Source organism: Talpa occidentalis, unplaced genomic scaffold (genome assembly GCF_014898055.3).
Source record: "Talpa occidentalis isolate TD23 unplaced genomic scaffold, MPIMG_talOcc4v2.1 talOcc4.10, whole genome shotgun sequence".
In the NCBI taxonomy this organism is placed as follows: domain Eukaryota; kingdom Metazoa; phylum Chordata; class Mammalia; order Eulipotyphla; family Talpidae; genus Talpa; species Talpa occidentalis.
Genome location: NW_023600993.1, coordinates 31,484,642 through 31,606,537, shown reverse-complemented (window position 1 = coordinate 31,606,537; position 121,896 = coordinate 31,484,642). Strand labels below are relative to the sequence as shown.

Here is a 121,896-nt window from a genome sequence, read left to right as displayed (position 1 = left end):
AACTCATGTAAATGAGCATTTCCAAGCATCCAGAGCCTAACTGTCATGCCATCTTTGTCTCCGGAGGCAACACCACACACAGTCCATACACAGTATCCCCAATTTGTTCCTAGCTTTTCAGAGATCCTTCTAGGCACAACTCTCCCTCAGCAGGTTTCAAAATCCCACTTCCCCTGCTTTAAGGATCAGCTCAAATGCCACTTTCTTCATACTCCACCCTCTCCTGCCTCTCCTAATTATTCTAGATTGTCTGGCCCCAGCATGTTCTACCTTATGTTGGCTTTACCCCCACTGCAGGATTCCTTGAGAAGGACCTCACTCACTGATTCTTCAGCACACCCACCATGGTGCTTTCTACACAAAAGGCAGTAAGCTGTAAAATGAATGGATGCTGACTACAAAAAGAACTCTGAGCAGTCACCTGCTGCAGGGACCCTAGTCTGAGATGAACAAACTGGATTTCTCTAGCTGCCCCCTATGTGATCAATCTCCTTTTCTTCCCTTCCTATCCATATACTGAGTCACCCCCAGCATCGTTCTCCCCACACCTCCCGGTGCTTTCTGCCAAAGGCTCCACAGCTCCTGACATGTCATATGTCAGAGTGAAAGGAGTGCTCAAAGTGCCTGTGTCTAATTCCTGCATCAGAGCACCATGGAAAATGAGGCGTAGGCCTTCAGGGGCTCACCAGAGTCACACTGGTGCAAGAAGCCAATTCCTGTGGGCACAGCCTCAGCCTTGGTATGCAGACTCCATGCCCCAGGGCTTTTGACCTCAGTCTTCCTATTTTCCCCTGTGCATCTGGGGCCTGCCACTCCCAGTGATTCCACATCCACCCTCACAGGACCACTTAGACTCATTCTTAGGCTTTTGCTGAAGGTCCCCTCCTCCCTATAACGCAGTACCAGTCCATGAGGCCTCAACGTGTTCCTCTCTTTATGGATCTTGCTTTCTCTGTACACAGCTCAGCATTTTATCATAGCTTGTCTTCCAGGGTCCTTCAGTCATTCCTGTGTGCATATATGTGTGTGCATCTTATCTCCAGAGACACTGGAGGCTCTCATGGGAACCTGCCTGGGCTGTTTGGAAATACCAACACAGACCAAGATTGATGACAAGGCCTGGCTTCCTCTTAGTTGGATCCAGTGTTGGAGCTGAAAACTTGACCCTCATCAACACTGGGCTCTGACTAGAGAGGCAGGCTGAGGTTTCTCTGAGGCATGAATGGTCTGGTGGAAGATGAGGTGGGAGCTCTGGCTAAAGGCTTTCCTGCACTGGGCAGTGATAAGGCTTCTCGCCCCTGTGGGTGCGCTGGTGCACCAGGAGGCGAGAGCTGCGGCTGAAGGTCTTGCTACACTCGGAGCACATATATGGCTTTGGCCCCGTGCACACACCTTGGTGCATGACGAGGATTGAGCCCTGGATGAAGGCCCTGCCACACGTGCTGCAGACACAGGGCTTCTCCCGCGTGTGTGCACCCTCTGGTGCTGGATGAGGTGGGAATTATGCATGGAGGGTTTCCTACACTTCCCACACCTGTACTCCCTTGTGTGGATTCTCTGGTGCACAATGAGGGTGAGCTATGGCCGAAGGCCTTGCCACACTCAGTACATGCATAAAGGGTTTTTTTTTTTTTTTTGGCTCTTTTTTTTTTTTTTTATAGAGGCATGTTTTTTATTTATTTATTTGTTTGTTTGTTCGTTCGTTTTTGTTTATACATGCACTGGGTACAGTCAGAAGCGCGGGAGGGTGAGAGAATTCACCAGAGCCAGAGCGGGGAGCAGAGCAGGCAGACAAACGAAGCACACTGCTGAGGAGAGCAGCGGGCGGCAGGAGAGGTCTGCGCGCCATGTGGGACCCTCCTCTGGTGACCGGGGAGCAGCCGGGGATCGAACCAGCGCCGCAGAGGTCGCCGGCAGCTTCGCAACCCAGCGCTCAACCACTGCGCCACTGGGGAGGCCCACATGCATAAAGGTTTTTGCTGGGACCTCAGGCTGGCACCTTGGGAGGTACCTCCCTTTAGTTCCATTAAGTTCTGACCTCTCTCACCTGGAAATTGTTTTTCTGGCTGGTGCTTGGCTTGTCTCTCCTCATGGAATTGTCTCCAGGCTGCTCAGAAGGCTCTACTCTCCTGCTCCCCTGTTCTGTGGCTTCCCCAAAGCATAGACTTCTGGAATTCCCCTCTGGAGTCGTCCAGAGAACTCTCCTCTCACATTTGCTGGCTCCAGAATAAAATTCTCCTTTTCAACTATGGACTCAATTTTATCTGAGCAAGACATAGAAGATAAAAGCATATAATATATAATAAAAACAAATAATATATAGCAAAAACAAATGGAAAGAGTCAGTTATGTTCTAGGTGAGAAAGACTTAGGGATTTGAGGAAGCCCAGTGAACAATACCCCTAAGTTGGCATCATTCACTGGGGCCAGAGTGTGGCCTTTGGGACCAGAGTGTTTGAGGTCAAAGCCCACCTCTGCCATGAGCAGCCACTTGACCTCTCTGTGCCTGTTTTCTTATCTGTAGAATGGGATGACAGTACCAATTTCATGGTGATGTCCTAATAATTAAATATATTAATATGCATGAAATGCTTAGCAAGGTAAATGTCAATTCTCTGCTCCACTGGTAATGGTGACTGTGGTTTACAGCTGAAGGGAAGTGGGGTTAGACAGCATGAAGCACCCAAAGTTTTGGGTTCACATAGTATGGTTTGAAGGACAGTAAATACTGTTCACCAGAGGCTGGTCCATTAGGAGGGTCATCAGATCCTGAAAGAGGCAGGGTCAACCTTGGGACCTGTCCCCCTGGAAACACAGCTCAAGAGTCTGTGCCTGGTGTTCCAAAAGCCCAGCACTGAGCAGTAGGATGGAAGGAAAGGTGCTTGTCCCCACAGCTGTTCGGGACCAGGTACAAACCCACCCTGCTCCCACTTCAAGCCCAGACCTTGCCCGAGGCCCTTACTTCCTGTTAGGTATCCTCTGGATCCCTCGGCTCCCTGCACGCTAGTCTAAATAGTCTATTTTTTGAGACCTGAGTTTTGACCTCACATTTCTCCTTCCTCCTCCACCTGTTTCCTGTCCCATCATCAGTCAAGGCCTCTTCTTAATACTTAAGGGTTCCAGCATATTTGGTGTAGCTCTCCCCTTAACAGTGATGCAGAATCCAGCCCAGCTCCAGGGCTAGACCTGAACTTGACTGAACCCTATGCTGCCTCCTCCCATTTGCCCAGTCCAGGCCTCACCACTACCAGGGGATGAAAAGCATCAATACCCATGAGTAAATCAGTCAGTAGGAACAGAGCCCTATGTAGAACTGCTAAAGTAAAAGCTTTTCCATTCATGAATAATTCCTTCTTTAATCCACACCTATCCTTTCTTCCTGCAGGAGTGTGAAAGGTGTGTGTATTAAAAGGTGGCCATTTCAAATCCCTGACTCGGTCCAGGCTTCACTTACAGGCCTGGGTGGAGGCAGGACGGGAAGGCTAATGTTTCCAGCACAGGGGTTTGTTCAGGATTGAAGGTGTGGGGCAGGGCCCATCAACAATGTACTCTTCCTCACCACCAGGTTTGAGAGGCCAGACTAGTCCCCAACAGCACATCCTGGCTCATGGCCAGCCCACCTATGGTAGCGAACACCTGGGTAGGATGGGGGCCCCAAGGTCTTGAAGGAAGAGCCACCTCTGTCCCAGTCTGAGCTCCACCTTTTCTACCCACACCGGTCCCCTCCCACCTCCACCCCAGTTGTTCCCTTTCCACCACCTCCCAGTCTTGGCTCTTCCCCATGCCCGACACTTCCACACTTCCCCGGGCAGCCCTGGCCCCATCCCCAACACTCCCACCTCCATCGCTGCCTACCTCTTCCCCCAGCTGACCTGAGGGAGCAGCTTCCCTCTCCCTCCCAGTGCAGGCTGCAGGACTGCAGGTGCAGGCTGCTCCTCCTCCCTCACCGGACTGGGTCTCCCTCCTTCATCCCCTGCACACGCAGCCTACCTGCTTCCTCCAGCTCTGCCTTCAGCTCTCTCCCTCGTTGCAGCTGCTGACCTCTGAACTGCAACCCCACCCCGCTCACCCAAAGTTGAGAGGTGGCCCTGGCGACCCTCGACCTTCTGCTCGCTAATGCGCGCCCGCTCACCACTCAACGAACCCAACCCCGGGAAGAAGTCAGCTGCAGGCACTTGCTTGGCAGCTCTAGGTAGCCCGGAGGTGTCTCTTTGTAGCTCTTCTGCTGGGTTGATCTTTCTGGACCCCAGAGAGAAAGGGCCGGGTCAGGGTCAGAATTCATCTCCGCCTTTATTGTGAGATGAATTTCAAATGGACTTATCTCAAAGGACTAGAGGCAATCATGGGTGAGTCTTGAAAGCAAATCTTTGATTTGACATTATTACATCTTAAATATCTTAACAGCAAAAATTAATGGACTAACTATAAACTGGGAAAAATGTTTAAAACATACGGCAGATAAGAAGGGTAGTTTCTTTACTACAGAGTTTGTACAAATCAATTTTTAAAAGGATCAATGACCCAACAGGTGGAAAAGAATGGCTTACGAACATGAACAAGAGATTCGCAGAATACAATGGCTTTTAAACATTGAACACAATATCCAGTTTCACTCGAAAACATCGAACGCAAATTAAAACAGCGTTTTTCACTTTATCAGGACATAAATGACCAAACAATTGCTTTATGGAGGAGTCAGGTAAATGGGCATTTTTCACATACATACAGGGAACCACATTTGCAATTTCTATCAAAATATCAAATGCACTTACCCTTTATCAATTAAACTGCTGGCAAAGTAGCACACACACCAGGGATGGCGTGCACCAGGGATATTCAACACGGCATGGCTTGTAATAGCAAAAGATAGAAAAGAACCTAGAAGTCTACACAGGGCACCGGCCAGATGAACTGTGATAAATCCAAAGGATGGAACTACTGCCCAGCAGTGAAAAAAAAAAAAAAAAAAAAAAGAATGAGGTAGATCTTATAGACTGATAATAGGACCATCTCTAAAACAAGCTAAGGAAAAAAAACAAGGTGTAGACAGTGTGTAAGATTCTAAGTTCCTGTTTTAAGAGGGATACCTAAGACTGTAAATGGATGAACCCTCTCTGGAAAGCCTTGAGAAACTTACAATGGTTTTCTCTAAATACTGCTGCCTGGGCTACCCTGGGCCGCCTTATTTTTTAGTGTATTTTTGCACCTTAGAACTTTTTGCTACCTGTAAGAATTGTTCTTTCAATTTAACAAATAACCTTTAGAGATGAAGAGGGGCACTTGAGGAGTGTGGGGTGGGGAAGCAGGGGAGAGTACCTTGGGAGAAAGCAGCACAGGCTCTGGCTTCATAATCTCACAATCTCTTTTGGACTCTGTGTGATCTCCAGAATGCCTTTCTCCCCTCCCCAGCCTCCACACTCCTGCTCCATGACAGGCAATATGTCGAAAATAGTGGGACTGCATCTAGTCTTCGAAGGAACTACTTCACCTGGAATGAAGCCCTTGGTAACTGGGTATTTCCCCAGGCCATTATTCTGTTGCTCCCCATTGCTCATCCCATACCCACCAGTACATCTTACCACTCTCAACAAGCCATGGTCTTTCTCTTTTATTAACTTTCCCCTACTGGTCAGAAAATAATTCAGAACCATCATTGAAAATGCAGACACAGGAAAACCAAACCTCTATTAATCTACCAAAGCATTTGTTTCCTTCCACTTCCCCCCCCCACTTCCACTTTTTCTGTGCATGTACATTTTAGAAATCTGGGCTCTCCATACTCTATTTTGTATTGTTTGTTAATACTGTGAAAATTTTGTCACCACTAAATTTTCTTTAAATAATGATTTGTGTAGTTACATCGTATTTCATCATATCATAATTCAGTCATCCCTCTACTGCTAGTCACTTAGATTGTGTTGTCCATGTTTTGTAAAAATATTAAGTATATAAATTACTGCCAAAGTATTGCATTTTAGGATAGTTTTCTAAATGATATCAACATGCTTATAATAGCATTCAAATCTAGGCATAACATAAGAGGCATTTGTTGCTAAAGAAATATAAGGCCCAGGCAAAAGATCTCTGTGTTCTGGCATTCAGGTCTCCCTTCTACTCTAGTAGAAAGTTTTTTATTGGGTAAATTCCTTCTACATTCAAAGGTCTCAATTGGGCTTTTGATATGCACAGACATATATGTGTATTTGTGTAGTAGTAAGAATTATAACACGTTTGAGAAAGTCTCCAATGAGGGCAAACAGGGTAACAAAGAGAAAAAAGGATGCAGAGAACAGGGGGATGAGCTATTTCAGGGATGGGATATTTCAAGTAACAAAAGAAACTTAAGAAAACCTCTTAACTGGAATATTAAGATTTAAAAAGTAGCTCTAAAAAGAGATTATGTCACAAAAAGGGAAAAATAAGAAGAGGATTAGAAATTAAACTACTGTCAAAAAATATGTTAGAAAGGTCAAAAAATGTTAGAAAGGTCAAAAAATAATCAAGATACTTGCCCAGACAGAGGCATGAAACAAGGAAATGGAATAAAGTAGTTGAGAATCAGTCCCAAAGGTCCAACATTTGATTGACAAGAATTCTAGAAAGAGTAAAAAAAAGGAAAAATTGTCAAAAGCAGAAGTACCTGAGTCACTGAATTGAAAAATTCCACTGAGTACCTTAAGAAATGGAGCACACCAAAGATGAAGACGAGCCTTTTAAAAGCCCCCTGGCATGGAGGTGTGGGGACACATCATAGCAATGTAAATAGTATTTATTGACTGTCAGAGAAATAAAAATCAGACTCAGACATCTCATTAGCAATGGCGGATGCTATAAGACTGAAAGTTTCTGGAGTTAATTTTTAACCTAGAATTTCAGAGCCCAATTACCAATCAAGTGTGAAAGCAGAAAAAATTGTCTTAGTCATAAGTTCTCAACAATTTTTATGTCTACATACTCTTTCTTGACAGATGACGAAAATGATAGGCGGCAGACAAATGAGGGGGTAAATGAAGAAAGAAGAAGATACAATAGACACAATAGAGGACACAATAGAGCCAAGGATAACAAGAGACCAGTCAGCAGAAATAACACCAAGGACAGACTACAGCAGAAGGCAGGAGATACCTGGAAAGGAAATATATAAGGGAAAATCAGGACACTCAACAGATTATCTAATCAGATGGAGAATTTGAAAATAGTCAAGGATGTACTAAAAGTAGAGTATAAAGGGGAAAAGAAAGGCAGCTAGAAATTTCATTAAAAAAAAAAATGCTGTTCCAAAAATGAAATACAATTATAGCAGGCTTAGATCTGCTTAGCTTACTTAGATCTGCAGTGGACAATATTTAGATGGTCATAACATTCCTGCCATTTATTGCCAACTGTTAGAACAAATCATTAAGTATAAAAAACTATTGTTAAAGAAAAAAACTTTTAGTCATCCATAATTCCATTATCCCAGGACCTAAGTTTAAGCTCTGCAATTTACCAACTGTATAGCTATGAACAAGTCACTTAACTACTTTTCTTCCACTTCTGATTTACCTGTATGTTTTTAACAGTATATGCAAATACATTATATTGGAACTGTATTATATAGACAACTTTAAATCCAGATTTTTTTCACTTCAAAGCACAGTTAAACTCCTGATACCTAGTAAATCGTGCTTTGCTACACTTGTAAATATGTCCTTGGCCATAGGGCAGTCTGAGATTTCCCAGATAGGACTAGAAGCAAATCTTAAAAGAAACCTAAAGCTAGGCAAAGTAGCAGGGGTGAGTGGGAGAAGTGATGAGGAAAGTGTGAGCAGAGCAAAGGCATAGGGAAGAGCAAGTACATGCCTCCAGGCTGCAGGAAAGATACATGGAAGTAGAGAGATGAAGATGGAAGAGATTATGAAGAACTCAGGAAATCACATTAAGGAATCCAGACTTTTTTTCCCAAAAGAAACATGAGAAAAGGATTTGGTAGACCTTATTTGCTTTGGCACCCAGGATCTAACACTAGGCCTGCACAAAGAGGGTATAAAATAAACATTTTTGAAATGACTTAAGGATATACAGAAGGCAGAAAATTTCCTGGTTTTCCAGTCTCGGTGGTAGGAAGAATGCTGCCATTTGCTCAGGGAGAGAATCCAGAAAAAGCCAGATTTAAAAGACTAGGTTCCACAGTGTGACCCCACTTAACAAAGAGTCACTGGCAGTTATGCAGGTTTTAGAGGATCCAAGGATTGGCCTTAGGGAGCCTGCAAATGAGCACAAAACTGTTGCTTCAATCTGCATTTCTCTGGGAGACTTCCCAACCTCACCAGATTCTTAAAGTGGTTGTGACCCCAAAAAGGCTAGGCACATTGGATGGCAGAGCAACTGGAGAAGCAACAGGTATAGGGAGGGACAACTGCCTGTGCAAGGGAAGGGAGAGGACCCCAAGCACAGAAGGATTAGCTTTGCCCAGACACCCCTTTCTCCCTTCTTAAATCTGGAGAAATTCACGGTCAACTGTGTTAAGGGTGTATGTGACTGTGTGTGTATGTTGATGCAGTCTCTCTCCTGTGTGCCCAAATGATGATTTTACTATCATTTTTGCATCGCTGTGCAGCACTTAATACACATCTGCTGGTCTTATTTGACGGTAAGACTTCTTGGTTTTACAATTAGCGTCCATCACAAGGCCTGGTTCTTTCATACTAAAAGTTTGTTGTTTTTTTTTTAAGATTTATTTATTTATGTTTTATACAAGAGCTGGGGTACAGGCCAGAGGTGCAGGAGGGTGAGAGGATTCACCAGAGACAGCGGGGAGCAGAACAGGCAGATGGACCGAAGACGCTGCTGAGGGGAGCAGTGGGCAAGGCAGGAGAGCTCTGCTGCACCATCTGGGAATCTCCCTGGCCAGCCGGGAATCTAACCCACGCTGCAGAGGCTGCGGATAGTTTCACAGCGCTGTGCTCAACCTGCTGCACCACCGGGGAGGCCCTCATAATAAAAGTTTGATAGCTCTTGGCAACTGAGGAAAACGAGGCTTCAGACTTCCCATCCACTTCAAGACTAGCTAACAGAGAGGGGACTTACCCCAAGAAAAAGGATAACTTTAGCCAACTCTGACAAGTAGTCATTCCTCCTCTATCAAAAACTGTACAGAACAAGGTGGGTGGCAACTGACTTTGAGAGCTGGAATTCAATTGGGAGAGAGCGTTGTTACTAGCTGGAGAAGGATATGAACTGTCTAGGCTCACATGATTTGTGCAGGATAAGGATCCTGAACCTGGGTGCAAGTTTGTGGAAAACCTGGGGATGAAATACAAGTAAAAATGTCAAAAGTCAGTTTGTTGAATGAGGAATATAAAATCGTCTTATGTAAAATGTATGTATGTATATTGGTTTCCTCATAAATAAAATGTTTGGTACATCCACTTAAAATAGAAATGTTAGGTCATATAATTCTAACGGCCAAGGGTGGGCAGAGGCATGGAAGACAACTCAGCACAGTGTCGTCAAGTGTCCTGTTTTGCTGAAACCACAAGAACATTCTGCACACACAGAACACACCTTAAGCCGGAGCCCCTCACCTCTGACGAAAAATATAGGTGGTGTGACAGTTTGACTAGAGTGGCTCAATACCTTGGTTGCATCCTGGACTCACCTTCAGAATTTTAAATACTGTGGTCTGGGAATGCAACATTTCTAAAGTGCTCTGGGCAATTCCAACAATCAGCCAAAGTGGAAAAGCACTGTTTACTGCAATGTTGAGGTGATGGTTCCCAGACCTAACTTTATGTCACAATCACCTGGGTAGCTTTTCTGAATCATTTATGAAGGAAGTCTTAAGCCAAGAAAATACAGTCATCACTTAGGAGGACAAATACACAATATGAAACTCAGTTAAATTGTCTTGTTAGTCACAAATCCCAGCTGACCTCTTTCAGGAGTGTATGTTTGACCTCTTGGTGGGTCACTGTCACAGATTTATCCCAATCTTCAGACCTGATCTTCTTCTCTTCTGAGCCCTCTGAACATGCGGGTGAGGCTGGGGGGAACACACAGACCTAACTAGTTCCTAATCTCAGCAGAGGCACATGATTTATCTTTGGGTGTCTCCATTCCCAGACATGGGGACAAGAATAGTCACTGTCAGGGTCAGCCATGGCACATGCAATTTGATTTTTAAATTCTATTGAATTTAAAATTCTATTGAATTTAATTCTATTTGAATCTTATGATATGGAGTGACACTGGGCAAAACAATTGCATGTGCCTTCTTATAAACTATATTTGAAGGGTAAAGTGAAAGAAGAGAAAAATCACTGAACTTCTTACGAATGATTCTGTATGTAAAAGGGCTCTGTGAACTACCAAAAACTGTGTTGATTGGTATTTAGTCGTGTAGACCAAACACTGAACAAAAATGAACAATTTAAGAAAATAAAAATAAAAAAGATTTTAAAAATTTAATTTTGTATAAATGAGACAATAAAAGCACAGGGCTTCGTGTGAGAGTCACACTGTACTTCATTGATGATAATGCCATACATTTGCATGCTCAAAGTGGGGGTGGAGCAAGAGACCCCAAAACCAGTATACTCAAATTGCAGTCTTACATTTGCTGCTTGCTGGTCACGCTGCCTAAGGCACACCCCAAAATCTGTCACCTCAGCTTCGTCACCCGAAAATGAGACTACATACCCCTTTCTCAGGTTCTCCCACAGATCTAGGTGGGGACTACAGGTAGTTAGACAAGCAGCACAGAACAAAATGAACCTGGATTTTGGTCCCAGATTTGAGTACAGGCTATCATGTGTTGCTTGACCTAATGCTGTGTGACCACTCTCAGGTAAAAGGGGCAAACAACTCTCTCAGTGCTATGAGGGTTAAGGTCATGGTCTATGTGAAAGCAAGAGATAAGTGCTGGGTATCCTGATTCTATACGTGAAGGTCAACAAACAAAAAATAAAGATCTGTATAAATACAAGGCAATATTATTACATAACTATTGCATAGTTTTATAAATCATTTTACCAGGAATAAAGGCTCAATGGTAACAAAGGTATCTTACCTTAGCCAGTTTCTTCATCCTTCTAAGTTTTCACATTCCAATACCTCTGAACTTCTTAAGACAAATTAAGACCATGGGACTCCCAAGCTTGCCTCCTCCCTTCCCCTTCCTTTCTTTGATCTTCTCTGAATTAGAAGAGCTCTCCCATTTCCTCTAAAGACAATTCAGAAAGTGAGATTGAAACGCAAACTGAGCCTCTGGCTGGGTCTGAGTAGAATGAGAGCAAAGACAAGTGGGCATGCCTCTAGGCAAGCTTTATTCTTTGACTCTTCTAAGGAGGAGGCTGTTTGTAGAATCTCATTCAAATGGAATGTCATGGGAATTAGGGGTTATTTGGAGAATTGTTGATCTTAGCAAACTATACAGCCCAGAAGCATTGTGGCCCTAGAGTGCTACCTCCATCCATCCTCAAGTACTTGGCCATGCAGACTGGGGAAAGGCAGAAGAGACTCGTCAGAGGGCCCCCGAGCTTTAGCATACCAAGGTTCATGAGACAAGGAAAGAAAGGGCCGTTTCCTACCTCTATTTTAGGAATATTAGATAGTTCATTGGCTTTGTGTTTGTTTTGTTTAAAAAAAAAAAAATTACTGAGGGAATGGAAAGCTTACAAATGCTCAGAGGTGAATTGTTGGTGAATTGTTACCCCAAGTGGTTGTCTTAACTAGTCACTGCTTAGCCCAAAATACTAGCATACAAGGTTCAAAGCTCCAGAATTCCACCAGACAGACCTATACAGTAACCTGCCTGTTGCTCAAAAATTCCCTAGTTTTAAAAAACAAATTAAGTAAAAAATCTTTCCCCAAATGGGATCTTTATCACTTAGCTTTGTCTGACCCATTTCTAAGACAGCCACATTCCATTTCAGACATCATGACCACTGAGGGCACAGTTAAGAACAAAGGCTTTGCTTTTAGCACTTAGTTTTCATTTTCTTTAAATTAGCCTCTGAAAATGCCTGCTTTTGTTTTGTGCTGTACCCCTGAAAACTGTAGCTTTTAAAGACACAGCAGACCTCATTTCATAAAGGAGGAAGTAAACAGCAAAGAAGTATCTAATTTGGGGGCGGAAGGTTATGCTCAATGCCAAGGTCTTCCTCTTCCTTTACTCATCACTCAACAAGATGGGTTCTGTGGTGTCGCATGAGGTGAGAGTTGGAAATGAAAGCCGCACCACACTTCTCACATTCGTAGGGTTTCTCTCCGGTGTGGGTTCTCTGGTGCACGGTCAGGCTCGACCTCTGCCGGAAGGCCTTGCCACACTCATTGCACGTGTAAGGTTTTTCCCCATTGTGGATTCTCTGGTGAATAAGCAGGTATGAGCTACATGTGAAGGCCTTCCCACACTCATTACACACATAAGGGAGATCTCCACTGTGAATCCTCTGGTGCACAATAAGGCAGGAAAGCTGACTGAAGGCTTTTCCACACTCACTGCAGTCATACGGCTTCTCTGCAGTGTGGATTCTCTGGTGCACTATAAGGTGTGAAAAACAACTGAAGGCTTTTCCACACTCTTTACACTCATATGGCTTCTCACCAGTATGGCTTCGCTGATGCACAATAAGGTTTGCACTCTGGGTAAAGGCTTTGCCACAATCATTACAGGCAAAGGGCTTCTCCCCGGTGTGGATCCTCTGGTGAACAATGAGGTTTGAGCTCCGAGTAAATGTTTTCCCACACTCATTACATTCATAGCATTTTTCTGTAATGTGCACTTTCTGGTGCCGAGCAAGCTGCGAGCTGTAACTGAAGGCTTTCTCACATTCACTGCATTTAAAGGTTTTTTCTAAGGAATGGATTTTTTGATGGACAGTCAGATTTGAACTCTGAGTGAAGGCCTTCCCACACTTTGAACAAACATACGGCTTCTGTCCAGTGTGGATTCGCTGATGGACAACAAGGTTTGCACTCTGAATGAAGGCCTTCCCACACTCGTGACATTCAAAGGGTTTCTCCCCAGTGTGGATCCGCTGATGCACCACAAGGTTTGCACTCTGACTAAACCCTTTTCCACACACGCTACAGGTGAAAGGTTTCTGCCCAGGCTGGCTTTTCTGATTTTTAGCAGGACCAGAACTAAAGCTGTATCTTTCCCCGTATTTCTGACATTTCTGGTCTTCCTCTTCTTTGAAGTTTTCAGGTACGTGACAATCCTTCACTGCCACTTCTCTGAAATCTTTCTTTTCCCGCTTTACTCTCTGCCTTTTAAACATGTTTCCTTTTTCACAGGTTTCTCCTAACTCAGGTCCTTGAGGGTCATCTTTCTGCATTTGTTTTGATATTATGAAGGCTTTTTCTGCTTCATCACATATCTCAGTTTTTGGAACCAAGAACTGTGGGTTCTTGGTTTCAGCACCTGATAAAACAAGCAGAAAAATACAAATGTCAGCTTTATCTGGCCTAGAAAAAGACCACCAAGTCATAGTGACAGGAAGTGTGTAATTTCCAACTATGCAAAACAGCTTCATCAAAGATAGGAATTCCTTCACATTACCTTCCCACTGTAGGTTCTTCTGCCGGGGGTGTGCCCCCACCCCCCGCCCCCACACCTGGAGCAGAATCTCCTAACTCAGGGTGTTTCCAGCACTTCCACAATCCTTCATTAGACATTCAACCCACTGCTTCATGCCGAGGAAGCTGGGTCCAAACAGCTCTTCTCCCACTTGCCTGACATCTGATCTCACAGTTAAGCCTGGTTATGAAGGACGCCAGCTTCTCCCCAGGTTTGTCCTCTGCCATAGCTACCTAGTGTGGATTTTACTTACAACTTACCAGTTAAATCAGGAGATTCCCTAGCTGTGAACAAAGATCTAATCAACGTTGGCTTTTACATATGAGGATGCTAGATAGCAGAGAAAGGTAAGTATAGACAGAATGGCTCACACCGGTTGCCAAGAGTGCCACAGCAGCCAAAAGCATCTGGAACACTGACACTTGCAGCCTAAGGTTAAGATCAGCCGGACTGCCTGGTTTGAGATTCCTGCTCTGCCACTTACCAGTTGCATGATTTTGGACCACAACATAACTTCTCTGTGCTTCCATTTTATTATTTCTAAAATAGGGACAATGACAGTGTATGCACCCCATAAGGCAATGAGAGGAATGACTGAGTGACTTTGTGTCCATCGCTAAGAATAGCCTGGAGCACACCAGGTGCTCTGTGAGAGAGCAGTGACTTAAAAGATGAAGACCATGGGAACTACTGAACTACAATAATTAGAGCCACTAACACAAACCATTCCTCATATTTACATCATGCTTTATGTTAAAATTATTACAGAAGCACACAACTACAGAAGTGATGACTTAATCGTTGCAACACAGGGAAGAAGAGCTAGAGTCTTGGCAAGTGCCCAGGGTCTAAGAAAAGAGAATTAAGGCCCATTTTGTGTGCTGAAGCTCAAACCTCCTTGGGCAATTAATTAGCCAATAACCGAGAACCTGCAGCTTATTTGAGAGAGTATTTTTTATATTTTTAGATCTTATTGGATTACTGTAACCCTAGGAAAGTACAGGATAAGTATAGAAATAATGAAGAAATAAACTGAAATCTCATTTGTGCTTAGCTAGAATACAGAATAGCTAGAGTACAATAATAAATTTTGAGAACATATTTTTCTTTCAATTTTTAAAAAAGAGATTGCCACATTAGCTGGTGACTATTTTGAGCTATGAAAGGTAATTTGATTTACTAAATTTCTAAGTCCGATTCATTAGATTTACAAAAGCCGTGTATTATTAAGAATTTATATGTAAGATTTGTAAGTCTATCATGTAGGTTTTTATTTTCTATTTATTTATTTATTTGTTTATTTATTTTTTAAAGATTTATTTATTTATTTATACAAGCACTGGTTACAATCAGAAGCATGGGAGGGTGAGAGAATTCACCAGAGCCAGAGCGGGGAGCAGAGCAGGCAGAAGGACCGAAGTACACTGCTGAGGGGAGCAGCGGGCGGCAGGAGAGGTCTGCGCGCCATGTGGGACCCTCCTCTGGTGGCCGGGGAGCAGCCGGGGATCGAACAGGCGCTACAGAGGCTGCGGACACCTTTGCAACCCAGCGCTCAACCGCTGCGCCACCAGGGAGGCCCTCATGTAGGTTTTTAAAATGTTGTCAAGTATTTGATATATTAAATTTGAAATTTAATACAGTCTATCATATTTAATATATTTTATATATTCTTATTTAAGGAACTAAAAGTAGGGAAATTTTTATATAAGGAAACTGATATGTAGATGGAGTAAAATGTTCTAAAGAGTTTACAACATTTACTCTATAAAATTTTAAGTTTAAGAATTAAAGAAAGTACATATGTTTTCATTTTTATTAAAATATTTTTAGATGTATAAATAAAATAAGGCATAAAATAAGGCATAAAGGCATAAAAACTGTGTTTTGGGCCTCCCTGGTGGCACAAGGGGTTAAGCAACGCACTATGAAGCAATCCGCAGCCTCTGCAGCATGAGTTCAATCCCAACTAGGCAAGGAACAACCCACAGGGCACAGCAGACCTCTCCTGTCTCGCCCGCTGCTCTCCTCAGCAGTGTATTTCAGTCAGTCTGCCTGTTCTGTTCCCCATTCTATCTCTGTGAATCCTCTCACCCCTTGCATCTCTGGCCTGTATTCCAGTTCTTGTATGCATAAATAAATAAATCTTAAAAACAAAACAAAACAAAAACAAAAACTTAGTTTTAAATGTATAAACTTTAATAAACTCAACATTAATTAATATATAGGAAATGGTATATAAAACTCTCCCAGACATTAATAATCAAGTAAGATCAAAATTCCCAAAATACTTTATGTTTAATATTATTATTCAATTTTATCATCAAGATAAAACCACTCTCCCTATGTGGGAATTAAAGGCAGCCAAGACTGTGCCTCACAGCACAGCTCTTATCATATTGCCCAGGGCCCCCAACAAATCCTGTTTTTATTGAATCAATGTACCCCGGTTTACAGAATAGGAAATGTATGTCAAGAGAGAGAAGGGAGTTGCTCAAGGTCACAATTATTGAGTCTCTCATATTCCCACATTACTTGTGCTATGAAAATGGCTGGCAGCACAGAAAGGTAAGTATTGGCTGCAAACAGGGTCTTGGAGTAAAAGGCAGAGAAGGAAAAAGGAGGCCATTCCTGGTGGATGGGTATTAGACACCGAATAAAGCAAGGAAACAGAAGTGATAGAAAGAAGAGAACAGAAAGCACAAGTGGGGAAGCTGTTGAGAGTTTGGGGAATAATGAAAGAGACCAGACCCCTAAAACTTTGTTTTAAGCAAGTGACTTGTTTGCCTGAGGGACTGGCTAGGGAGCAGAGTGAGTTAGTACTATCCAGGCACAGCCCTGTACCTGGACTAAGAAAATGTGAGTGCCAGAGTGGTCTCAGCAGTCATCTTGAGATTGTTCCTATAAACCAGGACTCACGACTATCACATTTTTGACTCAATTACATGTCACTTGTCCACAGGCAGCCTTCCTCCACTGCTGATCAGACCTATCAACATCCTTTTCTTTCTTGAGTCCCAGCTTAGAGAGAACCAGGTGAGAAAGTCATCAGTACCTTCCCTGAAGACCTAGTTTTGAACATCATTATGGTTGACACAACTGCTCAAAATCCCCTAGAATCTGCACAACAATCTATGAAAACAGAACATCTCCAATATATTTCCTCAAGATCACCCTACAGCTGACCTTCCAACATTAGCTAGCTTCTCCTGGAGGCTCAACAACCTACAATGATCACAAAGCATATGAAGAAGGCTAGGTACGTGGATATGAAACGTGCCAAACAATAAATGTGATCAAAAGGTGAATTCAGAGTCTGCTTGTGTTTGGTTCTTGAGTGTGTAAGCAAAATAAGCCATTCCCCATGACAAATGCATAGGCATTTTCAGCATCCTTCTGTCCAGCTCTCCCTGAAACTTAAAACACCTCAATACTCTCTGCTGCTCAAGTTAGGAGACCAGACCATTGGTGTCTAAAAAGATTTTGAGAAATCCCAGTGGTCAGGCTCTGAATCAGGGGGTTGAACCTTACCTACAGAGGTCATGTTCCCATGAGTCTCCAGTATCTCTCTCTTCGCCAGAGTCTCTGGAAATGAGTAGCTGCCGAGGAGTGAAGAAGCAGGCGCCTCCTGTGTTGCTTTTAGGACCACTGCCATGTCCCAGAACATGTTCTGACCCTAGAGACAAGCACACACAGGTGGGCTTATGAGGGGATTGTTGGTGAAAGGTGGTGTGAATATAGTTTTGAGAATGAGGACATAAGTACTTATTCTGGAAGTCACAACACATTTTTTAAAAAAGTAGGTCCATTTTCCCTAGTCCCCAAAGTGAGTTAGGCAGAGAAGCAAGTCAGCACCTTCTTCTCCATCACTTTGATTTCACCTCAGTGACCCCTCCAGCATCCAAACTTAACTTGCCAGTGAGTGCATGACAGGAGAAGAGGGGATATGGGAAGTTTTTCCAGAGTAAGTTTGCTAAGATCTAAAAATCAAAGAAGACAGATTTTAATATCATTATTACTGAGAGGCTTTGGGGAACCCTGGTCTAGTGTTGAAAATGGGTATGTGTGAAAACATTCAAGACCACAGCACAGTGCAGGGCATGCATCACCACTCAAAGTGTGGTCCACAGATCAGAATCAGCAGCATCACCTTGGAGCCTATGAGAAATGCAGAATCTCAGACCAAACCCTACACCTTCCTGAATCAGAATCTGCATTTTTAACAAGAACCCCAGGTGGTTTCTATGTAGTTAAAGCTTGAGAAGCATTGGTGAGAGATCCTCTCCTAGAAACTGATTTATGGCACAGGCACAGGGACAGAGACTTCATAAAAAAGCTCCCCTGGTAAGTCTGTGTGGCTAGGTTTGAGAACCACTGGTTTAGAAAAAGGACTGAATGCCACATCAATCAGAAGAGAGCCTTTCTACATTTCAAAGGACTAAAGTCCCAAAAACAGGATTCGCGGTATGGACACAGAGGGACAGCTCCCTCTGAAACCATTTGAAGTCTTGCCATTCTCCTCCCTCCTTCCTTCCAAACCATTACTTACCTTTTCCTCCTGTTCTGATACATCAAGGCCTGTCTGAGGACCCTCCCCAGGAGCCCAGACTCTGATGTTCTCAGCGTGCACTTGTTGGCTGGATGCCTGAACCAGGAAGTTTCCCTCCTCTTCCTCCTCCTTTTTCACTGTCACTGGGCCCCAAGAGGCCAGAGACACAGCCTCTCTCAATTCTGCAGTCATCTTCTCTGCTCAGCAGGGGAACGCCTATAGCTGGGGACTGCCCAGCAGAGGTCAAGCCCCATCTAATCTTTATGTTTCAAAAGCTTCTTCTTGAGTTTCTTCCTGGGGCCAGGATGAGTATTACCTAGTGAGAAATCAGAAAGCGTTATTAGTAGCACAGAGTTTGTCTGGATGCCACCAAGTCCATTGCCCAAGTTCACCAGTACTTGGGGGTGGTCACTCTACACAGGGTCTGTGTACTCCTCCCTCACAGGATGGAGGGGCTACATCATCTGTTCCCACAATAATCACGTTAATAACATCAATTTATTTTTTTTGCTGATTATAAAGGTAATATATTTTTACTGTAAAAATTTGCAAAATACAGAAAATGATGAAGAAAAATCATCCCAGGTTTATCTCCAAAGAGATAACCATTACAATATCATAGAATTTAAGATATTCCTTCTAAGGGAAAACCTCCAATCACACTGACAACTAAGACTTCATAAACCTTTGTTTTTAACTATGGGAAGGCACAATTATCACAATTGGTTTTCTTAAAGGGATATTACAAATTTTTTGTTTGAGTGCCAACGATCCACAAAAGCATGAATAAAAGGATCTCAAGAAAAAGATTAGGCGTCTAGACACCAACACATTAGGAGTGGTTGTCTTGAGTGCTGTGATTACAGGGAATTTTGGAGTTCTTTTTGTTTGATTTTATTTTTTCCATTTCTTCCAAATGTCCTGAGACCAAACATTACCCTTAATTAAAGAAATTGTTTTTCACGTTGCCATTCCTCATGCTTATCGTTTTTAGTAACTACACACTAACCTCTGATGTTAACTGTCATTCTCTTTATTTATTTTTTTTTTTTTTAAAACAGTGAGTGCTTCTAGGGATTTTTTTTTTTTTAAGACTTTTTTTTTAAGATTTATTTTTATTTATTTATACAAGCACTGGATACAGTCAGAAGAGCGGGAGGGTGAGAGAAGCACACTGCTGAGGGGAGAAGCGGGCAGGAGAGGTCTTCGCGCCATGTGGGACCCTCCTCGGGTGGCCGGGGAGCAGGCGGGGATCGAACCGGCGCTACAGAGGGTGCGGGCAGCTTCGCAACCCAGCGCTCAACCGCTGCGCCACCAGGGAGGCCCAACTGTCATTCTCTTTAAAAAAGGATCAACACAGAAATATATAGAATGTTGCTCACACAGTAATTAGTTATCAGTCTAATTCTCAATCTCTTCTCTGCATTTCCATACATATAGTTAAACCTTCACATTCAGTTTATTTTCCTAACATACATTAGATCGTACTCGTACATTGTTAGCAACCTGCATTCTTTCTTAAATTAAATTTCTGTATGTCACAAGTCTCCGCTAGACCTTTCAATATAAATACCTAGAGCGATCTCATTTTGACACAGTATTCTGAATTATAGCTGTAATTCATTTAATCATCACTTACTTATGATTCACTGTTTTAGTCAAAGTTCTGATTTTTGCAGTTAATTTTTAAAAAAATAACTAATGCTAAAAAATGTCCTTTGCAAATAGTTCCTTCCCCCACCCTTTGCTGAATTATTCCTTTAGAATAAAGGGAGTCTTGATTGGTTTATGATTTCCTGGTAACTTAACGTATGCATCAAATTTCTTGCGTAACACAGTCCTTTCATTCCTGCAACAAATCTTCATTCTGGAGGATTCTTTCCACGACTAGCTCAATGAAGCAGGTAGGAAGGGCTCTGACACTCGTTTCACCTTGTGTGTAGGCGAGACTGCCAGTCTTCTGATCAAATCTCAGTCTGCATCCAGCCCCAGACTGCAGAGAATCCCCCATCAAGACTTGCCTTTCGAAGCCCCTTCCTAAGTGTTGCATCCCTACTTCCAACCCCCCCACCTCCAGGCCCCACGCAGCCCTGCTCCCGGGGAAGCCCGACCCCTGTGGCAGTCCGTGTCCAGTCCCCCCGGTCAGGCCCACGGTGGGCGGCAGCCGGGTTTCCGAAGTGCAGGGGTGCAAAGCCGCCCCTCGAACCGACTGGATGGGGTTCCCAAGAGAAGAACGCAGCGGGCTGTCTTTGGGAAAGGCCCTCCCGTGACCCCGACATCCGTGCCCACCCCTGCAAACCCCGCTTACCGAGCGCCGCGCGGAGACCGACCAGAGCTCGCGGGCTCTGGGGCAGGAGGCCGGCCGCCCCGAGCCCCCGCGCCCGCCGGTGCGAGAACAATGACCGGACAGGAAGTGCCTCGGGAGAAGCTTCCGCTCCCCCAGTCGCCTGGCCTGCCTCTCTAGGAATCTCGGAGGTACTTTCCTCTCGATGGGTGTCCATTAATGCTGCGGAGCTGGGATGGGAGCAGTGCTTGGAAGGCGGGTACGGAGGAAGTGAGGCCCGAGCTTGAGGGAGGGCATGCCCCAGGCTGGGCAGCGGCAGTTAACCAAGGCGCGCACCTTGGAGCCTGAAGCTGCAAAGCATTGTTCTGTAGGAAGCCCAGGTAATTTTGCCCCAAATGTTTTATTTTTAAAATATCAGTAGAAAATATTTCGGTAGATTTCATGCACTGTATTGGTTATGGCTCTTTAGTTTTTTGTTTTTTTGCTTTTTATACTGAATTTATATGGTCACAGGAAGTTACAAAGGTAATAATATCCTTCACTCAGTTCCTCCTACTGACACATCTTACCTTACATAACTATAGTTTAATATAAAAATCAGGAAATCAACACTGGTACAATATGTGTATAATTCTGTTATTTAGCCCATGTGTAGATATGTAAACATCACCACAATCAAGATACACAACTATTCCCTCTTGCTCTTCCCCTTCCCACCATCCCCACTCAGGTAACCACTAATGTTTTTCATCTCTATAGCTTATCAGCTTATCATTAGATTATACAAAGGGATCATACAGTATATAACCTTTCGAAATTGGGTTTTTTACCCTCAGCATATTTCTCTTGAAATTCTCTTGAATCTTTGGAGGAATCAGTAGATCATTCCATTTAATTGCAGGGTAGTATTTCAGGTACAGATAAGCCAGCTTATTTTAACAACCTGTTGAAGGATACTTGGGTTACTTACAGGTTTTGAGTATTATGAATAAAACTGCTATGAACCTTACATACAGGTTTTCGTATGGTAAGTGTTATGTCTGGTTTTATAAGAAACAGCCAAACTATTTTCCAGAGTGGCTATACAATTTTAATATTCCTGGCAACAAATGAGATCCAATTTCTCCATATCCTTGCCAGAATCTGATGTTAACAGTATATTTTAAAAGCTATTCCGACAGGTGTGCAGTGATTTTTAACTTGTATTTCCCTAATGGCTAATGATCTTGAACTTCTTTTTATGTATTCACCCTCAAAACTTTATTGAGGGGCCTCCCCGGTGACGCAGCGGTTGAGCGATGGGCTGCGAAGCTGCCCACAGCCTCTGCAGCGTCGGTTCGATCCCTAGCCGCCGGCGAGGGTCCCACATGGCGCGCAGACCTCTCCTGCCGCCCGCTGCTCCCCTCAGCAGTGTACTTTGTCAATCTCCCTGTTCTATTCTCCACTCTGGCTCTGGTGAATTCTCACAACCTCCCGCGCTTTTGACTGTACCCAGTGCTTGTATAAATAACCTTTAAAAAAAAAAACACAAAACTTTATTGAAATGTCTCATGTCTTGTGCCTTTTGTCTAACTGGATCTATTTATTACTGTTGAGTTTTGAGAATTCTTTATATAGTATAGATACAAACCTGTGTTGGGTATGACTTGCAAATATTTTCTTGCATCTGTAAGGTCTTTGCATCTTCTTTTAAACGTCTTTTGATGCGGTACAATATATCATTGCTTTTTTCTATGGAGCATGCAGTGCACTCAGCCCTAGTTCCTGGGGAGGAGAGGCTGGGGGAGTCTTGCCTATGGGTATCCAGTTGGTCCAGCAATATATGTTGAAAAGGTTAGAGCTCTAGTACTAATGCACCTTTGTTGCACCTTTGTCAAAATTCATTTGGGCATTTGTGTGAATTTATTTCTGGATCTCAGTATCTAGTGGCTCTTCAGTATCTTTTGAAAACCATCCCCCATCCTCTCACTCATAGCAGGAATTTAGAAAACCTAAATAAGGGACCAGGAAAAAGACTAATTAATACAAAGTAAAAATTAAAATCAACAAGCAGCTAAAAACTAGAGACACACTGGGGAGGGGCGAGGAAGGATTAGGGTCAAAATAAGGGAGGGGTGAAATTGTATGGGGAATATAACCAAAATGGAAATACATACATTGTGCAAAAATGAAAAATGATGTAAGAATTATATAAAAAATATTAAAAAAATATTTGCTAACTGCATTGAAAACGAGCTATATGCTTTTAATTATTTACAATAAAATAGTTTTTCTTTTGGTTCTGTGGATTTAAAAAAAATCCCCTATCCACTTTGTAACTTATGTAAACTTTCATACATATACAAAAGCAGAGAATCACACAGTGAACTCCCAGTACTCATCTAGCTTCAACAATTATCACCCTCCTCCTTTTTTTCTTTGTATCTTTTTGGAGAATCCAGTGCAATTTTCTTATACAATATCCCATGTTGAATGTTTCCCATGGTGTTAATTTATTAAATTGTATTTCCTTAAACTGGCAGTTAGGTCTTGGCTTGATATGATCAGGTTACGGCTTTGGCTTATTGCATCCCATGAGGAGGCGTATTACCTGGGTTATTTTGGGGTTTTTTTTAAGATTTTTTTTTAATTTATGCATACAAGAACTGGAGTATAGACCAGAGGTGTGGGGTGTAAAAGGATTCACCAGAGACAGAGTAGGGAGCAGAACAGGTGGATCTACTGAAATACACTGATAAGGGGAGCAGTGGGCAAGACAGCAGAGGTCTGCTATGTCGTATGTGGGTAAGCTCCCTTGCCAGGGATAAAACTGAACTCAACTTATGCCACAGTGGCTGGGGATAGCTTGATAGTGTTGAGACTTTAACACTTGCACAACCAGGGAGGCCTGGTTGTTTCACTGAAGTTACATTTTGGTAGATGGTTAAGAGGTAAATGCCAGGTTTGTTGCTTTCCTTTTGTAATTATTACATAATTTGGGGTGATTCTATAGCATGAATACAAACCATCTTCATATTTATTACCTCTAAATAATTTTGTGAAGTATGAATACAAACCATCTTCATATTTATTACCTCTAAATAATTTTGTGAAGTAGATATTCTTCCTCCAGTTTTCATTCTTGGGTACCTTTCTAACAATGAACCAGCCTTCAAAGGACTATGGGGTTGAATTAATAATATTCATTATAATCAACATATCGTTTCAGTGCTATCAGTATTAGAAAACACAATTCAGATACTAAGATAGTTATAGTATAGTTGCAGAATTGGAGTTTTCATAATTATAGCATACAACGATCAACTCAAGAATATAGAATAAGTTAAATTTACAAATACACAAAAGGGCACATACTGAATGATTAGTTCACAGAGACTAATGAGCCTAACCACCCAGAGGTGGATTCTGAATTGGTTTAATCAGACCTTCAAGGGCTTGGGTCTGTGAAAAACTTAGGTAGTTGATTTATGTGAACATTTTTGTGAATGTTGGTTCTTGTGAACAAGCTGTTCACAATATAAAATGTTTGTTAGCATTGATAAAATGATAAAATGTTTGATAAAATGTTTGTTAGCATTGAGAATGACAGTGGCGAGAAATCATCAGTTCAGGGGTTGGGGTTAAGGACTTTTCCTTATTTCCTATGATTAAGGAAAGCAATATAGAACTATTGTTCCATTTTGATATTATACAGAGTTGCTAGATTTCAGACTTGAAGACTAAAAAATAAACTGTTTTCCTTGACATAAATGCTAATGATTCAATATATTATTTTCCTCTAGTAATCCAGTATTTTCCCCTAAGAACTAGGCATATTATCTATTAACTCCCTTACATACTTTTAAAGTTATATTTTTTAAAGGTGTTCTGAAAGTACTAAATTCTAAAGTTAGCATCCACCCTACTTCCTCTTAGTATAAAAATGATTATCTTTTGGGCCTCCCAGTGGCACTGCGGGTTGAATGCTGCACTATGAAGCTGTCCGCAGCCTCTACAGTGCGGGTTCAATTCCTGGCCGGCCAGGGAGATATCCACATGGCTTGGCAGACCTCTCCTGTCTCGCTCGCTGCTCCCCTCAGCAGTGTTTTCGGTCCATCTGCCTGATCTGCTCTCCGCTCTATCTCTGGTGAATTCTCTCACCCTCCTGTGCTTCTGGCCTGTACCCCTGTTCTTATATAAATAAAAAGCAAATCTTTAAAAAAATGAGTATCTTTTGAGGTTCACTGAATGTTAATGTTGACTGAATGGACAAACATTATCTTCTAGATTGAACGTAGCTCTTTTATCCAACTTTATTGACAACTAAATTATTTCACAAAGTACTTTCACAAAGATCCTTTCATTTAATCCTCACAACAACCCTGTGAGGTAGGCATTATGTCAATGTTTGAATGGCAGAGAAACTTGTCTTACAGGTTGACTTAATACCATCACATATCTAGTAAGAGAAGCCAGCACAAAATCTAGGTGTTATGATTCTAAATCCAGTGCTATAATTATAATTTGTCTTAAAACAGCAGACTCTTGCCCACCCTACTGTCTGATATGTCTTGATCAGACTGTCTATACAGACTTTCTGTTGTAGTGGTGCTATCTTAAAATATACAATATACACAATTTCAAACAGTGTCCACTTTTTAATAACAAAGATATTTTTGCAATCATTTACAACTACATCAATGCATCTTATAAGACATAAAACCAGTTTCTTAAGCAATCCCAACTGCTCCAAAGTCCCTTTCTAGGGTCATAACAAATAAATCTAGAACAGCATATCCTTTAACTCAGCTTTAACTAAAATGTGGCTTATGTTTTTGTAGTCTTCAGAGTCTAGATTAACTTTTTTCCCACATGCAACTCACTTGTCTATAAAAAGGTCAATCATAATTTTTTTCCTTATAAGACCATATACTGCCATTCTCCAACAGTCACTCAAATAGGCAGGAATTCTATTCCATTTAACATGACACTAGGTTTTCTGAATCTCTATCTTGGACTCATTGGCATTTTGGAACCAAGAGAATTCTTCCACAGTATGGATTTTTTGTTGAAGGTGAAGGTTTGAAGCCTGAGAGAATTCTTTTTCAGATTCATTACAGTCACAGAGTTTTTCATCTGTATGTATTTTCTGATGTACAGTAAGGTTTTTTCTTTGCCTAAAAACTTTACTACAATCATTACACCCATATGGCTTCTCCCCTGTGTGGATTCTCTGGTGGCCAACTAAGTTCCTCTTAGAAGTAAAAGATTTTCTACACTTCTCACATTCGTATGGTTTTTCCCCAGTGTGCATTCTCTGATGTACAACAAGGTTTTTATTCTGACTGAAATCTTTTCCACACTCATTACATTTATACGGTTTCTCTCCAGTGTGGATTCTTTGATGTACCATAAGATTTCTACTAGAAGTAAGAACTTTTCTACATATATGACATTCATAGGTTTTTTCCCCACTGTGAATTCTTTGATGTTCAATAAGATTTCTGTTGTAAGTAAAGCCTTTCCCACACTCATTGCATGCATACGGCTTCTCACCAGTGTGGATTCTCTGATGAGCTATTAGGTTTGAGCGGTAACTGAAGACTTTCCCACAGTCATTGCATTTATATGATTTTTCCCTTGTGTGAATCCTCTGATGTCCAATGAGGCTCTTCTTCAGAATGAAACATTTCCCACATTCATTACACTCATAGGGTTTCTCACCGCTATGGATTCTCTTATGTTCAATGAGGTTTCTGTTAGAACTGAAAGCTCTTCCACACTCACTGCATTCAAAGGGCTTCTCCCCAGTATGGATTCTCCGATGCACAAGTAGGCTTGAATTGTAACTAAAAGCCTTCCCACAATCTTCACATTTGTAGGCTTTCTCCTGTGTATGGAGTTTCTGATGGACCATGAAACTTTTGCTCATAATGAAGGTTTTTCCACATTCTCGACATTCATAGGGCTTCTCCCCATTGTGGAGTCGCTCGTGGTCAATAAGATTTCTGTTGGAACCAAAGACCTTGCCACAGTCTTTACATTCGTAAAGATTCTCTCCAGTGTGAAACCTCTGATGTAAAATGAGGCTCTTCTTTAGAATGAAAACTTTGCCACATTCATTACATTCATAGGGCTTCTCTCCATTGTGGAGTCTCTGATGGTCGAAAAGGTAAGCACTCTGAGTAAAGGCTTTACCACATTCAGTACATTTATAAGGCTTCTCTCTGCTGTGCATCCTCTTATGGTCAATGAGATTTGACTTAGAATTGAAAATCTTCCCACATTTTTTACAACCAAAGGTTTTCTTTTCCGTGTGGACTCTCTGGTGTAAAAGGAGGCTTTTGCTTCGAATAAAAACCTTTCCACATTCTTTACATTTGTATGGGTTCTCTGCACTGTGGAGTCGTTGATGGTCAATAAGATAAGTGGTCTGAGCAAAGGTTTTTCCACATTCATCACATTTATAGGGTTTTTCCCCAGAGTGGATTCTCTGGTGTAGAATGAGGCTCTTCTTTAGAATGAAAGCTTTCTGACATTTGTTACATTTGTAAGGTTCTTCCCCTTTATGAAGCCTCTGATGGTCAATGAGGTAAGCGTTTTGAGAAAAAACTTTCCCACATTCATTACATTTATAAGGTCTCTCTCCAGAATGTCGCCTTAGATGTATAATAAGGCCAGAATGCCTATAGAAGCCCTTTCCACACTCTTTACATTTATAAGGTTTCTCCCCAGTGTGGATTCTCTGATGATTTAGAAGGTAAGCACTTTGAGAGAAGGCTTTCCCGCATTCGTTACATTTATAAGGTTTCTCCCCAGAATGGTTCCGTAAATGCATTAGAAGGCTTGAGCGCTGAATGAAGCCCTTTCCACACTCCTTGCATTTATGAGGTTTCTCCCCAGTATGGATCCGTCGATGGTTTATGAGGTGGGAGATTTTATTGAAATGTTTACAACACATATCACATTTATAAAACTTCTTTCCCTCAGTATCAATTACATTTTCAGAAAGAGCTGAACCAAAAGTCAAGCTTTCTCCAAATTCCTTCCACTTTTGGCCTCGTTTTTCTGATGGAGTCCTTTTCTTGTCGTGTTCACAAAGGGAACCTTTCTTCAGTGTATTTCTTTCCCCGTTTTCATGTCCCCATTCACTTGCCAAAACTTGCCATTCACAATCTTCCTCAAAATGTAGGATCTGGGGAATACTTCCTTGAAGTCTTTTTGATGTTGCTTTCTGAGAATCTGCTCTTTGAGAAATGCTAGGCTTTGATGTCATCTCCTCATTCTCAGTCATCGTCTCCCATTCTGGTAAAAGGAATTAAAAATGTAAATGTTATAATGTCCCTGTGTGAGTAAGAACAAGATCTTCAGATGACTTTAAAATAAGACAAGTATACATTTATATGACTATCAGAGGATTACAATTTTTCATTAAATGAAAATAACAAAGCAGAATGTTATGATGACAATATCATAAATGGACTAACAGAACCCACTCTGAGGTACTTCTAAGCTTTTTGTCTTCAGGGAGCAGATAGAAAAATATAAATGATACTGAAAAAATAGATGCATGGAATATTCAGAAAGAGAATATGGCTCAGACCTGAGGTTCAGGAAGTTGGAGGAAATAGGAAGAATCATTTGGTTTATAAAGATCTGTCTTTTTATTAAAAAGACAAAGACCATATGGTTTCATTCATATGTGAAATATTAAGAAAGCAAACAAACAAAATAAAAACAAACCCTTATGTTCTGACAACAGAATAGTGGTTACCAGAGGGGCAGAGGTTGGAGGATGGAAGAAAAAGAGAGGCAGCTAAGTGAATGGTGGTGAATAGTAACTAGACCGTTGGTAATGCGTATGGTGTGATATATACATTTGTTGAAGTGTTATGCTAACTCCTAAAACTTACAGTGTTGTAAATCAAAGTTATCTCATTTTTTTTTTAAAACTAAGACAAAACATACTTAAGAACTCTGAAAGGCAATCTTTAATTTTTGGACAGTCAAATATTTAAATACATTTTAATTAATTAAAATGTGTATTAAAAGCAACTCACCTACAGGAAATTGCATTAAAAAGCAACTTAATACTTAGAATTCATATATAATTCTTACTGTTCCTTTTAAAATTGAGAAATGGAGATGTTTTAATTTACTTCACAAAAATATCAGGTCTAGGTTAGATTCTCATTTAATTAGACATAAAAAAAGAAATACAACATGAAGAGAAAAAAATAAAGACAGATTAAAAAACATGAAACCATCTATGAAATGATGAGATTGACCAAGTAAACCTCCAAGGTCCCTTTCTACTCTAACATTCTCAAATATTTGAAAATCTGAGATTATTTTTTTGAAAATGCTTAGAAACTTACTTTCACCATCCAGATGTGAAAAAAATTATGAAGTAGTTTCCCAAACTATCTAATAAGTAAAATTATGTGAATGATAGTAACATTATCTTACAGATATAAAAAAAACTTTTTCTACATATGTAGAGAGAAAAGATATAGGGGAGGAGTGTAGCTGTTTTTTCATTATAAATTTCTCTAAGTTTGGGGTCTCCCTGCTGGCCCAGGGGTTAAGTCTCAGCGCTATCACTGCCACAGCCAGATTTCCATCCCTTGCCAGGGAGCTAACCCACATGATGCAGCAGACCTCTCCTGTCTTGCCCGCTGTTCCCCTTAGCAATGTATTTCAGTAAATCTACCTGTTCTGATCCCCATTCTGCCTCTGGTGAGTTCACTTACCCTCCACATCTCTGGCCTACACCCCAGTTCTTCTACACAAAAATTAAAAATGAAAGACACTGGAATTGTTTTAAATAAATAACTAAATTTCTTGAAGTTTATGAGTGAGAAAGGAAAATATCCAGTAAATATTCACTTGAACCATAATTGTAGGTCAGACCTTCGTAATTCATCTCAACTGCCCCACTTCCTGGGATTCAGGCAGAACTGCCAATTACACTACCCTACTTCTCCTGGCTGTGGGAATGGGCATGCTTCCTAGGCCTATTTAATATTGGTACATAAGCTTGCCCACAGTGGTTGGATTAAGGAGTAGCTTCATAATTTAAGCTGGGTGGTAATAGTAGAAAAGAAGGTTCTTATTCTTTAAGGAAGTAGACATGCTTTTATGAAGTAGAAGCGTTGCAAAATCAATATACAAAAATAAGTGATATTTTCTATACTGTAATACTGTACCATCCCCAAAGGAAATTAACAATAGCATCAAAAAGAATAAAAAACTTAGCAAATAAATTTCAAAAAAGATATATAAAATGTATACTCTGAAAAACTAAAAAATGTTGTTGAAAGAAACTAAGGACTAAATAAATGAAAAGATATAGCAAAGAGCTGGAATAAATAAGCAATAATTCTTCTTATTTTTTTTTAGTTTAACTCAGATGTATTTGAAATTTATTTTGGTTTATAGCGTGAGGTATGGATCCATGATAAGCATTTTCATAAGATATAACCAACTTACCCAAAAAGCATGTTTTAAATTTCTTAGAAAAGATTAATTACTGAGTGAATAGCACTAAAATTCCCAAAAATCACCTGGGCTAAAAAACAAACTGGATTCTTATTATTTGTATATCAAGATAAAATTAGGAGTAAAGTTTAAATTTAAAAGTGAAATAATAAAAGTATCTGAAGAAAATACAGGAGATTAAAAATAATTTTATGGAGAAGACCACAAAGATCATAAAGGTAAATACTGCTAAAGTTTAAAACTAACAAGTCATAAAAGGCAAAGATGTGGAAAAGTACATGAAACACTTGACAAGAGTTAGCAGTTCTAATAAAAGAACTATGTAGGGCCTCCCCAGTGGTGCAGCGGTTGAGCGCTGGGTTGCGAAGCTGTCCGAGCCTCCGCAGCGCCGGTTCGATCCCTGGCTGTTCCCCGGCCGCTGGGCGAGGGTCCCACAAGTCGTGCAGACCTCTCCTGCCGCCCGCTGCTCCCCTCAGCAGTGTACTTCAGTCCTTCTGCCTGCTCTGCTCCCCGCTCTGGCTCTGGTGAATTCTCTCACCCTCCCGCGCTTCTGACTGTACCCAGTGCTTGTATAAATAAATAAATGAATGAATGAATGAATGAATAAATAAATAAATCTTTAAAAAAAAAAAAGAACTATGTAGGAAGACTATGTATAGGAGGAAAATGACCACTAAAAAGATTTAGTGAAAAGATTTCAACCACATCAATAAAGAAATGAAAAACAAACAAAAAGATAGTACTCTTCATCTATCTAGTAAAGATTTAAAAAGCTGACCAAATCATAAATCCATACAGGACCTCTCTGGTGGCGCAGCGGGTTGAGCACAGCACTGTGAAGTTGTCAGTAGCCTCTGCAGCGTGGGTTCGATTCCCGCCCGGCCAGGGAGATACCCACATGGCCAGCAGACCTCTCCTGTCTCGCCTGCTGCTTCCCTCAACAGTGCTTTTGATCCGTCTGCCTGTTCCGCTCCCTGCTCTGTCTCAAGGTGAATCCTCTCACCCTCCCGCACCTCTGGCCTGTACCTCAGCTCTTGTATAAATAAAATAAATCTTTTAAAAAAAAAAAAAGAAAGAAAACATAAATTCGTACATGAGAAGTAGGTCTTCTTTTGCTTTTTTTAGTGGGAATGTAAATTGTCACATCACTGGTAGCTGTTTGGTAATGTATATCAAAATATAAAATCTACAAAATTATGAGATACTAAAAAATATTCTCAAAGTGTAAATATATACAATATAAATTACTATGGACAATAAAATATTTCAGTAAGTTTGCAACACACAAAAACATCACTATTTTCATATATGCAAACAACAGTCAATTAGAAAACCTGAGAAGGTTCCAATTCCAAAGAATCTGTATAACCTGAAATGCGCAAGATCTAGATGTAATTTTTAAACAGGCCTGAAACATAAACAAACAGTACAGATATCCCCTGCTTTTCAAAAATTCATGTTACACCACTTCATTTTTACTAAAGACCTACATTAATTCCTGCTTTCACTAACCAAAAGAAATCCAAAGAATATTTTCACTTTGTAAGACAAAAGGTAAAAAGTAAAAGTAGGGCCTCCCTGGTGACGCAAGGGGTTACGACGCAACCTATGAAGCTGTCCGCAGCCTCTGCAGCACAAGTTTGATGCCCTGGCCCACCAGGGAGCTACCCACACAGCGCAGCAGACCTCTCCTGACTCATCCACTGCTCCCCTCAGCAGTGTACTACAGTCAATCTGTTCTGTTCCCCACTCTGTCTCTGGTGAATCCTCTCACCCCCCACACCTCTGGCCTATACCCCAGCTCTTATATGCATAAATAAATAAATCTTAAAAAAAAAAAAAAAGAAAAGCAAAAATGGCTTTCAGTGTCTATTTTACAATGAGCCATTACAGAGGCAGTGGGCACACAAGCAGAAAGCACAGGCACTTTCTTCCCTGGGAGCTACTTTAAACAGGCTGTGTATTTATCATGTCATTACCGCGTTTACTAAATCTTAGTTATTTTAGTAGTATTTGGTAATATGAAGTAATTGGTGATATGAAGTAAGAACCTTAAAATAAATCAAACATTTAGGCCTAGTAATTCTACTTCTAAAAATAATGAAAAATAGGGATAGGTGATGATTATAGCAATATTCTAAAATAAGAAAATGTCTAACAGAATTATGGCACAAATTATGTAGCCAATACACATATTGGCCAAAAATTTATAATAATAGAAAAGAGAATACAAAGAAAGCTATAATACAACACACACACACACACACACACACACACACACTTAAAGCAATGTAAAAAACCCTCAAACAAACAGAAAAAAATAAAGGTAATGTATCAAAATTATTAGTTTGCAAATAGTGGGTTTAAATGGAAGTTTTTTCCTTCTTATGATTTCCAAAATAAGTATGAACTACTTTCATAATCAGAAAACAAAGGCAGATGAAATAAAAATAAGAACAATGGGAAGAAAGGGCCCTTACCCAGGGAGGTCACATTTCCATAATTCTCCAGCATCACATCCCAGTACAAGGCCCTTTGAATTGGGCCCAGACATGCCCATTCCTCTGAAGTGAAGCATACTGATACCTCTTCAAACATCACCAACTCCTGAAATAACAGTCAGGTGTGAGATTATCCATGCCCAAAAACTCTCCTTCAAACAGGTCCCTTTTACTTCTCTGGAAGGGACACATTGTGAAGCCAGGAAGTGGGCAAAAGATACCAGGGGGGACATAAAGAGATCAGGTGTAAAGTAGGCCTTCCAATAGCCTGGACCTGGATTCAGAGATGGGACTGATTGGCTAGGAGGAGAGAGACCACTTCAGTCACAATTAGGAAATGCAGACAAGGCTTCAGAAAAGAGGAGGCAAATCTTACCTGGGGCTGGGCTGTTAGCAGCATAAGTGCCATTAACTGATTTCTTGGGTTCTCTTCCTGAGAAAGGGCAGAAGCCTCAGGGGCAGGAGGATCTGAGGAAGGAGAAAAAGCTGTATGTGAGATTATTGCTGTACCTGCCCACTACTCTGAGTCTAGTATGTTCTATAAACAAGGAATTCAGAAAGACCCAGAACTCTTAGGATGAGGCAATGATGACTATAAAATGACCTATGAGCCTTTTCTGTGTGATGCCATGTGCAGGGTTGGGATAACACAGAGAATAGCACTAAGAATGGATAAAAGGTTAGAGAGACCCAGGAAAGGACAAGAAGAACAGTAGAAAGAACATGGTGCTCTAGGGGATTCATATACAGGGCAGAAAAGGAAGCAACTATCAGAAAATAGGGGGATAAACTACAGTAAAGGTCAAAAGAAAGCCCAAAGCCAGAGCCATTAAGTAAATACCAAGCTGAGGATCCTGAAGGTTGAACACCAATGAATCAGTAAGAGGATTTGGATGAATTTCTGTTGATATGTGACTATCAGTGGGTGCATGGGGAAGTGCTGTTCCTGGAGCGCTCATCCCTTCCTGGAGAGTGTCCTGGTCCTGGACAAGGGCTGGAAGCTGGGAACAGCAAAACAGAACAAGTTGCTCTTTCTCTACTTCCAGAAAACAGATTCACCAAATGACCATGGACCTTTTTTTGCCCACAGTGTAGAACTGTGAGATCAGAGCAACCCACCTCAAGTATGGGGCATTCAAACAACAGTAAAGTTTTGCTTTAGGAACAAAGGAACTGCCTTCAGTAGCCCCATTCATGGCAGTGGTGACTTCTCCCAGAGGAGATGCAACAGAACAGTGGGAACATCACTCAAACCTGGCTGTGGGCTAAGAAGGGGATGGGAAGCAACAAGCAATCATTAAGACCAAGGGTTTTAGCTTTAGACCTAGTTTGAGATCAGTCCTGGGTCACCCTTCTACTTATTTACCCTTCCTGCTCCAATGGAAAGTACACTAAAGTAGGAGTCTAGACATCTGGTTTTACTGTTAGCTAGATGTCCAACCTAAGGCAATGCAGTAAATTTTTCTGCCTCCATTTTCTTATCTCTCATATGAGAAGGCTGGATTAGCAATTTGCACTGAAATATACAGCTCTAAAATTCTTCATTTTTATAATTAAAACAAGTAAGCTCATCTTTCCTTGGTACCACTCCCTCGTTAAGCTATACTTTAGATTTCTTTTACAGAAATGTTTCTAGCAGACTGCAGGTCAACCAAAAGAGATCTCACACACTGGAAACTATATTAAGATCTCAACTTAATGGTAAAAGATATAAAAATCTTACCAGAACCAAATATCCTAACTTAATCCCTTGGCTCAAAGAATCCTCAGTAGAGAGGTCTTCCCTGGTCTAGAAAGCTTCCTTCTTATTCTCCTGCCGCCTTTTATATGCCAGGCTTACATCATTATTCCAAACAGACTTACACAAACAACGTGTATATTTTTGTTTCGGGGAACACTTAGAAACATTATATTTTCAGGTTCTTAAACAAAACTCAGCATTACAAGTATTGCTCAGGAGGCCAAAGCAGTCTTTACTCTGATTATGAATTGGGCCCAAACACCCTAATTACATAAATTCATTTCTCTGCAAAGATAGCCTATGTTCTGCATCACACACAAAACTGCTTTAATTAGTATTAGGGTTGTTAATATGCTATTAAATGTTAATGAAAATCACAGGATCACCTTCCAGCCCGGCCTGCCCTGTATCAATCCTCTCCCCTCTGCTTTCTCACTTTTAGTGCTGGTCCATCAAGGTCTTTCTGTAGCTCCTCCACCAGGGCCACGGCTTCCTCACCATTCCCGGGGCGATGGATCTGCACCCAGGTCCGAATCTCCCCAGGCAGGATGCTCAAGAACTGCTCCAGCACCAAAAGCTCCAGTATCTGGGCCTTGGTACGTGCTTCTGGCCTCAGCCACCTGCGACAGAGCTCCCGGAGTCGGCTCAGTGCCTCATGAGGTCCAGACGTGTCATGGTAACGTAACTGTCTAAAGTGCAGGTGGGAAGTTTCCCAAACAGAGGAGCTGCTCCCTTGGAAGCTGGTTCCCCATTTCCATGTATCATCCTTTCCTTTAACAAGTCCCTCTTGTCTCAGAGCATTGTGGGCCCAGTTTTCTCTTGTCATTGTGGTCATTCAAGCAAGGCTCCTCGCCAGGCACCCTCAATCCTTGCTTGACTTCTTCCTTAAAGCTGGGAGGCCATCATCTATAAGACTTCAAGAAATCAATGTTAAAGTTAACCCAGATAAGTAAGTAAGTTCTTCAGACCCCAGTCGTTTCTCAGTGATGAAGAAAACCTCCCTGAAGATGATGTTCTAGACTCTGGGCAGTGCCTCCTCTCATAGAAGCCCACTGCCCAGGGATATGGGACACACAACTCATTTATCCAGATCACTACTGAAACCAAAGGCGTGAAATTCCTTTGATCTTCATCCACAGCATCTCCTCCACCTAATTACAACAAACCCCTTACCGACCACTCTTAACAATGGGCATTCTGAATATTCCCCTGTGACCTAGAACAAATTACCTCACTTCTGAGTCTTAGTTTCTCAACCTGTAAGTTAGGGGTAACAGCAGTTCCTACTTTACAGACTTTTAAGAATCTAATTTAAGTTTTTGAACAGTGCCTGCTATATGGCCTCAAATGTTAGTATCCTTCCACAACTACCACTCTTTCCTGTGTTCTGTAAGTTAGCAGGTAAACACGATCTTAATTCTGATAAACATGGGATGAAATTCAAATACCTTCTTAATTAACAAAGTTAAATTGAGTTAAATTCTGTGTAGCTTTAATATACATGCCTATAATTCTCTGAAAAATCATTTTGTTAACCAGAATAATTGGGTAAATCTGAATAAGGTTTGACACAAAATTTAGGCTTACTGCTCTTTATAAATCTGTTGTTTAGAAATATTTTCCTACTATGAAACTTAAGTTTATAATATTAAAGGATAATCTCTGCTATTGTTTTCCACAGTGTTCTTCCAGTCCTTTCTCTGTGCCCTGACCTGGATCACAAAATTGGATCCAATTTTTACTGCTTTGTAACTTGCTTTTTTACATATTATATTGAGAACATAGTATTTAATATTCATCATCATCATTCCAGAGCCTATCAGCCCCAGACACACTTAAGTAGTCCACTGTTGTTAGACATTCAGATTATTTATAATTTGCTATTATAAGGCTGCAATGACTTTCCTTGCTCATGAAATTTTAGTTATAGCTGTTTATTTATTTTATTTTTCAGAAAAAATTTCCAGCAAAACAATTTTTGGGCCAAAGGTACAAATAGTTTTAATCTTTTAAAGTTATATCAGTTACATAAGGATCAGAGACTTAAGAAAGCACCCTCATTCATTTTATTTAACACATGGAACCTTAGGGAGCTTGCGTATAACCAAGCAGAAAAGCAGAAAGAGAAACACAATTTCAATATAATATCCAAGAAAAATTAATAAGAGGTCATATAAGCACAGAAAGAATTCATGGAAGATAATTCTGGACTGGGCTTTAAATTTAAAGGAAAAATAAAAAGACCCTGGAATCAGGAAAGTCATTCCAGGAAGAAAGAACCTGTAATTTCAAAAGTAAGGGAGTGACAGCACATGTATCTCTTTTGGAAATGTACCTTACAAACCAGAGATGGGAAGTAAACTTTGGAGTAAATTTGTAGTAGAGTGGAAAGGAAAACAGAAGTCAAATTCTAAAGTCTCTTGAGAGGCAGAATGAGAAGGTGATCATGTACCTAAAGTGATGAGCAACCAGTAAAGAGGTTTCACTTTACATTTTTTCTTGTTATTTAAAAATGCAGATAATATATTCACTCAGTTCAACATCTGAAATCATAAAATGCATACTCTGCAAAATTTCCCTCGTCCCATTAATTTCTTGTGTATAGAAAAATATTCAAGAGCTATTTATGTATGTATACAGAAGTATGTATGATGTTTTGTATTCTTTTTCCACAAATGATAACACATGATGAGTCAGATACTGAATTTTTTCCCCCTCAATAACAGTCTATCTTAGAGATCTTTCCTGTCAGTATATATGTCCACCCATAGAGTGGTATTACTCTATGGATACATCATAATTATTTACCCACTCCAATACTGATAGGAGATATTTAGGCAGTTTCCAATCTTTTTTTATTAACAGCAATAGTATCATGACAAAACCTAGGGCATACATGAATTCACATGTGTGTAGGCATATAAAAGTTCCTTGAAGCAGAACTGCTGAGTCAAAATTTATGTGACTGTACTTTTGATATTGCCAATCAGTCCTTTACTGGGCTTAGTTGAATGTGTAACTCACACTCCCCATCAGCGTAAATTATATGTGAGTGCCTGTCTCCTCTCTCTCTCATCAATACAGCTGTCAAAGTTCAGGATCTTTGCCAAACAAACTTGCATTTCAAGTGAGTACATTTTTAAGAATCATTTCTCTTTTATTTTCTGTTAACTATTCATATGAAAAGTCACTATAAAGCTACAGTAATCTAGACAGTGTGGTATTGGTGAAATACACAAATCAAAGAAATAGAACTGAGAGCTCAGAAATACAATCACAAAAATAAAGTCAACTATTCATTGATAAAAAAGCCAAGGCAATACAATGAAACAAAGACAGACTTTTCAACAAATGGTGCTGGAACATCTGGATATCCACAACCCCCCACAACCCCCAAGATGTTAGATGAGATCTTAAATGCTTCATAAACATTAACACAAAATGGATCTAACTGTAAAATGTAAAACTATAAGTCCTAGGAGAGAACACAGGAGAAAACCTAGATGGTCTTCAGTATTATCAGGACTTTTTAAGATACAAATGACATGCCCATGAAAGAAACAGTAAGTTGGACTTCATTAAAATGAAAAAGTTCTGCTCTGTGAAAGGCAATGTACACAGATTGGAAGGAAATATTTGCAAAAGACACATATATCTGATTAAAGATTGCTATCCTTTGTATAGTTTATAAAAGAACTCTTTTAAACTCAGCAACAAAAACCTCATTTAAAAAATGAGCTTCTGCTCTCCTGCACTGTTGGTGGGAATGCAAACTAGTCCAACTACTATGGAAAACTGTGTAGAGATTTCTTGATCTACTAAACATAGAACTTCCATATGATCTAGCAATTCCACTCCTAGGTATTTACCCAAAGGACACAGAAACATCAATTCCAAAGAGCACTTGCACCCCTATGTTTATAGCAGCACTGTTTACAATAGCTAAGCTTTGGAAACAACCCAAATGCCCAAAAATAGATGACTGTATCAAGAAGATGTGGTACATATACACCATGGAATATTACCCAGCATTCAAAAAAGATAAACACATGCCATTTGCAGCAACATGGATGGCACTGGAAGGGATCATCTCAGCGAAATAAGCCAGAAAAAAAAAGAAAAATACCGGATGGTCTCACTCATAGCAGGAATCTAGAAAACTTAAATAAGGGACCAGGAAAAAGAATAACTATAAGAAGGAAAATATCAAAATCAACAAACAACTATGAACCAGAGACACTCTATGGGGGTTGGGGGGTGGGGAAAGGAGGGCTTGGGGTCAAAATAAGGGGGTTGTAATTGTAAGGGGAATATAAAAATAAAATTTAAATAATAAAAAAAGAAAGAAAAGAAAAATGATGTAAAAATATATAAAATAAAATAAAATAAATTAAAAAAATAAATAAAAAATGAGCTTCTGAAAGCTTAACAGAAACTTCACCAAAGAAAATATAAAGTATCCAGGGCCTCCCCGGTGGCGCAGCGGTTGAGCGCTGGGTTGTGAAGCTGCCCGCAGCCTCTGCAGCGCCGGTTCAATCCCCGGCTGCTCCCCGGCCACCGGAGGAGGGTCCCACATGGCGTGCAGACCTCTCCTGCCGCCTGCTGCTCCCCTCAGCAGTGTACTTCGGTCCTTCTGCCTGCTCTGCTTCCCGCTCTGGCTCTGGTGAATTCTTTCACCCTCCCGCGCTTCTGACTGTACCCAGTGCTTGTATAAATAAATAAATAAATCTTTTTTTTTTTTTAATAAATAAATAAACCTGAATTCTAAGCCACCTTTAAAAAAAAAAGAAAATATAAAGTATCCAAACAAGTGCTTGAAATGATATGATACTCACATTCATACATCATTAGGGAAATACAAGTTAAAACAACAAATGACCTGCCACTACTTATCAGTGCTGGTGAGGATGTAGAACAAGAGAAACTCATCCATTCCTGGTGGGAATGCAAAATGCTATAGCCAATTTTGGAAAACAGTCTCACAGTTTCTTAGAAAGCTAAACATACCCTTACCTTACAGTCCAAAATTGTGCTCCTTTCAAAGGAGTTGGAAACTTATGTCAAACACCTGCAGATGGGACCTCCCTGGTGGCGCAAGGGGTTAAGCACAGTACTATGAAGCAATCCACAGCCTCTGCAGCAAGAGTTCCATCCCTGGCCGGCCAGGGAGAAACCCACATGTCGAGCAGACTTCTCCTGCCTCGCCCACTGCTCCCCTCAGCAGTGTACTTCGGTCCATCTGCCTGTTCTGTTCCCTGCTCTGTCTCTGGTGGATCCTCTCACCCCCCACATCTCTGGCCTGTACCCCAGCTCCTGTATGCATAATTAAATAAATCTTTAAAAAGAGAAAAAAACCTGCAGATGGATGAAATAGCAGTTTTATTCATAATTGTCAAAACCTCAGCAACCAAGATGTGCTTCGATAGGTAATAGATGAACTGTGGTCCATCCAGACAATGGAATATTATTCAGTGCTAAAAATAAATATGCTATCAAGTCATGAAAGAAACTTAAAGGCAAATTATTAAGTTAAAAAAAACCCAATATGAAAAGACTATATCTACTGTACAATTTCAAATACATGGCATATTGGAATAGGTAAAACTATGGTGACTATAAAAAGATGAGTGGCTGCCAGCGGCTGGGGAGAGGAAAGGATGAGTAAGTAAAACATGGAGAATTCTTAGGGCACTGGAACTATCCTGTATGATACTCCAGTCTTGCACCACATAATGATGTTACACAGTAGTCCCCACATATAGCCTAGGTACAGGCAATACTATCTAGGTTTGAGTAAATACACCCGACGGTTTTCACAATGATGACGATGCCTAAGGTGGACATATTATATATTTGCCCAACCTATAGAATGTATAATACCTGAGTGAACCCTAATGTAAATTATGGCCTTTGGGTAACTATAATGTGTCGATGTAGGTTCATCATCTGTAATAAATATATTAATTACTCTACTGGGGGAAGCTGATAGTTGGGGATGCTGTGAATGGGGGTAGGGAGTACATGGAAATACTTTCTGCTAAATTTTGGAATCTAAAACTGCTCTCCAAAGAGTTTTTAAAAAATGAATAAGTAGAACATGGAAAAAAAGGAATCCGAATAATTTTTACAGCAAATTATCAGAACTCCTACTCTGCAGATACAAAAAACCCTTAAAAGTAGATCTGCCTGCTTATCAAAAATGGCTTGTGAGTTTTAAGTTTAAAAGAACAGAAGAAGACTCAGAGAAGCTAAGCAATTCACTCAAGGCCGCTTGATTAGTTAAGCTGTGGGACTAAATCGTGAACTCAGGGATTTTATTTCCAAAAGTTCAAATACTTCCATCTAAATAAGCCTTCTGAAAGCCAACCGTCTAAGCAATAGTTTCCAAACGCTACTTCACTATAAAGCCTTAATCTGGCAAACTGTAAAACAAAAAGCACAGTAATTGCACATTCACTGACAGGTTGGCCACTGCCTTTCTTGCAAAAAATAGCTTTTATTCTAAGCGTGTACTTAGCATTAAAGTACATTCTCTTTGATAATCGTGATATGGGTGGTTACGTTTGTTTTTTTTAAATACCATGATATTACTGAATTAAAAGATGGGAATTGGTCCATCCCTCAAAAAAATAGGGGGAAAAAAGCCCCCAGAAGTGTGGGAGCCACTCCAGGGAATCTTAAACTGTTTCTCTGCATGAGCTTAGGGAAGACTGAGGCACAACAGAAAGGCCTGAGCTGGAGCCAGGCTACCCCGACCGCTGCGCTCAGAGCGGCGGACCAGCCTGTGACTGGGGCACCGGGACAGACGCGACTCGGACGTGCCGGCCGCACTCCTTTCCCCAAGCCGGCGCAGCGCGCCCAGTCGGGGCCGCCCCAACACAGGGCGGACCTGGGCAGCGCGACGGGCCAGAGCCGAGGACCGGCCAGCGCGGGGGGCGCTGCCCCGGCGAGTTCAAGCCCGCACCCCGGGCCCCTCTCTGCGCATGCCCGCCGGGCCCGCGCTCACCCGCTCACCTGCGGCCGGGCCGCGGCTCCGGCCCTGGGCACCGACGCCTCGGCCGCGGGACGCCGGGAGATGACACGGAAGCTGGACGCGACGGCAGCCCGGGCCCAGAATAATGGCTGACCCACCCGGTCCCGCGACTTCCGGTTGCTCGGCGCGTCTCCCCCTACCCTGCTCTCTAGGAAGCCACTTCTCTATGGTTCCCTGCTTTTCCCAGAGGAGGAGAGGTTAGGAGAGGGGGTTTTCCTACCCTTGGGTCTCCGTGGCCTGAAACTACGGAGTAGAGGCTGCTGCATTCTGGACCCAAAGGATGCAGAGGTGCGTAACCTGGCCCAGGTCCTCGGGACGGTTATTGCCTCCTGAAGGAGTTGGACCGAGTATCATGGCTTCTACCCCATGGGCTTTGGAAAGGCGCCAAAGTGACTGTTCGGGTCAGTCTAGTATCTCCCTGCTTTAGAAGTGTCAGTCTGGGAAACAGCAATATGCAACTGAGGCGCTTCCCTGTCCAAGAAATTGTGCAGATGGTTTCCTTTGAGTTTTGGGAAATAATGGAGGTATTGACAGTTACTATGCAAGTGAAGGGAGTATATGTAGATACTAAATTTCTTAAGTTTAACATTAAAAGCAGCTTCTGCTTACTGCCGAAAGAATATGCCACAATCAGCTCTGAACCCGTCACCTCTGCCTACCTGTGACTTTGTATAACTCTTGAGGAATGGTTTCTATCTATCCATCTTGTCAGCCTCCCATCTCAACTGTGCCTCATGACATTTCAGGGTATTTTGCTTCTCTGAAGCCTCAGAAGTCGGCTCAACCAGTTCTCAAGCACAGCCTGGAAGTGGGAGAAAATATTCCCAAGGACAGCCTTGAAAGAAGGACAAGTAAGAATTGGTGCGTAAATGCCCAAGCTTCAAGTCCTTTGGTAAGAAAATTCTCAGCTAAGTTCTTTATGGATTCTAAGGGAACCCCAAATGGGATTGAGCCTGTTTCCTACCATGGAACTACACAATAACTCACTCTTTATTGGCTTTTCTTCCTTGGCTCTCCTTCTTCCTGCTCTCTCCCTTTTGCTTCTTGTTATTTGGATCACCTCCCAAATAACTTACCTCCCCTTATCTCAGGCTGCTTTTGGAGAAACTTAAATAACCAACTTTTAAGTCAGATAAGGTTCTTCCCTCCCACAATACCCACTTTTGTGAACATCTATGTATTCCTCTGCAGACTATCTTGTTCCAGAGAATCCTGAAGACAGTTCTTTAAACCTCTAAATAGGACTTTGGTATCCAGAGACACAGATGAGTGAGCTTCAGTAAGCCATTGTTCCGAATGATATGGTAATGAGAAGGGTCCCTAGCCAGTTACACACTGCCATGGGAAGGAAGACAGGCTCCACCAGCTAGAAGACACTGGGAATCAGCCTCATGGGGAATGCACCTTAATGAGGTGGCATTCATTTACAAAAGTAAATGAATCTTGACCTGTGTTCCACTGTGAATGTAACCCAGCTGCTCTGTTTTCTTTCTACTTCTCCCTCTGCTACTCATTGCCTTCCCTCTAAGTCTTTTCTATCCCTTATAATCCCATGTTCATTCTAGTGCATTCCTTCATACTTTCTCTTCACTGTGGCTCCTAATAGATTGGCTTCTTTACATACATCACTTCAGCTTTACTCCCTGCTACCTTATTTTTGCTACTCCTAATTCAGAATTTCCAGACTCCAGTTGGCTCAGCCACTAAATGTCATCTGTTCTGGGACCATTTTTTGCCCTGGGCAAATCAGAAGTAGATAATTCACCTAGATAAAAACTATAAATATATCTAGTACCTGGAACTTGGTGGGCCTGGGAGATTAGTTTGTATGAAATTACCTCTTGTGATCTCCAGATTTGGAGTCCACTAGGCTGAGTTTCAGGACTGGTTACAGTTTTTGCATGTCCTATAATCTATATAGTCAGATGTACCTATTAGTTTGAAATGGTTAGTCAGAGGAGTGTGAACATTATAGGTCCTGTATTTGTTTCCCAGAAAGTAGTCTGCCATTTCTTTTCTTACCCCTCATAAACCTACCTTCTGGAATGGGAAAGGACTGCAACAAACATGGCTGGTTTTATACAGCCACTTGAGGTCAACTAATAGTTCAGGTTTGAAATAGAGATGAGGCTGGGTGGGATGAGGGGAGACTGTAACTGGTTGTACAATTCTCCTAAGGAAATAACAGAAGGATACTTTCTAACAGCTAGAGAGCTCTCCTTTATGTATTCTGAGTAAGAAAATAAACTTCATGTTATGTTTGAATCAGAAACAAGCCAGAACCAGTTTACAAAAGCTGTTAGTTGCTTTTTAAAAAAAAGCAAATTGAACTGTTTTCTTCCCACTCTGAACAATGGAAGGAAGCAGAAAGGAAAAAAATCAGTGATATTTATAACAATAACAGATATTTATTGGAGAAATTAGAACTATTTTGTCAAAAACAGTTTAATGACTCCAGTTTTATAACATCAGAGGTGATTAAAGACAGTCTAGTTTCTAAAAACAATCTAACATTATAGTATATTTTATTTAAATTGAGTGGAAAAAAATCAAACAGGAAGTTGTCACTGAGAACATAAGAGTTGAAATGAAATTTAGTCTTATGGGATTTAGATTCAGTTAAAGCTCTTTTCAGTTTCAGTTTTCTTCTCAGTTCCAAGTAAGAATAACACAGCACACACCACCAATGAAAAATATCCCACTAAGGCTAGGTAAACACTTTGACTTTGCTCTCTATGCAGGATTCTTTGTCTTTCACATTACATTTCCCACCAATCAAAGCTAGATATAAAATAAGTTTTTATTTTACACATTTCCTCTCAACTAAAACGAGATATATTTATTCTACACAAGGACAATTCTATACAACTAGGATAGGATGTCTGTGGTTAAAACTCTAACCCCTTCATAGTCCTCAGGAATATTCAGGGTACTAAAAACATAAATGAATAAATGTGAGTGTAAAAGAAGCCAGTGGAAGACAAGAACGGGGATAGTAAGACACTAAGTGTCTAGTGCTACACATTTCAAAAGAGCTAGACTTTGGCAGAACAGAAAGGTACATAGGTTGAGGGAGACAAAAATTAGCAATTGAGAGACCGCAGAGAAAACACTGCTGTTGGAGAGACAGGTTTCCACCAGAACAGGAAGTTAAAAAACAAAACAAAACCCAAACACATTCAAAGATATAGACCCTGAATTCCAGAGAGATCATGAAAGGGCTTGAAAGGATGGCAGGAACTGCGTACTTAAACTCTGGCTGAAGTAAAACCTGCTTGTAGTCTTGAAAAACTCCTGGAGGAAGATGGGCAATCAGTTCAAATTATATTGTAGAATATTTACCTGGTAGAGTACAAGGACCAATTGTCAACATTTATTCCTGCAGCTCAAGACAAGTATCAGTCTAGAAGATGGGTCTATTATCTTAGCTTGCCTGGGGCAAGAAATGCCAGGATTTGTATTCATATCTCAGGGGTATCCTTCCTAGAAGTTATTTATCTCAAGATCACAGTCTTTTAAAATGAAAAAAACCTACTTGAAGAATTTCCTACACTACGGCGCAGTGATGGGGAAGTGTTTTGGTCACAGAATACCTGCTTGGCAATAATAAATGCTCAAAAAAATAACCCTGATAGGCACATAGGATAAGTCAATTGCCTGTTTTCTAAAAGCAGAGTTAGCAAGACCAGTAGACATCTGTCATGGGGAGTTTCCATGTAGCTAACCAGCAGGTCAGGATGGCTGGCATGACAAGAGGCCTGGAAGACAGACCTTTTCTTTAATTTTAAAAGGGCATGTAATAAGGGGGAAATGATGGAAACACCTTTACTGTTGCCAGATGTGGGTAATCCTACCCTTGTGCCTGAGGAAGCATTGGTACAGGGATAACTGATGATAAAACAGTCCTACCCCTGAAAGCAGCAAATCTGTTCCAGAGCCTGAATAACTATGTAAAGAGGATCTTTTATATTACAAAATGATTTGTAAGTCACTATCCTATTAAAATAGGACAAAATCAAAACAATCCCTATTCACATATATACGTCACACCTTCTACTTCTTTCCTTCCAGCGACAGCAAAAATGAAATATATAAGCCTTGAAACTAAATTACCTGATGCAGTGATAGGCCGTAAGTCTAACTCAAGAGAAGATACCTCTTCCTTATGAAGCCATGAAATAACTGTCCAGCTATAAACACCTGTCATGGAAGGGACAACCCAGGACAATCCCAACTGGTCTCCCACTTCCATGTGAACCACCGTGGCAGGCAGAGGCACTTTGGTATAATGAAGAAAGCGTGGACTTGAAAGGCAGATCTGAGTTCAAATCCTGACTCCAACCTCTTACGAAACAGTCACCTAACATCACTAAGACTCCTTTTCTTATACAAGTATTAGATGAGATAACATGTTCTTAATTCCTGAAATAATAGATTACTTTGTGCATAAGACAAATAGCATTTAGAGTTAAGGATTCACTGTAAACAAATAGAGGAAGGCTGGATTGAGAATGGGGAGCTTTTATGTGTCCTCAGGTGGATTTTAAGGTAAGGACTTAAATGTTTAAAATATTGGTTGAAAGGGGACTAAGGCCTTTTCTGTGGACTGCACGTGAAGAAAAACAGGAAGCTAGGGAGTACCTACAATTTTGATGGCTCAGTATCTCTCCCTTTTTCTGGGAAAGGCTTTTTCTCAATGATAAAAGGAGAAACAGGACAAAATCTCAGCAAGCTTCCTCACTTCCTGGCTTTGAAGGAATTGTGAGAAAGATCTTGCAGTTACTGACACCATCTTGCAACCAAAATTGACAACCCCCTGTGTGGCAGATCTGGGGTTAGAACACCTCTCTCTGATCCTAGCTAAGCTCTACATATCATATAGGCAGAATCTCCTGCGAAATTTTATAGTGATTGTATCTCTTAATGGATTATGAAACAGCAATTGTTTCAATTTCATAAGGGTGCCTTTTTTTCTGTTTTTGTAGACATGCATTGAAAAGATGTGACCTAGGTGGTTCTAATAATCTGCAGATCCCTCTACAATTGTGGGAGAGGAGGCTGTAGTAAATTTTTGCTGTGTTCTTTTAATATAATAGTGATGAAGTGGGTTATACATTTTGTTGACAAGTGTAAAGTCAGCTAGTCTTAAAACTGCAAAAGACAAGAACTGATGTTTTTGATTTTACTACGCAGGAAACAGGCTCTAAAAGGAAATGATCTGCTCCTGCTTCCACTGCTACTGGGTGCCAGTATTACCTTTCAACCCCAAGACTTTAGAGCCTTGTTTCTACGAATTGAGTGAAAGTGGGCATGGACTCGTTGCATTTTAAAAATACTGCACTTCTTCCTGAATATAAAAGTAGTACATTCTCATTTGTAGAAAATCTAAAAAGCATAAAAAAGCATAAAGAAAAAAATAGAAATCACCCTATTATTCTATCATCCAGAGAAAAACCATTGTTGATATTTTGGTTTGATACTATTTTATCTTATTTCTCACACATAAATTTTTTATCTTCCATTTTATCCACGAGGATTATTTCACCCGTGGCAGTACATATTCTTTAAAAAATGTTTACAATAGCTGCAAAACTATCATATGGGTAGACCATCATTCATTTAAACCCTGTACTGCTGACGATCTAGTTTTTTTCTTTTATTTGTATACCATCCCAGCATGAGTATCCCTTCTGTTCATCTTTATCTACTTCTGATTATTTTCCCTGTATGGGTTCTTAGAAGTAGAATTAAGATTGATGATACTGAAAACTGCTTTTCCAAAAAAGTAGGAATTAGTTCTATTACCAACAATATGTGACTTACGAGGTTTCTTTCTCCTCGTTATGTTTTCTCTGGTGTTGAATAAGCTGGGAGCTGTAACGATAGGCTTTCCCACACTCACTACATTTATAAGGTTTCTCCTTCGTGTGGGTTCTCAAATGTAGAATAACTTGAGAAGTCTGCCTGAAGGTTTTTCCACATTCATTACATTTATAGGGTTTCTCTCCAGTGTGAACTCTCTGATGATCAATGAGGTTTCGATTAGAAGTAAAAGCTTTCCCACACTCATTACATTTGTAAGGTTTCTCTCTACGATGAAGTCTCTGATGTTCATTAAGGGTCTTTCTTAAGATGAAAGCTTTTCCACACTCATCACATTCATAAGGCTTCTCTCCTGTGTGAATTCTCTGATGGTCCATAATCTTTGTATTAGAAACACATGTTTTCCCACATTCCTTACATTTGTAAACTTTTTTTCCTTTGTGCATTCTCTGATGTTGAGTAAGGTTTGAACTCCGGCTAAAGGCTTTCCCGCACTCAACACAAGTGTAGGGTTTCTCCCCAGTGTGAACTCTGTGATGTGAAATAAGACCTGAACTCCGACTAAAGGCTTTCCCACACTCCTTACATTCGTAAGTTTTCTCCCCGCTGTGGATTCCCTGGTGCCGAATGAGGTGTGACTTACCACTGAACGATTTCCCACATTCACTGCATTTGTAGGGCTTCAGTCCAGTGTGGATTCTCCGATGGACAACCAGGTTGGAGCTATGACTGAAGGCTTTCCCACACTCCTTACACTTATAGGGTTTCTCTCCTGTGTGAATTCGCTCGTGTACTGTAAGGTTTGCACTCTGACTAAAGGCTTTCCCACACTCAGTACATACATACTGTTTCTTTTCAGCCTGAATTCTCTCATTTGTTGTTGGGTCAGAACACTGGCTACCATCTTTTTCAGATTCTTGGTCATTCACTTCTGTGATAGTTTTATTGTCTTTAACTGTCTTATGTTTGAAGTTTCTCGTCTTTCTTCTCATTTTCTCTGTCTTGCAGCATCCCAGTGGCCTTTCGAGTCTTCTTTCCTCTCAGATGAACTTTCTAAATTTTCACTTCCTTAGCAACATCTCTGGAGTTCACTTGAAAGTGAGAGATTCTGATTTTTTCAGGAATAATACTTTAGAATCAACATCTCTTCAGTGCCAGTTCCACCATCTGACAGGAAAAACAGAAATTGCATATGTCACCTGTTCTCTACACTGCAGGAAGGAGAATAATCCAAACTAACAAGATGAGATAGACCACAGGGTCTCACAAAGAAGGGTAAATATTCAAAGCTGGGAGGAACTGATTGAAAAAGATGAGAAAAATGAGGTTAGCATAATTCTAAGGTAAAGGCTTGTGGAAAGCCAAGGGCTAACAGGAGCTGAACAAGTCCAGCACCAGAATGAACAATTAGCAGCCTAAAATCCATCCTGCTTTCTTCCTGTCTCGTGCTGTACTCCCAGAATTGGAGTCATCTAATCCTAAAAAAAATTGAAACATCCTTTAGTTTAGTAGTTCAAATGACTAATCTTCAGATCAGTTTGAATTTTAGTCCTTGTTGACCTGTTCCTTAGCTATCAGTTCCCTTAACAATCAGTTAAGGGGCGGTCTGTAGCTGGATTCAGTGGTATGTGCTAGTTGAGTCAGTCTGCTTTCCTCACCAAGGCAGCACTCTGACAGACTGAGTCTTTGGGTGAAAACTTGAGAGGCTAAATTGGGGAAGAAGGAGAGTTAAAGCATGGGAGGGGAAACTGACAGAATCTTGCATGGTAAGGAATCTGAATGGAAAATTATCAGGTAAAAGGTTAATAGTAGGGGACATCACAGCCAAGAGAGGCTGATCCATGAAAGTAATGGTCGGGAATGAGCAGGAACTTCCCAACTGGTTTGATGTGAAATTGGGCATACAGATAACCTATTAGCAGATTTCAAATCAAGAGGAGGTTGGGTCATTAAAAAAAACCTGAAACTTGACTCCATGACTCAAAAACAAGACTAATTTCTTTTTAAGTATGTTTCTTTTCAGACATACCCATATCCACCATTCTAAAGTTATAAATATAAGTAGATATAATTTTGAATCCAAATTTTACTTAATTTTATATGTATTTTCCACATTATTACTTACTATTCATATGATCATTTTATGACTATATAATATACTACTGACTGAATTCATAATTTACCTACAACTTTGCTAGTTTTAGACATTTCCGTTATTCCTTGAGTTTTAATCAATGCTGTTATCATGATCACTTTACACATATAAAGTTTTCTTCCCGGTGAAATATATTCCTAGGTAAAAGTTTTATAAGGGAGTTACTGGGTCAGAAGGAATGAAACTGTTTTATAATACTGCCTACAGCTTTTCAAATAAGTTTGACCAGTTTCTAGTGTCTCAGCCTTCTGAGACACTGAGTCCCACTCTCTGAAGGAAATATCCAATGATGACCACCAAGAAGAGAACTGTGGAGGTTGGAGCTCACATCTCAAAAGTGGCAGGGTCACACAGGTACATATACACAAATTGGTGCTCAAGATATGAAGGGTAGGCAAAGAAAGTGGTGGGGAAGGGTAGGAGATTTCCTCAGAAATCCTGGAAGAATTCCCAGGGACTCTAAGGTGCAACCTTTTTTTAAAAGATTTATTTATTTATTTATTTATACAAGCACTGGGTACAGTCAGAAGTGCAGGAGGGTGAGAATTCACCAGAGCCAGAGCAGAGAGCAGAGCAGGCAGAAGGACCGAAGTACACTGCTGAGGGGAGCAGCGGGCGGCAGGAGAGGTCTGCGCGCCATGTGGGACCCTCCTCCGGTGGCCGGGGAGCAGCTGGGGATTGAACCGGCACTGCAGAGGCTGCGGGCAGCTTCGCAACCCAGCACTCAACCGCTGCACCACCGGGGAGGCCCTCTAAGGTGCAATCTTAACTGGAAAAGTCAGAGGAGGAACAGATGAGACCACAGGGTGAGCAGGACACTATATCCAGGTAACTGTGCACAAAAACACAATCTCAGCTAACAGCAATGGATGAAGACCAGCGAGGGCCCACAGACCTCTGAGACACAGATCCCCAAGAGTGATGGGTGAGTGTTCTGACCTCAGCACCACCATTCATTTCAGGCTATGAGGAAACCACAAAGGGCAGAGTCCAGCTGAGAGAGACAGACAGGCCGGTGTTTTTTACCTAGAGAGGTTGTATTCCTTTATTTGCCAGCAGCACCTGCCTGTTCACATCCCCTGTGCAGCAGTCACATGGTCCTTGGTTAACAGATGCAATGGAATGAGGAGTAAGAGGTAATACCTGAAAATAAATTCCAGAAAGACAGGTGAGTGAAATATAAGAGTTGAAAAGAAACAAAAGAAAAAAGATCAGGGGACTCTTTGTCTTCAGAGAGAGGAAGGCCTAAGTCTTAGACATAAAACAAAGGCTGATACCATACAGAAAAGCTGACAGATTTGACAGTATAAAATTTTTTTATACTTCAGAAACTACCATAACAACTCTGATATAAACCCGAGTTGCCTTATGTTAGAATTAGCTTTGTGTATGTGTGTATCACTCCTCCTCCTCACAGGTACACTCTTAGCTTTAAGCTCTCAAACAGCAGGGCCCATGACGGTCATATGTAAACCCCATACCATACCTGGCACAAAGAGGGCCCAGTAAAAGTTGTTTGACGTGATAAGTTCAGGGTTCTAATTCTGTCAGGTACAGGATGGTAAGAAGTCATCTGCCACATTTATGACACCATCATCCCCTCCTTACTTGTTCATTCCTTTTGTGCTTCATATTGTCTGAACACCAGGACAGTATATTTGCATTCCAGGCAATTCTGTCCCAACTAGGTCACCTGAGGGCCTAAGCTCTCTAATAGAGAAAAATACTCAGAGAATCTCAGAATATCTCACCTAGAAGGAACCTCCTAAAATACCTAGCCTTCCATTAAAATATAGAAATTGGGAAACTGGAATTTATGGGTGACCTGGGACACAAGTTCAAATCTGACAACCAAATTTGAGTTATAATGCATCTCCCTTCCTCTTATCCCCAGATTCTACTCCTCAATTTTGAGTTCTACCTCTCCCTTCCCACTTCTCTGCTTCTTTACTCCATGATGGCTATCAGAAATGCTCCCTTTCAAGGGGCCTCCCTGGTGGCGCAGTGATTGAGCGCTGGGTTGCGAAGCTGCCCGCAGCCTCTGCAGCTCCGGTTCTGCAGCACCGGTTCGATCCCCGGCTCCTCCCCGGCCACCCGAGGAGGGTCCCACATGGCGCGCAGACCTCTCCTGCCGCCCGCTGCTCCCCTCAGCAGTGTACTTTGGTCCTTCTGCCTGCTCTGCTCTCTGCTCTGGCTCTGGTGAATTCTCTCACCCTCCCGCGCTTCTGACTGTACCCAGTGCTTGTATAAATAAATAAATCTTTAAAAAAATAGAAAAAAAGAAATGCTGCCTTTCAGTCCTGCTCCCCCTATTATATATCTAAATGGCAAGATTCTTATCCCCAGACTAACTAACTTCACAGAATAGGTCTCACCTGCCCAGCACAGACAGCCTCCTCCAAAGAATCTGCCCTGCACAGATCTCTTCCTTGGGTTTGGTGAGGAAGTTCCTAATGGGGTCTTGAATCACTGTAAACAGACAGAAATGATGAAATTCTCTGACAGCTCAGCTCCAAATAGACACTCAAGGCAGTGTCCCATCACCGGGCAACTTTCCTTCTATTATTAATAGGACTTGAGCAATAAGGATGATCACCCCATTTTAAAGATGAGGAAATGATGCTTCCAGATACTGAATAACATGCCAAAGTTCATATGGTTAGTGGAAGACAAGTCTTCTGTGTCTGAAGGAAATTCTCATTCCCATATGACACAGTCACTTTCTTTCACCCCCATATTCTTTTAACTGTAAAGTACATTCCAACTGAGACATTCTCTGCAACCCAACTTTCCAAGGAAAGTTTACAGGAGGGGGATGAGAGGAGAACTTGGCTGAATCAAATGTCTTTAGAGACAGGAAGACAGGGTTTAAAAGAACACTAGAAGACCCCTCTCCCCACCTATTACCCATCTCTTAGGGTTACTAAGCCTCAAATATTTTGTGTGTCCCTCTCCAGATTCCCAGACATTGCTTCAACCCTTCAAACTTGTTCCATTACTTTCCTACCAGAATATATTTCTGCTATAATGCTCAGACTGTAACCCCGGACCTAGCACACTAGTAAGTGGGTGCTCAAAAAAGTATCTGTTGGATGGATGGATGGATGGATGGATGGATAGATGGATGAATGAACGAATGTACACACGAGAAATCTTGGTCAAGACTCTGTACACTCTGGGTTCGTGTCCTCATGGTAAACAGGGACTGGGCTGGTGATACTTAGGGTTGGTTGAGTCTTTGAGAACCTGGAGGGAATCTCGGCCCCTATTAGCAAGGCGGTCACAGGCTAGGGGGAGGGATGGCACAGTTCTGTCACTACTATCTGCCTGGCCCGAGAGAGCAGCTAGATCGAGTGGGAGATGAGACCCAAGACAAAGGGCAGCGCCAAACGAGGGTAGCGGTGGGCCCAAGACGACCCCGGGCGCCGCGGCTTCCCTGTCCCCGCGGCGGGCAGCCCTGGAGCCCCGGCTCACTGCCTGGCTGCCCGCCCTCACCCCCCACAACCCGGACCGACACCCCACGCCCGCCTGCCACATACCCCTCAACAAAAGCGCCAGACCCACATCTTGGAACAAAGCGGAGAAGGAACTACGTCACTGCTTCCCCAGTATCTCCCATCTTGACACTCCAGCCCTTCTAGGCTTCGGGAGGCTCCCGCATCTCGGTGCCCCGGAGGCCAGCGCCGGCCCGCCCCTCGCCGGCCCGCGCCTCCGCGCCGCCGGGCGCCCCGCCCGCCCCCGCCGGCTTGGGCCCAGCCTGGCCGACTGAGAGGACTCGGCGGGTTCAGCCAGTGCGAAGAGCGGACTAGACACGGGCCCTGGGTAAGCGGGAAGAAGAACCAATCAGCTGGGCCACAGTTCCCCTTCCTCGAACAGGGGCTCCCTGAAGTCCCACTCCTAGCTCTGGCTGCTGAGTGGAAATGTCCTCTTTCTTTCCCCAGATCTCGCGCCATTCAGCTGCAAAGCCAGGACCAGCTACCGTTTATCTACAGCATATAAAAATACTTATTGATTGTATACGATGTCACTGTTCTAGGCACTGACATATAGAGGTAGAGAAAATGAACGCCCTGCTCCATGTGGCTTACCGTCAAGGCAGGAAAGCAAGTATGTAGAATGTAGGAGTGAGTAAGGGGGAAGAGCACACCGGGGTAGTATTTTATAGACGAGAGGAAGGGCAGAGGAAGTGGCGACTGAGGCATGTGTGTATCTGTGGGAAGTTTCCGTATATCTGGAACATCAAGAGCAAAGGCCTTGGATTGAATCAGGTACACGATTTGAACTAACAGGCCAAAAGAGCTTTGGATGTATCCCATATAACATTGGAGAGTTTTAGGACTGAGGAGTGGCATGATCTTACCTCCCTCCCAGCCCCCTACCCCACACACATAGGTTCAAAGATATGCTTAGCTATCAGGTATGAAAGGAGTCAAGAAAACTTTCACTATAAATTGTGAATTTCTTGGGGCCTCCCTGGTGGCACCAGGGGTTAAGTCTCAACACTATGAAGCTATTGGCAGCCACTGTAGCATGAGTTTGATCCCCAGCCAGTGTGGTGACCCGCATGGTGAGCAGACCTCTCCTGTCTCTTCCGCTGCTCCCCTCAGCAGTGTATTTCAGTCCATCTGCCTGTTCTGTTCCCCACTCTGTCTCTGGTGAATCCTCTCACCCCCACTCCTCACCCTTGCACCTCTGGCCTACACCCCAGTTCTTGTATGCATAAATCAATCTTTAAAAAAATTTTTAAAAAATAGTGAATTTCTTGCTCTCAGTCCTTAGTCTTTCTGAAATTATCCTTATATTAAAAGTTTCATTCCGTGGGGTGGGGCAGCTGGGGTAGCTGGGTGCAGTCCTGCACTCTCTGCAATCGCCCACTCACCTTCCTGCTGCAGGTGTGCTGCCCAGCCACAGACACCTTCCACTGTAGCCTCTTCCTCTTCCAAGTTACACCTCCATATAGCACCAGTCTGCCAGTTTTTAAGAATCAGCTACCCAGGGGCCTCTCCTGGTGGCACAGTGGTTGAGTGCTGGGTTGCAAGGCTGCCCGCGGCCTCTGCAGCAGTGGTTCGATCCCGGCCACTGGCGAGGGTCCCACATGGTGTGCAGACCACTCCTGCCGTGCCTGCTGCTCCCCTCAGCAGTGTACTTCGCCAGTCTGCCTGTTCTGTTCCTGGCTCTGGCTCTGGTGAATTCTCTCACCCTCCCGTGCATCTAACTGTACCCAGTGCTTGTATAAATAAATAAATTTTTTAAAAATTGCTTTAAAAAAAAAAAGAATCAGCTACCCAGGAAAAATTACTTTTTCTCATATAAGCCACCTGAGGATCCTCCCCCAGATTGGTGACTCCCTGTGTCTCCAACTCAAGTCTGGTGTTCATCACTGCAGAATCTGTTATTATTTAGGCCCTAAAACATGCTCCAGATGTCACAGGTACACGACTGTAGTAAGGAACATCAGATTCTAGACTGGATGTTCATTGGGACATAAGCAGACTTGTATAAAGATACTTTGAGTAAAACAGCTCCAGAGCACTGCTTCTTTTCCAGAATTTGGAATTGTAACAGAAACAGAAGATGAGGTGTAAAACAAAGATGACTCAGATTATAGGGAGGTGGGTACAGCACACTCTGAAGAATTAGATTCCATGGTTAAAAAAAATAATAAATCCAAGGAAGGTAAATTTTAAATTCAAAAATTTTAGAATTAAAATAGACCCTTCAACAGAAAATATTCTCATATATGGCAGAAGGCTTGGACACTTCTGGATTTCTAGTGAAATTATACCCCAAGAAAAGGATTTTCCCCATTGTCCCTGCATTGCCAAGAGAATACTTGAATTGCAGTTCATGTCTCAGTCATTTCTACTACTAAAGTTGACAGACTAGGCAGGATGTTGATTGGGGCATCCTACCAATCTTCACTTGTACTGCGAGACATAGACTGGATACTAGCTACACAATAGAATTTGTTTGGAAGAAAGATGTAACAAATACACCTTAGAGACAATGTCTAATGCTAATAATCTCTCAGACTTTGCAATTCTATTTCTAGGGCTTTGGTCTAAGAAAACAATTATACCTGAGCTAGAGGCAATGTCTCTCAAAACATAAGAAAAGTATAAAAGTGGGGCCTCTCTAGTGCCTCAGGGGTTAAAATCCCAGCGCTTTCAAGCTATCGCCAGCCACTGTGGCATGAGTTCAAGCCCCAGCCAGGGAGCAATCCACATGGCGCAGCAGACCTCTCCTGTCTTACCTGCTGCTCTCCTCAGCAGTGTATTTCAGTAGATCTGCCTGTTCTGCTCCCCACTCTGTCTCTGGTGAATCCTCTCACCCCTACAACTCTGACCTATACACCAGTTCTTGTATGCATAAATAAAATCTTTAAAAATAACAAAATAAGCAAAATATAAAAGTAAATTTTTTTTTCTGTAATGTAGATGGAGTTACAAGTTATAAAAGTGTTATTGGCATCAATAACCTCAGCCTCAGAATAATCATATGGCATAATATTATTCTTGTTTTCCAGATAAAGAAACTAAAGCCTGGATATATGAAGTGATTTGTTTATGGTCGCACAACTGCAGACTTAGACTGGGTCTTCTGACTACAGATCCTGTTTTTGTATCTGTTGACCTTTCCAACTGGATTTAAAAGTTGAATAGCAGAATTGGGAACACAAAGTACAGCTGTGCAGTATTTTCTTTGTGTGTAGAAAAGGGAAGGGTTCAGCTCTTACCAGCTCTACCATATATGATACCAGGATCTATCTCCTGGGTATTCTGATTTCTAAAAACAAAATGGGAGTTTCTCACACTGTTTATGGTTATCTTTTTTTCTGCACAGTAGATTCATGGATGAAGAAGCAGCTATGCACCATAACTAAGAGCTTTTCTTTGGCACACATTTCAGGAACCTTTCGGAAATGTAGAATGGAAGCTTTGGATGAATGTTTTTTTGCCTTCCAAAACCCAAAATAGGACTCGAAAAACCATGTAGATTTTCTGATGTCAAATAAGAAAAAAACGACAACCAAGTCTTTCTGAACAACACATAAACAGGATCTCTTATAAGTGTAGTCTCTGATGGACAATGATTTGTACAATTGAATATTTTCTCAAACTCATCTCAAAAAAATTCTGTTCTCAGTTTCAAGTTGCTGAGGCAAGATGAAAGTCTGATTTGTGACTGAAGACTTTTCCACATTCAATTCCTTTACAACAAAGCTATTCCTGGCATGTAGAGAACACAGAAAGAGACTACAAAGGGCACAGAACGAGAGCTGAGCCTAAAGGAAAGCGAGATACAAAAAGTAGTCCCTGTGTGGAAGGCTTTCAATCAGATTAGCAAAACACTGAACCATTCCTTTATTTCCTCACTGCTGATGCACAAATTAGTAATGCAGTTAGCTAACCATCTAACTTTCAACAGTTTTAGCAGCATCGACTTGGACACAAAAGGATTAAAGGAAGATCCACTTTCCATATTTGGGGGCAAATATCAAGACTAGAAAGTCCTCATCATTGAGGAAAAAACAATATATGGGGTTAATGGAAATATAAAATATAAAAGTATAAAATATATACATACATTGTGGTAGTAACAGGGCCTATCAAAAAAAATGTATTGGGAATTATAAAGAGAAACAAAACAAACCTGGAAATCATGACAGAAAAATTGAAAGGGGGCCTCCCTGGTGGCACAAGGGGTTAATAAGCACAGTACTATGAAGCTAGCCACAGCATCTGTAGCACAAGTTCGATCCCCAGCCAGGGAGTTACCCAAATGGCATGGCAGACCTCTTCTGTCTCGCCCACTGCTCCCCTCGGCAGTGTATTTCAATCGGTCTGCCTGTTCTGTTCCCCGCTCTGTCTCTGGTGAATCCTCTCACCCCCTGCACCTCTGGCCATCACCCCAGTTCATGTATGTATAAATAAATAAATCTTTAAAAAGAAAAATTGAAAGGATATCAAAATGTAAAAATATGTATGCAGGAGGAGCTCTAATTACATATACAGAAAGGACTAAAAGAGCTTTTTATAAAATGGTAGGTACTTCCAATAAAAGTGATAATTTCCAGATAATACCAAAATTTAGAGTTAGAAACTTAAAAAAAGAAAAATTGTCCAAATACATTTTGCAAAGCCAGCAAAACCCTAGTAAATTCAATCTATTCTGTACTTAAAAAATAATCACAAACAATTTTATTCAGGAGTGCAAGGAAATTTCAATTATTTGGAAACTTGTCAACAAAATGAATTACAAAAAGAATAAAGGATGTGAACCATATTATCAATAAATTATTATAAAATCATGAGAGAAATCAGCAACCATCCTAATAAAAACTTTATATAATAATCACTACTAAAGAGTGAATAATGTGCCAGGCAGTTTTAAGTACCTTACACTTAATAACTAACTGTATCCTCACAGTCCCATGAGGTAGCTTCATTTCAGACACTGAAGAAGTAAGACACAGGAGCCAAGTGAAGCACCCACAGTCACACACCTAAGAAAGTAGGGGGGCCAGAATTTGAATCTACTGTGTCAGGCACAAAAACTACACTCTTAGCCACTATAGTATATTGTTTCTCCTAAAAGTAGACAAAGGAGAAAACTTCCTAAACACAATAGAATAATAATGAGGAACCAGCAAAGTAGTAACAGCAGTAAAACTTCCAGGAGTACATGTAGAAGATATCCATGAGGCCACTACACGTGCTCTCCTATGATGCAATGTCATTTCCATCTTTAGAAAGTTCTAGTCTGCTGGTAATGGTCAGGGAGTGGGAAGATGTAGGGGATTTGTGCCCAATTTAAGGATGGATCATTGGAGAGCTGAGTTTTAAAAAATTATTTATTAAACAACTAGTATATGAAATTATCTATAGGCTAAAAGAAATAGCATATGCAGTCTCAATGAACCTACAAACCTTGTTTTGAAAGTATACACTTACCCAGGAAGTTGAGAATAAGTTACAAGGCAATTTAGTTGTACACTGTAGCACCAACTAATTTGATCAAATATAGCACTGAGATCAAATGAATTGATGTTTAAGAAGTTTAAGAGGAATAAAGACCCATTTTAAAAAATGAAAGAATTTCAGATATGTGCTGGATCTAAGGTACTGAGGAAAAAAGATTGGGAAGAAGAAAAAATTTTTGAGGTGGAAACACAAGTGACAATAGTCAAGAATAGAGCAGAGATTAAAAAGTAGAAAAGGAGGGCCACAATCAAGAGAAAAGAATGACTGAAATCAAACATTTTAGAAAGACTTATGAATGGGAACAGGATGAAATGAGGAAAATAGAATCTGAACATAGGATGCAGAAAAACAGAAGTATTCTTCACATTAAAGGAAAAAAGTAACCTATAAGGAAAGTATGTAGTCCTTACTTTCCCATTAGTGAGGACTGCATTCTCCAACCTTCATGACCCAACAGAGAATTTGGGTAATGTATTTAGTGGTACCAAGAGGAGACCAGGGTGAGCATCCTTCTTATAAAGAAAGCTGAACTCAAAGTTCCTTGTTCTCTGTCTTGGAGAATGCTTTAAGACGCTCACCGAGTTAGACCTGAGTGCTTCTCTCCACTGTGAGTTCGCTGGTGGTGATTAAAAGTTGAACGCTGACTGAAGGCTTTGCCACACTCAATACATTCATAAGGTTTCTCTCCAGTATGAACTCTCTGGTGTACAATGAGTTGTGAGCTGTCGCTAAAGGCTTTCCCACAGTCATTGCATTTATAGGGTTTTTCCCCAGTGTGGGTTCTCTGGTGGACCATGAGACTGGAGCTATAACTGAAGACCTTCCCACACTCATTACATTCATAAGGTTTCTCACCAGTATGAATTCTCTGGTGTATGATGAGGTGTGAGTTTTGATTGAAGGATTTTCCACACTCATTGCATTTATAGGGCTTTTCACCTGTGTGAAGTCTCTGATGTCGAATAAGACATTTACTCAGGCCGAACGCCTTCCCACACTCATTACATGCAAAAGGCTTCTCTCCAGTATGAATCCGCTCATGGTCAACAAGTTGAGAGTTCTGATTAAAGGCTTTCCCACACTCGCTACATTTATACGGTTTCTTTCCGGTGTGAAGGCTCTGATGTCGAATAAGACATTTACTCCGACTGAAGGCCTTGCCACACTCATTACACTCATAAGGCTTCTCTCCAGTGTGGATTCTCTGATGGTCAGTTAGATTTCTATTAGAACAGAAAGCTTTCCCACACTCATTACACTTGTAGGGTTTTGCACCAGTGTGAAGAACCTGATGTCGCACAAGACTTTTACTCCGAATGAAGGTCTCCCCACACTCATTGCATTCATATGGTTTCTCCCCAGTATGGGTTCTCTGGTGGTCAATGAGCTGCAAACTCTGAGTGAAAGCTTTTCCACATTCATTACATTTATATGGTTTCTCCCCATTATGGAGTCTCTGGTGTTGAATGAGGTGGGAGCTGTGCCGATAGGTCTTCCCACACTCTCCGCATTCATAGGGCTTTTCCCCTGTGTGGGTTCTCAGATGAACTATGAGCTGAGAGGTCTGCGTGAAGGTCTTACCACACTCATTACATTCGTAAGGTTTCTCTCCAGTGTGGATTCTCTGATGACCGATGAGGTGTGAACTACGATTGAAAGCTTTGCCACATTCATCACATTGATAGAATTTCTGTCTCTTCAAAACTTCTTGATGTTCTGTAGGACTAGAGGACACATCTCGATGTTCTACAGGATCCTTATATTCATCCCATCCATCTTTTGTGGATTTTTTATCCTCATGTATTATTTCCAAGGAATCACTTCCCAGAGTGCTCCCTTCCTCATCTGAGGGCTGGCCTTCCTGCTTGTCTAAAGCATCTTCACAGGCATCTCTAGACTCTGGTTCTTCAGGAATCACCCCATAGACTCCTCCTGATGTTCTATCACATGACGCTGATCCATTAGAAATGTTCTGCTTGGAAGGAAATTCTGACCTCTCCATCCTGTTCTCACCTGCTGCCAAAAGAAGGAAACAACTCTTAACTCATTTCTTGTCTTGTTGAAAACACAGAATAATCAGGATTCTCTGTATCTGAAAAAAAAAAAAAAAAACCTTCACATTATGAGTAAGGAATCAGAGGACACATTGAAAAACAATGGGAAAATGCTCATTTTACTGTACAGAGAGAAAGACAAAGAGGGGAAAGAAGGTCAGAGGAAGCAGATGAAGACGAGCTACAAGGACAAATATTCAGCCAACACACCCCAGCGAGCAGGCCCACTAGATGGCAAGAGACCAGGTTATGAATTATGGTGTTATCTTCCAGAAGTTGCTTAGATGCTGCTTCCTCAGTAAAATGATGAACTCTGAGGCCCTTTCCAATAATCACATTTTATGGTTCCAAGGTCTCAGATGTTTAGGAAAAAGAAGGGAGCACATATCTCAAGTTAAATATGAGGAACGTTGTGGAGCAAATATGAGGGTTGAAAGGACATTTTAATTATGAAGGTATGATTAGAAAAAGTGTATGAGAAGGCATTTCAGAATGACTAGATAGTGACAAGATTTGGAACCCCCAGTTTAAGGCAAAAGTATGAATTGGGAGCGGAAAGCTCTAAAAGTGGGAATCCTTCGTCTCTAGAGCACTGAATTTGTAGCAGCCAATATTGTACTCCCCAGAATTGAGAAAGGCATCAATAATTTTTTTAAAAAGATTTATTTATTTATTTATACAAGCACTGGGTACAGTCAGAAGCGTGGGAGGGTGAGAGAATTCACCAGAGCCAGAATGGGGAGAAGAACAGCCAGACAGACGGAGGATACTGCTGAGGGGAGCAGTGAGCACGGCAGGAGAGGTCTGCGCGCCTTGTGTGACCCTCACTGGCGGCCGGGGATCGAACTGGTGCTGCAGAAGCTGCGGGCAGCTTCGCAGCCCAGCACTCAACCGCTACGCCACCAGGGTAGGCCCGGCATTAATAATTTTAAATATATTAGGGCCTCCCCGGTGGCGCAGTGGTTGAGCGCTGGGTTGCGAAGCTGCCCGCAGCCTCTGCAGCGCCGGTTCGATCCCCGGCTGCTCCCCGGCCACCGGCGGAGGATCCCACATGGCGCGCAGACCTCTCCTGCCGCCCGCTGCTCCCCTCAGCAGTGTCCTTCGGTCCTTCTGCCTGCTCTGCTCCCCGCTCTGGCTCTGGTGAATTCTCTCACCCTCCCGCGCTTCTGACTGTACCCAGTGCTTGTATAAATAAATAAATAATAAATCTTAAAAAAAAAAAAAAAAAAAAATAATAATTTTAAATATATTAAAACATGTCTCTGATAGCTTAGTTACCTGGAATTATAAGGAAAATAAACAGCTGAATATTTGCTTTTATATTCTGTATGTTTTTAATACAAAAGCTGTGAGACAGGAGAATAACTACAGTCGTAACCACTAAGAGTGAAAACGTTCCTTCACGAAGAGTGAAAATGTAGACCAGGACTACAAACCATCACACTACTTTAGTATGCAGAAATTCTAGATGTTTAAACAGGAGACCCCAGAGTAGGCTATTGTCCTGGACTTGTCAATCACAGAACTTCCCTGACAACAGTCCATTCAAGGAAATTGCCTGGACTCTGCTCTTTCTAAAGGGGACTCTGAAACAACTGAGCTTTGTGCCAAGCAACCTAATTCATCCCTTGACAGACCACATGTGGTAAGACCAGGGCCAGGACTAGAACCAAGTGTAGTTTATCTATAGCAGTAACCACTGCTGAGGCCAAAATTCTGCCCAAACAGAGAAAATATTCTATGGCTGTACCAGCATTAAAGTCTCGGTAAGTAAATTCTGAATCAAAAGAAAGAATGGCAAAATGAAGAAGGGGCGTTCAAGCTGAAATGATGCATTGAGAGAAGCCAAACTATCAGGAGCTACAAAAAGCAAAGTATGAGTAAATGGAAAAGTCGAATTAAGATTATCGGGAAATTCAGAGTGAAGCAAATGGGGTAGCAGTGAGAGGACAGAAAATAAGAGAACAGTTTGTCACATTCATGGAGCAACAATGGCACAAAAATTCACTTGCTTTTGCTCCTGAGGCTTCTGAGCTGCCCTGGGTCAAGGGCCCAGTTTCCAGAAGGCCCTGATTCCCAAAGTCGTCTAGTTGGTTGGTGTACAGCATTTCCATTCCTTTAACATTATGGTAAGTATCACTGCTCATTACTTAACATAACCTGGGTGGCTCTCTTCCCTACAACTATAAAATCTAAACCATCCTAGGTCAATCAATAATAAAGGGAATGCTGATAATAATAAAAGCTCATTGATGACTACAGAAAGGTCATTATATTATTCTCACTATTTGTATATATTTTCAATTTTTCATAATAAAACTATAAGGAATATAGCAACAAAAAGGTAGAGAAAGCAGACTCTACAGGGAAACAAAATCGTTACCCAATAAGGCCAAGCTGTGGTAATTTTCTGGCATGATGTTCTGGTACCAGGCACTCTGACTCAGTGCTGGACCTTTCCATTGCTTCTGAGAACAGCCCACAGACAGGAACTGGAATGCTGCAGACACCTGGAATGACAAGCTTTTACTGCTCAGGGACATTCCCAGCCCGAAGGCCGGAGTCATCAGGGCTACCAAGGGCACAGGGGAAGGGCCCCAGAGGGCAATGGACTCGGGCAGGGAGAGAAGCTGGGATGTGACAGAGTAAAGAACAAGTCCAAGGCAAAAATGGAGTCCATGAACTCAGCAGGCAGGACCCAGTCCAGGGAAAGGCTGGAAAGGCTGGAAGGCCGCAGGCTAAGACAGGAGCAGTCTCCCGTTTCCCACAGCCCTGAGGAAGAGCTGCAGCTAGGCCCAGGCCACAGCCTTGGGAACTCAGGAGAGACACAGAGAACCAAGCTCACCTGAGGCCTGACCATCTGAGGCACAGCAGCTGCTGCTTGGTCTCCTAAGTCCCCAGCTTGGGGAAGGGCAGGCGCTAGGGAAGCACAGTGAGCTGAGGGAGGAAAGAAAGCTGTGAGTGGGACAAGCCCTGTCCTTGTTCCTGTAAGGTCTGTGTCCCCAGAGTGTGTGCAGGAGAACCAGGGAGCTGCACACTCTGACTCTCATCCCTGTTCACAGAGTACCCGGCATGCTGTGAACTTCCCTGGGGGCACTGCAAGCGGTCCCTGGCCAAACTGAGTCCTCCCAGTCCTCAAACCTCTCTCAGGAGGAGCCTTCAGCCTCAAGGAAGCGACACTTCCCACTACTTTCTCTCTCCCATGGCTTCCCCAGCACCAGCCCAGTCCAATTTTTCCCTCACCTATCTGGCCCCTTGTTCCCCAGTTTTTTTCCCTTCTGCACTCGCATTATGGAGACTCCAGTCGTTCTGATCTCAGAGGCTCCCTTTCTTCTGTCGGAGGTCACGCTGAGGCTCACTGCTCTAACACTGCTCTCATTTTCTCAGTTTACCTACACCGCTATCACAAGCTCCCTACACCTCTATTGGTCATTTCATCTGGGTGTCCTGCAATACCTTCAATTCACTGTCTCAAATGCACATACTTATTGTGTTCCTTTCCTGACTTTCCCAGTTTTGTCCATGACTCTGGATATTGGTCATAACCCTAATTCCCCCTCCTCTGTAGTCTCATGGGCTCTTCCTTCACAGCCTCTATCACATATATTACTCTTCCATTTCTTTTTTTTTTTTTTTTTAAAGATTTATTTGTTTGTTTGTTTATTTATTTATTTATACAAGCACTGGGTACAGTCAGAAGCGTGGGAGGGTGAGAGAATTCACCAGAGCCAGAGCAGGGAACAGAACAGGCAGACTGACGAAGTACACTGCTGAGGGGAGCAGCGGGCGGCAGGAGAGGTATGTGCGCCATGTGGGACCCTCCTCCTGTGGCCGGGGAGCAGCCGGGGATCGAACCGGCGCTGCAGAGGCTGCGGGCAGCTTAGCAACCCAGCGCTCAACCGCTGCGCCACCGGGGAGGCCCTATCACTCTTCCATTTCACTGAACCCCATTCAGACAACAACCAGCTCACATCTAGGCTCCAGTGCCAGCCCCTTACTGAGGTTCCTGGTCACTGGTTTCCCTAGTCAATACACAGTGCTCACATGTGCCAGATTAATTTTCTGAAATACTGTTTCTAATACAGCATCAGGGTGGAAGGCTGCAGGCTGAGACAAAAGCAGTCTCAGGGCCTCCCCGGTGGCGCAGCGGTTGAGCGCTGGGTTGCGAAGCTGCCCGCAGCCTCTGCAGCGCCGGTTCGTTCCCCGGCTGCTTCCCGGCCACCGGAGGAGGGTCCCACATGGTGTGCAGACCTCTCCTGTCGCCCGCTGCTCCCCTCAGCAGTGTACTTCGGTCCTTCTGCCTGCTCTGCTCCCCGCTCTGACTCTGGTGAATTCTCTCACCCTCCCGCGCTTCTGACTGTACCCAGTGTTGTATAAATAAAATAAATAAATAAATAAATCTTAAAGAAAAAAAAAAAAAAAGCAGTCTCAGACTGACCCAGAGTCCTGAGGAAGAGCTCTAGCTATGCCTGGGCCATATACTTGGGTACTCAGCAAAGACAGAGAACCAAGCTTACCTGATGCCTGACCATTGAAGCACAGTAGCTGCTGCTTGGTCTCCTAAGATCCCAGGTTGGGTAATGGCAGACCCTGCACAAGGAGACCCTAAGCTCCCAAATGATCCTTGCTGACCCCACACATGAGGGCCAATGAACTCCCACTTATAGTTTTGCTTAAATCATCTGCTCTAGTACATATCACTTTCTCCCCCATTTTTCAACATCTAATTCCATTGCTAAGTCCTCAGTGATGCAGTCCCTGCCCCATCTACTCCACAATTAACTTACTCACCAGTTACAAAGTCATGTTACTCACTTTGACAGCATCAAATGCCTGGGGGCAAATATCTCTCTTATGTATCTTAAAATACATAAGATGTATTTAAAATGCAGTTGCCTTTTCTTGCAATTATGATTGACTTTCTAACTAGATAAATTATCTGAAAGCAGAAATGACATCTCTCTCTGGTTCCCAACAGTAACTTCTCATGACAGGTGCTTGACAAACACATGAAGGATTGGAGATTAAGCAAAAAGAACAAAGTCACTAGAAGTCAGTGCAATAGAGGATTCCAAAGAAAAGGGAGGCATGACTTGAGGCAAGAGCTGGGGAGGTGAGTACCTGAGTGCCCATTGGGGAGGCAGTGTGCTCCTGGGCCATGAGGAAGCATCAGGTGGGTTCCAGGGGCTGAACCCTTGCTGAGGAGTGAAGAAGGAGAGGTCTTCGTTCCGCCCAAGACTGTTGTCTCCTCCAAGTGCATGTCCTGTTCCTGGACTGGGGCTGAGACCTAGAGATATGGAAATAAAACTGGGTTCAAAGAGCATCCTGAAGGTAGAATATCCAAAACCTTTATCAAGCAACCCCAGAAAGAAAGTCTGGGAAAAGAAGAACCAAAGTGTCTTTGCACTATCACCAGTAAAGCCTATTGGAGGAAAATTGTGAAAGCAGGACCTACAGTTACAATCCTACTGCCATTTCTCTGTTGACTCTCTTGGTAGGAGCTTAAAGATCACATCACATAACCACTTCCACTGTGACACAAATTTGCTTATGAAGAACCAGGTTAACCCAAGGACTAGAAAATAGTTCCACCTGCTATTCTAGAGTAGACTACTCACCTGTCCTGGTCCACTGAGATGTCTCTGGAAATCCTCCACCACAGCCACAGCCTCCTCACCACTTTCAGGGTGATGCAGCTGCACCCATGTCTGGAGCTCTCCAGGCAGGATGCTCAGGAATTGTTCCAATACCAGCAGCTCCAGAATCTGCTCCTTGGTGTGTACCTCTGGCATCAGCCACCAGTGGCATAGCTCCCGGAGCCGGCTCAGTGTCTCCTGTGGCCCAGACATCTCGTGGTAACATAACTGTCTGAAGTGTAGCCGGAAGATTTCACAGACAGGGGGGTGGTTCTTCTGGAGACTGTAGCTCTGCCCCCAGATCTGGCTCCCTGGCTCCTGCTTCACAGTCAGGCGCCCCACCTGCTTCTGGAGATCAGCACCCCTGGGGATGAGACCTAAAGCTCCCCTGCTCTGGCTGGACATTGTGATCCCAAAGAAAAGCTCGTCCCAGCAGCAGTTTGTCAGACTGAAATGAAGGTCTATAATTCAGGTTTCAGGAGCTGTTTTTCAGAGTTGGGGGCATGGGGTGATGGAAGTATCACCTACAGAAACATCAAGAGAGAAATCACCATTCCGGAAGTATTCAGTCCCAGGCTGATGACACTCAAAAGTTAAACAGCAAAGCTCCAGGAAAAAAGCCAACCAGGGCAGTCTCTCTAGGCATCTCTCCAAGTGACTTCCCTTCTTAAACTTTCCGTGGCTCCCATTACCTATACGATAAAACCTAAAAGTCTACATTTAGTGTTCACAGTCCTTCACAACCTGGCCTTCGGCCTCTATCCTAGCCACAACCACCTAAAACTCTCCCCAGGTAATCAGGCTAGAAAGGCAACAATGATCTCAAAATGTGGGATGTGCAAGGTGACCCAAAGGGTGCAAAGGAAACACTAATTTATTATTTAACACCTATTCAATGTGTATTTTTAGTGTGCACTGGCATTTGTAAAGGAGACTCTATCTTTTGAAAATATATTTATTTTTATTTATTTTATTTTTTTTTAATTTTTTTTATATAGGCATGTTTTATTTATTTGTTTGTTTGTTTGTTTGTTTTGTTTATACATGCACTGGGTACAGTCAAAAGCACAGGAGGATGAGAGAATTCACCAGAGTCAGAGCGGGGAGCAGAGCAGGCAGAAGGACCGAAGTACACTGCTGAGGGGAGCAGCGGTTGGCAGGAGAGGTCCGCGTGCCATGTGGGACCCTCCTCCGGTGGCCGGGGAGCAGCCGGGGATCGAACCGGCGCCGCAGAGGCCGTGGGCAGCTTCGCAACCCAGCGCTCAACCACTGCGCCACCGGGGAGGCCCAGGAGACTCTATCTTTAATCTACAAAGAAACCTATGTTGGAAGTGTACATTCACAACTCTTCTACTTAGTATTGTTAGAGAAATACACGATAAAGTTTGGAACTAAAGCCCTAGCGACACAGCTAGAGGTCACACATACTCTTTCCTTGTCTGGATTTTTCACCTTCCTTTTAATTTTTGACAAACTGCTACTTATCTGTCAAGACCCAGTACAAACACCATTTTCTCTTGAAGGTCCCTGACTGCTCCATAAAGGAAAAGAGAAGGTGTCTTCCCTCTCTGTCCTTCTTGTTATAAGATGTGTTTTAACTAGCCTATGCACAACTCCACACCTGCACCCCCCAAAACTGCTGGATGGCCACCAAACTAAAAGACCTAGTGGAATCAGAACAATACCACAGACCTTTATCTACTCCTATCTACTTTCCTGATCTCTCCAGGATTAAGTGTGATTATTGCCTCAGTGAGTCCACTGGCACCTTTTTCATTCAAACCTCCTCTAGAGCACTTCTCAAGCTGTAATGTTTTGTGGTTCACAGAACAATCTCACCCACTTCCTGGGAGGACTCAAAGCGCAGAGCTGGTTCCCAGTCATCTTTATGCACAACACTGGTACATGGCATACAGAGGTACATATTTTGTAAATGAGCGTCTTATTTAGTTGATACTGAGGAGGGGAGGGTAGAGGGGAGACTCTTAACTAGTTAAAATATTGTAAAACTGAAAATCAGCACCTGCGCTCTGCTCCCAATTCACCATACATCTCAGTACCCTGGTAGCTATGTCTCTCTAGGTCTCGGCTTCTTTAAAACACAAAGATGAACTAAGTATCTACAAACTCGGTTCTGAGATACACCACTTGTAGCAAGATCAAGCCATTTTCCTACCCCCCTTACTGTTTCGAACGCCCTGCAGTTTCTCTCACTTGGCAGCCCGCCTCTCCAAGTCAGCACTCCAGGTTGGAAATTCCGAGACTGAGCCACTTCCGACGCTTCATACTGTCCTACAGGGCAAGGCCGGGCAAACACCTATACTTCGCCTTGGATCAGGTTTCTGCGGCGCCGCTCACCTGGCCACGTCTGCTTCGCTCATCGCTGTCCCCGCAGGTGCCAGGTTCCGCGCCGCTCTGCAGGGCGGTCGGGGCGGCGGGACCGAGATGCGGCCCTACTGCGCGCGGCGTCTCGGCGTCACAGGGTCCGCGCCGCAGCCGCCGGGGCCAAGCGTGGGCCGGGCCGGCGTCGGCGATGTGGGCTGCGGGAGGCCGTAGTTCGGGCCTAGCGGCCCCGCTCCGGGCAGCGTCCCTCTCCCCGTGCCGAGCCAGCGCTCGGGGTCCAGTGGCGGTAACCCCTGGGAGCGCGACACCTCCACGCCCGCCGACACAATCAAAAACAATGGCTGAACCGGAAGCGAGATATTCCCACTTCCGGGATCCCTGGGGATCCCGGAAGTGCCTGTGGGGGCCGGGGGCGCGCCCCCGAGAGCACTGGCGAGAAACCTGGGGCTCGCGGACCTTTGATTCCTAGGTGAGGCTACTCGCGTTGGGAGCGGCAGTGGCACCTCAAGTGAGGTTTTAGGTTGCGCGTGTCCAGCTTGCGGACTATGCGAATCCTGTGACCCACGCGTATCCCCACCTTTGCCCCTTCCCCTCCGGATAACCTTGAGAAAGATGCCAATTTCTGAAGCTGTTTTATCATCTGACAAAGGCAGAGACTAGCGTGTCCCGCACAGGACTACCAGTGCTGAATGGGGTAACATATTGACACGACGGAGCAGAAGGCCTGATTTGTCCTGAGCATTCATTCAGTTACAATATGTGTGATGGCCCGGGGCATTTTCAACCCGCTCTGAGTCTCCAAGAAATGAGCAGACATCACAAGCTTTGCTCATCCAATCTCTGTGAAGAAACAGGCCCACCAAAAAGACTGTGATATTTCTGTTTATAGATTTGATTCATCTTTCCTAATACAGCATTGTTACGGACCAGGAGTAGTGCATTCTTAAGTTCCTCACTCAAGAATGAAATGAGGCCTCCTACAAAAGTAATTGATATTGAAACTGAGATTTGTTAAAGCAATAGAGTGACAGAAAGCTCCAGGGCGACCCCAAGGGTGAGTGGTTCTCTGAACACCAGTGTCTCTCTTACATAGGCCCCAGGAAACCTAACACAAGGGATCTCATTAAGCTACATTGGGGTTGGGCCAAGGGAGGGAGAAGGGAGGAGGTTTTGGAGTAGCCTTGTGCAGCTGCTGTAGTGGCACTAGTTTCTTCTTGCAGCACATGTTCAGAAAATGGAGGACAGATCTCACCCAGAGGTGGAGGTCTCACTATTATAATGAGATCAAAGTCTGAGTAGGGTCAGGATTCTTCTCAAGACACATCAGCCTCAAACTGGGTATGACCTGTCTGTGTGCCAGCAGCAGTTCTGCTTTGTCGTCATTGGACTGCTGAGACAATGGACTAAAACAAAGAAATTAGTGGGGACAGAGAGTAAATAATGATTTGCTGTTAATTATTAAGCTATGATTTATATGCACTATTGTTGGTGTTCTTGTTTCTGAGTCTACACGCCAGGAGAAAGAAACAAGCGCTTCCAAGAGGCCCCATGTCTCAGCATGGATGTTCTAGTACCCTAAAGAGGGCCAGTATGGGGACAACATAATCTAGATGTAGTTGTCTAGTATCTGGGAGGTAGGTGTTACTCAGGGACTTCATCTTAGAGTGTGTTGCATATAGAAGCAGGTGTAAAGAGGTTCCTACTGCTAGTGGTATTAAGCAGGCCCTGGAGGCCCAATTTCTGGGTGTAATGACCATGAATGATCATCTGTAATGACGATTACAGAAGGGCAGAAGATAAGAGGAACCACTTTCTAATAATTTGTGTATCTTAACTATGTATATATTTTCTCACAGACCAACAGGTAGGTCATTTACAGGGTTCAAAGTAAGTCTCCTGGGTTGTCCAAGGATCAGTAATATCCCAAGCATATTTTGGGGCTACTTTTGGATTTGACATGTGTCCTTCATGTCTCTGCACAAGTCAGGACAGAAATAAAGGCATCAGAAATTTTAATATCTTGAAGAAGGTCCATTGGACCCGTCTTTGCCCACTGAGTGTAATGAGTGCACTCTTGATATTAAGGCAACCCTCTACATCTGAAAACCATTCAGGGAGGTCTTGGCTATTTGGTCCTGGCCTGTGCCTGATATTGACACTGAGTGTAGCCCATTGGTTCATTAAGACCTCAAAGATTTATGGCTCCCGAATAGGAAATCTTGTAAGGCTGAGGCAAATGTTAACTCTGGAATTCATGGGTTGTCCTGCAGCTCTGGGTACTTCATATGCAGGAGACACAAGGATTTAGAAAACAAGCCTGAGTTATTTCTCAGAACTGTTTCATGCTTAGGAACATCCATTATATATGTTATGCTGCTTTGCACTTACAGTACCTCTGTGAAAACAGGATCTTCAGTTTGCAGGTGACGATTCTGAGGCTTGGCAAACATCCTGCTAGCCAAATAACATTTTACTGGCCGAAAGGCAAGGATGTCACCTTGGATTCAAGTCTATGAACCTCCCACTCTGCTTTCAGTCGCAAGGTGCTGTCTTTCTTGCCCTTATTCATTCCTCTGTTCTTTAAGTGTCTGAGTTGACTGCTGGTGGAAAAGGAACCCAGGTCTCCTGCCCCCCATTCTAGAGTCTCTTTCTGAACTAGTGTTTGGGGTCTTGATTCTCCTAAAGCACAGTTTTGGTCTTCGAAATAACAAACTTGAGGTTGTAGTCTTTCAGATTCTGAGTATTCTTGGAATACTCATATACCTCATATTTGAAATCCAAATTTATTACAGAAGCATCTCAAGCATATTCTGGAATTTCTAGTCTGTGAATACAGTAAACCTTGCTCTGCCACTTACTTGCTGGGATTTGTGACTTTGGACAAGTTATATATTTACTGAGTCTTACAATTTGTGAAATACAAAAACACACAAACAAAAACCCCAAAAACAATCCATGTGTGCTTACCCTCAGAGACAGGAGTATTATGTGTCCTATTAAGCACTATATAGATATAACAAAGATATCTATGTAAGAAACATTTTTTTAATTTACATTTTATTTTTATATTCCCCATACAATTACAACCCCCTTATTTTGACCCCAAGCCCTCCTTTCCCTGCCCCCCAACCCCCATAGAGTGTCTCTGGTTCATAGTTGTTTGTTGATTTTGATATTTTCTTTCTTATAGTTATTCTTTTTCCTGGTCCCTTATTTAAGTTTTCTAGATTCCTGCTATGAGTGAGACCATCCGGTATTTTTCTTTTTCTTTCTGGCTTATTTCACTGAGCATGATCCCTTCCAGCGCCATCCATGTTGCTGCAAATGGCTTGTGTTTATCTTTTTTGAATGCCGATTAATATTCCATGGTGTATATGTACCACATCTGCTTGATCCAGTCATCTATTTTTGGGCATTTGGGTTGTTTCCAAAGCTTAGCTATTGTAAATAGTGCTGCTATAAACATAGGGGTGCAGGTGTTCTTTGGAATTGATGTTTCTGTGTCCTTTGGGTAAATACCTAGGAGTGGAATTGCTGAATCATATGGAAGCTCTATGTTTAGTAGGTCAAGAAATCTCTACACAGCTCTCCATAGTGGTTGGACTAGTTTGCACTCCCACCGGCAGTGCAGGAGAGTTCCTTTTTCTCCACAACCTCGCCAACATTTGTTGTTGCTAGTTTTTTTAATATGTGCCATTCTCACTGGTATAAGATGGTATCTCATGGTAGTTTTGATTTGCACTTCCCTGATTACAAGTGATGTTGAACTTTTTTTCATATGCCTATTGGCCATTTGCATTTCCTCTTCAGAGAAGTTTTTTAGCTCTTCTGCCCATTTTTTGACTGGATTATTTTCTTTGTTTTTGTTGAGTCTCATCAGCTCTTTATTGATTTTTGTGGTCAGTCCTTTATCATTAGTGTTGTGTGCAAAAATGTTCTCGCAGTCAGTGGGATTTCTCTTTGTTTTTGTTATTGTCTCTTTTGCTGTGCAGAAGCTCTTTAATTTGATGTAGTTCCAGCTGTTTATCTTTGCCTTCACTATCATTGCTTTGGGTCATGTGTCTATAAAGATGTCTTTGATGTGCATATCATGTAGTGTTTCGCCTATGTTTCCTTCTATGTATTTTATGGTTTCAGGTCTTATGTCTAGTTCTTTAATCCATTTTGAGTTGGTTTTTGTGCATGGTGTTAGGTAGTAGTCAAGCTTCATTCTTTTGCATGTAGCGACCCAGTTTTCCCAGCACCATTTATTGAACAAACTTTCTTTGCTCCAATGCATATTCTTTGCTCCTTTGTCAAAGATTAGTTGTCCATAAATCTGTGGGTTTATTTCTGGATTTTCTATTCGATTCCATTGGTCTGTGTGTCTGTTCTTGTTCCAATACCATGCAGTTTTGATGATTATGGCTTTGTAGTATAGTTTGAAATCTGGGAGTGTGATGCCTCCATTCCCTTCTTTTTTTTTCAGGAGAGCTTTGGCTATTTGGGGTTTTTGGTGATTCCATATGAATTTCATCAATAATTGTTCTATTTCTTTGAAGAATGACATTGAAATTTTGATTGGAATAGCATTGAATCTGTATATTGCTTTTGGTAGGATGGCCATTTTAATAATGTTTATTCTTCCAATCCATGAGCAGGGGATGTCTTTCCATTTCCTTGTGTCTTCTTCTATTTCTTTTAACAGTGCTTTATAGTTTTCTTTGTATAGGTCCTTTACCTCTTTTGTTAGATTTATTCCCAAGTATTTGATTTTTTTTGTTTCAATAATAAAAGGGATTTTTTTTTATTTCTTCTTCTTCAGATTTATTGTTTGTGTATAGGAAGGCTACTGACTTTTGCATGTTGATTTTATATCCTTCTATGCAAGAAACTTCGGACTGTAGGAGGGAGACAGGGGAGTAAGAGCTGGACCTTGGAAATGTCAAAGTCAAAGGGCAGGCAGATACCAGTGACTAACAATGTCAATATGTAATTCTTGGCATAAGAGAAGTTCAGTAAACCAAGGGAGGGATTGATCTTGAAAAGTACCAGATGCAGCCTGAAAGCCAACAGCATTGAGGTGGGCCTTGAAGTAGAATTTAGACATGTATAGGAGGAGAGGGGCAAACACAAACAAATGTTCAGAGATGAGAGAGAGAGAGAGAGAGAGAGAGAGAGAGAGAGAGAGAGAGAGAGAGAGAGAGAGAGAGAGAGAGGAGAGAGAGAGAGAGAGAGAGAGAGAGAGAGATTATTTCAGTTCATGTTATTTCCTCTTGTAAGCTGTAGAGAGTTAAGAAAAGACAATGATGTGATCTCTAGGTTAGCTATATATAATCCGTGTGCCCTTCTGCATCCATTTCAGGTGACACTCACTTTTGAAAAGATGTGGCCAAAGGTCACTCACTGAAGGTTTTTGATTTCCCACATGTGTAAGTGGGTGAGAGGGAAATCTAGAAGCTCTGGGGAGGAAGTGAATGAAGAGTTTTGGTGTCTCACCCTCTTTCTGGGAAAACTTCTCTAGTCACAGGTATATTTTATCTGTTTTAACCTTAATACCTTTTGTATAAGCAATGCATGTTAATTTTTTAATTCAAGAAATATAGCTGGTAAAAATCCCTCATTAACTTTTTTTTAATTTAATTTTATTTATTTTTTAATAGTTTTTTTTATAGAGGCATGTTTTTATTTATTTATTTATTATATTTGTTTGTTTGTTTTGTTTATACATGCACTGGGTACAGTCAGAAGCGCGGGAGGGTGAGAGAATTCACCAGAGCCAGAGTGGGGAGCAGAGCAGGCAGAAGGACCGAAGTACACTGCTGAGGGGAGCAGCGGGTGGCAGGAGAGGTCTGCGCACCATGTGGGATCCTCCTCCGGTGGCCGGGGAGCAGCCGGGGATCAAACCGGCGCCGCAGAGGCCACAGGCAGCTTCGCAACCCAGCGCTCAACCGCTGCGCCACCGGGGAGGCCCTCCCTCATTAACTTTTCATTGGGAGGAAAAGTACTTTCTTGTTTTTGCTGTTTGCTTGACATGTTTCCTAGGGAAATGGATTGATCTCTCACTCTGTGTTTACCTTGTATATTTTAAAACTGTGCTGATAGGTGCAGAGGTGCTTGTAAGTTTGACAATCTTTCAACACATATTTATTGAGCGTTTACGCTATACCAGGTACTGTCCAGGGTCCTGAGAATGCAATCACAAACAGGATTAGAAGCGCCTCCTACTGGACAGAAAAAGACAACTATATGAGAAATTTTTAGGAAACCGCTTTGCAGAGAAATAGGACGATTTGAAATTTTTGTTTTCATCATATATTTTTCATCTTACCTATGTCCCTCTCTTCCTGCTCTTTGGTACAGTAAAAAAAAAAACTGAGTGAGAAAACTCTTAGTAGGAAGTAAATGTCATAGAGTAAACATGAGACAACTATTGTCTGAACTGGGGTCGTGGGAAACAAAGGGAGGATGCAGGAGACAATCTCAAGGGATAATGGGCGGGAGGGAGGGAGGGAAGGACTCACAATTATGGCAGGTAGCTGTGAAAATGCTGAAGTCTGAACTGTGGCACAAGGAAAGACCACTGATTTTATAGGAAAAGAAGATGAATTTTAAACATGGAGTTTAAAGTGGTGAGGGAGATCCAAGTGAAATGTGCAGTAAGAAATAGAAGATATAGGGCCTCCCCGGTGGCGCAGCGGTTGAGCGCTGGGTTGCGAAGCTGCCTGCAGCCTCTGCGGCGCCGGTTCGATCCCCAGCTGCTCCCCCGCCACCGGAGGAGGGTCCCACATGGCGCGCAGACCTCTCCTGCCACCCCGCTGCTCCCCTCAGCAGTGTCCTTCGGTCCTTCTGCCTGCTCTGCTCCCCGCTCTGGCTCTGGTGAATTCTCTCACCCTCCCGCACTTCTGACTGTACCCAGTGCTTGTATAAATAAATAAATAAATAAAAATAAATCTTAAAAAAAAAGAAATAGAAGATGTATAGGAGTTTCTGGTATTCAAAGACACTGATATTCAAAGGCTCATGGGAATATATTTACCACATGGCAAATCCATCAGAAATGAAATTAGCCTGCAGTCTCCTTAGTCAAGTTAAATATCAAAACTATTCAAGAAAAATGTGTCAGACACTGTATTACAGTAGACACAGAAGCAGCTGATGGCCTGAACCAAGTGAGAACAGAAGAACATGTGATGGATTGCCACTTTTTGGATCACTGAGTAATATTCCATTGTGTATATATACCATGTCTTCTTGATCCACTCATCTATTTTGGGGGCATTTAGGTTGTTTTCATATTTTGGCTATTGTAAATCATGCTGCAATGAACATAGGAGTGCAGGTTTTCTTTCACATTAGTGTGTTTGTGCTCTTTAGGTAGTTACCTAGGAGTGGAATTGCTAGATCATATCGTAGATCCATTTTTAGTGTTTTTTTTTAAAGATTTATTTATTTATTTGTTTGTTTGTTGTTTGTTTGTTTATACGTACAAGCACTGGGCACAGTCAGAAGCGCGGGAGGGTGAGAAAATTCACCAGAGCAGGGAGCAGAGCAGGCAGAAGGACCGAAGGACACTGCTGAGGGGAGCAGCAGGCGGCAGGAGAGGTCTGCGCGCCATGTGGGACCCTCCTCCGGTGGCCGGGGAGCAGCCGGGGATGGAACCGGTGCCGCATAGGCTGTGGGCAGCTTCGCAACCCAGCGCTCAACCACTGCGCCACCGGGGAGGCCCCATTTTTAGTGTTTTGAAGAACCTTCACACATCTTTTCTTGGGAGCTGGACCAGTCTATATTCCCACAAATAATGTAAGAGTGTTCCTTTTTCTCCACACCCTCTCCTTTTTCTCCACACCCTCTCCAGCACTTGTTTTTGTTTTTAATATGGGCCATTCTCACATGTGTGAGGCGGTATCTCATTGTGGTTTTGATCTGCATTTCCCTGATGATAAGTGATGATAAACATTATTTTCATGTCTGTTTGCCATCTGCATGCCTTCTTTGGAGAAGTGCCTATTTAGCTCTTCTACCCATTATTTGATAGGGTTGTTTCTTTCTTTCTTTTTTTTTTTTTGTTGAGTTGTATAAGTTTTTTGTATATCTTCCATAGCAGCGCCTTGTCAGATGGATGGTGTGAAAATATTTTCTCTCATTCAGGAGGTTGTCTCTTCTTTTTTATTGTTTCTTTTACTGTACAGACCGTACTTTGATGTAGTCCCAGTTGTTCATCTTCTCCTTTGTTGTTCTTGCTGCTTTGTTTTTGTTTTTTGTTTTTTAGAATTTTTTTTAAAGATTTATTTATTTATGCATATAAGAGCTGGGGTACAGGCCAGAGGTGTGGAGGTAACAGGATTCACCAGAGACAGAGTGGAGAAAAGAACAGGCAGACTGAGTGAAATACACTGCTGAGGGGAGCAGCGGGCGAGTCAGGAGAGGTCTGCTGCGCCATGTGGGTAGCTCCCCGGCCGGGAATCGAACTCGTGCTGCAGTGGCTGAGGATTGCTTCATAGGTTGCATCTTAACCCTTTGTGCCACCAGGGAGGCCCCTGTTCTTGCTGCTTTGGCTCCTATTCATTCCTAGGGGAAGGAAACCTATAGGGCAGCTCTGCACACACATAGGGAGGGATTTGGGAAGACTGTTCCGAGATGAAGGAACTCTGGGGCCCGCCCAGATTGGCTTCGCCGAGTGCAGCAGGGTGGGAGTTCAGCTGAGGGTTGGGAATGTGAGGGGTTTGGGAACCAGCCTACAGGCTAGGCTCAGAGACCTGACAGCCTGGCTTTGGGCTGGGGAGAAGGCAAGATGTTGGCCCTCCCAATTTCCTAGAGAGACCTCCGCGGCCGGCGGCGACGCGCGTGCGCGCCCAGGGCTGGCTGCGAGTCCGGCGGCGCCGGGCGGCGGAGTGGCTTCGGGAGTCCCGGTGGGGCGGCCGCGGAGTGGGTGAGCTGCTTGGGCCGGGTGCCGGTAATCGGAGCTGGGTAATCGGAGGGCGCGGGTTTTTTTGGGGAGACCCAGCCTGAAGGCTCACGTTGAGCCGATTAGTCTGACTCTGATCCGCCAGCTTCTCGCACCCCGGGGCGCCCACGTACAGAGAATTTGGAGTAACTGCTCATCACCTCTTAAGCAGAGGAAACTAGTTACAAACCATTACACGGCGCGCTTGAGCGTAAGAAAAATAATAGTAGCTGCAATCCATAAATTTTTTCCTCCGATGGCTTCCCAACATTTAAAAATGTGTGCATAATTATGCAACTAAAATGCATACCATTTTATAGGAAACGAATTATCCTATTACTTTTAGAAAGCATTACTGTGAAAATAACAATGTTGTGATAAATATACATACATAAGAATTTACATCCGATGTGATATAAAAACATTTACTCTTCTAACCATTGAAAAGTGTACAATTTAGTGGCACTAAGTATATCCATACTGTTACATTTTGAAAATTATAATATTCAGCTTGCAGAACACATTTATTTATGCATTGGCTAAATTGGTGCTAGCATTTAACCCCAGGCAGGTAAAATTGAAAGAAACATTTGTCTCTAGGTTTTTTCCCCCATCCTACACATTGCATGAAGCAGTAACTGCTAAGCAAATACATTTGTAGGGGAAATAGCACATTTGTTTTTTGGAGTGATTGTTTTTGTTTTCAAAATGAAAAAGGAGTATATAAAATACAGTGTTGAAACATAAGGTACAGCTTTTGTCTCTAAAACCATACTACTATCCTCTGACTTGTATGGATCTAAGGAATCTAGTATGCTCTCCTTCTAAATTAAAAGCAGTGGTCAGATGAGAACACCATCCGTTTTCAAACTTTTGGTAATGCAGTCCTGAAAACCCATTAATACTGGTTTGGTTGTTTTGCAAGAAAGTGTCAGCAAGTGGTTTTCGCTGTAATTTTTTTTTTAAGATTTATTTATTTCTGTATACAAGAGCTGGGGTACAGGCCAGAGGTGCGGGAGGGGGGTGAAAGGACCCACCAGAGACAGATTAGGGAACAGAACAGGCAGATCCACTGAAACACACTGCTGAGGGGAGCAGCAGCAAGACAGGTGAGATCTGCTGCACTATGTAGGCTGCTCTGTGACTGGCAGGGGGGAACCGCAGATAGCTTCACAGTGCTGTGCTTACCCCCTTGCACCACCAGGGAGGCCCATTTAGCTGTAATTTGATGAAAGAATTTCAGGAAACTTCCAGCTCTTGCACACATGTGTATCTGTGCTATCCACGAAGTAATGATGAGGCTTTTCTTAGCTGTTATATGAATGCTAATGCTATGCAGACAAATTTGGGAATGTTTTGAAGATAAAATTCAATATGTACTTAAAAGGGAAAATAGACACATGAAATAATGTGAAATATATGGGCTCTACCTCCATTAAGTTTTCTGGGATTCTGGTATCCAAGGAGGTATTGGTGCCTAAGCCTTCTGGGATGCCAGAGTTAGTTGCTTGAGAGTGAAATCATATTTAACTTTCATAATTTTGCAGTCTCTATACAGTATTACTATTTTTTAAAAGGACTGTTTATGTATTTATGCGTAGAAGAACTGGGGAGTAGGGCAGCGGTGTGGGGGGTTTGTGTGTGAGAAGATTCACCAGAGATAGAGTGGGGAGCAGAACAGGCAGATTTACTGAAACACTGCCGAGGGGAGTGATGGGTGAGACAGGAAAGATCTGCTGTGGCACATGTGGGTTAGCTCCCTGGTGGTTTGGGGGGTGGGTGTATCGAATTCAGGCCACTGCATTCAACGCCTTGGCCACCAGGGAGGCCCCAGTCTCTATATTGTAATGTTAGTAACAATGTGAGCTCCCTCAGGTGAATCAAGACAAGTTCTCCAAGCATGAATTCTTTTTTTATTTTTTTTAAAGAGGCATGTATTTTTATTTATTTATTTGTTTGTTTGTTTATTTGTTTATTTGTTTATACATGCACTGGGTAGAGTCAGAAGCGCGGGAGGGTGAGAGAATTCACCAGAGCCAGAGCGGGGAGCAGAGCAGGCAGAAGGACCGAAGGACACTGCTGAGGGGAGCAGCGGGCGGCAGGAGAGGTCTGCACGCCATGTGGGACCCTCCTCCGGTGGCGGGGGAGCAGCTGGGGATCGAACAGGCGCTGCAGAGGCCACAGGGAGCTTCGCAACCCAGCGTTCAACCGCTGCGCCACTGGGGAGGCCCAAAGCTTGAATTCTTGAACTTGTACTTTTCCTTCCTTGAACTGAGACCACTAGGTCTCCTTCTTGGTTTTGATAGACTATATCACCCTAACTGTCTAGCGTGCCATATATTTTATTTATTTCATCATCTGTTATAGCGCTCTCTATTTACTCCTGAGACTTTCATACCTGCAGTACAGTAGTAGGTGCTCAATAAATATTGGTTGAATTAATGAAAGAATGAATCCAAACTGGAGAGAAGATTTGACAGACTTTAATATCCTTGGTTGCCAATTAATCCTTAACATCTAAAATAGAATGAGAATGATAACAGCTCAAACTGCTTTACTCTAAAGCCTTTGTATTTTGAATAATTGTATACTTAACAGCATTCCCTTAGGCTCTTTCCCCACTTGCCAAAAAGTTAGTATCTCCACCTATCACCATAGGACAGTCATCCAGCTTAAGAAATTTACAGTGGAACAGTACTATAGTTAAACTGTTGACTTTACTCAGTCATCAGTTTTCCACTAATGTCCTTTTTCTGTTCCAGGATCCAATCTGGAGCCCCTTGTTCCATTTAGCTGGCACCCCTCCTTAATCTCCTTCAGTCTGTGACAGCCTCTCCTTGTTTTTCATGATCTTGATGCTTTTATATTTTTTGAATGAGCCTCAATTTGGTTTTGTCAGATGTTTCCCCCCAGCTTGGCATGAGAGTGATGTTGATGGCATATGTCCTTTTTTTTTTTTTTTAAAGATTTATTTATTTATTTATACAAGCACTGGGTACAGTCAGAAGTGCGGGAGGGTGAGAGAATTCACCAGAGCCAGAGCAGGGAGCAGAGCAGGCAGAAGGACCGAAGTACACTGCTGAGGGGAGCAGCGGGCGGCAGGAGGTCTGCGCGCCATGTGGGACCCTCCTCCGGTGGCTGTGGCCGGGGAGCAGCCAGGGATCAAACCGGTGCTGCAGAGGCTGCGGGCAGCTTCGCAACCCAGCGCTCAACTGCTGTGCCACCGGGGAGGCCCATGGCATATGTGTCTTATTACTTGTGATCTTCATCTCCATCTACTGTAAAGTTATTGCCTTTTCTTTGTAATCAGTAGAGAGAGAGAGAAGACCTGCTCCAGTGCAGATTGCTGGGCCCCGGGGCCCAGGTTGATAAATGAAGCTTTTCTTCTGTCTTCAAAAGCTAGTTGGAACTTCAGAGGAATCCTGAGCGCTAGGATGCCTGCCTTTAATTGGGCAGGTTCAGCTCATGGGTCCCTGTCTCTTCCCTCTGTTCTGACTCTTTCATTCAGCATTCGAAAGCCCCAGAGGTCTTTAACTTTCTCTGTGTTGTTGGTTGCAGGGGCTGGGCTAACCCTTTCTTTGACAGAAGGCCTGGACGCCTTTGCCATATGCCGGCAGGGGCCCTCATTTTTATTTGTGGTTGTTCTCTGCTTCTTTGCAAATACCGCACTGACCTCTTTGGACATTTCCGCGGCGACTGCTTCTGATCATGCCAGTTTGGAGGCTTCCTTCGGTGGTAACTTCGCTGTGGGTCTTTCTCAATTTGCTGACATAGGGCAGGGTCATTTATACTTCCTGCTGGATGCTTTTCCTCAAAAGATCTCCCTCTGGACTCAAGTGCATTGGCTTTAGCCTCACTGCCAGATTCTCTTCACCCTGAGAGGCATTCTAGTTCTTCCATCCTTCAGGTTTGCTTCTCTTCTCCAGTCTGTTCTGCAGGTGCAAGTCTCTCCCTTTCAGCCTCCTCCTGAGCGGTTGTTTCTGCTTCCTGTTTGTGCTGCTGGAGCTCAGCAAGACTGCAGCCTGCCCCCCTTTGCCCCTGAAGTGCCTGTTCCTCTTCAGTCTTCCTGTGTTGCGTTTTGTCTTCCTGGCTCTGTTATAAGCCTTCAGTACTTTATCACTTCTCTCATTTTCCTTTGCTTTCGTGTTCTCTGAGCACTTATTCTTCCCCATACCCCTTATCCACCACGGCGCTTCATTTCTCTGTCAGAACTCTGGCAGCCTCGTCCGCGTGCACGGCCCCCAGTGCAGTTCTCTGCTGGTCTCTGTGTGGCCCTTGGAGCAGGCTGCAGTGTCTTCCTTCAGCTGCATGAGGCGTATTTGCTGCTGTGCCTCTCCCAGCCGCTCATAGTTGCGTGTATTTTGACAGTGTTGGGTGGGCTTGTGAGTCAAGGAGACACTGACCAGGTGTTGGTGTCTAGGGAATGGAGGGTGTGTGGGCTTCTGGCTTATGTCATGGCTGGAGGTAGTGATTTCTTCAAATTTGCTTCAGAGTTGTGGGATTTGGAAGGTCCCACTTTTGAAAAAAAGCTGACTGTGGACTTAAAGTTTTATTTCTGGTCTTAATCTGTTTCACCGATGTCAGTGTTCTTTAGTACGCTGCTGCTTTGTATAGAAAATTGTAAATTTAGGTTTGAAATATTTATATAAGTTCCAAGTTATTTTTTATTTTTCAAGATTCTTATGACTGTATTGGAACTCTTGAGTTTAATATGAATTTATTATCAGCTTGATATTTACAAAGAGCCTTGGGATTCTAATATGGTTATGTTGAATCTTGCATTGATAGGAAGAGCAGAAGGTTGTGAGTTTGAAGAAAGGAAAGAAGGAATTTAGTTGATGTCTGGGGCCTCCCTGGTGGTGCAGCGGGTTGAGTGCAGTGCTGTGAGGCTGTCTGCAGCCTCCGCGGTGCCAGTTCAATTCCTGGCTGGCCAGGAAGATTCCCACATGGCGTGGCAGACCTCTCCTGTCTCGCCCGCTGCTCCCCTCAGCTGTGTATTTCTGCCCTTCTGCCTGTTCTGCTCCCCACTCTGTCTCTGGTGGTTTCTCTCACCCTCCTGCGCCTCTGGCCTGTACCCCAGTGCTCATATAAATAACATAAATCTTTAAAAAAAAAAGGATTAAAAAAAAGTAAGTTGATGTCTGGAAACCATTTACAGATCCTGGGAAATAGGAAAGTAAATGGTCAGAATATGCATTGTAGACAGTGATACTGTGGACCACCATGTGAGATGTCCAGTAGGCACCTGGATGCTTGTGATACGGGTGAAGAGAACTAGGTACAGTGGGTGCAGCATTAGAGCAGTGGGCGACCTCTGACAGGAAAAGGAGCCAATGAGATTGGAACGACTGGAGTCTCCATTAATGCTAGTGCAGAAGGAAGAGAAACCGGGTAACATGGGGCCAGATAGGTGAGAGAAAAATCAGATTAGGCTGGTGCACGGGAGAGAGAAAGTGGTGGGAAGTGTTGCTTCCTTGAGAGAGGCTGAAGGCTCCTCCTGGGAGAGGTTTGAGGACTGGGAGGACTCAGTTTGGCCAGGGACTGCTTTAGGTGCCCCAGGGAAGTTCACAGCATGCTGGGTACTCTGGGGAAAAGGGATGAGAGTGTGCAGTGTGTGCAGCTCCCTGGTTCTGCACACACTCTCTGGGGACACAGACCTTACAGGAACAAGGACAGGGCTTGTCCCACTCACAGCTTTCTTTCCTCCCTCAGCTCACTGTGCTTCCCTAGAGCCTGCCCTTCCCCAAGCTGGGGACTTAGGAGACCAAGCAGCAGCTGCTGTGCCTCAGATGGTCAGGCCTGGTTCTCTGTGTCTCTGCTGAGTTCCCAAGGCCGTGGCTCAGGCCTAGCTGCAGCTCTTCCTCAGGGCTGTGGGAAACAGGAGACTGCTCCTGTCTCAGCCTGCGGCCTTCCAGCCTTTCCAGCCTTTCCCTGGACTGGGTCCTGCCTGCTGAGTTCATGGACTCCATTTTTGCCTTGGACTTGTTCTTTACTCTGTCACATCCCAGCTTCTCTCCCTGCCCGAGTCCATTGCCCTCTGGGGTCCTTCCCCTGTGCCCTTGGTAGCCCTGATGACTCTGGCCTTCAGGCTGGGAATGTCCCTGAGCAGTAAAAGCTTGTCATTCCAGGTGTCTGCAGCATTCCATTTGGCTTTATTGGGTAATGGTTTTGGTTCCCTGTAATGTGGAGTCTGCTTTCTTTACCTTTTTGTTGCTATATTCTTTTTCTTTTAAATTTTTTAACATGAGAAATTGTAAACATTGACAAAGTAAAAAGAAAGATTTAGTGACCCTTTCTGTATTTTTCATCAGCTTTATCAGTTATCTATTGATAACGGATTAATGATCACTATGTTAATCATTGACCTAGGATGGTTTAGAGTTTATAGTTGTAAGGAATAGAACAATCCATTTGTAATTGTAATAATCAGCAATGTTATGTACAGTAATGCTAAAGAAATGGAAAAGTTGTACACACCAACCCACTAGACCAGAATTTAGGAAATAGCCTTGCGGCAATAGAGATTATGGAAGCCTTAACAGTAAAGACAAATAATATTTTAACTGCACATGTAATGCAGTTGTGTCCTATGTATCTGTTTCCCCCCTTTTATTCTCTATCTTTTATCCCCCTAATCACTCCTCCCTAATTAGACTTTCTGTTCCCACATATTTTCTGCTTCCTGTGACTGAGTGATTTTGCTTCTCTCCATATATCAGTTCATATTTAACTCCTGCTTGTACTGTAATTTCCCTCATTTTGCATCTCTTACAGTTCAGAATTTACTTATAGGCACTCCAAGGGTGGTTCAGCCATTAAGTGTCATTTCTTGGCAGAACCTTTATCCTGACCACAGAAGTGGTTGGTGATTAACTAATGTACACATAGTTACACTTGGGTCTAGGGCCTTGCCTTGGTTGAGTGATCTGTGTTTCATTGTGGGGTGAGCTTAGGTTTAGGCACAAACATGGCTGCCTCAGCTTTCCTGTCTGCAAAGACTGGGATGGGTTACTTTCCTTGGAGGTTCTGGGGGTAAGGGAGGTTCTGTGATTGACACATCCAGGATAATAGCCTACTCTGATGAAGGTGTGAGTAGGAGGCAAGAAACCAGGTATCTTTACATTCCATATGGTAAAATGCTGTGATGGCTTATCACCCTTGTTAAGATATGACTGAAGGGAATCAACTTTTTTGTATGTTTATCTATGACCTTGATTACTCTGCTTTCTCCCGGCTTTTGTGGTCAAAGGTTCCAAAATTCATAAGCAAATATTCAACTGTTTCCTTATCACTCTACATTATCAAGATACCATAAACATACTTTGATTTTTACTTCAAAAGTTGAAATAAATGCCCCTCTTGGTTTTCATAGGAGTGCAACACTGCCTTCTACAGGTTCAGGCTCTAGGTGATAGTGGATCCCCACTTTCAGTGTACTTCTTGGGTTCCCTTCACTACTCTTTCTCAGCATTCATAAGCCTATGGCTTATCCAAATGTTGTCACAATGCTGTCATATCAGAATTCCTCTTTTTTGTACATGTTTCCCTAATTATGTTTACCCACAGTTTCTCATTTTTGAATTGAGATATTTGCTACCACTCTCTCTCTCCAACATTTTATCTGTAAGCCATAGAGCCACACAGAGTTATGGTTTGAAAGGAGCTTAGAATTTATCATTTTATAAGGAGACACAGCATTTAAGTGATGCTGTAGGATCATGCCATTTTTTAAAAAAGATTTATTTATTTATACATGCAAGAACTGGGGTACAGGCCAGAGGTTTGGGGGCAGGGGAGGGTTAGAGGATTCACCAGAGAGAGAGTGGGGAGCAGAACAGGCAGAATGACTGAAATACATTGCTGAGGGGAGCAGCGGGCAAGAAAGGAGAGGTCTGCTGCACCATGTGGGTAGCTCCCTGGCTGGCTGGGGATTGAACTTGTGCTGCAGAGGCTGCAGATAGCTTCACAGTGCTGTGCTTAACCCCTTGCGCTACCAGGGAGGCCCCAGATCATGCCATTTTTTACAATCTTGTCTCGTGTCTTCTAGTTGTCCCTCTCACTTGGCTATACTAGCTCAATATTTGTCTGTTTTGTTAGCACTTCTTCCACCCTCCTCTTCAGATCATCTTCCCCCTCTTTGCCTTTGTGCAGTAAAATAATGAGCTTTTTCCCATTGTCTCTCCTGTTTTCAAGGTGTCACCTCATTCCTTATCCATAGTGTGAAGTTTTTTGTTTTTTCAGATACATAGACTCAGATATATAGACTCCCAATGATTTTCAACAGGACTTGAAAGAAATAAGGTTGTTTCTTTCTTTTGGCAGCAGGTGAGAACAGGATGGAGAGGTCAGAGTTACCTTCCAAGCAGAACATTTCTAATGGATCAGAGTCATGTGGTAGAACATCAGGAGGAGTCTATGGGGTGATTCCTGAAGAACCAGAGTCTAGAGATGCCTGTGAAGATGCTTTAGACAAGCGGGAAGGCCAGCCCTCAGATGAGGAAGGGAGCACTCTGGGAAGTGATTTCTTGGAAATAATACATGAGGATAAAAAATCCACAAAAGATGGATGGGATGAATATAAGGATCCTGTAGAACATCCAGATGTGTCCTCCAGTCCTACAGAACATCAAGGAGTTTTGAAGAGACAGAAATTCTATCAATGTGATGAATGTGGCAAAGCCTTTAATTGGAGTTCACACCTCATCGGTCATCAGAGAATCCACACTGGAGAGAAACCTTACGAATGTAATGAGTGTGGTAAGACCTTCAGGCAGACCTCTCAGCTCATAGTTCATCTGAGAACCCACACAGGGGAAAAGCCCTATGAATGCGGAGAGTGTGGGAAGACCTATCGGCACAGCTCCCACCTCATTCAACACCAGAGACTCCATAATGGGGAGAAACCATATAAATGTAATGAATGTGGAAAAGCTTTCAATGAGAGTTCCAAACTGTTTGACCATCAGAGAACCCATACTGGGGAGAAACCATATGAATGCAATGAGTGTGGAGCAGCCTTTAGTCGGAATAAAAATCTCATACGACATCAGGTGCTTCATACTGGTAAGAAACCTTACAAGTGTAATGAGTGTGGGAAAGCTTTCTGTTCTAATAGAAATCTAACTGACCATCAGAGAATCCACACTGGAGAGAAGCCTTATGAGTGTAATGAGTGTGGCAAGGCCTTCAGTCGGAGTAAATGTCTTATTCGACATCAGAGCCTTCACACCGGAAAGAAACCGTATAAATGTAGCGAGTGTGGGAAAGCCTTTAATCAGAACTCTCAACTTGTTGACCACAAGCGAATTCATACTGGAGAGAAGCCTTTTGCATGTAATGAGTGTGGGAAGGCGTTCGGCCTGAGCAAATGTCTTATTCGACATCAGAGACTTCACACAAGTGAAAAGCCCTATAAATGCAATGAGTGTGGAAGATCCTTCAATCAAAACTCATACCTCATCATACACCAGAGAATTCATACTGGTGAGAAACCTTATGAATGTAATGAGTGTGGGAAGGTCTTCAGTCATAATTCTAGCCTTATGGTCCACCAGAGAACCCACACTGGGGAAAAACCCTATAAATGCAATGACTGTGGGAAAGCCTTTAGTGACAGCTCACAACTCACTGTACACCAGAGAGTTCACACTGGAGAGAAACCTTATGAATGTATTGAGTGTGGCAAAGCCTTCAGTCAGCGTTCAACTTTTAATTATCACCAGCGAACTCACAGTAGAGAGAAGCACTCAGGTGTCGCTCAGTGAGCTCCGTAAGGCATCGTTCTCCAAGACAGAACAAAGAATTTTGAGTTAAGCTTTCTTTATAAGAAAGATGTTCACCCTGGTCTCCTCTTAGAACCATGGACCATTACCCAAATGTTCTGCTGGGATGTGAAGGTTGGAGAGTGCGATAACATTGCAATCCTTCCTCACTAATGGGAAAGTAAGAATGACACACTTTATTTACTTGTAGATTTCTTTTTTTTCAATATCAAAAAATTGATCTTATTCATCCCATCATTAGGTTCTGTGCTTCTTAAGGATAAAGGTTGCATCTTCCTTGTTCTACATTCATCTCACCATTTACATAAAATCTTCCCCAAGTCACTGATAATATTGTCTTTTTCTTGGCTATGGCCTTCAGTATCTACTTTTAAAATTTATGCTCTATGTTAGAGCCTCATCAATTGTGCTTCCCATCTGAAATCCTTTTCTTTTTCCTATTTGTGGTCTTTGTCCCTCATTACCTTCCAGATCTCTGAAGGGTGTTCCTCAATTGCTTTTTCATTCCTACTAACCTGTTGATTTAACCTCAGTGCTCCAAATTAGCCTGTGCTGCAATTAGCAGTTTTTTTAAAGATTTATTTATTTATGCATACAGGAGCTGGGGTATAGGCCAGAGATACAGGGGGGTGAGAGGATTCACCAGAGACAGAGCGGGGAACAGAACAGGCAGACTGACTGAAATACACTGCTGAGGGGAGCAGTGGGCGAGTCAGGAGAGGTCCGCTGCTCCATGTGGGTTGCTCCCTGGCCGGGGGTCGAACTTGTGCTGCATTGGCTGCTGATTGCTTCATAGTGCATTGCTTAATCCCTTGCACCACCAGGGAGGCCTCAATTTGCAATCATTTTAAATTGACTTTTCAATTATTCAGTTATTATTCAATTATTATTATTCAATTATTCTTAATGCATATGTGTATGCTTTCATACCAAAGTATTGTAGGTCGTTGAAGCTGGGTATGGTATTTATTTCTTTTAGCATACATCTAACATGAGTAATAATTATGGATATACTAGTTGTTTAATAAATAATTTTCAAAAACATACCTTTCCAATGGAACCATTCTTAAATGTGCATATACTGTCATCCTGCCACTGGGCCAGAAGCTTCTAAAGATGAATATCAGACACAAATGTCTCGTTCATATCTTCTACTTGTACTCCTGGGAATCCTACTGTTACCATCTGGTGGAATTGGGCTTTTGATTTCCTTACTGAATAATGCAATGAGGACTCTAACCGTGGCAGTTAATTTTGAAGCTAAGATTTATTGAAGCTACAGAATGACAGAAAGTTCCAGGGAGACCTCAAGGGTGAGTATCTCTTAGAGGAACAATTGGCCTCTCTCTTGAATAAACCACAAGGGGCCTAACACAAGAGTGACTTTATTCTATTGATACATAGAATATGTATCATTTATTCTATTGATACATGGGGGGGAAGGGAGAGGTTTTTTTAAGTCACCTTGCGTAGCCTCAGTAGGAGAACTCTTCATGCAGTGCGTGTTCTGAAAATGGAGGACAAATCCAACCCATGCATGGAGATCACAGTATAATGAAGATGAGGTTGTAGTAAGCTTAGGGTTCTTCTTGAGAAGGATGCCCCACAAACTGGATCTGACTGTTCTGTTCATGGTCCAGCAACTGTTCTGCTTTGTGGCCACTGTACTTCTGAAACAATGGACTAAAAGTGGTTGGTAGGGATAGGGATAGAGAATAATGATTTGCTGTTAATCATTAAGCTGGGCTTTATATGCACCACTGTTATTGCTATTGTTTCCAAGACTACATGCAAGGGGAAAGAAGCAAGCACTTCCAAGAGTTCTCCTGACTCCCTACTACTGTTAGTTTTGCAGACCTAGTGTACTTGTGTGCAGGTGTGCATATGTAGGGTGCAGTACATGGCCAAGCCAAGCAGGCGGGGCTGGTGCAGTAGTTGGGGTCCAGGCTGGCAATGAATGATGCTCTGGGCCACCCCTGACATCCTGAATGCACTCCACTCTCTGTTTCTATGTGTGCATTTAATTTCTATTTACTATTTCAGAAGTTTGATTTTATGGAAATCTTTGTGAGAGTAAGTGGTTTTTGTTTGTTTGCTCTCTGAGTCCTAGTTAGACCCTTCCCTTATTTTTGTTTGGTGTGTGAGACCATGTGGCAACCTTCCAGCCTTGCTTGGTCAGAGATGACTTCTGAACCATTATGGCAAAGTAACTTCCCTTTTCTCCTTCCAGCATCTGAGGTTCCCAAAGTGGCAGGCTGCTCTGGAACTCGCTTCTTGTCCAGAATTTTAATTCTTTCCTTTAGGTCACTTTCTAAGAGTTTGTTTTCAACCATTATTTGTTAACATATGCTAAGTTCTGTGAGGTTGGTCTTTGTTTGTGACTATTAAACTGTTTTTCTCCTTCCAAAGTCTAAGGTAGGTAGGATGGCATCTGGGCCCATGTGGCCTCTGCTATTGGCATGCCCCAGCTTTGGAAATTTGATTTTGATGCCATGGAAAAAATTTGGTTTTCATTTTGGCTCATTTGATTTGTTTTTCAACTTCTTGTGAAAACATTTTTCTTAAATGGGCATATGTTTGAAATTTTTTCCCTTTTGTCTCTTTGCAGACTGTTTTTGCAGGTATATGTGCACTTCAGGTGAGTGAACAGTCTGAGTACTTGAGTATGCATAGAACTGCTTCTCCCTCAGGCAGTGGTGAGAGGAATCTATCCTCAGAAAAGCAGGGAATGCAAAAAAGCTGTGTCTTTGCAAATATATATATATAATTACATTTGTATAAGATGTTCCATGTGGCTTAAATGAAAACTAAAGGAGCGGAATGTGCCACACTAGAGTTTGATCACTTTACTTTGATGTGTATGGGTGGGCGTGGACCCTTAGAATGGGCAACATGGGTTTGCTCCCCTGAACAGTGTTGGTTCCCTGCAGATTTGTTGGGTACCAAGTGAATGTGTGTTTCTAGGTACTGAAGTGGACAAACTGATTCCAGTTCTGCACCATCTGGCCCCATCCTGCTGCCTAAGTAAACAGCTTAAGAACATCAAATTTTATTCCAAAGAAGAGCTGACTTTCATGCTGCAGCAAAGGTGATTGAAAGTCCCTGTTAGAAGCATTTTTGGGTGACTGGAATTCACAGTGATGAGGTTTATGGCAAGGTCATAGAGTTAAACTAATCTAACTTCATTATCTACCAGTTTTCTCTGTCCTCTAATTTAAAAAAGAGAGGTATAACCTCAATTATCATAATTATCTTCTGAACCTACTTTCATTCCTCAAAGGTTTAAATATGGGAAAATCTTTTCAGGCATTTCATCTCCTTACAATTCGAAGTGAGACATGAGCTTGAACAATTTTTTCCTCCTCCTCTTGTAGTGCCTGCTTGCTGGGGGTGTGGGGAGCGTCTTTGCCTCTGGTGTCCATCTGCTTTCCTCTTAGCAGGAGGATTGGTTGGCAGTGTGGAAAAGGCAATGGTGATTAGAGGGGCAGTGTCAGATATGCCACCTGGAGGGGAGAGATTTTTGTGAACTGTGATTTGTTTCTGAGAGACAGTGGAGAAGGAAGGAAAGAGAATTGAGGCTCAATAAAATAATAATTAGATGTAATTCTAGGGTTATTAGGGTTAGAAAGAACATTTATTGGGGGCCTAAAAAATTACTGAACTGGTATACGCAGCAGCCACCTTCTTTAAAGAGATATGTTACCAATACTGGGACAACCTGGTGGCAGGAATCATCATCTTGGGCTGGGACACCTAAAAAGGAGGACAGGTGTATGCAGCACCCATGGGGGACATGATGGTAAGTCAGTCCTTTGCCACGGGGGGCTCTGGGAGCGCCTGTATCTGCAGCTGTATTGATGCTATCGATTGGGAAGGCATGCCTAAGAAAAAGTGTCTGCATGTCAACTGCCAGAGCTCTTGCTTTGGCTATGGAGCAGGATGGCTCTTGTAGAGGGGTGAGCTGCCTGGCAACATTGCAGAGTTGGGTAGAGTGGCAGGTACTCTTGGGGGGACAAGATTTCCAAATTAATCATTGCCTCTTTACCACCTCCCTGAATCCTGGGATTCTAGGATACAAGAAGAGAGACATTCCATACTTACACAAAATTCAGTTAATACTATCACAGAGGGAAAAAAAAAAACTGATCCTGGAGACCGAAGATATCTACAAAAAATGACAAAATCCTAGTTAAAAACAGCCTAGATTTACAATCACCATTATGGAGACCATTCCAGTTAGACAAGGTCATTGAAAAAGTGCACTCCAAATCAAACAGATGGGATACCATCAGTAGCTTGTGCACTGGTAAAGCCCCCAAAATTGATGCTGGAAGCAGAATGGCATAACTCTAAGAAAGATAGTAGATCTTTTATTTGCAGATGCCTCCCCAAAAGGCTTCATTATCCCAAAATAGGGTCACTGAGAGATTCATTGTAAAGATTAATGAAAAACTGAGGGCAGAAGAGGTGTTTCAAAACAAAGAATACATAAAGCTGACATTTCTACTGCTCCCCTCTATCCTTTACCTAAGTGCTCCCAGTGAGGACTTGTCTTCCCACTCTCAAGAGACTGTTGAATAGCTACCTTTTAAAATAAGGCCACACAAGGTTGCTGGTGATCCCCTTCAGGTACCTTTTCCTTTTTGGTCACAGACCAAACCAAGAATAATATATAATACTTAACTCTGGAATTTCCTAAGCTCAGGGAGGATGCCCAAAAGTTTTTTTTTTTAAATATTTAGAGTCCTTATTAGGCCTATGACTTCATCTTGCGCACTGGTAAAGCCCCCAAAATGTATGCAGGAAGCAGAATGGCATAACTCCAAGAATGATGTTTGAGAGCTTTTATTTCCAGCATGATACCTTATGAATTAGAAAATATTTGCAGAGGGCCTCCCCTGGTGGCGCAGCGGTTGAGCGCTGGGTTGTGAAGCTGCCCGAAGCCTCTGCGGCGCCGGTTCGATCCCCTGCTGCTCCCCGGCCACCGGAGGAGGGTCCCACATGGCGCGCAGACCTCTCCTGCCGCCCGCTGCTCCCCTCAGCAGTGTACTTCGGTCCTTCTGCCTGCTCTGCTCCCCGCTCTGGCTTTGGTGAATCCTCTCACCCTCCCGTGCTTCTGACTGTACCCAGTGCTTGTATAAATAAATAAATAAATAAATTTAAAAAAAAGAAAATATTTGCAGAATAAGAATAGTTCTTCTAAAAAAGATTATTCCTGTAGTTTTTCCTGTTCATGTTGATTATTTTGTTATTCAAACCTGTCAACAAAAGAGGGAATCTGTGGGGTTTTCTTCCGGCAAGGGGCCCATTCCCGGCAAACTGAGAACCTGGAGTTGTATCGGTTAGTCCCCTTCCTGGGCCACCCGTCGTGCCTCTACATCCGCCATTCGATTGCCCCGGGCTTCTGGGGTTCGGGCAGACTGATGCCCCCTGCAATGCACAATAGCCAGTTTCTTTGGCAGGAGGACGGCCTGAAGGAGGTCCGGATGTGCTCTGCATGTTTAATGGGTCTTCCTTCGGAAGTAAGGAAACCCCTTTCAGCATATATGGCTCCATGTACATGGGCGGTGGCAAAAGCATACCTGCTGTCTGTGTACACAGTCAGATTCTTCCCCTCTGCCAGCTGTAGGGCTTTTGTCAAGGCTATCAGTTCCGCCTTTTGAGCCGACGTGTCATTTGGAAGACCAAACCACCGAGTCCAAACTGACCACTGCTGCCCCCACCCACCGGCGTCCTTCCAGAACAAGGCTACTACCATCCGTGTACCATACTAGGTCGGCATCGGGCAGGGGTGAGTCCCGTAGGTCAGACCGAACTCCTGCTGCCTGAACCAAAATTTCCTGACAAGGGTGAATGTCTGTCCCCATGTCCGGATCTGGTAACAGGGTGGTGGGATTGAGTCCTGAGGCAGACTTGAGCCGAACCCAAGGGGTATCTAGGAGCAAGCTCTGATAATGGGTCAGCCAGGCATTGCTGATCCACTTACCCGGAGGATCGCGCAACACCCCTTCTAGCATGTGGGAGGTGGCCACCGTTACTTCTTTCCCCAGGGTGAGTTTATCGGCGTCCTTCAAAGTGACTGCGGCTGCTGCTATAATACGCAGGCACGGTGGCCATCCAGCCGCAACTGGATCCAGTTCTATGAAAGGTATGCCACCGGTCTCACCCAGGGACCCAGGGTTTGGGTCAAGCACTGCCTTTGCTATGCCATTTTTTTCGTGCACAAAGAGGCCGAAGGATTTTCCCGGGTCTGGCAAGGCTAGGGCTGGTGCAGTCAGAAAGGCTAGTTTGAGAAAGTCAAAGACCCGCTGCCGTGCCTCCCCCCAGGAGAAGCAGCCTTTTTTCAAGCCGCCCTCCTTGGTGAGTTCATAAAGAGGTCCGGCTATCTCCTCAAACCCAGGAATCCAGAGTCTACAATAACCCACAGAACCAAGGAATTCTAGAACCTGGTGCCGGTTTTTGGGTGGTGGAATGTCCAGAATGGTGCGTGTCATAGCCTCCGTAAGCCATCACTTACCTTCCTTAAGCCGGTATCCTAAGTAGGTCACTTCTTGGCAGCAGACCTGGGCCTTTTTTGCGCTGGCCCGGTAACCCAGGGAGTCCAGGGTGGCAAGAAGGTCCTCTGTTCCTTGGATACACAGCTCCTCGCTGGAGGTGGCTAAAAGGATGTCATCTCCATACTGGAGGAGGGTCAATTGGGGCCGGGAGCTGCGAAAAGGCATCAAGTCCTGAGCCAAAGCCTCATTAAACAAGGTGGGTGAATTTTTGAAGCCTTGCGGCAATCGGTCCAAGTTAACTGCTCGGAGAGGCCAGTGTCTGGGTCTCCCCATTTAAATGCAAACAATTCCTGGCTCTTGGGGGCCAGCGGAATGCAAAAGAAAGCGTCCTTAAGATCTAACAGTGTACCATCGGTGGGTGGGAGGTAGGGAGCTCAACAAGGTATATGGGTTAGGCACAGTGGGGTGGATATTAGCCACCCGGGTATTAACTTCCCACAGGTCTTGAACTGGCCTATAGTCCCCTCTATGCGGCTTTTTAACTGGTAGGAGGGGCGTGTTCCACGCAGAATGACAGGAGCGAAGGATCCCAGCAGCCCGAAGTTTATTGATGTGCCTAACCGGGCTTCCAGCGGCATAGGGTATTGCCGGACGCGAACGGGCTCTGCCCTGGGCTTAAGCTTGACGAAGATGGCTGGTCGATTGACCGCCAACCCTGGCCCTCCTGTTTCAGCCCATGCCGTCGGAAAGCGGGGAGCCACTCCTGCATGTCTTCAGACCGCTTGATAGGTGGAGAGTGTAATCGAAATTCATCCACCAATGACATAGTCAAAATGACAGCAGGTTTGTCCGACCCTCCTAGGAGGCGGCCCCGGCATCAAAAACCTCTACTCCTGTTGAACCAAAGGCTCTACTGGCTCCCACTCCCAAAGGCTCTACTGGCCCCCAAAGGCTCTACTGGCTCCTTGGTTAAGAGATCGTCCAAGCAATGGCATTGGGCAATCAGGGATTACCATAAAGGAATGGCTTACCGTGCCAGAGGCCAGATCTACTCTCCTGGCCGTAGTCCTGGCCATATAATTTAGATCCAGTGGTGCCTTGGACCAGGGTGGTGCGCCCGGTGCGTTCCCCTTTATCAGCCAATAAAACCGAGTGTTGAGCGCCAGTGTCCACCAAGAAATCAACTTTCTTCCCCTCCACTTTGAGAGTTACCCTGGACTCGGGTAGGGGCACCGAACCCCGACCCCCTCACTCACTGTCATCCGAAGCCGCAGGCCCTGCCAAGAGAATAGGAGTCTCCTTTGGCTTACTCTGTGTCTTATTATTTCTGGGCACTCCTTAGCCCAGTGTCCATGCTTTTTGCACTGGGCACATTGGTCTTTATCCAGCCTGGGGCGTCTGGGTCCTTTACCCATAGACCTTCTGCCACTTCCTGGGGTTGTTTGCCCACTGAGGCTAGCAGGATTTTGGCCATTTCTCGCGTTTGTCTTTTTTGTTCTGTCACTTGGACTTGCCGGTCCTCTGCCCGAATTTCGTCCTCCCGTCTACGCTGTTCTGCTCTCAATTTGTCCTGCCTTTCCTCGTCTGTTTTTTTTTTTTTTCTTTTTTTAATTGAAACACTTTTTTGCTGCCCTTAGTAACTCCTGAATAGGCCTCTCCCCCATTCGCTTCAAGGACTGTAGCTTTTGTTTTATGTCAGGAGCTGCCTGATTTACAAAGGCCATTGTGACCGGCGCTCTACTTTCGAGGGACTCTGGGTCCAGGGGAGTGAACTGCCTAAAAGCCTCCCTAATGCGCTCTAGGAAGGCGGCTGGAGCTTCAGATGGCCCTTGACGAATATCTCCGACCTTAGCCAAATTGGTGGGTTTGCGCGCTGCAGCGCCGAGACTGGCCATAAGAGTCTGGCGATAGATTCGGAGGTTCTCCCTGCCTTCGGGCGTGTTGTAAACCCACTGAGGTCGCTCCGTGGGAAAGTGGCGATTGATGATTGCCTGATCCTGGGTGGGCCGCCCGTTGCCCCCCGGGACCTGACGGCGGGCTTCCCCCCAAATCCTGTCCCGCTCTTCCGTGGTGAACAGGACCCGCATCCCACATGGGCTGATGGGTGAAAAAAATAGACTCAAAGAGGTTAATGAGTCCCCTAGGGTTTTCTGAAAAGGGAGGGTTTTGGCGTTTCCAGTTATGTAAGTCAGAGGTAGAAAAGGGCCAATACTGTAAGTTTTGTTGGCCGCCCTCCCCAATTGGGCCCACTACCCTCAACAGGGCCAATGTTGCCGGTTCGGCCCGCTCTCTCCCCATTCCTTGGTGATTTCTGGTCCGGGCTCGAGCCCGGCGGGGTATGGTGTAAGTTGTCTGGTTCTGGGTTACCCCCTGGGCCTAGGGCGGGATAAGGAGGCAGTGGTGCCGTGGGCTCGAGGCTCTCGTCAATGTTCTGGGGGTAAGAAGAATTCTGTAGGACTGGCTCTTTTTTTCCTTGTGCCAGGCAGGTAAGGGTTCCTCGCCGCCGCCCGACCGCCAGGACTTGGCGCTGAACGAACAGCTGAAGCCATTCAGGGGGGAAGGTAGTGAGATCGTCCCAAAGAAGGATATAAGGGATTTGATCAGGGAGAGAGGCCATGTTTCGTTTGTTGACCTGTCTGATGAGACTGATGTCTAGGGATCCTCCTCGCGGCCGCTGGATACCAGAAAATGATGGCCACTCGCTGGAACAGAAAGCAATCATTTTTTTCTCACATCAAGGCTGAGATTTTTGACCCGGGTCCCGACCTCCGAAAAATGATCCACCATGAGGGACAATGGTGTGGTTTGTCCCTGGCCCATCCTAAAGGAAAAAAATGACCAACACGGACAATAATCCCCAGGAGACACAGACAAAGGACTGTAGACAACAGAAACAGGCCCGCGGGCTTACCGGAGAGGACAATGATTGTTTCCCAAATCTGCCACAGAGTCCCAGCCTGTGCCTTGGGACAGGTTCCAGATTCCTTGTCAGAACCGGGCCTCGGACGCCCCAGAAAAAGTTGAATTTCTCTAGGCGTCGGCCTCCGCGGGTTTGAGACGTCTCTCCAAAATCCGTGCCCCTGGTCCTCTGGCGCGTCCGCCTGACTCAGCAGGCTCATGAACCAAGAATCAACGTCCTCCTCCGGCCTCAGCCTTCCCCTGACTGTCCCGTGTAGTTATTGGGTATCCCGGACGAGCCCCCAAATGTTAGGCGTTGGCGCCTCAACTCCTTCCGGGGTTCCCAAACACCACACGGAGCCAGAGATGCAAAGGCAAAAAGGCTTTATTGCTAGCTTCAGCTAGGGCCCAACTCTGCCTGGTACACTGACGCAGCAGTCCCATCAGGTTGAGAGAAGGGCCCCTTTGCAGGGCACAAGGCTTGCTTTCTACCATATTGTCGGGAAGTGGGACTTTCCAGTCTTAACACCGGGTCTATTCTGATTGGTTGATCTGTTTTCGTTGGTCTGAGTCTCGTTAAGTTCTGTTTTCCCCGTTTGCTGTGGTCTCTGTGGTTTCTGCACAGAAAGGAAACACAGCTGTGCCCTCCCTAAAATGGCTGCTGCCCAAAATGGCTGCTGTCTTGTTCATCCTCCATGATAAGCCCCTGCCATCCCCTATAAGGAAAGGAACCTTTAAAAAAAAAACCCTGCCTGCTTTTTGCCCATTATAACTTACGTGTTCCTACCCCTCTGCTGTAAGATCTCTTTCTTTGTGTATCTCTTCGGAAATCCTTTACATCTGCTAGATTTGATGCTGCCCCTTCATGAATCACTTAAAAGATAACAAAACATTTACTCAGTTGTATTTCTTGAACAGCAGTAAACAGCTGGAGGCCAGAGAAGGCACGGTTTTTGCAGGCCTGTGGGCTGGGAATGCGCAGTTACCCCCTATGTGGTGACAGGGGAAGGGTCTTGTTTGAGACTAGCCTCCCTTAGGACTGGTTACCCTCTTTCTCTTTAAGAGTTCCCCCGAGGCAGAACAGGTCAGCAGGAACTATTTTGAAAGCCTAGCTTTGGATCCTATTCTTCCCTGGGGTGGGGAGGGAGGCTTCCAGGGTAGCCCTACACACACTCTGGGAGGGAAGTGGGGAAACCGGGAAAGGCTGACAGAACTGCCGTCGGCCTCAGGGCCCTGCAGAGTGCAGAGGCGGGGTTGGGGGAGCCCAAGTACCCGACTCTGGGCTTGGCTCGCAGACCCCACAGCACAGCTTTCAGCCGGGGAAAAGGCGAGACGTTGGCCCTCCTACTTTCCTAGAGAGACCTCCGCGGCCTGGGCGGCGACGCGCGTGCGCGACCTGGCGCGGCGGAGCGTCTGGCCCGGGGACGGCGTGGGGCGGGCCGTGCGGCTTCGGGAGTGACTGTGGGGCGGCCGGGGGCGTCGGTGAGCGGCGCGGCGGCGCGCGGGGGGTGCTGCGGGCTGCCGTGCGGGGCGCGGGGTTCCCGGAAGGCGCGGGACCTGCCCTCGGGGGCGGCGCGTAAGGCCGGGCCCGGGGGCTGCGCCTCCAGCGGGGTTGGTCTAAGTCGAGTCCCCACCGAGACGAGAGCTTGTGTGGATCCGCGTCGCTCGGGGCACCCAGGTGGAGAGAGTAGATTTCTGTGTTTTAGCACTCCTAATTATGCAAACAAAGGGAAGTAATTACAGACAACTAGATGTCGCTGGTGAGTAAGAAAAGTAAAAGTAATTGGAATGTCAAAATATTTTCTTCCTGACGCTTCCAGATTTTTAAAAATGTGTGCATAATTGTGCAAACGCCATTGCTTTTTATTTTTTTTTATTAAAAATACTGTGATGAAACAATGTTGTGGCAAAATATACATGTTTGCCGTTCAAAGGGTATAATGTACTGGCACCAGGTATATTCATATTATTACATTTTGAAAATTATGTCTTGCAGAATGCATTTACTTATACATTGGTTAGAATTGGTGCTAGCATTTGACACCAGGCAGGTGTAATTAAAGGAAACATTGGTCTTCAGGTTTTTCCCTTCTCCACATTGCATGAAACTGTAAGTGCTCAACAAGTATATTTGTATGGGAAATAGCAAATTTTTGTTTTTTAGGGTGATTGTTTCTGTTTTCAAAATGAAAAAGGAATATATAAAATACAGTCTTGAAACATAGGGTACAGCTCTAGTTTCTAAAGCCATCTAGTATGTTCTTCCTAAATTAAAAGGAATCTAGTATGTTCTCCTTCCTAAATTAAAAGCTGTGGTCAGGAGAGAACACCATCCAGTTTCAAACTATTGGTGAGGCGGTCCTGAAAACCCATTAATGTTGGTTTGGTTTGGTTGTTTTGCAAGAAAGTGTCAGCAAGTGGTTTTAGCTGTAATTTGATGAAAGAATTTCAGGTAACTTCCAGCTCTTGCACACATGTATATCTATGCTATCCAGGAAGTAATGATGAGGTTTCTCTTACATATTATGTAAATGCTGAAGCTATGCAGACAAATTTGGGGATGTTTTGAAGATAAAATTCAGTATGTACTTAAAAGGGAAAACAGACACATGAAATAATGTGAAATATGTGAGCTCTGCCTCCTTTAAGTTTTCTGGGATCCTGGTATCCAAGGAGTTATTGGTGCCTAAGCCTTCTGTGATGCCAGAGTTAGATGCTTGAAAGTGAAATCATATTTAACTTTAACAATTTTTTAGTCTCTGTATTTTAATGTTAGAAATAACGTGAAAGAGCTCCCTGAGGTGAATTACTACATGTTCCACAAACTTGAATTTTTGAACTTACACCTTTCCTTCCCTGCACTTAAACCTTTAATTCTCCTTGGTTTTGATAGCCTACATAGCACCTGTCACTGTCTAGCAGCTATGTATTTTATTTCATTGTCTGTCAAAGCAGTGATTTTTGCCCTCTATTTACTGCTGAGACTTTCATACCCGCAGTACAGTAGTAGGTGCTCGATAAATATTTATTGATTTCATGAAAGAATGATTCCAAACTGGAGAAAAGATTGACAGACTTTAATATCCTTGGTTGCCAATTAACCCTTGAGAGCCAAGATAAAGAATAACAGCTCAAACTTCTTTAATCTAAAGCCTTCGTATTTGAATAATTGCAAATTTAACAGCATTCCCTTAGGCTCTTCCCCCAACTTGCCAAAAGTTAGTATCTCCACCTATCACCATAGGACAGTCATCCAGCTTAAGAAATTTACAGTGGTACAGTACTATTAGTTAAACTGCTGACTTTAGTCAGTCATCAGTTTTCCACTAATGTCCTTTTTCTGTTCCGGGATTCAGTCTGGAGCCCCTCGTTCCATTTAGCTGGCACCCCTCCTTAACCTCCTTCAGTCTGTGGCAGCTCTTCAGCCTCTCCTTGTTTTTCATGATCTTGATGCTTTTATATTTTTTGAATGAGCCTCAATTTCGTTTTGTCAGATGCTTCCCCTGTTTGGATTACTGATGTGTCTTATTACTGGTGATATTCATATTGGTCCATTATAAAGATACTGCCGTTTCCATGTAATTATTAAGTATTTGGGGACAGATACTTTGAGACTGCTTGAAAATACCCTGTCTCTCGAACTTTCACTCACTAGTCAGCAGCCATTGGTGGATCTTGCCTAGTGTCTTCATTAACTGTAGTGGTTTGATGGTGACTTTCATTTCTTTCTACACTTATTAAATGAACTTTTTTGGTGAGAAAAAGTTGTGCCTTATTCTCCATTTGTTTATTCATTCAATAAGTTATATCAGTGAAATATTGGACATTCTTTTCTTTCCCTCTCCATCACTGAAATCAAGTACTTCTTCAAGAGCCTTGGTTCCCTTTATTGGAGAACAGTTTATAAAAACCAAATTTGGGACACTAGGTTTAAACTTTCCAATAATTATTAAATTGGTTTTACATTATTAAATATATACTGCAAACAGTTTTCTTTAGTGGTGAGACTTAGTCATTTGCTTATTAACAGTGTATAAAATAAACCTTACGTACACTTAACACTGGTGGGAAAAACAGAGAGTAAGAGACAATGAGAGTTTTAAAAGGAAGAAAAGTACACTGCATAGGAGATGAAGAAACAAAAGAAGAAAATGTCCCTGAAAAATATCCATATGATTGCTTGGGATTTTTCCATATCTTTCCGAGGCCATTTTCATTGTGGGGATGAAACTGAGTTCAGATATGAAGCTCTGGGAGACACGGCCAGCTTTAGCTCAGGTTGCTGCAAAGCCCCAAGGCCTCCCATTTATTAGCAAGTTGATAAATGAAGCTTTTCTTCTGTCTTCAAAAGCTTCTTTCCATTTGGTAAGTTACCTGATTTTCTTTTCCTTTTGCATTTTAAGCTGCAGCTACCGGCCAAGAGTGTGCTGCTTCTGCTCCACATCCACCCCTTCACTTTAGGGAGCTGTAACTTATTTGATTTGTTTTTTAGGAGAATTTGTTTATTAAGGAGCCAAGAGTGTGCTGCTTCTGCTCCACATCCACCCCTTCATTTTAGGGAGCTGTTACTTATTTGATTTGTTTTTAAGGAGAATTGTTTATCACTTTGCTGATTATAAAAGTAACACATAACACTTTAGGGTACATAGATAAATAGGAAAGCCCTGTCATTCTACCTGCCAGAGGAGATAATGACTGGAAACATTTTGGTGGAGAAGGCTTAGGAATTTTATTCTGAATACGCAAGCTCTGATTTATTTTAAGGCCTAAATGTTTCCCTAAGTGTAATTTGGAAAACTTTTAAATATACTTTTTATTTTGGTTATTTGGGAAAAGACCAAACATATGAAACAGAAAGTAACAGGCAGGCATATTTCCAACACAGGCGTAATCACTTTTGATTTGCTTGCATTCATCATTTTTTTTCGTAGTCTTAAAGAGGACTCATGCATAAATGTGATAGTAAAACATCAAATCACCATAAATAGTATTTATAACAATTACTATTCCCAAATATTCCAACCCCCCAATTATTAACAGTTTTTGTTATCAAGCCAAGTTACTACAAGGTTGTGAAATAAAAGCAAAAGTGATTATTTGGTGACTGGGGAATCTCATTTCTGGCACACAGTCCAGGGTAGTTCTGAAGAGTGTACAGGAGAGGGGATTTGTACTGAGATTTTCATATGAATCTTGAAGAATTTAAGCCTAAATGACAGTCTGTTTATAGTATGTAATAATTGATCAAAGGCCAACATCTTTATAGTTCATTGGAATTTACCAAGTCTTCCCTATTACCTATAAAGTCCTTACTTTCAGTAGGTCCTGTTTATTATAACATTCAGAAGTTTCGTTTTTAGTTGTCAATAGAGTGAAAAGAATTCATCAATACTGTTAGTGAAGCTTAGGGTTTCCCATCTCTAAGATGGAGCTCAGTTCACAAAATGCCATCAGTGCTGCTAAATGTTCACACAGTGAACGCTTCTAGGCCATTTTTAATTTATTTGAGTACTTATATGTATTTCACACATGTACATGCTTATATGCACATAGGTAACACTGGTTTTTTCCCTACAAATTACATCTAGAATGCACTTTTTAACTTAGCGTATGTTTTTGCTATGGTTGGTAAAGGCAGTCAAATGCAGTTTTTCCTCTCTGGCATACAGGCTTTAGAGTGGCCTTGAGCTGGCAGCATTTCTTTGCAGAGAGATAAAGTGCTCTCACAGCCGGTGTTGGACTTATGCCTTGCGAAGGAGTGTCTTTTCCTGCATAGTGCTCAGTGTATATCCCTTTATATTGCTTAAGAGCCAGTGTCAGTGACCATTCTCCACTGCTTTCTGTATTTCAGACTCCACAGGTGAGAGATTGAAGTGTGGTTCTTCTGTCCACACCATCTACCCAGCTTTGGCTGCAAAGTGGACCTGTTGGTCATGGGGGACCTGTGGGTTGCAAGGGGTTCATTCTTGTATACCCTCTCTCCTCTCTTGCTTCAGTAAACACTCTACTGCTTGAGTCTGGCGTGAATGTTGTCCGACCATTCACACCGTGGTCTCCTCTGTAGGTGACACTTCTCTGCTATTTTTAACCTTGACCACATGCCTAACCATCCTGTAGAGAGGAAATAATTATGTTGATACTTAAGGGTCTAATTTAGTCTTTTTGTATTGTATGGTATTTGATTTGTAAACTGTTGTACTTTTATTTCGCTTCATTGATGGGCAAGTCGGTTATTTTCCATATTGTATTATAGTGAACACCTGTGCAAATGTCTGTATATCTATGCAAGTATTTTTCTGGGGAGATTCCTAGAAGTGAAATTCCTGGGGCATAAGTAACAAGACTTTTTAGTTTTACTTGTGTGCTCTTTGCTCTGTATCTAAAGATGAGCCGAACTAACAGAATCTAACTGCGCCATCATTTTCACATTCCTCCTGAAAAATAATATCGGTTATTTCAGTCTCTTGCCAGTGACATATGATGCTCCAGCAAATGGCATTGCCACTGAAATGCTGAAAAGATACTCCTGAGGTCCCAGCAGCAACACGGCTAACACAGACTTGTTTGCCCTCTGCTGGGTACACCCTGAACGAGAGTGATGACTCCAGGCAGGTGGTATGCAGTCCGTCCAGCTCAGGCCCAGGCTTCAAGGGAGCGGGGGCGCCTGCAGATGGTAAAGAAGGAGGAAGAGGATGAAGGCTACACTGCAGTGCAGGTGGCAAGGCCGCAGACACTCAACCGCCCTGGCCAGGAGCTTTTCCGCCAGCTCTTTAGGCAGCTTCGCTATCATGAGTCTTCTGGGCCCTTAGAGACTCTCAGCCGGCTCGAGGAGCTCTGCCGCTGGTGGCTGAGGCCTGATGTTCTTTCCAAGGCCCAGATTCTGGAGCTGCTGGTGCTCGAGCAGTTTCTGAGCATTCTTCCAGGGGAGCTCCGGACCTGGGTGCAGCTGCATCACCCTGAGAATGGTGGGGAGGCTGTGGCCCTCCTGGAGGAGTTACAATGGGACCATGATGGGACTGCATGGACGGTGAGTGTGAGCAGGTGTGTTGGGTGCTGATCTCTGCCTGGCAGTGATCCAGCTTGTCTGGGTTTGGGATGGCCTCTGACTCCTCAGCATTGAGCAATGTAGGAGAACTCTTCCTTTCTCATTCCCATGGCACCTGAGAACTAGACCCCAGGCTGAGGACTTTCTAGCCGACAGGCCTCCCCGTCTTCCCAAAGGAGTATCCACTCCTGGAAGAGGGTCAGCAAGTACCCATAAGTAAAATTACTGAGGTTTTGACCCAGTAACTTAGAGTAGAAAAAGTTCATCTCTGCATATTATCTCATTTGACTCATTGACCTGTTCAGTGAGGGTGACGTCTTCCTTGTAAGGTGTGGGGAGCATTAGAACAGGACTCTTGGCTTCTGAGTACATGAAGGGCTTAGAAGAGCAACCTCCATATACCATATTGCTTCTTTCTCAATACGCTTTTGAGGATTTGTTCTGTGCTGGGGAGAAAGGGAGAAGAGTGCTGAGGGATAGCCCAGGGCCAGGAATTTGGAAGACCTCAACTTAGATTTCATTCCACAACCTCAGTATCCTTGCCCACATTGTACTTTTCAAAGTCTTGGTTTATTGGGAAAAAAAAAAAAAGCAAAAATAATCTAATAGTGCGAATTTGTTCATATGTATTTGAGTGCTTACCAGGCCTTAGTGCTGGAAACAGGTGGCATTGGTAGAGCAGCAGGTCATTTAACCCTTTGCACTCCGAACCATTCTGGACATTGGCTACCAGGTACTTGACTCTACTTTGCGGCGGAAACGTGCATTTACAGACCCTCGTATTATTTAGTATAATTTTGGAACCAAGTAACGTATTATAATGATATTGGAGTTACATGAATTGGGTGACATCGAGGAATGTATATTTGCAAAAAAAAATATTTTATTGTTTATAATTTTGTACAGTATGATAAGTTTTGTAACACTCCCCAGTATGCATTGCAGGCTGATTAGTGCATGTTTGACATGTCTGTATAGAGGTCTATCTGGAGCTCATCTTCACTACTACTTGTGTCATGAGACTCATTCGTGGTTGGACGCTTTGCCATTGTTCTAATAAAAAATTTGAACAAATGCATGGGTTGAAAATTTCTAATTGTTATTACTAACTGACAAGATGATATTTACCAAAATAGCTTTCACCAAACAATTTATTCACTAAGAAAAGAATCACTTTTCCGATTTTCTCCTCGTTAGATCTATGTGCACTGCTCGAAGCTTCAAACCAAAATGAGCTCAGCTTTGAAAATCTGTTCCTCCAGATGTAGACTTGTTTATTTGTAATTACATATCTTACTATACAGTGCGCGCTATGTTCGAAAACCGACCTTTCTTCTACAAACTCCCTTATCGCTCTTTTCAAGTGGCGTTGCGAAGTGCTCGGACCGTCGTGAGCAAGCATCTCACATTCTCGTCCGACACAAAACCCGCTGACATTTCTTGTATATATCTTAGTAATTTTACGATATTTTGATTTAATTTCTTATGCCATTTCAAGATAAAACTTCAGGGAAACATGCATGTCTCAAAAAGTTGTGTTGAAATAACTCAATTCCCCGTAATCAGTAATAAATTGCAATGTCCCCTGAGAGGGGACATCCGAGTGATATGCTAGAATTCCGATGTCCCCTGAGAGGGGACAGTGGAGTGCAAAGGGTTAAAGTGCCCTCCTCCTGGCCCCTCTAACCCACCCAGGTGGATTTCCCAGTGCTTCCTGTATCTGAAGTTTTTTTTTTTTATGAGCATTTATCATTTTTGTAGACTTCTTTAATATTATTATTTCTATAAAATATGTATAATTCTACATATATGGCTCATGCAAAAGGAACATTACTTTTAAGATTTTTGGAGAAACTTTGGACATTCCCCCAAATTTAATATAAGCATCCAAAAATTTAATATAAAAATTCAATCAAATAATGCATCTGAACATGGCATACCAGCAGTAAATGGTAATAAATCAATGTTAGGAGTGACTAATTATAAAGACAATCTCTTTGCTTAATATTGGATACTAATTTTTAAAAATCTAAAAGCACACTCATCATTATAAACCAAAATGATGGGATGTTCAAAATAATCTAAAAATAATTTATTAAAGCAAGTAAGGCAAGCAGTAGGTATAAACTTGTGGCTTGGTTATATTCAATTCATTTAGAGTTAGATATAAAGTTCAACCATAATGTGAAAACATTGCCAAATGAGCAGAAAGGGCTAGCAGAAAATTGGCAAACAGAAAATAGGGTCTGGGAGAAAGCCTCCTTATTCTGAAAAAATGAACAAAAATTCTCAAGATGCATATGAAGTCATAGGATCACCTTTTGGTTCAGCAGAATGAGAAACTAGGGCCTGAGAACATTTGTCCTCACACTTTTGGCCCTTGCTTCTGTATTCTTACAGTTTCTTTGTTTGTCAGGAGGGTAGCTCTATATCAGCTGTTTAATGACCTCAGGCTAAGATTTGTCCATGTACATGTAGAGAATGAGTTGGCCACAGAACCAGGAAACTTGAAGCTCGTTAATTGTAGTTTCCGTTACTCACACAGCAGAGATAGCCTTGCCTCAGACAGAACTAAGAACTCTTTGAAGTCCCAGAACAAGGAACTCTTCCTAGGTCTCTGCTTGGATGGGTACTGCCATTTTTTGTACCTGGGACTTTTTCTTCTCTGCTCCCATGACTGACTCCCAGATGGCATTGTCTCTCTAGTCAGGCTTGTAGACTGGTAGCCTCTTTGATGTCACTTTTTATGTCATTGCCTAGAGCATACGTGATACATGGTAGACATTATCCAGCGGCATCTGTGTTATGAACCATTATGTGTTTAACTCTCAGGGATAAATTTCTTCTCTCATTTCTGAGTTCCAGGCCAGGGGTGGGGGCTGAGGGCTGATGACAAATGGCAAAGTGTCACTGCACTCGCGGCCTGACCCCAATGCTGTGAGCGACTTGCCAGTTGCAGGTCGAGCTGGGAGCACTCCATCTCTCTCCCCTGGGTCTCATGCTGGAGCCCAGGGATATTAAGTGCTCAACGACTACTTCTCCTTTTTCTTTTCCTCTCTGCATGTAGGCAATAAGAGGACTAGCTCCCCTGGACCTTTGCCTTTTAGAGACTGGCCATTTGGCCTCTTCTTTGAGTTTGCTTTCTGGTTCCTGTGGGGCTCCTCTCACATTTTCTTCTCACCAGGACCCAGCCCCTGCCCAGAACCCGGATGTGCAATGGATGGGTACGAGAGCCCTTCAAGCCACACAGACATGGCCCTCAGCCTCACCTCTCAGGAGCGGCTCTGTTCTGGGGGACCACCTGGAACCTCCTTCTGAAATAGGAAAACGTGACTTCCTGGCTGGGCAATCTGGTACTCGCCGCCTGACCCTGAGACCCCCGCCTTATGCCACAGAGCCTGAATTTCCTATAATGTCATCTTCTCGCCATCTGTCCTCTCATGAGAATCTCATTTTGTCTGCCTTAGCTCCGTATCCTTTCTACCCCTTCTGTGGCCCATGTCTGGCCAGCCCCTCTTCCCCTGGAACTCCCCTACCCCCCCCCCCCCCCCCGTTGCCCACTCCCAGCAGACTGGGAAAATGTGAAATGGCTGTTTAACACTGGTCCAGCCCTGCCTGTGGGCCCAGATTCCTCTGTGTGGGAGAAGAGTGGGCTTCTTAATAGGGTACACTTTCTCATAGCTCTTCCTTCTCTTTCAGATTCTCCTGCTACCCAGGTTCCTTCCCAGAGAGAGGGATGCCCAGGAGACCAGGAAACAGCCCAGCCTCAGGTGAGCCACAGGACTTTCAGTCCTTCCTGCTATTCCAGCATTGCTGCCGAGTGGAGTAACCGCAGCTTTCCCTCATCCTGGGTCTCTGTCCAGTGACCTCACATCCCCGACCTCACATCCAGAGACCCACGTCCCCGAGACCAGATTATTCCCCTGAGCCCAGAGAGCTTTCGCCCTTATTAGGTCTGTGCTGTATTTACTCAGAGGCAGCCCCATTCCCTTGCCCCCTTCTGAAAGCTGGGACATGTGAGTGGGCTTTAGACAATAGGATTGTATCTTTTCAGGAGGCCCTGACTTTTAAGGATGTGGAGCTGACCTTCTCCCAGGATGAGTGGGGATGGCTGCCCCCTGCCCAGAGGAACTTGTACAGGGATGTAATGCTGGAGAATTACAGGAACGTGGCTTCTCTGGGTAAGGCATCAGCATGCTCATGCTTCCATGTCTTTGCTTCTGTCTTCTTGGTTTTCATTATGGTGCTGACCTGGGCTCTATAATTACCAATCTAATTACTTAATCTATCACCTCAGTTTCCTCTCTTGAAAAAAATGGGGATAATAATGGCTGCATGCTGGCTTGTTATAGGTTTTAAGTAATATATGTCAGTCCCATTCATTTAGACATTCAGAAAATGGTGGCTGATTGAAATGATTGAGTTGTCATGTAGAGAATCCTAGTGATCCTTTTAGCTGTGACTTGACTCAGCTTGTCTAGTCTCTGCTCAGGGCTGTCAGAAATGACTATCTGGGCCTCCTGCCTTAGCTTTCTCCACTTTCCCACTAGCTTTTCCCTCCTGCCTGCCAGGACCTCAGGCCTGAGAGGGTCATAGAGAGTTGGTTTTTATTCATCTACTGTTCCGTCCTGTTTCATTCCTCTCTGTTCTGCAGTAGGGCCATTCACCAAACCTGCTCTGATCTCCTGGTTGGAGGCACGGGAGCCATGGGGCCTGAATATCCAGGGACCTCAGCCCAAGAGTATTCCAGCTGCTGCCCCTACAGGTGAGTTCCAGAGAACCTGCCAGGTTCTTCTCCTCTTGAATCTGCTCTTCTCTTCCCTAGTCTTCTATGCCAGGTAAACCACGGGGACCTTATTCCATTGTTTGCTAAAAGGAAGGTCTTTAACATTATTTTTAAGGAATGCTGGGCCCCTGGGCTTCCTCCCTCCAACTGGCTTATTAGACGTTCATTTCTGGTTCTGCCCTTTCCCCAGTAGCCCTCTCAGTGACAGTTCTTCATTGTTCATCTCTTTTCTGTTGATTGATACTTCTCTTCAGCTCTGCGCTACACTCCACTAACCCCCTTGTCCGCCCCTTCCCGCTCTAAGGAACACTGACCCCACTGCTGCTCCTTTTTGTTGTTTGGACCTTCCCTGTGTAATAGCCTGATCTGCAGACCTGTCAGCCAGGCCCTCCTTGGAACATCACTCCTCACATCCGGGGACCTCCCTGTTGTGCTCTTGTGCCATGATTCCACGCCCCTTTCTTGCTGTTACCCTCCCTGCATCCTTTTTAGTTTTCAACTAGATGTGGTTTCTGCATATATTTGCATGCACACCCATCTTATGTCTCCTGCCTTTCCTGTCATCAGGGATACTCTTCCATGTTTGGACTTACTCCTAACTATTTTGTAAAGGTATTGGCAGTCAGATAAAAACCTTACCACCTAAGGTGGGAGAACTATGGGGACTGTAGAAGGGAGAAATCAAATACTGTACAAAAATGAACAACAGTGTAAGAAAATAAATAAATTTAATTGCATAAAAAAAGTAGAAATGGGAAAACAAAACTACCACCTAAATTCTTGGCATTATTTTGTCCTTTGGTACTTTCTTTAATTCCAAGTATGGGAAAAGAGACTTTTGTGTTTTATTTTGTGTCAGGAGGTGAGCTCCAGATTAAAACCAACAAGTTCATCTTAAAACATGAACCTTTGGAAGGAGCAGAAACCTCAGTCGTGCCATCAGAATGTGATGTGACAAGTGTTTCTGAGGGAGAATCTTTTCAGCAGAAGAGTGGGTTAAAGGAACAATGTGAAAACCCCCTACAGATGAGAGTTAAGAAAGAAGAGACCAATTTCAGACACAAGACAGAAGAAGAGTCTGAAGAATCAGGAAAAAGTAATTATCTTAATCTAAAACATGTTATATATTTGAGAGGTCCCAGAAGAAAGCACTCCCTTAAACATGGCTGTGGCAGACTTTTCAGAGGGAATTCATACCACTCTGAGTACAAGGAATATGGGAAAGGGCTTAGACACATCATGGGCAGGTTTAACCTGCATCCGAGAATTCATGCTGGACTGAAAGGGAATGTGAAGGATGTATGTGGGAAGAGCTCTAGCCTGAGCTCTCATCACCAGCCTGGGCAGAATCTGCACGTGGGGGGAACATCATACAAGTGCAGTGACTGTGGAAGGAGCTTCAGTTGTAGCTCCCATCTTTCATGTCATCAGAGACTTCACTCTCCTGAGAAACCATTTAAATGTAGGGTATGTGGGAAAGCCTTCAGGTGGAGCTCAAACTGTGTGCGACATGAGAAAATTCACACTGGAGTGAAACCCTATAAATGCAGCTTATGTGACAAAGCCTTCCAACGCATGTCTGCCTACCGAATGCACCAGGAAACCCATACTAAGCAGACATTTCTAGAACCTAATCAGTATGAGGATCCTCTCCCGTATGACTCAAAGTTTGATCATCATTTGAAAGACCAAACTGGGGAGAAACCCTTTGACTGCAGCCAATGTAGGAAATCCTTTCACTGTAAATCGTATATTCTAGAACATCAAAGGATTCACACCCAGGAGAAACCCTATAAATGTATCAGATGTAGAAAAACCTTTAGGTGGAGGTCAAACTTCACTCGTCATATGAGAATGCATCATGAGGAAAAGTTCTATGATCAAGACAAATGTAGAGAAGATGTTAAACAGACCTCTGCCTGCAGTCAGTCCCCGGATGTGCCCACTGTGGAGAAAGCTTTTCTCTGCCAGCAGTGTGGGAAAACATTTATTAGGAAGAAATCGCTCATTAATCACCAGAGAATCCACACAGGCAAGAAGCCATACCAATGTGGCGAATGTGCAAAAGAGTTTACCCAGAGGTCAGCCTTTATTGTTCATAAGAAGCAGCATGCCATTACAGGAAAACCTGAGGATGGGCCATCTTTTAGTGAGGACAGAACATTCCAAGTTCCTCAGAGCAGTCATACCACAGAAGAACCCTATACATGTAGCCAGTGTGGCAAAGCCTTCCGTAATCACTCATTTCTTCTTATCCATCAGAGGATTCACACCAGAGAGAAGCCTTATAAGTGCAGGGAATGTGGGAAAGCTTTCAGATGGAGCTCTAACCTCTCCCGACATCAGCGGATTCACTCTTTCAAAAATCGGTATGAGTATCATGGGAGTGGAAACATGCCAAATCTGCAGCCGCAGATCATCACTGATGGAAAGCCTTTCTGGTGCCAAGAATGTGGGAAATCCTTTACACGGAAACGGTCTCTCTTAGATCACAAGGGAATACACAGTGGAGAAAAGCGCTATAAATGTAATCTGTGTGGAAAATCTTATGATAGAAATTATCGCCTTGTTAATCATCAGAGAATCCACACTAAAGAGAGACCTTTTAAATGTCAGTTGTGTGGGAAGGATTTCATTGCAAGGCATACCCTCAGTATTCACCAGAGAAAACATACCAGAGTCGCACAGTCTGAACGCAGCCTGGCTGGGTTATCTTCCTCCCAGGATACAGGAACGAATTTACAGGAATTAAAACCAAGTGGAGAGAAGCCTATTGGAGATTGTAAGGAAACTTGTGACCAGAGCTCCCGGCTCACTGGACTCCTGAACATTCCTGTTGGGGAAAAGTGCCACAAATGTAGCACGTGTGGGAAAACTTTTAGCAAGAGCTCACAGCTGATTAGCCACAAACGATTTCATACTCGAGAAAGGCCCTTCAAGTGCAGAGAGTGTGGGAAGACCTTCAGGTGGTCTTCAAATTTGGCTCGGCACATGAAAAACCATATTAGAGATTAGCCTGGGGCCTGGCAATGGCAGGAGAAGGATCCCTAGGCACTCTGCTAAAGAACAGGGGGAACCCTCACAAAGGTCTCTGTTTTGGAAGCTAGTGGCAGAGAATGCTGAGAGGCTTCAAAAACTCAGGGTGCCCCCCCATCCTACCCACTGGGAAGTGATATGCTAGGAAAGAGCAGCAACATGTTCTTTGGGGCCCTCCAGGAGTAGCCTTGGCACAAAAGCCTGGGGCTCCCAGCCTCAACTCTTAAGAAAGAGACCAATGCCCTTTGTGGTTTGACAACATGCCTGTGGCATGGTGGACTGTGACTGCTGGGAAGAGCCAGTGGATCTTAAATTTCTCCTTGGGTGCTTATTCTGTTTGTTCTTGTAAACAATGGCAGCAAAACAGTAGCAAGAACTCCTAGTTTACCTAGACGTCTCCTGGCAAGCTGTGGCCGTGGCTTCAGCCTATACTGCTGGCTTTTGATTCCTGCCATGGTCACAGGAATCAACAGCAGACAGCAAGTGGAGGAGGGCAGAGTGCTAGTCTCTATCACCCGGCGAATGGAGCTCTACAAGGGCCTCATCACCATCTTCCTGCAGGTGTGCATGGCAGCAAGGGTTCATCTGTTTAACAGAAATGTGTGGAGCACCTATTGAATGCCAGGTACTGTTGTGTGTGCCAGAAAACTAGCAGTGTCTGGAACCAACAATCTGCTGACTTGGATCTTTATAGATGATAAGCAAATGAGCTATCTAGTATTTTGGGTGGTGATATGTGTTGTAGACTTAATAAATCAGCAGTGTGAGAAGGGAGTGTTGGATTGGGAGGTACATTGTGATTTTAAATAGGCTGGTCAGGGAGTGCCTCAACTAGATGAAATTTGAGCATAGGCCTGAAGGCGGTCAGGGAGTGAGCCCCGAGCTCTATAGATTCAGGCATAGGCAGTGGAGACTTGCCTAGTGTCCTTAGGAAATGGCAAGGGGAACCCCAAGCTGGGGTGGTTGAGTCAGCTGGAAAAGGGGCCCGGAGAGCTGGGAGGCTGAGCTTCATGGGTCCTCGCTGGGACTTGGGCTGCTTCCGAGGGAGGTAGGAAACTTTGGGTTGGCTTTGACTTGAGGTGTAATATGGTCTGAGTCTGAAGTACATCTTCAGGGCTTAACTAGAGGAGCAAAAACTCAGGCAAATCATGTAGCAAAAGACTTTTATGCACTTGTCTCTGCTGCCAGTGTCCATAAATGGGATGCTCTCTCCACCCCCATGTCTGAATTTCCTGTAAGACCTCTCACCATCACCAGAGGTGAGTCGGGGCACATTTATGAAAGAGACCATTCCTGTAGTCAGAAGAAACCAAATCCTGGAGTAGCTTCAGTAGAGTCATAATAAAAAATAATCTTACCCATTCTGGCTTGCCACGGCAGGTGAAAATGAAGGCTCTGATCCCTGTGTGGGATGTCACATGGGATGGCCAAGGGGGAGGGAAAAGAGACACTGGACAGGCATCTCCTGTTGGTGTTTGGTACCCACTAGGCTTTGTGTTCTGGAAGATTTGGTCATCTTGACTCTGTACCCCTTCTGCTTTCCCATGGCAATAGTTGCCCACAGCCTGGAATCATGTGTCCTTTCATTGGAACAGTGCCTAGAAGAGTTTGGACAGGGACCAGGTCCCATGTTTTGAGGGCCTAGGGTCAAGGGAAGGTCCTTGGAGTCATCAGGTATTGATTCTAGGTCCACTGTGCTTTTCCTTAGCAGGACATCCTTAGGTGAGTCACTGAGCCCCTGCATCTGCTTCCGTGTAACATTAGAGTAACTTACTGTGCTATCTGGCTCTGGGCTTGGTGAACGAGGGCCCAGCTTGCTAAGGCTCTGGATTAGTTGGCTAATTTATAGGACCAGAGCCCTCACAGAACTGCTACTCCCATATCAGTTGGTGCCACAACCATGGAAGTTCCCCTTTTCTGTCCATATTTTCATTGCTCCACTCCTTAGGCCACCTAGCACATCATAGAGTTCCTGCCTCAATAGAGGTGTTTTTACTGCCATTTTAATAAAATGAGATATACTTATTTTTAAACATTCAAGTCAAAATTTTAAATTCATAAAGAATAAAATAAAAATCAAGTGAAATTCCTCTATACTGAGGTAAGTTGTTAATATTTTGGGATTGTACTGATGCAGTCTGTTCAATAACCTGAGTTTTTAACTAATTCTAGTGGTTTAAATATGTGATTATGAAAATATTAGTAAATATACATTAGCTAAAAGGACAAGGAAAAGTGATTCTTTGGAACTAAAAGTCTGATGATATGAGTGTTGAACTTCACTTGATTGCCTCTCCTTGAATGTCCCTGGACTGACCTGCCTTGTGCTGGCCACCTTCACCTGGAGTGCCAGAAGCACTATTCATGCTGGCCGAGGTCCTCACTCATGAAGGCCTAGTCTTCCCTGATTCTCGCCCCTCTGTACCCTCCCTGGCTGCACCTCCGCTGTTCTTCTAGCTGCTCTGATAGATGTTGTCTGGGTTACTCCATCACTGTAGTCAGACCGAGTACTCTGGAGGCCAGGGTTGGGTGCTTATTTATATGTGGTGTAGAGAAGATTTGCACAGAGTTGCCTCTAAGGTAAGTCAGGATTGGAGTATTTTGAAGCGGCTCTTGAGTGAAATGTTGACTAGAGGCCTCCCACAAGCATGCTTCTGCTAGTTAGGATCACAGCTACGATGATTCTGAGATGTATGGCTCCAGCGGATGGTTTTTGATTGTCTCAGTCACCAGTTGTCCTCTCATACCTCATCCTGCCTGGACAACTTGCAGCCTTCACCCAACCCTGTCCCACTTCATTTTGCTTTGTAGAAGGAACTGACGTTGGGGCTGGGGAGAGGCAGAGGGACTGGACCGCCACAGGGAGGAGGGGTAACAGAAGGTCTTTCAGTTAGCTGTTGAGTGAGCTCATTCCTTCCCTTGCTGGCAGGGACTTTCAGCCCAGACAGGCATGTGCAGAGAAGGACATACAGGGCATGTAAATTAATACGGACCCTCTCACTTTCATCAAGTTCCTGTGGAACTGGGAACACACTGCTATGGGAATGGAAATTGTGTCAACTACTGTGCCAAGCAATTTGCCAGATCTCGTAAAGTTGTGTGTCCTCTACCACCCAACATTTCTACTCCTGAAGAACTCTAGAGAAGCTCTGTGAAGAAGGAAATGTGTATAAGACTTTTGCAGTATTGTTTAGCTGGCAAGATTGGAAAAAGCCTAAATTGCCATCAACAGAAGAACAGGTAAATAAATGGGTTGTTTTGGGGGTCTTTGGAAAGTGAATAGAAAAGAGAGGTACATTTTACATTGGTTTTAACAGACAAATCAAAATTGATGCTGAGCAAGTTGCAGAAGGTATATACAATATACCATTTATGTAAAGTTAAACAACTGTGTCTGTGGGCACATTTAAACTTAGTTGTGTTTCATTTTTTCTGTAAAATGGAATAGTAGTGCCAGCCTCACAGGATGATTGGGGTTGGGGAAACAGTTAATGAAATATTGCATGTAAAGTGCTTAGAATAGTAGCTGGCATGTAAGCATCGTTGGCACAAACAGTGTTGTTACTGTTTTGCATAATATATTTTCAGTGGATTCAAATTATATGAAGTTCAAGTGACATGTACTAGGATGATGTGTGAAAGAGATCCTGTGCCTTTCCAGGGCAGGAGTTGCTGATGAAATCAGGGCGGGTACATGGAGTCTTCTGTTGTCTTATAAAATTGATGTAGATGGGTCAGCATGTTGATTAAACAGGATAGTCTGGTGGTTCCTTTTTAAACTTTGATTAAAATATTTAATAAAAATATTTTTAAGCATGGGCTCTGATACCTGATGATTTTATGGAAACTCTGGCTCTGCTATTTATGTGCTGTTACTTAGAGTGAGCCATTCAATCTCTAGGTTCCAGGGTCTTTACCTGCCAAAATCAGGAGCAACACAAATGGCCAGTTGTAAAGAAATGGTTAAACCAGTCTGGCACATTTTTGGTGGCACACCATGCAACAGTTCAAAAGGGGTATTTTCTCCATTTGTTGACGTGATCACTGGGACATGTAGTTATTAGAAAATAATAAGCCCTATTTCCTTTCGTTCATCCTAAAAATAAGGGAAACCAGAAGCTCTAGGGACTCACAAGTTCAAGGGTCCAGGGGAAGAGAAGCTGAGTCAGACATCCCACTTTGTTAGGGAGGTGAGGAAAGGTCGCGAGTCAGTTTCATAGCATCTACCACACCTTTTAAACCGATTCAAAAACTGCTAAAAAAGCCAGGAAGATTTATATCAGCCAGTATCTAGTTAAGAGCCATGACCCATACCAACTATTTTAACAAAAAGAATTTATAAGAAATTGCTGTCTGGTTCTCTAAGAAACAAGAAAGACAAAAAGAGAATGCTAAGATGCCAGGGGCGGGGGGCGGTGAGTAACTTGCAGCAAGCGGCTGCCCCCCCCACACCCCCCGGACTGGGAATTATAATAGTGTCAACCTCATTTTTGACGTTTGACCACTGACAGCTTTCAAGCCCTTTCCCTTCCCATTCTGCCTCACATCTGGGCCGCTGATAAGCAAGCCCCAGCACTCTCTTTCAGTGCCAGAAGGGAAGTTGGTGCAAACCCTGGCTTTTTATTTTGTGTTGGACCCGTCACTCCTAACCACTATAAAAACCAGAGCTACTGACTACTTTCAGTCAAGGCAAACCAACAGGCTTGGGTTCCTGTCCTCTTCTGCGGCATTTTGTGCATAATAAACTTTTTCACAACCTCTTGATGTGTGTGATGTCATTAGTCTCAACATGTGAACTGATTTGAGCTGGTATAATACTGATTACACCCTCACAGGGCAAGTTACAAAGCAGCAGTGGTGTTAGTAAGGCTTACAGTCAACAGCAGGCTATTAATTTGGGAGAGTCAAAAGTTCTACTCAGGCTTTTGACTGCATTGGGTGGGGGGATTTGATGTCTCTATTCCTGGAATCATTCAAGTGTCAACTGTAATGGATTGCTGTAGTGTCGTGTGGATGGGAAGGTGATCAAATAGCTGTGAACTAGGTTGTGACTAAGGTTGTAGAGTTGATAGTGAAAGCAACTGCTTTGACGAACTCTGCTAAGAGGTGCAGAGAGAAAAAAATCCACCAGATTAGTAACTGCAAACGGTTTATTTGCTCAGCAACACGTGGGAATAATAGTTGCTCTTGGAGTCACTGTGTAAGTGTATAATAATCTGTCTTCAAGATCCATGTGTGTTCTGCAAAGGCCACATAGATGAGTTGAATGGGGCTGTGGTTTCAAGTCTTTGATAGTGGCACTAATCTTGGCATTTTGACAGGACTGGAGTATTACTTCAGGTAGCCCTTTTTTTGGGTAGAGGTAGTTCTAGTGGCTTCCATTTGGCCTTTCCTACCATAGTAGCTTTTATTCCATGGGTCAGGGAACGATGTGGGAATTCTGCAAGTTTCTGAATATCTGTGTTCCAATCTGTATATACTGGGCAGTTAACTGCAGTGTCGATCCAGGAATCTACTTAACCAAAACTCCATTGATTACCTGACCTCCATATGCTCATGCTCAGACTAGGGGACCACATGGCACTTTGAGTTTTCTGCCATTAGTGTCAGTTAAGAACTGTGACCTTCTTCATGGTACACGTAACCTAGTAACCAGGACCCAGCATTGTTTAAACTCACAGGGGACATTCTTGAATGATTGCCCTAAGATAATAGCCCTCATCATAGAGGCAGGCCTGGGGATGCCTAGGAACCATTGATGTGATTTTTGAGACCATGGCCTGGGGTGGTCTGAGAATATTTCCATAGATAACATCATTACATACAACTGTTTACACAAGAAGCTTTGTACACAGATTTGTCTTGGTCGGCGTGTCTCTTTTTGCTACCCATAAAAGTTTTTTATGCCCCCGCTCCCTTTAATCTTATTCCTCTTAAAACTTTGTTGTCATACCGTTGTCACATGTTCATTCACATTTGTTATTTTCTGCTAATAGCAAGTGGACTGCTCTTTGATCAGCAGAGTCTTGCCTTGTAAGCCTGCTCACAACTCATCTCTCTCTCAGCATGTTCCTGGGATGTGTTCCCTGATACAACACAGAACCTCACTCTGGCAATACTGGGGAAGTCTGATTATTACACACTCAGCATGAGTTCGAGTCCCGGCCAAGGAGCTAACTCACATAGTGCAGCAGACCTCTCTTGTCTTGCCTCCTGCTCCCCTCAGCATGGGGACCACACAGCCCCGTCAAGTTGGCACAAAATCCTTATTTCCCAGTATTTGGAAAGAAAGGAAGTGATGCCATCTGCGTGAAATAAAAGGCTGATTGGCAAACAAGGCAACTCGCTTCCTTATGCGACTTCTTTTGTTTTAGTATCTAGAGTTGTCTTAAACTCTATAGCCAAGGATGGTTTATGCTGATATTTATGTGATGGGATTTATCAACATGTTTGTTTCCCTAACGTCTCTGTGATTTCTGACTTTAAGCTTTTAACTCATTGGAAAGAGCATTGGAAATGTCATCAGAAGCTAAAGGTGCTGGGGAGGGAGAAGCTCCTATGTTCGATTTAGCTAAGTAATAATCGATGGAGACAATTTTGAGTCCAAATTGTGTTCAGAAAGCTTCTCACACCAGCTGAAGAAAGCAGACTATTGAAAAGTAAGAATTTTGCTTTGTTTTTGTTTCCAGATACCTCTCAAGTGAACGATTTTGTCTATATCAAAATTCCTTAAAAGTGATCACTATGATTGTGACTTTTGGTGAAATGAAGCCAATTAGAAAACTATGTATGGACGTTAGTGGCAGAATGAGAAAATGTGCAGGAAGCAGGGGCCTCACCGGGAAGTGGCAGAAAGTAAGACGGTCAGATGCCAGAGAACTGAGCTGTGACCACAGGTTGGTGCTCCAATAAGTACAAAGGTCAAAGGTTGATTATTGCCAATCAGAATTTTCAAATGTGTAGAAGACAAAGCCCTCAGAGTCCGTTTTTCAAGAGCTGAATGCTGAGGAGACAGAAGCTAGTAAAATCTTAAGGCTGATAATATTCACAGCCAGCTGAGTTTTCAAGATCAAGTGGGACAAAGTAATGGCATGAGTTAACAACCTATACCCTTGAGGAGACAGAGATGGAGGTGCTGGGGAAAATAGTGGGGGGGACTCACATGGGCCAAGATAAGTAGGGAGGGGATAAGTGGAGAGAAGAAGCAGAGGAGACGGAAGCTGTCTTGTTCACCTTAGCAATGGCCTCGTGCTAGGGACAGGCAGGTGGAAGTGCCTGGGAGGCTCAAGGCCTGATATCAATGGAAGGTCACTGGCGGAGGCTGCTGGTGGGGAAATCCAGGACATAGAAGAGAGTGAGATCAATGGATCACATGATTCAGTGGTGCTTACTAATGGCCCCACATCAGTTGGGTACAGCCAGTGAGAAGTAGGATCTAAAGCTGGGCGAGTTCAAGAGGATGGGCCATTCCATCTCCTGTCAGGCTGGTGGGCCAACACCCTGTGACGCATGGCAGCTTCTGGGTCGCTGGAACAGGAAGACCCCAGGCCAGGAGTGCCTTGGTGAGGATTCAAGATGGGCTTTGTGAGGATCTCAACAGAGGCAACCATGGGGCACAGAGCCAATTCTCATGTAGACAGGCTGTGAAGAGGATGGGAGGCCCAGGGTGAGCCAAATCTTGCTGAGTAGGGAGTGGATCTGTGAGGAATTCCCAGCCCAAGAAGCCCTGACATCCATTATTCTGAAAATGAAGTCGCCGGACCAGAGGAGGACCTCCCCCTTGGTGTATGAGCCTGTGTCCCAAAGAGACATGTTTGTCTATGTACAAACAGAAGCTGCTTATAGGTCATGTGATGGGACTGGCAGAAGCCAAGAGCTGTGGGGCGGGGAAGGGCAGATGCCAGGGACACTGTGACAGAGGGGATCAAGTTGGTGAGGTATGTGTATGACTGTGCTGGAGAGTGTGAGTTCACCAGGCGGAATCTAGGCCAGGGTGGGGTGGGAAACACTTTACACAACAAAGATAAGGTTGCTAGGAGCCCCCCAGTCTTCTGAGGCTCCTCCTCTGAAGCTCCTTCCAACAGACTCCTCCACCTCAGACCTTTTGACAGGTAAACTTCAAACCCTTCCTACCTTTCTAGTCCTCAGCTCCTGGTGGGCCCCTACCTGCTCAACCCAGCGGTGCCCTTGCTACCAGCTACCCTGATTCTGGAAACCTGGGCTGGATGTGCTGACTTCTCTGTGGCCTTATGGACTAGCAGGGGACAGTGGGCCACCCTCTCTGCCTGAAGGCAAATTGAGGGCTTCACATAGGAAGCAGATGTCAGGAAAATGGGATGACATGCTAGGTATATCCCCATTTCTCAGGGGTGGTAGTCACTGTCCATTCTGAGGATGGCAAAGCAATCAGCATGCTTGTTAGCAAGGAAACAGGAAGCGTCCCTACACCAGCTGAGAGGCCCACTCCAAAGGTGGGCTTGAGCTAGAAAACATCAGCTTTGCAGCCCCTGTCTTTCATGGGTCCTGGGAAAGTGTCCACATGCGCATGCGTTTCTTTTTGCTGCTGTTAGACATGACCACACATTCACCTGCTTGGATGAGCCATTCTTACCCCACAGAACCGTAGGTGCTTGGTCCAGCAGCGGGGCTTGGTGCTCTCTGAGGGTCTCACCATACATCAAAGTTGTGTCCACCCTGCGTTCTTCAGCAGAGGCTCTAGGGAAAATTCATGGTTTCTACTTAACGCCTGCCACCAAGTCAGCAACGGCAGGAGTGTCCTTCCGCTTAGCATCTGTCACTTTCCCTTTGCTGCACCTTTGGGCCCCAGTCAGAGAAAGCATCTGCTTTCCAGATCATGCAAGATAATATCCCTCGTTTAAGCTTTATGAATTTGATTATATCTGTAAAATCCCTTTCGTCATGTAATGAAACATACATTTCTCAGGTTCCATGGATGAGGGCACGGCCATTTTGGGGGGACCATTCTGCTGAACACATATACCCATGTTTTTGTCAAATTTGCAAGAGTGAGTTTTGGGTCTTCCAGCATTCTCCATTCTTTTTACTGTAAGAATGTGTTTAAAGCTACTGATCATTGTTGTTCTCTTTACACAATGAGCTTAAGAAGTCTAGTAGGATGTAACAGAGTTGAATTGCATAGAAAATATCAAATGCTATATATAGCACATACTAGTTAGGTTCCATGAAATTGTTGGTATTCATGCATACACACATGCCTCCCCACACCCCTGAGCTAGATCAGGGTGCAAAGTATGCTTCTTAGTATACTTGGTTAAGATAAAAGAGATTTGAAAAGACAATTAAGAAGAACACCGTAGAAATCATCTGGAGCCTCCATTAGGCCTGCTCCTGCTCCTGGGCTTGGAGCATCTGGGAAGGCATCTCCCTGACAGACCTAGCAAGGGTGGCTTGTAGAAATCCAGGGTCTAGTGGCTCCTTTTGACCCCGGTTATGTAAGTGGAGCGCTCCACCCACCCCCACCCCCCCACCCCCGCCCCCGGGTCACATCTGGAAGATGCTCCTATGTTGTCTCGATTTTCTCCCTTGTAGCTATGTCTAGGAATCAGTTTGGACATGGGAAGAAACCTCTAGATACCTTTTACTGGGTAAACGAGGTAACTGGAGAAATCACCCACCCCCCACAGAAGGCAGATGCGCCCGCAGCTTCTCCAGCTTCTCCTGAGAACCCCGGGGAGACGCCCGGGCCTCAGAGCGGGGGTGTGCAGGGCTCCCCTCCGAGGGCTCCGGACCCCGACCCGGTCAGCGTTCCAGGGCAAAGGACCGCCTCTCTCCCGCCCCCTACCGCGCCCCTGAAAGAAGCCGCCTCAAGACACCCCCTCCTCTCTCCACCGACTCCGCGCCCGCTGAGGGCCGGGGCCGGGAGCCCCGCTCTGTTCTCCACGGTTCCTGTCGTCGTCTCGTCCCCAGGAGGCGCCCCGCCCGCCTTCGGCCCCTCGCACCCTCCTTTCCGTCACCAGCCTCCACCTTTCCCGCCAGCCCCTCCGCACCCTGGGCCTTCCCCGGCCGGCTGAAAAATGTGCTGACGGGCAGCCACCGCTTTTCCTTCTGAACTTGACAACGTCTGCCGGGCCGCGCCCTGAAGCTCCTCGCGGGGCCATCCGTGGCCACCGCCGTCTGCGCGGCCCCTGCGGGCACGCGGGGCTCTCGGCAAACCCAACATAAACTCCCCTTCACTTTTGATGCAAAACTTCTAGAACTTCCTTTACCTCCCAAGTCATTCGGTATTTTAACTCTTTGGGGTTCGAGAACTCATTTCTGGTGTTGATGTCAGACATGGGTGTTAGCTCCTCCTTGCTTGGGATGGGTATACAGGGGCGCGGGGCGGGGGTCGTGGGGGGGGGGCGGGGGGCGGGGTGGGGAGCGGGGGTCGGGAGGGGGAAACAAAAGGCCCTGGGCACAGCCTGGGCCAGCTGGACTGGAGGGACCACTCAGGGCTGTGCTGGCCCCTCTCTGCTCCGGGCCTGCGCCTTCCCTGGCGGAACAGGCTCTGGGTGATGCTTCGGTGGGGCTGGGGGTTGCCCCTCGGCACCCTCGGAGTGTATTGACTGGTGCCTCCTCATCCAGCCATGCTGGGTTGGGGGGAGTTTTGGGGGGCTTTGACAAGGGAGTATTTGGGGCACAGCCCAAATCACAGCTTTTCACGTCTCCTGTGCAAAACGCACATCAGCTTGCGGGTGGCTGACCAGAGCAGAGCTGGGCAGTGGCTAGGTTGTCTGATGTTTATGCCCGAGGGAGGGGCTTCCT

At 43.6% G+C, this 121,896-nt stretch overlaps 6 protein-coding genes, 2 long non-coding RNA genes and 1 pseudogene across 17 annotated transcripts; 3 read left to right on the top strand and 6 right to left on the bottom strand.

The window, feature by feature from the left end:
- Positions 1–4,080: 4,080 nt before the first annotated feature.
- ZNF35 (zinc finger protein 35) lies at positions 4,081–20,481 on the bottom strand. The gene is made up of 4 exons (XM_037527425.2): positions 20,416–20,481; positions 18,108–18,423; positions 17,090–17,234; positions 4,081–13,405 (listed from the first exon to the last, which is right to left on the bottom strand). Exons 2-4 carry the CDS (start codon positions 18,297–18,299, stop codon positions 12,159–12,161), a joined length of 1,584 nt encoding a protein of 527 aa, XP_037383322.1. The 5' UTR covers positions 18,300–18,423; positions 20,416–20,481; the 3' UTR covers positions 4,081–12,158.
- A 3,969-nt stretch (positions 20,482–24,450) lies between these two features.
- LOC119258922 (zinc finger protein 197) lies at positions 24,451–41,228 on the bottom strand. 4 transcript variants are annotated; one of them, XM_037527352.2, is made up of 6 exons: positions 41,128–41,228; positions 34,550–35,027; positions 33,214–33,373; positions 32,749–32,840; positions 32,352–32,478; positions 24,451–27,675 (listed from the first exon to the last, which is right to left on the bottom strand). In XM_037527352.2, the coding sequence occupies exons 2-6, from the start codon at positions 34,946–34,948 to the stop codon at positions 25,361–25,363; spliced, it is 3,093 nt and encodes a 1,030-aa protein (XP_037383249.1). In that variant the 5' UTR covers positions 34,949–35,027; positions 41,128–41,228; the 3' UTR covers positions 24,451–25,360. The 4 variants fall into 4 exon arrangements, with proteins under 4 accessions (XP_037383249.1, XP_037383259.1, XP_037383269.1 ...); XM_037527362.2 differs by having other exon boundaries at positions 41,120–41,227; XM_037527372.2 differs by having other exon boundaries at positions 34,550–35,019; positions 41,128–41,227.
- Positions 41,199–45,241, top strand: LOC129145507 (uncharacterized). The gene is made up of 3 exons (XR_008551182.1): positions 41,199–41,434; positions 41,893–42,007; positions 45,218–45,241. It is a non-coding gene; the product is annotated as an uncharacterized LOC129145507 (long non-coding RNA).
- On the bottom strand, positions 43,545–52,772 carry ZNF660 (zinc finger protein 660). Its single transcript, XM_037527436.2, has 4 exons — positions 52,664–52,772; positions 51,500–51,593; positions 50,151–50,267; positions 43,545–48,136 (listed from the first exon to the last, which is right to left on the bottom strand). The coding sequence occupies exon 4, from the start codon at positions 47,959–47,961 to the stop codon at positions 46,966–46,968; it is 996 nt and encodes a 331-aa protein (XP_037383333.1). The 5' UTR covers positions 47,962–48,136; positions 50,151–50,267; positions 51,500–51,593; positions 52,664–52,772; the 3' UTR covers positions 43,545–46,965.
- A 2,877-nt stretch (positions 52,773–55,649) lies between these two features.
- Positions 55,650–68,259, bottom strand: LOC119258935 (zinc finger protein with KRAB and SCAN domains 7-like). 5 transcript variants are annotated; one of them, XM_037527397.2, is made up of 6 exons: positions 68,157–68,259; positions 65,781–66,322; positions 65,284–65,449; positions 63,008–63,099; positions 62,546–62,672; positions 55,650–60,121 (listed from the first exon to the last, which is right to left on the bottom strand). In XM_037527397.2, exons 2-6 carry the CDS (start codon positions 66,201–66,203, stop codon positions 58,683–58,685), a joined length of 2,247 nt encoding a protein of 748 aa, XP_037383294.1. In that variant the 5' UTR covers positions 66,204–66,322; positions 68,157–68,259; the 3' UTR covers positions 55,650–58,682. The 5 variants fall into 5 exon arrangements, with proteins under 5 accessions (XP_037383294.1, XP_037383303.1, XP_037383280.1 ...); XM_037527383.2 differs by having other exon boundaries at positions 55,651–60,124; XM_037527391.2 differs by lacking the exon at positions 68,157–68,259 and adding an exon at positions 68,013–68,150 and having other exon boundaries at positions 55,651–60,124.
- On the top strand, positions 67,442–88,227 carry LOC119237580 (zinc finger protein 852-like). Its single transcript, XM_037501563.2, has 5 exons — positions 67,442–67,550; positions 68,020–68,350; positions 76,696–76,844; positions 76,939–77,076; positions 85,390–88,227. The coding sequence occupies exons 1-5, from the start codon at positions 67,442–67,444 to the stop codon at positions 86,829–86,831; spliced, it is 2,169 nt and encodes a 722-aa protein (XP_037357460.1). The 3' UTR covers positions 86,832–88,227.
- Positions 88,228–92,191: 3,964 nt separating this feature from the next.
- Positions 92,192–95,963, bottom strand: LOC119237579 (uncharacterized; annotated as a pseudogene).
- A 670-nt stretch (positions 95,964–96,633) lies between these two features.
- LOC119252747 (uncharacterized) lies at positions 96,634–97,579 on the bottom strand. The gene is made up of 3 exons (XR_005126909.2): positions 97,517–97,579; positions 97,022–97,117; positions 96,634–96,861 (listed from the first exon to the last, which is right to left on the bottom strand). It is a non-coding gene; the product is annotated as an uncharacterized LOC119252747 (long non-coding RNA).
- A 213-nt stretch (positions 97,580–97,792) lies between these two features.
- ZNF445 (zinc finger protein 445) lies at positions 97,793–120,719 on the top strand. Of its 3 annotated transcripts, none has more exons than XM_037527314.2 (8): positions 97,793–98,004; positions 102,705–103,271; positions 106,474–106,642; positions 106,989–107,059; positions 107,344–107,470; positions 107,944–108,054; positions 108,935–119,222; positions 120,682–120,719. In XM_037527314.2, exons 2-7 carry the CDS (start codon positions 102,843–102,845, stop codon positions 111,088–111,090), a joined length of 3,063 nt encoding a protein of 1,020 aa, XP_037383211.1. In that variant the 5' UTR covers positions 97,793–98,004; positions 102,705–102,842; the 3' UTR covers positions 111,091–119,222; positions 120,682–120,719. The 3 variants fall into 3 exon arrangements, with proteins under 3 accessions (XP_037383211.1, XP_037383227.1, XP_037383218.1); XM_037527330.2 differs by lacking the exon at positions 97,793–98,004 and adding an exon at positions 98,021–100,609; XM_037527321.2 differs by lacking the exon at positions 97,793–98,004 and adding an exon at positions 100,616–102,104.
- Positions 120,720–121,896: the final 1,177 nt, after the last annotated feature.

Bases quoted from the DNA above. Each gene is read 5' to 3' on its own strand.
- LOC119237580 (XM_037501563.2), top strand. From the start codon at position 67,442: ATGGCCACCAAACTAAAAGACCTAGTGGAATCAGAACAATACCACAGA. The intron at 67,551-68,019 runs GTGAGTCCACTG...CTCACTTGGCAG, and splicing joins TAAGTGTGATTATTGCCTCA to CCCGCCTCTCCAAGTCAGCA. The intron at 68,351-76,695 runs GTAGTTCGGGCC...ATTCATTCCTAG, and splicing joins GATGTGGGCTGCGGGAGGCC to GGGAAGGAAACCTATAGGGC.
- ZNF445 (XM_037527314.2), top strand. From the start codon at position 102,843: ATGACTCCAGGCAGGTGGTATGCAGTCCGTCCAGCTCAGGCCCAGGCT. The intron at 103,272-106,473 runs GTGAGTGTGAGC...TCTTCTCACCAG, and splicing joins ATGATGGGACTGCATGGACG to GACCCAGCCCCTGCCCAGAA. The intron at 107,060-107,343 runs GTGAGCCACAGG...GTATCTTTTCAG, and splicing joins AGGAAACAGCCCAGCCTCAG to GAGGCCCTGACTTTTAAGGA.
- LOC119258935 (XM_037527383.2), bottom strand. From the start codon at position 66,203: ATGTCCAGCCAGAGCAGGGGAGCTTTAGGTCTCATCCCCAGGGGTGCT. The intron at 63,100-65,283 runs GTACTCACCTCC...TTCCTCCCTCAG, and splicing joins CCTCCCCAATGGGCACTCAG to CTCACTGTGCTTCCCTAGCG. The intron at 62,673-63,007 runs GTGAGCTTGGTT...TTGTCATTCCAG, and splicing joins CTCAGATGGTCAGGCCTCAG to GTGTCTGCAGCATTCCAGTT.
- ZNF660 (XM_037527436.2), bottom strand. From the start codon at position 47,961: ATGAGAAGAAAGACGAGAAACTTCAAACATAAGACAGTTAAAGACAAT.
- ZNF35 (XM_037527425.2), bottom strand. From the start codon at position 18,299: ATGACTGCAGAATTGAGAGAGGCTGTGTCTCTGGCCTCTTGGGGCCCA. The intron at 17,235-18,107 runs GTAAGTAATGGT...GCTTGTCTCTAG, and splicing joins TATCAGAACAGGAGGAAAAG to GGTCAGAACATGTTCTGGGA. The intron at 13,406-17,089 runs GTAAGGTTCAAC...TTGTTTTATCAG, and splicing joins TGGGAACATGACCTCTGTAG to GTGCTGAAACCAAGAACCCA.
- LOC119258922 (XM_037527352.2), bottom strand. From the start codon at position 34,948: ATGACCACAATGACAAGAGAAAACTGGGCCCACAATGCTCTGAGACAA. The intron at 32,841-33,213 runs GTATTTACTTAA...CTCCTTCCTCAG, and splicing joins CCTTCAGGATCCTCAGCTTG to ATCCTCCTGCCCCTGAGGCT. The intron at 27,676-32,351 runs GTAAGGGCCCTT...TCCTTTTACCAG, and splicing joins TGGAAATGTGACCTCCCTGG to AATGGGAGACGATGACTGAG.